Raw genomic sequence first — 144,179 nt, 5'->3', positions numbered from 1 at the left:
AATAATTAACAAAACATTAGCAGATGAAATCTAGCAATATATAATAAGAACAATATATCATGAGAATACACTTATCTTGATAAGCACTGAGTGATATATGGAATTGTTAAATCACTATATTGTACACCTGAACCAATATAACACTGTTTGTTAACTACACTGGAATTAAAATTTAAAAAAGAATAAGAAAGAAAGAAAGAAAGAAAGAAAGAAAGAAAGAAAGAAAGAAATTAAACAAATATATATATTATGACCAAGACATATTTAGCTTAGGGATGAAAGATACTTATAACATTCAAAAATCTATCATTACAGAGGTGCCTGGGTAGCTCAGTTGGTTGAACTTCCAGCTCTTTGTCTTGGCTCAGGTCATGAACTCACAGTTCATAGGATGGAGCCCTGCTTGGGATTCTCTCTTTCCCTCTCTCTGTCTCTCATCCATGCTCTTTCTCTCTCTTTCTCTCAAAATAAATAAATTAAAAAATATATATATCTATCATTCCAATTAAAAGCATTAAGTAGAAAAACTATATAATTTTCTCTGTGGACTTCAAAACATGTTCAATGACGTTTGAAAAAATTAAAAAATATTCATTCCACTCATAATAGAAAAAAACTTCTTCAATAAGCAAATAGTATTCATACAGTATGTGTGTGTGTGTGTGTGTGTGTGTGTGTGTGTGTAGGCCCTCATCTATTCTATACATTGTCATCTTAGAGGAACTAATTGATATATATTAGATAGATAAATAGATGAAAGCAGGAAATCAAATTGTCTTTATCTGCATATGACATAATTATATATGCAGAAAATCTAAAACAGCATACAAACCACTTGTTAGAACAATTAAGTGAATTTGAAAAGGTCAAGAACAATATACAAAAATCAATTGTACTTAGATACCAGAAACATCTATTAGAAAATGAATTTAATTTTTTTTAATGTTTATTTTTGACAGAGAGAGACAGAGCATGAGTGGGGGAGGGGCAGAGAGAGAGGGAGACACAGAATCCAAAGCAGGCTCCAGGCTCTGCGGTGTGAGCACAGAGCCCCATGCGGGGCTCAAACTCACAGACCGTGAGATCATGACCTGAGCTGAAGTCAGATGCTCAATGACTGAGCCACCCAGGCGCCCCAGTTAGAAAAAGAATTTAAAGGAGATTACTAACTATAAAAATATACCATAGAACAATTTTCAAGACTTCCATAGTGAACGCTAACCAAAAAAATTTTAGACAACTTGAACAAATAACTACATTTATGGAGTTATATTTATAGTCATAAATTACATGACTCAACATAAGATATAATTTCTTTGCAAATTGACTTAAAGATTCAATGCAATGAGAATCAATAACCCAGGAGGTTTTGATTCTAGTTTCAAAAAATAAAATGCAGAGGATCTGGAACAGCCAAAAAAAATCCATTAAAAAATATTTATTCCAGGGGCAGCTGGGTGGCTCAGTAGGTTAAGCACCCAACTTCACTCAGGTCATGATCTCACAGTTCGTGGGTTCCAGCCCCATGTCAGGCTCTGTGCTGACAGCTCAGAGCCTGGAGCCTGCTTTAGATTCTGTGTCTCCATCTCTCTGCCCCTCACCTGCTCACGTTCTGTCTCTCTCTCTCTCTCAAAAATAAACAAACATTAAAAAAAAATTAAAAAAAAAGGGGGCACCTGGGTGGCTCAGTCGGTTAAGCATCTGACTTCAGCTCAGGTCATGATGTCACAGTCTGTGAGTTCGAGCCCCACATCAGGCTCTGTGCTGACAACTCAGAGCCTGGAGCCTGCTTGGGATTCTGTGTCTCCCTCTCTTTCTTCCCGTCCCCTGCTCATGCTCTGTCTCAAAAATAAATAAAAACATTTAAAAAATTAAAAAAAAATAAACAAACACTAAAAAAAAACTAAAAAAAAAATATTTCAACTAATGGTGTTGGAACAACAGAATATTTATATACAAAAAAATTTAAAAGAAAAAAAGGAAAAGGTTTTTACTAAATAATATAAAAATTAATTGAAGGTAAATCATGAAATAAAATGTAAAATCTATAAAATTTTCTAGAAGAAAACAAACTGTCTTCCTGAACTTGGTGTAAGCAAAGTTTTCTTAAGCATAGCACTGAATGAAATGTCCCAAATATGTAAAAATAAGTTGATATATTAATCTTTAAAATTAAACATTCTTTATCAAATACATCATTAAGGAAGTAAAAACAAAACCAAAACAAGACAAACCAGAGCCTGGAAAAATATTCTTAGTATACATACTTGAAACAGTATTTGTATCCAGAATCAATCAACAGCTCATACTAGTCAGAAATAAAAAGAAAATCAAATTAAAAAAAAAAAAAGTTTTCCAAGTCTTGAATAGGCACATCAGAAAAGATATGTGAATAGCAGTTATTATAATAAGGAAAATACAATTTTAATCCACATGTGATATCACATCTACTAAAATAGCAAAGAAAATGTTGCTGAGAATGTGAAGCAACAACAAATTTCATTATGCTGATGAAAATGGAAAACCACCTTGGAAAACTATGTAGCAGTTTCTAATAAGTTATTACATAACAATTCCACCCTTAGCCAAATACCTAAGAAAAATGTATTCAAATGTCTACACAAAGATTTAGACCAATGTTCATAGAAGCTTTACTCATACATGTCAAAAGCTGGAAACAAATTAAATGTTTATTGATGGTTTAAGGAGAATGGTTAAACAACAAAATTGGTATGCTTATGTAATGAAAACTTATCAAATCATAAGAAGAAAAACATTTTTAATAATGCAACGTGGACGAATCCCCAAAACACTATGTTGTATGAAAGAAGCCAGAACCCTAAGCATACATATTGTATGATTCCATTTGTATTAAGACCAGACCCAACTAATCTATGGTGATAAAAATCAAAATAGTGGCTGACTCTGGGTGAGAGGGGATTGAAAAGAGGCAAAGGGAACATTCTGAATGATGTAAATGTTTTCTATCTTAATCTATGTGATAATAAATTTTATTAATCTTGTGTGGCGGCTATTTGTTCTGTCACTGGCTCTTTGAGTGCCAGCACCACCCCCGCCCTTGCTTGTTTTGAACTTTTATGTAGCTACTTCCCTTTTTTGGGTACCCATCCTCAACATGTGTGTTGAAGTAATAAATCTCATGATGACTTCCGTATTTTGTCCCTTTCCTCTTTTCCACGCTGATTCTGTTACAAATTATCTAATGTGAATGCTTCCAGGGTACTACAAACTACCCCACCCATGACTCTCAATAAAGGTATTTGCCCATTGCCCATAGAACATTCCTCTGCTTCTTCAACTGTTATGATCAAACTTTGGGCTCTTGGTGACTTTGGGTGGCCATCTGAGCCTACTGTGCCTCCCTTTTTAGAACCTGTGAATGTAATAAATCCTTTAATTTTACGTGCTTTTCAGAGTGATTTCACTGCCGCGCTGGAAATTATCCTTAAAGAACCCACAAGGGGGCGTCTCTCTTCCATTTACAACATGACTCTCTAACAAAATTTATGTAGTTTCCTGTATATGAATTATATTAAGTCCTGTTTCCATATGAAATTAAATATTGAAAAAAATACCGATCAAGTGTGCTTACAGACTTTAATGTGAATAACTGTTATTTCATTCATAACTTTATTTACAATTATGTAACAACCATACCTCACTTTTTTGTAATTTTTTTTTTTTTATGTAACAACATCTCTTACTTTTTTGAGAATAATGCGTTATTTTTCCAAAATCATGAGATGGATGTGTAGTCTTTCTTTTAAAATAATGTATGCATTGTAGACGATACACTTCCCTCTCAGTCAGCCATTAGCTGAATCCGAGAAATTTTATCATTTTTAAACCATTATTCAAGTAAAAATAGTTTCTAGTTTCTATTTTGATGGTGTTTTTTGACCTATGAATTATATAAACCTATGTCTTAATTTTCAAACATACAGAGATTTCCCAGTGAACTTTTGGTTATTTACTTGTCTTATTTTACCTGGGTTAAAAAATATTTTCTGTAGGATTTAATCTTATAAAATTTTTCAGATTTGATTATGGGCCTGCACATACCTATATGGTAAATTTTTGTAAATTTTCCAGTGTACTTGTAAACAATATGTATTTTGAAATTGATGAGCTTGATAATCTATATATCTTAATTAGATCAAGTTCATTAATCTTGTTTTTAAAATTGCTTATGTATTTAGTGATTTGGGACTAGCTGTTCTGTTAGTGAGATTTTAAATAAAAACAAAAAAATTGCAGTCTAATTGTGGGTATGTGTCTGTGTCTTTTGTGTTCCATCTACATCAGTTTTTGCTTTACACTGTTTGAGGTTATGTTGTTTAATGTATAGAAACTTTAATATCGTCATATCTTCCTGTAAGTTAAACACTTTGTGCTATAAAGTATTCCCCTTTTATCTTTGTAATAATTTGTTTTATGTCAACGTGGCTTAGCTATAGTACCCACTTATTCAGTTAAACACTAATCGCAGTTGTCTTGAAGATATTTTGTAGGTTAGTTAATACCTATACTTAGTTTGCATTAAGTAATAGAAATTAAGTGGGATAATTTGAGTGGGCTTCATCTAATCAGTTGAAAGGCCGTAAGAGCAAAAACCTAAGTTTTTCTAAAAAAGAAATTTTGCCGGTAAACTGCAACATTAGATCCTGTCAAGAGTTTCCAGTTTTCTAGCTTGCCATCCAGATTTCAGATTTTCTAGCCCCAACAATCATGAGAGCCCATTTCTTGATATCTATCTGTTTATCTATCTATCTATCTATCTATCCATCCATCCATCTGTCTATCCATCTATTTATCTATCTCCTTATTGGATCTGTTACTCTGGAGAACTCTGATGCAATAAAATACTATTTGCCTCACAGTCTGCACTACTTCATATTTATACAGCTATGTTAGAGGCACAGAAATATCCTGAATCACCTTAATTTCTTTTGGGGGTTATCATGAGCATTTTCTCATAAGATAATAATAAATGTCAAATTAGTTACCATGAACAGTTTTAAGAAAATTCCTGACACAAGTGAGTGGTCAGGAAAATTTGGATATTATTTTAAAAATTTTATTTATTTTATTCTTTTTATTTTTTTTTAAGTTTATTTATATATTTTGAGAGAGAAAGTATAAGATGGGGAGTGGCAGGGAGAGAAAGGGAGACAGAGAATCCCAGGCAGGCCCTGCACTGTCAGTGTAGTACATGATGTGGGGCTCGAACTCACAAACCACGAGATCACAAGCAGAGCATAAGTCAGATGATTAACTGAATAAGGATATTATTAATGTAACCCCTGGATATTATTAATGTAAACCCAAAACAGTGGAAAAACATAATCACCAAAATATTAATGGTAAATGCCAGTGGATATTGGCATTTCAATAATTCTCTTCATTCTTCTTATATGTTCTAGGTCACTTAACTTTTTTTTAGCTGAAACCTCTTTTACTTTTAAAACAAAGCTACTCTCTACATAGACTAGCATAACATAATAATAAAGAGGAACTTGGATTACTATATACGGTACCATGTTGTGAGGGAACAAATTTGTTTATGATCGTCCTGGATAAAAGTTCTTTTGCAGGTTTATTCATAATAGTTCTTTTTTTATTATTATTTATAATAGTTCTGGCATTGTGCTCAGTGAAAAGAAAAATGGGATTTCCAGATGTAGATGTTCACCAGGCAATTGGAAATGTACTTTATAGCTATGGAGATAACCCAGGCAGTACAATCATTACATACAAGAGTTCAGCCAAGTCATCAAACAAGTGATATATGCAAGGCAGTAAGATTCGTATCCATCAGAGCTGGGAGGTTATGGAGCAAAAAGCTGAGTTTTGACTTTCAGGAGCTTTCTTTCACAATGACCTGGCCACAGGTATAAAGATAAAGGAAAAGATAAAGAATCGATAGAGGATAGTACGATTAAGATGCTTTTCTGACCCCTTGTGCAAAGGGATTTTCAATGAGATGTGGTTATTGCTGAAGAAAAATCAAGATAAATGAGGACTGAAAATGTTTCCAAAATATGAAAATATGAAAAGGGTTAAAATGTGAAGGTAGAGATAAATAGGTAGACAGAAAAGTAGCTAAAATATTACTGTTTCTGGAGTTGAAGGTAGGATGGATTTAATAAACAAACAGAGTCAAGAAGAAGTTGTATCAAACCATGCTTCTTAAAAAACATCAAGCCTCAGAAACTTTTCTGAGATAGAATTATCTAAAACTTCATTACATGTATCTGTCTTGACTCACCGATGGAAAACAAATCCAGGTAAAAAGAGTGAAAAATCATAGGAATAAACACACATTCTCCAATTCCTAAAATTGTTTTGGTTATGTTTGCCTTCCATGATGATAATCCAACACGATATTCTTATTTGTGTTTTTGCCTTGGGCCTGGTTTCAAAAATATCAGCCTCATGGATTATTCATTCTGAAGCTTAGCCATGTGTTTTCCTGTGTAATTTTAGTTTCAATTTCCTTAGTTTTATTATAAGGAGAACATATTCTTGTAAAACTACATGTTAAAAAAGAAAAAAAAAAAAAGAATCCATGATTCAAGGGAAAGAATAGTGTGAGAAATATTCTAGAATGCAGAGTCATGTACCAGGAAGTTATTTCAAGTACTCATAAGCTGGATGACAAAACTGCATTCTTACAATGCACTGCACACTAACTCCTCATTTCTCCTTTTGATCATCATAAGAAACGATACAGTTTCTCCTTTTCCTTCAGCTTTATTAGTAAGATCAAACAATTCCTGTAAGTGACCACAGAACTACATGCACCCCAAAGAACTTGCCAAATGCAGTTTTAATTTGCATTTTGGAAGAAACATTTTCAGGATGTTTTATCCTTTATTCAAACTTTTAACATATTACAAACTCTCCAAATGTGAAGTACTATTGCTTCAACAGTCCTTAGCAGTCAAATATAGTAGAGATACAGAAAAGTCTTCCTAAAAAGTACTTCTAAGGAATATGAAGAAGAAAGAACTGTATCACTGAGAACATAGATAAAAGACTGAATAAGAAAAATGGGCATGTAGAGAGGTACTGTCTTTCTTTTTTTAATTTTTAAAATAATTTTTTTAATGTTTATTTTTTAGAGACAGAGAGACGGAGCATGAGCTGGAGTGGGACAGAGAGAGAGGAAGACACAGAATCCAAAACAGGCACCAGGCTCTAAGCTGTCAGCACAGAGCCTGACATGGGGCTCAAACCCTCGAAGGGTGAGATCATGACTTGAGTTGAAGTCTGACGCTTAACTGACTGAGCCACCCAGGTGCCCCAAGAGGTACTGTCTTAATTCCTCACCTGCTTCCATTTTTTTCTACATCAATCATTGCCTACATTAGTTCAATGTAGCATGGTTTACATTTCATGGTTGCTGAAATAAGACACTACCGTGTTTAAAGAACCCTAGAGACTTAATGGAAAGCCAATGATAGTAACAGTGAAGGGATATTTTAGGACTTTAGCCTTGGTCAAATTCATTGTCTTATTTCAAAGATTTAAAAGTTCCCATTAAAAAATGTACTTTTCTAGTTACCTATATTCATGGTTTTTGTTATTTCAGTTTCTTTCCCACATTCCCTATGACAGTAAACGAATGGTGTTCCCAGTGACAAATACTTCATAGTACCATAAACTTTCAGTTTCTTCATATGATGAACAGAGATGCTTTTGTGGTTTTATTGTTTATCAAATTACAAAGAAAGAAAATGAAACTATTCCAAAAGTGGAAGTCATTTCTTGCTGCCTACGTGTGTAAGTTTGCAATCATTGGCTATGGCAACCTCTATAATAAATAGATGCTCTGAAAACTCCTTGCACAAGGAGGACCAGAGAAGTAGACTGCAAGAATGTCACACAATAGGATATTGCCTACAAAAGATTCTTGGAAAAATTTGAAAGAATACCATATAGATGAAGAGGTGGGCTTCGTTCTGCCAACTCCACAGGTAAGACAAAGAACTGATGTATGGGCAAAAATGTTTTCTTATCATTACTTACCTGAGCAAGTTAACTTCTGTTGAGCAAATGTGGTTCAGTAATTTTTACTGAACAAATGGATAAAGCAATGCCAAAAGTAGAGCAGAATTTTAATAAATGGTGCATACTTAACTTCCTTAAAATTTTCTGCCTAGAGATTGAGTCTTAAATCCATTTTTTTACTTACCTTACACAGATAAGGTAAGTGATGAAATAAGGAAACTATAGAAGTATTTTGACTTAGTGCAATTGCATTTTGGGGGGGCATTTTGAAAAAAAACCAACAAAGTAATAAATGATGCATGTCAAAGGAACCCCTTTTCTTGGTTGATAATACCTAAAATTGTGTGAAGTACATGTTCCTACTTTGATTAGGTTTTTGAGATGGTATATCAAGCAATTTTGTGTTGTATTAATACTACTTGTTGCTACTAAGTGTAAGATTTGGATGAGAGTCTGAATTGCCTTTTTTTTTTAAATTTTACAAACTTTGCCTGCAAACAGCAAGACATGTAGACTAAATGTTTGTCTTTAAAACTACATTTTTTTAAGTTGTATTTCAAAGAATGCCAGGAAAACCATCTTATTATCTATTTCAAATAACAAACATTTATATAGCATCGTTAAGCAATTTACAAATACTAACTTACTCCACCTTCATAACCATCCTAAAAAGTATGTATGTTATTAACCTCATTTTCCTGATGAGAAATTTAAGCCATGCAGAGGGCATCTTTAAATGCAGCAAACATATTTTTAGTTAGAGATCTAATCTAACTGTACTTAGAAATAACATCCTGTAGGGGCATCTGGGTGGCTCAGTTGGTTACGTATCCAACTCTTGATTTCTGCTCAGGTCACGATCTCAAGGTTCCTGGGATCTGGGATCAAGCCCATCTCTCTTACCCTCTGCCCCTCTCCCCAGCTTATGCTCTCTCTCTCTCAAACAACAACAACAAACCCACTAATGTCATTGCTTAAAGCACTTTGTATTTACAAATCACTAATACTTAGACCTGCTCCCCCTCCATACAAACACACTGCAGTGCCAGGATAAGATGATTTTGGAAATGTACTTATCAATGGTACAACAAGAAGTTGCAAAACTCTATATATAATTTTTCTCCCAGAGTAAATTCTTTTAAAAATTAAGACAATCATGGCAGTTTTGGAGCTCTAAGAACAGATTCCAAGGGGTAAAGCAAAACAAATGAAAGCAAACAAAAACAAAACAAAACTCTTCCTGGACTACTTAAAAAGTAGTAATTACTACTTAAGATGTTTAGGAAGTTAGATCATATTCTGAAACAAGGAGAACAAATTAGTCATTACTTTTATTTCTTCACTGAAGATCTTTCCTAGAAATTATAAGTTCACAATGTTCATTTCATATTTTTTCATCAATCAAATTTCTATTCCAAAAGAAAATAATGTCTTCTAGTTCCACATAGATACAAAATACATTCTCTAATCTAGCAGAAGTTGATGACCTCTGTGTTATTCTTAATTAATTTATATTATATCATTAAGCATCCTCTGAAACAGAAGTATATTATTGATTGAATTTTTGCATCTGTTAAAAGTTCTGTCAAAAGGACGTTAATCACGATATATGACAATAAAAAATATTTCTGTTATTTGGGGAAAATAGTAAAAAACAAAAATTCAGTTGTGTTCCAGAGTAAAATGCAGAACAACAACAACAATATATATTATATATATATGTATATATATAATATATATTTGTTACTAAAAACACCACTGCACAGCATTTGTGTGGTTAGGGAGAAGGTTTCAGAGAAACCAGAGAGGTGACTATCTAGTGAATATACTGCTTGCATATTTCATTGCTAAAAAATCTGCACTAATAGACAAAGACTGGCCAATTATCTGAAGTCCCTGAAAATGTTTGAATTTTATGTGATGTTTGCCTTTTTGTCTTTTAGCTTACTTATAATATTAATTGTTTTGAAGCTTTGAATTTTATGTGACATTTGCCTTTTTGTCTTCTAGCTTACTTATAATATTAATTGTTTTGAAGCTTAAAATTTCATCAATGTTGGTTTGAGTTAATCTTTCTGTTTTTGCTGCATCCCCATAGTTCAGTATTGATGACCTCAAGGACATATCTGGAAACAGCTTAATGAGAAAGGCATGGGAAAAGAGCATATGGGAAATTGAAGCTCATTTCAGGGCAGTGTCTAGGTCTTTTGTTTACATGTTTTCCTTTGACATGAAAGTATAAATATGATAAGATCCAAAGAGACACTTTTGTTTGGATTTTATTTGCACTTACCGGGAAAAATACAAGCCTATAGTACCAAAGCAGGCAATTGGTACATATAGGTACAGCATCTCTTACAAGTCCAGTACTGTCCAAGGTTCTGTAAGAAATACAAAATTAAAAGCATGATAAAATCCTTACCATCAAATGGGGTAGCGAGATGTTAAAAGAACATTGATTTTTGAGGGGTGCCTAGGTAGCTCATTCAGTTAAGCATCTGACTTCAGCTCAGGTCATGATCTCACGGTTTGTGAGTTCAAGCCCCACGTTGGGCTCTGTGCTGACAGCTCAGAGCCTGCAGCCTGCTTCAGATTCTGTGTCTCCCTCCCTCTCTCTCTTCCCCTACCCTGCTTGTGCTCTCTCTCTTTCTCTTAGAAATGAGGAATGAATAAGCTTTAAAAAAAAAAAAAAGGAAAGAGCATTGATTTTTGAAAGTTGGAAACACTTAAAAGTTCAATCACAATAAACTATATGTACAAAACAATCTCATAAACTGAGCCTTGTTTTCCTTATTCATGAAATGGAGATAACAATCAACTTTTTAGGTCATTATAATATTTAAATAAGAAATTATTGAGCAAAGTGCCTAGTCTACTTACTGACATCTAAGAAATCTCAATTTTCTTCCATTAAAAAAAATTAGAATCTAGCCAGGAAGAGAAAATAAATAGCAGATAACAATAAATTACTTAACAATGTGAAGGTATAATACACAGGATTTATACTTGGGGACCTAAGTGTATGTTGGAGTAATCAGGATGATTTTAGTGGAACTTTTGAGGTAGCCTGTGTAAAAGAGCAGGTGAGAGTGCTGGAGGAGAGGAAGAAGTCTTGAGCTCTGAGTGTGCAGGTAACAATGCAAGGGCTGGGGTTACTGGACAGGTAAGTGTTTGTCAGGACAGCATTACACAGAATTGATCTACAGGCAAGACAGACTATGAATCAGATGCAAAACTATTTCATAAAAATTTTCACTGTGAAATAAATGTCCCGTTTCTTTTTTTCTAGGAGGAACTACCTTACCCTTATGATCAATGGATTTCCATTGCTAAAAACCTGCCTGAACTTATTGACAAAAATGAACTACGTAAAGAAGTTGAGAAGGTTTGGAAAGGCATTGCATTCATCTTTCTGTTAGAGCTTCTTAACATTTTTCACTTGGCTTTAAAGCTATAATGTCACCCATGTTGATTTGAGTCAATCTCTTTTATTCCCAGTTAAAAATGGTCGGTATTGACGACCTCAAAGACCACAAGTCACAGCGCCTTGCACATCTGGTCCTGGGGTATATCACCATGGCATATGTGTGGAACCAAGGCGGTGAAGATGTTTGTGAGGTTTGGAGATTTCCTGGTATTTCTTATGCTATATGACAATTTACATCCAATTTACATTTAATGTAAAAATAATTCTAAAACTATTATAACTAAATTTGGTGATGCTTGTATAACAGAAAATAAAAAGAAGACAATGTTTCATTGACTTAACATGCCAGCTGCTATCATTATTGGATTTTTAATCTTTCACTTACATAACACAGTTGCTCCATCCTGTGGATATAGACATATGTCCTGAGTCTTTCACTTAAATTATATTGTAAGCATTTTTTAGTTACAACATAATCATGCTAGTCATCATTTGAAATCACTTTATAGTTTTTCATTGAGTTACTGGACTTTATTTATTCAATCCTCTGTTTACAAATACTGTACTTGTTTTAATATTTTGCCATTGTAAATTACATTATAATCAATATATTTGAAAATTAAATTTTTTCTCTCTTTATGAGTTTTGGGAGATATGGACATTTTATGACTCTTCTTACTTAATGCCAAAGTGCTCTCTTACATCAATGTAAATGTAATCTGTCAACACGGAAAAACATATGGGTTTCACTCTACTCTCATCAACAGTAGATAACTTTAGATTTAAAATAATACCATACTTTATTTTAGCTGGCAATCCTAATCACATGAAACTAATTGACTGTAATACCTGATCTTTAGACAAGAAAGAGATAAAAAAAGATTCCAGAAGCACCTTCTGCCATTTAATGATTTTTTTTCCTTTTTGACAACTTAATTGGAATTATTATCTTGTCTTTCCACATCCTGTTTAAATACAAAACAACACATATAGTTCCCCTATGTGATAAGTCATCCTCTGATATGTAAACAAAAGGGAACATGTGTTCTGCATAATCATGGGAACACCTTTTACTTCTTTATAATTATCAGACTACCATATATAAATTTTGTGATGACACAAAAAAGTTTCAGATTAGTTCTAGCCTTACAACCTAAGCACACAGCCCCACTAGACTTGCTAGAATCTGAGTTTAGCTAAATGTGTAGGTATTGTATAGAAAGATCATCAATAGGGGCACCTGAGTGGCTCAGTCAGTTAACCCTACAACTCTTGGTTTCGGCTCAGGTGATGATTTCAGAGTTCATGGTCTGCGCTGACGGAGTGGAGCCTGCCTGGGATTCTCTCTCTCTGCACCTGCCCTGCTCACGCACACATGCACACTCTCTCTCTCAAAATAAGTAAATAAAGTCAAAACAAAATGAAAGATCATCAATAACAAAGGGCAGCATATGCTAAGTGGAGAAGTATGAGAGTCCAGAGGAGTTAAATAGTAGTTGGTATAATAATGAAATGTTTCAAGGAAGAAGTGGGACTTGAATTACTTCTTAAAAGATTGGTACAGCTTATTCAAAGAGGAGAGAAGCAAAAAAGAGAAAGAGAGGACTAGCAAAAAATATGGAGACCAGAATGTACATGGGATAATAAAAAAGATAATAAATTTACCAGACTGGACATCAGAATTATAAAATAAAAATAAAAATATATTTTTAATTTATCTAGTTTTTATATACCACATTATTCTAAAAAGGATTTTAGAAGCCAGCAACAAATACATATGCACATATATGTATATGTATATACATATATATAGAAAATTATATATATATATATGACTATTGAAGTGAGGAAACTATAGGAAATATATATATGTGTGTGTGTGTGTGTGTGTACACATATTGTCAATAGTCATACACACACACACACACACACACATATACAACTACTGAAGTGAGGAAAGAGAACAAACGGATAAAAAATAAGATATATCAATATAAGGCAAGTTTTGCTTGAGAATGGGTTAGAAATTAGCATCTGAGTTTCTTAGTAGCTGTGTAAATGTCTCTAATAGATCAAGATGGGTTTGAACATTTCCTTTCTTTTTTCCAAGTCATCTCAAATTAATTTTTCAATTAAGCACCTTCCCTTTTGTTTCCCTTTGATCTTCCCTTTAAATCAGAAAGAGGCAGAAATTTCCTTTAGAAACAAATGTAAATCATTTGCAAACCAAAATGTTTCACTTTCCAGAGGCATAAGTTCTGCAAGGGCTTTGATAGCCAATGTTACCATCCTAACATTTTGTCTTCTTTGTTAAACCATCATCTCCAGGTGTATTAAATTAATCCGAAGCTACTGAGGTTAGAGCTCTCCTGAGCTCTCAGAACTATTGAGTGGGCCACATTGTCATGCCACCTCTCCCACCGTAGCCCACCTCCTACTACCCCAGATGAGCCACACATATTCCAGCCATAGGCTGCTGATGACAAGGATGATCTTAATTATTACATGGGACAATCTGGTTATAAAATCAGGCAGATAAAGAATAAAAGGTCAGCATTATGATTAATAGAGCAGTTGGAAAACATGGCATGCATGAGTGGCAACAATGGGCACCCTAGGAGAGCGCTTGCCCATCAGGATTGCCCTGTAGGGGTAGGAGCCTTTTAGAATGTGGGCAAACACAGAGCAGAATCCTGAGTAATAGGCTCAGGAAAAGAAAAGCTGAGAACAAAGGAAACTGAGCATGATTTTATCCTTGTATTTCCTATGGATGAAAAATTCCTAGCATAGAGGAATTGCCCAACAAATATTCATGGGGTGGACACATGAGTGAATAAGTAAGTGACTACAAGTAACCACAGACCGTTGGAAAGTCAAGGATACATCCTTTGTTCCTTGAACCCTTTACCTCCTTTTTCTCTCTCTGACTAGATTATGTCCACATCAGCCCACATCTAAAACATAAACATTTAATAATTCCCAGGACTAAGTTGTGAAATGAGGAAGAGAAAATTATAGTGGTTTGGTTTCAGAATGCCATGATGTAGAACAGCTAATGTTCTGGCACCCAGAAAGCAGAGGAAAAGGTAAGATACTTCAAAGGCTAATACTAAATACTGTGTTTTAATTAGGTCTTGCCAAAGAATATTGCTGTTCCTTACTGTGAACTGTCTAAGAAGCTGGATCTGCCTCCTATTCTGGTTTATGCAGATTGTGTCTTGGCAAACTGGAAGAAAAAGGATCCCAATGGGTACGTAAATTGTGATTATAGCAGGAATTAAAGAAGTACATGCGTGGGGCACTTGGGTGGCTCAGTCAGTTGAGTGTCGTGGTTGACCAGTTCGAGCTCTACATCAGGCTCTGTGCTGACAGCTTAGAGCCTGGAGCCTGCTTCAGATTCTGTGTCTCTCTCTCTCTGCCCCACCCCTGCTTATGCTCTGTCTCTCTCTGTCTCAAAAATAAAATAAACATTATTATTATTTTTTAAAGAAGTGCATGCTATTTATGTCAATAGGGAGTTAGTCATTGGTTCAGTTTTCAGCAGCACAGCTTTCTTCTCTTTCTTGGGGGTATGTTTTCCTCTGCTGGTATATACAAGAGAGAAAGGTGTATAATTAACATACAATGAAATGTGCCATCCTGACTGTTCGGTTGGGGGATTTTGACTGTTCTACACACATGGATAGCCTGTGACGAGATACAGAATATCACCTCTATGGTTCTTTCTATTCAATTCTCTTCTCTACCTCCAGGTACACACATTCTGATTGGTCATTTTAAAAATTAATTTTTTCTGCTATTGGATTTCATATTAGTGTGATTATAGAGCAGGTGTTCTTGTGTCTGGCTTTTTTTTTCGGGTAACATGTTTTGGAGATTCTACAACTTTAATGTTTATCTCTCCAGTTAAGAGTAAACACATTTTCGGCAGTGGAAGGGAAAATGCCCAGGCCCTCAGTGCAGCCTGTTGAGGGACTAGGCCCCTGCTATCATTTTAGCAGTGGGATTTGATACCCTAAGGGGACAAGAGACATAGGGTGTCCCAGGGCTCTGGGTGTGTTTCTGCAGAGGAGTACTGTAGACCCGGGAACCATAAAATGAAAGGATTTGATCTAGAAAAGTTTATTAGGAATGACTAGTTTTGACTAACCTTCCATGTTCCTTGAATATTTAATTTTTTTTTTTTTACTTAAAAAGTCCTGTTTGCAATGCCTAGTTGATAAATATTTTTTAAAAAACATATATATTTTTCTTTTTTTTACTTATATCTTACCTTTGATAGATCAGTAGTATTAAATTGAATAATAATAACTCAAAACCACTTTTTGAGTTTTTAACTGATTTTCTTTTTCTTTTCCAATTGGCCCACTGTTTGATGGCTGCTTTCATAAGGCCCATGACTTATGAGTAAGTATTTGATCATTTTATTCTAAGGATTATTTTTTATTCAAAGTAAATATAGGTTTATCAGTATCATCCAAATGTACTTTTTAAGAGACCAATTGAATTTAGGCAAAAAATAACTCAAGTAATTTTTTAAAGAGCAAATAATCCCAATCCTTAATTAGATCTCGGACTATCATAGCACCATGTCTGCTTGATATCATAGCTATATTTACATGCAAAAATAACACCTGCATGTATAAAATGTAATTAAAAATGCACAAATACAAAATGCACATCCATCTGTGTGTCTTTGACTTAATAATCTCAGTGGCCAGAAACATAAACTTGTTCTTTTTGGCCCAATCCTTACTATTTTTGATCTATGTACTGAGAGGAGGCTAAAAGCTAGGGAAATAAAGGTAAATATCATAGGAATAAGCCTGCTTTGGTGCAGAAAGTGGATACAGGCAAATTATGTAAATTGCTCCTTGATTAGGAAGAGGGCAAGAGGAGCTCTAACCAAATTAAAGGGATGAAGAAGGAATTCCTGTAGCAGGTTACTTAAGCTGAGTTCCAAAGAGTGAGTGGGAAAGAATTAGCTACAAGAAAAAAATGAGTGTTCATAGTGGAGGATACAGCAAGAGTAAGGGCCTCAAAGTGATGAAAATCTTGATGTATTATCAGACTGAAGGAAGGCTAGTGTTGTTGATAAGTAGTGACTGATGCAAGTAGTAGTATGGTAAAGGGAGGAAGAAATAAATTTAGCAAAAAGATTATGTAGGACTTTTGGCTATGATAAGGGGTTTAAATAGTATCTTCAGATCAGTGGACAGCTATGGAAGGCTTTTACATGGGAAGATGGTATCATCAGTCCCATGTTACAGATGAGAACACTGAGGCAGAAACATAAAATATCTAGGTCAGGTCACACAACAAGTAAACTTGCAGAAATGGTCTGGCTTCGGAGACTATGAATTTAACCACCATGAACTTCATAGATATACAGATACTGAATCCTTGGTAGCACTAGTGTGAAACTTCACTAAAAAAGAAAATATGGTATAATCAATTATTTGAATTTCCCAATTTCTTTGTAAAGCAAGTAAACCACTGAGAAATTGAATCAGGTTCACAGATAAAAATATAGATATGAATATATTTATTTAAAGCAAAAAGCCTGCTTAAAATTATACCTCACAGATGTCTCTATAAGCATCAAATATGTATAAATCTATAAATATGGTAATATATATGCATGTGAAAAATTAATGAGACAAAAGAAACAGAAATGGTCTTGGAATTTCTGGTTCCAAAATTCTAAAATAGAATTTAAAGTCCCAGCTTAATTTACCATTAGATCTTAGATGATGGACCTAACACTCATATTTCCAACAATGTAATAGAGATAGTAAAACCTAGCATACTTATCCCACAAGATTATTTTGAAACTAAAATAGAACAAAAATACTTGAAAACTACAAAGCACTCAAACAAATACGCCAGTATTTTTGCTAAATTCTTGACTCACTTGACTTATTTTCTTAGGAACATGGACATTCTGTTTTCGTTTCCTGGGGGAGACTGCGGTAAAGGATTTTTCCTGGTTTCTCTGTTGGTGGAAATAGCAGCGGCTTCTGCAATCAAAGTAAGTCTATCCATACTGGCAAATTTGTATCTTGATTTCCATAAGCAGAGCAATCATTCTATATTATGCATGAAATAACTTTATCTTGATTCAATAGAGCATTCAATTATTTAATTGGATATAAGGGTTCATCTGGTAGAAAAAAGTATTTTATTTATTTTTGTGTCTCATCTAAAATATAAAGCGTAGGACCCACACATTTAGAATAAAGTTTGAAACCTCAAAAAAAGAGATACATTTTTAATGCAAGTTGTCATTGGAACTAGATCACAGTGATATAAATCTAATGTTTTTGACTATTAGAATTAGAAATAAAACTATATAAAACTATATAAACTTATCTCTAAATATTAAATAAATTAAAATAAACCCAAGCTTAATTAAATGCAAGGAAATTAAGTCAAACAATAAGAGGGTACTCACCAAAACAAAAGAAGTGGAAATCCCACATTTAATTTGGGGATTAAGAATTAGAAGAAGTTTATTCTATGCCAATATTTAGTGCTAAGAAATCTTAAATGTTTACCTTTTTTTTTTAAGGTAATTCCTGATTTATTGAATGCAGTAAAATGTGAGGACCACAATACTCTGCAAAGGGCGCTGCGTTACATAGCTTCTTGTCTGAAACAAGCCCAGGAAGAGTTTAAACAAATTCATGGCAAGTATTGTATGCCAGGCAACATTCAAGGCTGGCAGTCACAAGTTTCTGATTACCTGAAACGTAGAGTTGTTAAACAAATAGAAAAAAAAAAAACCTCTCACTTAAGTGGGTGTGTTTTCACTTTATCTCACTAAATTATTATACTTTCCTGTGGTAGGTTTCGTTATATTAATTTTATAGATAAAGTAATCTACTGGAGAGATAAGATAAATGGCCCAAGGTTACATAGATAGTAAATTGTGAAGCTAGAATTGCAAGCCAGGTAATTATTTAACTGTCAGGAATGTCCTAGCCTCCCACTGAAAACCATGGAGACAGTTGCTTAAGGTTCAGGCTGTTTTAATTTCTAAAATACTTAGCTTCTGCTTGATAAGAACTCCCTAAGAATTCTGCTTTTTCACAAGTTAAGTAAGAAACAACAGAGAAAAGCTACTGAGCTCAAAAGTTATTACAAAATTAACAGTTAAAAAAAAGCAGCAATAACCAAAAAAAGTATATAAACAAAGGTCTACCAAAAAAAAAAAAAAAAATGCGCTCTGCCGGACAGCTTCAACAAATATGTCACAGTGTATCCCTAGGCTTTGAGTTACTGATGATTGGTCATTGGAAAGAAATAGACCTTCAGATAAAAAATGTTAGTAAGCTTTGGGAAGAGAGACATGGGGATGATCCACAGGGAAACAAACCCACAGGGTTCCTGGGGTTGTTGTTTCTGCTTTTCATTTTATTTAGATTTGTTTCTTTCTTTATGTAAGTAGTTTATCTCATGGCAGTAAGCATGTGAAATAGCTTTAAAGAAACATTGGCAGTTTAATTGGTCTCCCTAGGAGGAGTCTGATGTGGGCTTAGGCTCTTTGATATAAGCTGTGTGCTAGCCCTATGGTAGACCCTGTTCAGTGGACATGAGGCTCACTTGGGAGAGCTTCTCCTCAGGGACTTTTTCTGCACAGATGGACCTAATGCCTTTCCTGAAGCCTAAGCTGAAACCCGCTATCAGTTATTTACAATATCTTGATCTCCTGTGATGGTTCTGATAACTGCTTAATTTAACATACCTTATCTTTTTACAGAATATGTGGACCCAAACACATTTTTCAATGTTCTTCGCATATACTTGTCTGGGTATGTAGTCTTACACCTGAGTTTGTTTTCTCTTAAACATTTATCATAACACATCAAATTCCCACTGATGATCCCCACTATCCATCGGGTTTAGGAAATAATTCATATCTTAAAAAACATGTTGTAGAGAAAGAATAGACTATTCTCTCTGTTATTAGTTGGCCAGGCATGGACTCGACTATGGACAGGAAAGGTAGTCATTTAAAAAAGAGGAATGGAGGTGCCTGGGTGGCTTAGTCAATTGAGCGCCTGACTCTTGCTTTTTGGCTCAAGTCATGATCTCCCAGTTCATGGGATCGAGCCCCATATCAGACTCAGCACTGACAGCACGGAGCCTGCTTGGGGTTCTCTCTCTCCCTCTCTCCCTGCCCTTCCCCCACCTCTCTCTCTCTCAAGATAAGTAAATAAACATTAAAAAGAGAGAACAGAATGATATTTTCTCCAATGCAAAGGTAAGCTTCCATTTATAGAATCCTTATGCCAAATTTTCTCAGAAACATTTTATTTAGCATTCTCAAAAATGAACATGAGTGGAGGGAAGTGTGGAAGAAGAATAATGAAATCTATGTCACGTCACTCTCCATTCACCCTCTATTATAAAATTTTATATCTGAAAATTTGGCAATTAATCTAAATAATGATTTTTTTTCCTTCCTCATCTAGCTGGAAAGGCAACCCCCTGCTGCCAGAGGGTCTGAAGTATGAAGGTGTCTGGGAAACCCCAAAGAAGTTTGCGGGGGGTAGTGCAGCCCAAAGCAGTGTCTTCCAGTGCTTTGATGTTCTGCTGGGCATCCAGCAGAGTTCTGGTGAAGGTGAGTGGATAATGACAAATAATAATAATCTCCTATGTTAATACAATAGTGTTTTAACATCTAAGAAGTAACTTTCCATCAGCATCTCATCTGAGCCTGATACTTTTCAAAGAATCAGTAAGGCAAGATCTTGTTGTCATCACCCCCTTTCACAAACAACCAAGCAGGAACTTTTAAATTTCTTTACAGGTTAAGTGACAAACCCCTTATTAACCAGCTAGAAAGCAGTGAAGCCAGAACCAAAACCCAAGTTCATCACCCTCTCAATCTTGACATTTGAACATGTATATAAAGCCTAATTGGCTGTGATGAAGCCCATAGCACATGTCCTGAAAATGTATGATCAGATTCAGAAAGAGAAAGTCACCAGCAAATGAGATGGGACTGTGAGTTGAAGTTGGGGAAGTGGAGATGTCAGTGACAGGGGAGGCTTGACATTGCTCTTGGTCAGCTGTATTATTTTCCAGCAGCTCAAATTTTAAAGATGCCCCAAAGTTGAAATATGAGCCACATCCATTATATTCCTTGTAGGGGTAGGAGAAGCTCTAGTAAGAACTTCTTGGTTAATAGTTCATTCATTTATTTAAAAGTTCTCTCTTAAACTCTCCTGGACTCTGTGTCATGATCTGTCAAGTATAGATTATTTTCATCCTGTCTGTATCATCAGCTTTTTAGAAGGATCGAATACAGTAGGAAGTGAGAAAGGACACATGAGCAAAAAACTCTATTATGAAAGAATGAGTTCAGCTCATGGGGCTTTCAGAATTAAACCTGTATTACAATAATTACCATTACTAGATCAAGATGAGTAGTCTTCTAACAGGGTGGTTGTGAACTCAGTGCCTCATGTTTTAGTGGTGGCTTGTGATCTCCCACCCACTATGACCTCACTCTGACCTTCTCCCCTAGATTGGGGAATGTTTTTTCCCTACTGACTAATCTTTCTCTTGTTCCTTCAGAATCTTCTTTCAAATTCCTTCAGGAAATGAGAGAATATATGCCATTAGCTCACCGGAAATTTCTCCAGTCATTAGAGTCAGCCCCCTCGGTCCGTGAGTTTGTTATTTCAAAAGGTGATGCTAAACTGAAGGCAGATTATAATGAATGTGTGAAAGCTATGGCTGACCTGAGAAAATTCCATTTGAAAATAGTAGCCAAGTACATCGTGATTCCTTCAAAGAACAAGCACAAGGCAAACTCAACATCTGAAGAAACATCAGAACCAGAAAATAAAGGAACTGGAGGCACTAGTGTCATGACTTTCCTGAAGAGTGTTAGAAATACAACTGAGAAATTCCTGCTGAACGTTGACTAATGTAACTTGGCATTTCGTAAAGACCAAGATGTCTATATATGTCTATATTGCTCATTGTATCAGACCCACGAATTAATAATACACAACTTTTTAATAGTACTTATAAAAGATTTCAAAGTGTTTTTCCAATATCTGTTCTTTCCTTGTAAGAATAGAATTATAATAAAATTAGAATATTTTATTGTAATTAAAATGATGACATTCAATAAATATTGATATGATATAATAAAATGTCTAAAAGTTGCTTTATTCATAACTATAATTAAATATTGATCCAGATGAGACCCAGTCTACACTGCTACCCTCAACCATGGGTAATAGATTCCTTTACCTTCCCTACAGTAATATCACACTTGTTTATAATTACCTGTGTCCTTGTCTGTATTGTTACTACATGATAAGCTTCCCGATGCCAGGGACACCCTATTTTTTACTGACCTATGCATCTCCCAACCTTAGTGCATACCTAGCAAATACCTGTTGAATGAATATATAAATGATTGAGTCAATTCATGAATAAATTACTGTGGGCTAACAAGAAGAGGTCACCTTTGAAATATAATTTCTCTCAGGAGGCCAGGGTTATCCGACATGCACAATCTGGCATTAATTTATTTAATAACATAATCTAAGAGTGTTGGAGAGGAGCTTAAAAATTATATGAGCCAAACTCATTTTTTAAAAATGTTGATTTTTATTTTTGAGAGACAGAGAGCATGTGCGCGCAAGTAAGGGATATGAGGAGAAAGGGGGACTGAAGATCTGAGGTGGGCTCTGACACTGGCAGCAGAGAGCCCAATGAGGGGCTCAAACTCACAAACTATGAGATCATGATCTGAGCCAAAGTCAGATGCTTAACCAGATGAGTCTCCCAGGCACCCAGACCCAAACTAATTTTAAAGATGACAAAATTGAGGCTCAGAAGGATGAAGTTGCTTACTGAGGGCCACACAGTTGGTTATAAAGGGGAGGAGAACTTTAGTTTATTGATCTTCCTCATCTTTTTCACCGGTCTCGATGTAGACCAGGTTAGAGAGAAAGAGAATTTGGGAAGAAGAGGGAGAAGAAATGAGCTGACTTGATAGAATTTCATGAGATATAGTAGTAGATGATTAGCTAGATATTGGCTATGCTATTAAAGATGAGAATAAAAACAAGGCACAATGGCTGCCTGCGTGCAGAATTTGCAAGCACTTTCAATTTGTGGAAAGCCCAGGTCTGAGGAAGTGGGCTGAGTGCACACACCCAAACAGATTCAAGGAAGGAAATGTAGTCACATATTTCTAAGGTCACACCTCTAAAAACTATTTTAACATATTTTACATATTTTGAATACACCCTAACCCAGTGAAATCTCCCTGTTCATAAGCAAAATTTCATTTGATTCCAGAGAAAATATACCAAATGTCAATGGTAATAGTTTTTAGGTGCATGGGACACATTTTCTTCTTTATTTTCCTGTCAGTGTTTCTGCAATGAACATATATAAGTTTAAAATGAGAAAAGTTTGCATGCATGAATGTATGCATGCAGACCAAGTACATACCTATGTGTGTATATGTGTATAATTTTTAAGGGTTGGAAGAAAGGTCATCATGTCTCAGGGCTTGATGTGGTTAAGAATGCACTAAATTGAGAGGTTTCAAATGTGGGTTATTTTTGTGGGCTCCGTTTTGGACATCTATTACCTTTGTGACCTTAGGCAAGTCACTTTGTATTTGTGTACAATGAGCATAATAATGCCTGTCCTGCCTTGTTCACAAGGTTACTGTTGAATGAAATATAGTGCTTAAATCTTAGGAAACTATAAAGTACTACTAGAATATAAGTAAATACTAAGGATCATTTATTGACTCCAAGTTAAGATGTTTTTCTGTCCTGTCTGCTACATGGATCAATCTGGCTCCACAGCTACATGCCACATATCAAGAGTTTCTTCTCCACAATTGGTTTTACCTAATTAGTAATCAATCATCTTGACATCCAAAACATCTTTGATCCTTTCAGCCACATTCTGTATGCACATTTTCTCTTTAAGAACATCATGTATGGCGCACCTGGGTGGCTGAGTTGGTTGAGCATCTGACTTTGGTTCAGGTCATGATCTTGCAGTTTGTAGGTTTGAGCCCCACATTGGGCTCTCTGCTGTCAGCCTATTAGCTCAGAGCCTGCTTCAGATCCTCTGTCCCTGTCTCTCTGACCCTCTCTGCTTGTGCTCTCCCTCCAAAATAAGTAAATACTTAAAACAAAAATAAAAACAAAACACAACAAAACAACAACAACAAAAATGGCATTGTTCCTGACATGGCGCTGTTGTTAGGTAGGTGATAGACAGACTGAAACTGGGCTTCAAGTTCTCCACAAAGAGTGCGGACACTTGTTCATCTGAGTGTATTCTCTTATATCTGTTCAAATAATGGAAACCACGATTCCTGGTTTTCTTCAAACTCACTCATCTCTGGACTGGAGGATGTACAGCAAAATACTGGATATGTTTCTAAAGAAGTCATGTTATTCTTGCATGCATGCCATGTGGCCTTGGCTCCACCACGGAGGAGGGGTCATTGAGTCACTGGAGGATGAAGGTGGTCTACTACCATAAGAGAAGGTTTTAACTAGATGCAGTGAATTCTTAGTAACATGGGTTTTCTTTGAATAGAATGACTGATACTTCCATCCCAGCCTATGTCATAGTAAAATCAGAAGTGTATAGTGGTATATTCCCTATATGTTGTTTTCCATAAGTGAGGAAAATATAGCTTAAAATTATGTGTATTTTTTATATCAAGTGTTCAGAAAAGTAAGTATATCTTACACCCTTCCTTCTATACTTAACTTTTGTATGGTAAATGGTTGAGGTTCCTAACATATAATTCATATCTTATTTTTCTCACTCCAATATATTAAATATAATATTACACATTATAGAGAATGCTACTCAATTCACAGCACTCTGGAATCCTCATACCCTTCTGTGAGACATGGTACACTGAGGTAGATATACAGTTCTTATGGTGAGTCATGAGCTAAAGATAGGAATTTGCTTATTTCCAAAGAATTGTTTTATATACAATAAACAATTTAAAAATTAGAAGTTCAGACAGGCTAAAAATTTGACATATAAACACAAACTTGGTTGTCCCTAAGGTTCTTGCCAACTCTGAGATACAATGGCCCGTACAATGTATGAATCCCTCTCCAATGCCTTTGACAATATAGAAAACTCTTATTTGGAGATTACCTATATCAATTCACTTAATCATTTCAATGGCTGATGAGATAAGTACTAGCTACTTTTAAAGAAACTGAGACCCAATGGAGTTCAGTAGCTTTCAAAAGCCACACAGCTAGCATATGGCACAGTAAAAAATTAAACCCAGGCAAACCACCTCCAGAATATGTCAAACCGTTACTGGGAGTACAAATTCCATTAAAGGAAAAAATGTGCGTACACGGGAATTCTTCTTCTTTTGACCTTTGCAATAGAAGTATTGGATACTTGACTGCACAGGGCTCTCCCTAAAATTTCCAACTCATGCATGATGTTTTATTGTGTTGCAATAACAAGAAAAAAGTGGAGATAGGGTGGTATTTCTGTTCCCATTACTGTTATTGGGTCAACCAGCCCAGGCTTTCCAAAATGGGAGCTCAGATGCATATTTCTGACGCAGTATCCTGGAGACCTTATGGTGGCTGTGCTTTTGCCATAAGAACTGTAGCCATGGAAACTTAGCCTAATGGGAACTGAGCCAAAAGGGAGCAGAGCCAGTGCCTGAAAATATGGTGTCCTACATGGGAGAGAAGAAGGGAAATTTGAAAGTTAGAAATCTGCTTGGTAAAGGATCATTTGCTTATGTCTACAGAGCTGAGTCCATTCACACTGACTTGGAAGTTGCAGTCAACATAATAGGCAAGAAAGTTGGAATGGTGTAGATAGTCCAACATAGGGTAAAAATGCATTGCCAATTGGATCAGCCTTCTACTTCAGGCCTTTATAACTATTTTGAAGATAGAAAGGATGTGTACCTAGTATTAGAAATGTCTATTATTTTAAAAAAGAAACAGTTGTGTAAAACAAACAAACAAAAACAGAATGAAAGCCTTTTCTAAAAACAAAGGTTAAAATGTCATGCACCAGATTGTTATAAGAAAGTTGTATATTCATTTTCATTATATACTATCCTAGGAACTCACCTCTTACGCAAAATGTGAACATTAAGATGCCATTATAAAAAGCACTATACATTATATGGTATTCCTAATTACATGTATCCTAGAATTGAAACTCAAAGTACACATGGACTTGGATAATTTTTGGTCCATGAGCTGTGTGCTTTAGACATTACCTATTGGGAGGAAAGCTTTGACACTGAGATAGTCAAAAATGTATGAAATAAAGTAGGGTTGGTGGATTATAAAATGCTAACTTTTTTTTTTTTTTCTGAAGAAAGCAGAACTTGAGGCAGGAAGCCACAGTTGGTTATCAGAAATGTACATTGTGAACCATTACTATCTTTTTAACTACTTACAGGTTAAAATCAGACTGAAAAGCAAAAATGTGGTGGTGAATGTGCTCTATTCAGAGAAGGTGTGAGCAAATTTTCTAAAGGAGTTGTTTGTATATCTAGTGTTTGAAATATGATTATTATTTACTATTCAAATGATGGAAACTATTTTCTCTTGTTGATAGAATGTACTCACCTGCTGGCAACATCAGTAGGTATGGACTGGACAATTTACCAGAAGTATTGGAGGAAATAGGAATATACATCCAGATTTATACAGCTTATAAGATCTAAGTCTCTAAAAAGTCACCTATGATACAAGGTAGCGTAAATTCATTTTGATAGGAAATTAGCCTTGTGTTAGTTTTGAGGTTTGGTTTTATGATGGACCAAAAATACCCCAAAGAGAAAATTTAAGTCAGATGGCTGATAAAACTGGTAAATCTTACACCTTCATCACAGAAAGTAAATAGCTTGAAAGAGGACACAAAAGATATATATGATCCATGCCATCAAGAGTCATTACATTTGTTTAGCACTGGGATCTATAATTTGAGGAAAGGAAAATCAAACTTATGTCTACACAAAAACCTGCACATGGATGTTTAAACACCTTTATTCCTAATTGTAAAAATTTGGAAGCAACCGTGACATCCTTCAGTAGGTGAATGGATAAAGAAGCTGAGGTACACTGTAGCAATGGAATATCGTTCAGCACTTTAAAGAAACCAAGCATGGGTGTCTGGGTGGCTCAGTCACTTAAGTGTACAACTTCAGCTCAGGTCACGATCTCACTGTGTGTGAGTTCAAGCCCCACATCGGGCTCTTTGCTGTCAGTGCAAAGCCCACCTCAGATCCTCTGTCTCCCTCTCTCTGCCCCTTCCCTACTCACTCTCTCAAAAATAAACATTAAAAAAAAGAAAGTATTTTTAAATAAAGAAAGAAAGAATCAAGCACGAAAGGAAAGGAGGAACCTACCGTGCATATTACTAACTAAATAAGTCAATCTGGAAAGGCTACATACTGTATGATTCTAGTTAAATGACATTCTGGAAAAGGCAAAGGCATGGACAGTAAAAGAATCACTGATTTTCAGGGGTTAGGGAAGAGGGATAGATGAGCAAGCAAAACACAGGTTTTTAATGCAGTGAAATTATTCTGTGTGATACTACAATAGTGGATACATATCATTACACATTTGCTAAAACCCATAGAATGTACACATCATGAGTGAACCTAATATGAAGTATGGACTTTGGATGATAATGATGTGTCAGTGTAGATTCATTGATTTTAACATGTGTACCACTGTGGTGCAGAAAGCTGTGCTTATGGGGGCAGGAGATAAATGTAAACTCTCTGTACTCCCATTTTGCTGTGACAAACTGCTTTAAAAAAATAAACTCTATGAAAAAGAAAATTGCTATGTAGCCTTAGATATTTCAGTTAATCTCTCTGGACTATTCATACACATCTAAAAGATCAGAGATAAGTAGATCCTTCTTAAGGTGTCTTCCAACTCTTTGATTCAACCATATATGTGACCTGCAAATTCATCCATGAAAAAAAGTAAATGATAGTCTAGGTTAACCTAATGAAATTGTATACAACATAAAGTCAACATGTGTTCAATAGTAGAAATAGCAACTATATTTCTTCTAAATCACAAAGACAATGATTTTGATGTAATAAATATTTTTATATATTTATATATACAAGTTTACAAAATCAATGCCATTGTTTTCTATCTATAACCCTGCCAATGAATCAGAATAGGAACTCTTTTTCTTATTTTGTGCTGATTTTCAAAAATGTTGGAGGCAAGATGGGTGAGGAAAGGACAATTGCAGAATAACCTGTCTTTTGAAGAGAATGTCTTTTGAAGAATGTACATACCAGACCCTCTAATTTTCCAAAGATGATCAAAACCTTGTGAACTCTGGGAAGAGAGCCAGTGATCTTGCTGATACAACCACCTCCCACATATCCATTTCTGTTTGAGAACGACTATTATAGGCCATTGCCCAAACCCAGACTGAAGGATTAACTTGTAGGGGAGTTTCTTTCAACTCTATTCCCATAGATTTAAAAACTCTCTTTTAGAACATGACACTTTTGCTCTTATATAGTTATTCTCTCCCTCTCTCCCTCCCTCCATCCCTCTCTCTCTCTCTCTGTCTTATTTCAGCTGCTAGTTTATCAGTTCTCTATAGATAGGATCCATGACTTTTTCATTCTTACATCATAGCACTTAGCAACACATTTAAAATATTGGCTACTAAGAGAAGAAATACATAAATGCTATATTGACTCAAGCATTATTTTATTAATGGTGTTAGACCTAACCCTAAAAGCATCACAATTTCTACCCTAATTACTCATCTATTAGATAACAATTTAATAGGCAAACGTGGTATGCTAATCCCTAAACTAGATAGTAGAGATGGAAAGGTTAAGGAAACCAACTTTACTTGAAGCTCACTAGTGAGGAAATAGACAAATGAATTAATTCAACACAATGGGATGGAAGCTATATAAAAATAAATGGAGAGTATAAGAGCAGACAGCTATAGTCCATAACCCAGACTAGTGGACAGCAGAGGGAGAATGGGCTAAATAGGGAAGGGAGATAATTATAAAAGGAGTTGTGGTAAGAATAAACTTTTTAAGATAAGGTAATATGTGAGATGAGTTTTATTTTTTAATTTTTTAAATTCATGTTTCATTTAAATCTAAGTTAGTTAACATATAGTGTAGTAATGATTTCAGGAATAGAATACGGTGATTCATAACCTACATGCAATGCCCAGTGCTCATCCCAACAAGTGCCCTCCCCAATGCCCATTGCCCACCTAGCCCATCCCCCTACCCAACACTCTGTCAGCAATCCTCAGTTTGTTCTCTGTATTTAAGATTCTCTTATGGTTTCTCTCCCTCTCTGTTTTTATCTTATTTTTGCTTCCCTTATTCCATGTTCATCTGTTTTGTTTCTTAAATTCCACATATGAGTGAAATCATATATTTGTCTTTCTTTAACTTATTTTGCTCAGCATAATACACTAGGTCCATCCACGTTGTTGCTAATGGCAAAATTCATTCTCTTTGATTGCTGAATAATATTCCATTGTATATATATACCACATCTTCTTTATCCATCCATCAGTCAATGGACATTTGGATTCTTTCCATACTTTGGCTATTGTCAACAGTTCTGCTATAAACATTGGGGTGAGATGAGTTTTAAAGGGTGATTAATATTTATGCAAATGAAAGAAAGTTTGGAAATTTCAGAAAAAGAGTACAAAGAAGAGTGTACAAAGAACAGTGACATAAGCATGGTCTATTTGAGGAAGTACATATAGTTCAATATGGCTGAAGCATAAAAAAATAAGGGTGATAGGTTGGTGAAGCTAAACCATCATCATTTTCAAAGACCATGAAATGAAGTAGTTTTGATTAATCTTGAAAACCAAGGGAAATATTTTTAGCAGAAAAATGACTTTATCATATTTGCATATTTGAATAATATTTAAGTGAAGTGATTCCCATAACAAATAAATATTTAAATGATTTGGGTAGTAGTTGGAAATAAATATTGTATCTGTAGAATATTATGGTGGGGTCATGATAAAAACAACTCAATGAATTTAGAGGTTATAAAAGTAATTCAAGTCTCAAATGATAGGAAAGTCTTATGGGATTAGATTTGAGGCAGAGAGACCATTAGAGATTATGCTATAATATTCTAATACTAAATAGTAAGGAATCAAAAATGATGGCAGCAGGATTGGTGATAAAGGGAAACATGAGAAATATTAAGGCAGTAGGACTGGCAAGACTGATGTTCTTTTGGATATAATAGATGACTTCCAGGTCTCCAGCTGATCAACTGTGGCCACAGAAGTACCAGGGCCAGCTTCATGTGCATTCAACCTGTGCAATCACATAAGGTCTTGCATATAAAAAGGCTTAATGATTGGCTTAACATCTACTGTCAGCATCTTGAAATTCTGAATAATTTTGAACAAGGGCCCTTACCTTTTCATCCTTCACTTGCCCCTAACATTATATGGCTGGTTCTGAGGGATACCATTCACCTAGATATGGAATAGATGAACAAGATGAGCTTTGTTCTTATCACAAGAGAATAAATTGACAAGTACAGCTTGGATCTGTCATTAGGTAGTGGGCTCTCTGCTCAAGACCTTGAGCTAGTTGCTGGAGGATTTAAAAGCCTTTTCCCCCACCTTAATGAAAGGTATCTAGGATATATTTGATGTGTTAAGATATTTCATATGAAGCTTCTATAGAACATTAAAGTGAAGACATCTAGTAGATGACAGAAGAGATCCAACTGGAAACAAAATGTTGAAAATCATCAATGTAGAGATGATACTCAAAGTCTTTGAATGGATGAAATTACCCAGAGTGGTGAGTTTATTTTATTTTATTTTATTTTATTTTATTTTATTTTATTTTATCTTATCTTATCTTACATTATTTTATTATTTTAAAGGTTTATCTTTTAAATTTATTTTTGGAAAGAGAGCACACCAGCATGGGGAGAGGCAGAGATAGAGGAAAGAGAGAGAATCCCAAGCAGGCTCTGCACTGTTAGAGCAGAGCCTGATGCAGCACTTGATCCCACAAACCATGAGATTGTGACCTGAGCCAAAATCAAGAGTTAAATGCTTAACCAACTGAGCCAACCACACCTCCCTTATTATTTATTTATTTTTAATTTTTTTTTCCCTCCACCTCCCCTAGCATCAGTAACTTTTTTTCTTTTTTTTAATTTTTTTTTCCACGTTTTTATTTATTTTTGGGACAGAGAGAGACAGAGCATGAACGGGGGAGGGGCAGAGAGAGAGGGAGACACAGAATTGGAAACAGGCTCCAGGCTCTGAGCCATCAGCCCAGAGCCTGATGCGGGGCTCGAACTCACGGACCGCGAGATCGTGACCTGGCTGAAGTCGGACGCTTAACCGACTGCGCCACCCAGGCGCCCCAAGCATCAGTAACTTTAAAGTCAGGCTGTCTGTGCTCCAGTCCTGACTCTACCATTTACAAAAAGTATGACCTTAGGCTTTTACTTAAGTTTTATAAGCTTCAGTTTGTTGAATTGAATTATGGAAATAATAGTACCAACTCACAGCGCTATTGTGAGTATTAAATGAGATAATCCACGGAAGATGCTTACCATAAGACTTGGCACACAAGAAAAATCAGTGAGTATTAACTTCTTTTCTTTCTTATTATTTTTAGGTACAATCAAACAAGAAGGAATAGACGCCATAGCAAATATCAAGAAGAGAAGAGAGTTTAAAAAAAAAAAAAAGAAAGAGAAAAGAAGAAGAAGGAGGAGGAGGAGAAAAAGGAAGAGGAGGCAAGGAGGAAGAGGAAGAGGAGGAGAGGAAGAAGGGAAAGGGGAAGAGAAAGAGGAAGAAAAGGGTGGCAAAATGTCAGATTGCTCCATTGTTCATCAGAAAGGAATGAGGGGTGCCTGGGTGGCTCAGTCAGTTAAGCAAACTACTCTTGTTTCAGCTTAGGTCACGATCTCGAACCCCACCTCAGGCTCCATACTGATGGTGCAGAGCCTGCTTAAAATTTTGTCTCCCTTCCTTTCTGCCACTCTCCTGCTAGCTCTCTCTCTCTCAAAATAAATAAATAAACATTAGAAAGGAAGGTAAAGTCCCATTGAATTTACAAAGAAGGGATTAATGAGCTTTACAGGAATAGTCTCAGTGTACCAGCACTATTTGGGTTGATTGTTTTTGACAATTCAGATTTTGGACTTTATTATTTTGAAATTGAGACTCATTATATCTGAAATTGCCACCATTAAACATATAAATTATACCTTAAAATTTTAAATTGTGAATGTTTTTCTTTCTTTTCTGAATACCCCTTGTTCCATTTCCAAAAAGCTCTAATACCCAGTCTAAGGGCAGAATCCTTGTTGCACACGACCATAATTCACAGGAAAGCTAATTACAGAACACAGGATGTTGAAACTACAAATCTTTGTCTTAGGAGAGGAAATTCCGGGGCACAATGATGTTTCACGGATTTCCTCTTAGTAAATAAGAAAGATGCAAGGCAGATCTTACTGGGGTGTGTGGCCACTATGTTCCTTAGGGCAAAGGAAAATGGGGTGAGGCCTGCAGTGTTGCAACAGAGACCAGTATGAACATCTACCAGGCATCGAGACCCTGGTTATAAACACGTGGGGTCTACCATGACACTCTGAGAGACCACTTGTTTAACAAACACTTCTTGAGCACCAGATACTGGACACATTCTGATAAGGGAAAATGCAGAGTTGGGTATAAATTCTTCAAGAAGCTTATAATCTAACAGAAAAGATCAGATAAATGTGTTAGTAACTATCAAACCAGGAAGAACATGAAATGGGATGTGAAAGAAATCCAAGGTGATTGTAGAACATTGCACAGCTAGAAAGGTGAGGAGCTAAGGGGTCAGGCAACGGGTATCGTTGGATGCCAGGTCAAGAAAATTTGAACTTTAATTTAAAGTGAGGAGCTCTTAAAAGGTTTTATGGTAGAGCCTGAAAGGTTCACTGACCCACAAGTACCATAGGTCTAAACCCTAGGATCCAGAAAATTCAAGACTGAATATGTGTTGCAACCAGCACGACAAACACCAAAGTCAGGGTCCTGAGGGTAGGGGAATGCAAGAAAAAAGAGAGAAGAGAAAGTTTGGGAACAGGAGGGTCCCCTGGGCTGATGGCCCAAGTGACGACTTTATTGTTGCTGTACACAATCTTTTATAATATAAGACTCTTATAGATCAGGTCATTCTAAGAATAATCAGGTTTCACATAATCGCTGCCAACCAAAACATTTAGTTCTGTGTTTCTTGTGAATTTTCTAGACAGGTCACAACAAGACCTTGTTGATAAGATTGCTAGCAAAACATAATTCCCATGTTTGTTTCTATCTGACTCGGGGTAGAAAAAGGGAGGTAGCATTACTGCCAACACCTGCAGACCACAGGCTTCAGGACTTAACTTTCTCAGCCTTGACAAGGCTTTCGTATGCCCTTGAAAGTGGGGGAATGGGAGGGGGAACCACAGGGTTGGCTAAATCAACAGGGAACGTTGCTCGACCCAGTCTCAGCCTGACGCCGGGGCCGGCCTCCCACATGAATGGGAAGGGGAACCACCGGGTTGGCTGAGTCAACAGGTAACATCGCTCAACCTGGTCTCAGCCTGGCACCGGGTCCCGGCCCCCCACAATATGCAGATTTGGGAACCTGGGCATATAGAATTGATGGTTAAGATCCGATGCAAATACATAAGCACACTGAAGTAGAGAATATGTACAAATTGTATATCAGGGCTGATATAAAAAATGGAGTCAGCTATTGGAACAGAAAAGGATATAATCAGAATGATAGCAAAGAAAACCAGGAAAAGGTTTTTAAAAAGGATTTCCAGAATGAGGTGAAAAAAGCATGAGAAAAATAGCATTTACTGTTGTTTGATAAATGTTTCATTTCTGGTTTCTCATTTATTTATTCCAAAATGTCTCTTGGATAAATGTTACTATTTTCTGCAGATGTGGAAACAGAGCCTCAGAATTTTAAGCCACCTGTTAAAAAGCCACATAATGGGTAGGTGATAGAGATTCATACTCAGGTAGGCCTAGCTGATTTCACAGTGGGACATTCTGGGCTGAGAGGCAGCTAGTCAGAATTCCAGTCCAATCCTCCCGTGCAAGGATGGATTGTTGATGACAGTTGATAAGTCATTTCACTCCCATAAATGTCAAGCTTTTCACATATTTAATGAGGGTGTTGAACTAGATCTTTTATCCTATAATGTTCCTTTCAGTTCTGATATTTTATTATTCTATGCTTTTATAATGTTATAGTAAATTCTTGAGATGGTATAGAGGGAATGGATGAAAAATAACATGACTAGCATAAACAAAAGTAACTGGGCCATCTGTTCATCTGAAACTGTAGGAGAAAACAAGATGACCAAACGTATAAAGTTTGAGAAATTGCATTTAGAAGGTGTAGGAAACTGAACGTCAAGACTGGTTGAATATTGGGTTGAGGGAAAGTAGATAACTGAAAATGGCTCTCAGGTGTCAGATGGAGCATAAATCAATAAGGATACTTAAAAAAATTTTTTTTTCTAAATAAAATTTATCGTCAAGTTAGCTAGCATACAGTGTACGTAGTGTGCTCTTGGTTTCGGGAGTAGATTCCTATGATTCATCACTTACATACAAGACCCAGTGCTCATCCCAACAAGTGCCCTCCTCATCACCCATCACCCATTTTCCCCTCCCCCACCCCCTTCAACCCTCTGTTTGTTCTCTGTATTTAAGAATCTCTTATGGTTTGCCTCCCTCTCTGTTTGAAACTATTTTATTCCCCTTCCCTTTTCCCATGGTCTTCTGTTAAGTTTCTCAAGTTCCACATATAAGTGAAAACATATGATATCTTTCTCTGACTGACTTATTTCACTTAGCATAATACCCTCCAGTTCCATCCACATTGTTGCAAATAGCAAGATTTCATTCTTTCTCATTGCCAAGTAATATTCCATTGTATATATAAACCATATCTTCTTTATCCATTCATCAGTTGATGAACATTTGGGCTCTTTCCATAATTTGGCTATTGTTGATAGAACTGCTATAAACATTGGGATGCATGTGCCCCTATGAATCAACACTCCTGTATCTGTTGGGTAAATTCTTCGTAGGGCTATTGCTGGGTCATAGGGTAATTCTGTTTTTAATTTTTTGAGGAACCTCCACACTGTTTTCCAGAGTAGCTGTACCAGTTTTCATGCCCCCCCCCCCACAGTGCAAGAGGATTCCTCGCCAACATGTGTTGTTTCCTGAGTTGTTAATTTTAGCCACTCCGACTGGTGTGAGGTAACATCTCAGTTTGGTTTTGATTTGTATTTCCCTGATGATGAGTGATGTTGAGCATCTTTTCATGTGTCTGTTGGCCATTTGGATGTCTTCTTAGGAAGTGTCTATTCATGTCTTATGCCCATTTATTCACCAGATTATTTGTTTTTTGGGTGTTGAGTTTGGTAAGTTCTTTATAGATTTTGGATACTAACCCTTTTTCTGAGACGTCATTTGCAAATATCTTCTCCCATTCCGTCAGTTGCCTTTTAGTTTTGCTTGTTGTTTTCTTCACTGTGCAGAAGCTTTTTATCTTGATGAGGTCCCAATACTTCATTTTTGCTTTTGTTTCCCTTGCCTTTGGAGGTATGTTGAGTAAGAAGTTGCTGCGGTTGAGATGAAAGAGGGTGTTGTCTGCTTTCTCCTAGGGTTTTGATGGTTTCCTGTTTCACATTTAGGTCTTTCACCCATTTTGAGTTTACTTCTGTATATTGTGTAAGAAAGTGGTCCAGTTTCATTATTCTGCATGTTGCTGTACAGTTCTCACAGCACCATTTGCTAAAGATACTGCCTTAATTCCACTGGATACTCTTTCCTGTTTTGTCAAAGATTAGCCAGCCGTACATTTGTGGGTCCATTTCTGGGTTCTCTATTTGATCCCATTTACAATTGCACCAAAACCCATAAAATACCTAGAATTAAACCTAACCAAAGATGCAAAAGACCTGTATGCTTAAAACTATAGAAAACTTATGAAAGAAATTGAAAAAGACACAAAGAAATGGAAAAACCTTCCATGCTCATGGATTGGAAGAATAAATATGGATAAAATGTTGATACTATCCAAAGCAATCTACACATTCAGTGCAATCCCAATCAAAATTGCCTCCAGCATTCTTCTCAGAGCTAGAACAAACAACCCTAAAATTTGTATAGAACCACAAAAGACCCTGAATAGGCAAAGTAATGTTGAAAAAGAAAACCAAATCTGGAGGCATCATAATCCCAGACTTTAGCCTGTACTTCAAAGCTGTAATCATCAAGACAGTATGGTATTGGCACAAAAACAGGTACATAGACTAATTAGGCTACTTTTGAAAGACAACTTTTAAAGTTGAACCTTCCATAGGAACTGTTCAATGAATGACCAGAAAACTTCCTGCTCTTAGCTTTTCTATTTATCATAGAGAAAGGGAAGAAGAAGAAGATGTGTTCAGATAAATTAGCTTCCAAATCAATTTATCTACAACTTTTGACCTAAGTTTAGGGTCCATTTGGCAAAAGGTAGAGTCTTCAGAATTTCCATACTGCAGATCTATGGACTGGAACTTATAACCTGGCTCCATAGTAAAGAAAATTCAAACTATAGGAGCACCTGGTGGTTCACTTGGTTAAGCGTCCAACTCTTGATTTCAGTTCAGGTCATGATCTCATGATCATGAGATTGAGCCCTCAGTCAGGCTCCATCCTGAGTGCGGGGCGTGCTTGGGATTCTCTCTCCCTCTCTTTCTGCACTTCTCTCTCTCTCTCTCTCTCTCTCTCACAATAAATTAATAAACATCTTTTAAAAAAAGGTTCTCTTCTTCTCTCTCTCTGTCCCTCCCCTGTTAGAGAGCACACGTGTGTGCACATGCTGTCTCTCTCTCTCTCTCCTTCTCTCCCTCTCTCTCTCTCTTTCTCAAAAAACAAACAAACTGTAAGAGCACTTTTGACAGCCTGGCAACCTGATCTAGGGAACACAGCAAGGGCTTGGAAATCAAGATACCTCAGCTGTAGGGGCGCCTGGGTGGCTCAGTCGGTTAAGCGTCCGACTTCAGCTCAGGTCACAGTCTCGCGGTCCGTGAGTTCGAGCCCCGCGTCGGGCTCTGGGCTGATGGTTCAGAGCCTGGAGCCTGCTTCCGATTCTGTGTCTCCCTCTCTCTCTGCCCCTCCCCCGTTCATGCTCTGTCTCTCTCTGTCTCAAAAATAAATAAAAAACGTTAAAAAAAAATTTTAAGATACCTCAGCTCTAGTCCTCACTCTGCCAATAATTAGTGGAGTGACAATAGACAGGGTTATCTATATGGTGTTCCTCAGTTTACTACTCTGTAAAATCAGTAAAAGTAGTAGTTCCTTCATAGGTAAAGTCACCCATTTTGGTAGAAGTTTCTCAAAAGATGGTTGATAAAGGTAGAGGGTTCAATCAAATACTCTGTTCAGACTCCTAAGTTTATTAATATCCACTACTTCATTTGTTAAAAATATATATGTCCTCCTTATTGTGGCTAAAGATTTCAAAAAATGATTAAATGTTATTTCTTAAAGTAAATCAAAGCAGTTGTTGAGAATATGTCGTTCAGACCCCCTCTGAGGTTCTGATATGTATTTAGAGTCTTCCTCTGATCTCCAGTCACCACCAACCACTGAAATATCTGTCTAAAGGTGACTCACTTCCAGTTTTAATCATTCACTCCTTTGGGATAAAGACCCTGTTGTCAAAATTCATTTTGGACAAGATTATTGTCAGGATATTTGGAATCAACCATAACCAAAGTACTAGCTCATTTCCCCTTTTCCAAAGGAGAACAAATTGTCTTTGGACTTAAAACCAATCTTTAAAACCAATTTTCTCTTACTACATGTGTGTAAAAAGAAAGGAGATATTTTTTTTCTTTTGTGATTCTGTTTGCCTGTTTGTTTTAGTCAGCAGTCTCTAATTGTTTACTCAACCTTGTGTCAGAGAAAGTTTATGGCATTCTGGAATTCAACCTCAGACCAAGGTTCTCCTCTGTTGCTGAGACACTGCAGAATTGCAGCAAGAAGATGCCATCCTGAAGCTCCCTCAACCTGGGTCTTTGGTATATTTGGAATCGTTGTCACTCAGGACTGGCTTTAGTGCAGATACTTCAGACAAAATTATGGAACCTCAAAGTCAGAATTTGAAGACAATACCATTATTATCTTTAGGAAGATTTCATATTTCTGAAGAGTATGGCTTTCTTCTGCCAAATCCTTTGGTAAGTATAGAACCTTGGACCAGGACAGAATAGGTTTCTCATGATGCTGATTTGTTCTCTCTTTTATCTGCTTAATTTATGTGGTCATTAGGGGAGATGCAATATAAATACCTGAGAAAGATGTTACAAATAAATCAACATGGAATTATGAAAAGAGAAAAGTGACAGCTACATACAGCACAGGATAGTTCAAATGGAATGTTTTAATGCCGGTTATTTTTAATAGATTGTCAATCAGTCCAGTAAACTTATTAGCAAATCTGGGTTACCAAGGAAAAGACAGAACTTAGAGATCAAGTAAGGGAGCAAATCAGTTTATCTTCACTTGCTAGTAGGAGTGCAGAAAGAACACAAAAGACCATGGGTACTTTCGGTGTTGGTAGGAAGAATTAGGTATTCACAGACATTGCTGAGAAGAGGAAGAAACCCGTGAGAACTAACAATACCTATTTTTGAATTCTACTGAAGGCACAGCTTATAATCCAATTTTGTTTCATCAGTTAACTCATTTTTTTTTAATGTTTATTTTTGAGAGAGCAAGAGAGATAGAATGTGAGTGGGGGAGGGACAGAGAGAGAAAGAGGGAGACACAGAATCTGAAGCAGGCTCCAGGCTCCGAGCTGTCAGCACAGATACGGAGCTTGAACCCACAAACTGTGAGATCATGACCTGAGCTGGAGTCAGACACTTAGCCAACTGAACCACCCAGGGGCCCCATCAGTGAACCCTTAACATTGTTTACTCTTTGTGGCTCAAAGCCTATTACGCTGACTGTAAGAGTTCTTAGAAGTCACCTGGTCCCACCTTCCTGCTTTTACATTTCAGCTGGCTGAAGTGCACAGGAAGTGGCTTGCCAAAGTCATTTTAGTGTCAAAAGCTGAACTAATACTCAGCACTGCTAACATCTTTTTTCTACTACATCATTGATAAGGGCCCAAACTACTCGGGTGAGAATCTAGGGGTCCAATACTGCGGCCTTTGTGATGACTTAATAGATCCAATTCTACACCTTCCCTGTAGGCCTAATTCGTCTTTAACTACAATTAAAGAATACTCTGGGTTTCAATGAACTTTTATTGAATACCTATTCTAATGTTTATTTATTTTTGATTGTTATTAGAAGAATATAGATGAAGATATCATCTATTCACTCTTCCCAAAAGCTCTCTGTAGAGCTGTTAGTTGAGAGAACAAGTCACAGATCTGCAAGTAACTTGAGCATTAGAAGTAATGACTTCAGGATGTTATGGAGAATAGGGTTGTAGCCCAGTGTACAGATTACAATCTCTGACTACAACTAGGGTGACTGTGGATCTGTATTTGCCAGGGACTGAAAGGGTTGTCAAGACGTGAGGCTTTCAGGGCTAAAGCAAGAAAGTCCTGGGCAAACCAGAACATGTCAGTCACTCTGACTTGCACTTACTAAATCTTGTACCCCTGTATAAATCACAAGCATTGCCTGACCCCAGTTTTCACATGTAGTAGGTGAAGATCTGATGCCACTCCCCCTGGATTGTTGTGGAGCATGAGACACTTTAATAAATCCAGCGTAAGGAATAGAAGCAGTTCTTCGAACCCTCATTCCAGTGCTCACTCTGTGTGTAAAACTTGATTTGGGAATATTCCCATTGTCCCTGGTTCACAAGGAAAGAAAAGCCAATAGGCTAACACATTCTTATTGAGGTTAAATATTTACACTGAGCAGAGGAAAAATAATAATATAAAGTATGTAACTTTATAGAGCCATAATGATTGAGCTCCCCTCTTTGTTTCCTTTTTTTATATATAAATAAGAACACTAGATGAGAAACAATAAAAGTTTCTTGTGATTGGTTCTGAGCCAGATCATTTCTGTCTTGTGATTTGGTTAATGGCTATCCCTTAGGAGAAATTTCCATTGCTGAGCTCATTATAAAAAATTCCCTGACAAACTGGGCCAACTTTATAATAGTCCTATGCTAGATTTATGAAAAGTGATTCTGTATTTCAGTTTTATTTTCATTTCCTCTCATTGGTGTGAAATTTTAAACAGCTCTGCTTCTGGGAAGAGGCGAGAGAAGGAAGTTTTCATCAGAATCTGCCCTGTAGTTGCTTCATTAGGAGGGGTTCTGTCGCAGGTTGCATCAGTCAGCTAGCAGTGTTGATACTGATCACAAATTAGGAAATGTCTGTCAGTGACATTGCCAAGGGCTCAAATAAGTTTTTATTTCCTTTAGTATAAAGGCAAGTAATGGGAGAACTGTTCCTTCATGCCCTCTGGCCCAAAGATGCTCTTTCAGCAAGCTTAGTTGCTTCTATAAATATTTACTTCAAAGTCTTTCTCCAGAAAACAGTCAAGCTAATGAATAAGCAAGCAAATATTGTGGCTTTAGGGGAGGGGCCTAGGTTAGTTTTCAGTGCTTTACCCCACTGTTTGTATCCACTCTCAAACATTTCCAGGGTCTAACGTTTCAGTGTAGAAACTGTATACCTGTCAGACCCATGTCCATAAATATGCCACAAAAATCCTTTGCCAGATCATGGGTCCCGTGCATGTGTATGTGTGTTTGGGTGGGGAGAGGTGGGAAGTAATTTTTCCTTAGATATAAACAATACAAGGAAATCAGTTTGGCAGAAAAACAGGAGTCTATGTACACAATAGATGGAGATCAGATTGGTGTTGAACTAAGATCTCCAATGTCAGGCTTGAGTTTAGATTTCGCACATCTGGAAAATAATATAATGCAACAGGCATTTCAATGTTTTTCCCAAAAGACTGTTAAGTGCAGGGTGGGTTCGAACAGCTGTTGCTGAACTGCACACCAAAATCACTCAGGGAACTTTGAAAAATACTGATGCCAGAACCCCAACCCAACGGTTAATTCCGAATCTCTAATCTAAATAATTCAGTGCTTGAAAATCATAAAATGCTTCGAGGACAGTGCAGGTTCAGGTTAGAGACAGGGGCCTACACTTGAGAGGCTGGCTATAGGTGTCATGGCTACAAGAAGCTCTGAGTAGAGCTTGGAAGTCATTTATATGCAAAAACAAAGAGAGAGGGAAATTTTAAGTGTGCCATGGAGCAGCAGACAAGGAATGATGCCATGGGGACACTGGGAACTGTATTCTTTATAGCAATCAAGTGGCTACTTAGGAAAAAGAGATAGATATATCCTCTCCTGTAGAAATCCAAAGTCCTTGATAGAAGCAGTGGACTCCATGGGCACCTGGTTGGCTCAGTCGGTTAAGCATCCAACTGTTGGTTTCAGCTCAGGCCATGATCTCATGGGTTGTGAGTTTGAGCCTCGCATTGGGCTCCACACTGACAATATGGAGCCTACTTGGGATTCTCCATCTCTCTGTCTCTCTTTCTTTGCCCCTCCCTTTCTTGTTCTATCTCTCTCTCTAAATAAATAAATAAACTTAAAAAAAGGGGGGGATTTGAGGCAGTGATGGTGATACAGTAGTGATAGAGACAAAGTGATCAGATTTCATAATAGTTAATGTAGATCAATAAAGAAAAACATGTTTGGGGGTAGGGAGGTTGGATGGGGTATGGATTTCTGTGCCAAAATTAAGGCACTAAGAAGGTGAATAAAGCCAAAGGAGAAATGTGCAGACAGAGATAAGGAAATAGGAGGAGCAGGAATAACCAAGACAGTCATCTGGAAACCGGAATTTAAACAATGAAACCACTTAGAGTTTTCTCACGCAGGACATCTCCGCTGTGGAGAAACATGACACAACATGAGATGAGCTGACGGACCCTAAGAAAGAATGAAAAGATTGGCCATGGGAAAATACAAATCTGCTAATTTCATTCAAATTGAGGCTCAGGGCATTTATTTGTTTCCCAGGTCTGCTGTAACAAAAGTACCACAGTTTTGGTGACTTAAAACAATAGAAATGTATTCTTGCGGAGAGCTAAAGAGTAGAAGTCTGAATTCAGGGTGTTGGCAGGCTCAGTTTCCCTCCAATCATTCTACAGGAGGATCCCCACTGTCCTCTCCCTTCTTCCTGGGTTTCCAGCCATTCCATTTTCATGGCAGAATAACTCCAATCTTTGGGTCCATCTTTAGGTGGCCTTCTTTGTGGCTGTGTCTTCTTCCTCTTGTCTATGTCTTCTCTTATAAGGACACTTGTTATTGGAGCCACCCTAATCTAAGATGATCTCATCTTGCAATCAGTCATTAACCAAAAAAGACCCTTTTTTCCAAATGGGGTCACATTCAGTTTCCAAGGAGATCTCCCTTCCTTTCTCTCTGTCTCTGTCTCTCTGTCTCTTTTTTCTTTCTTGCCTTTTGGAGGAGGCATACATTAAATACACCATGGGGAGTGAGATGAAAAGATAGAATGTTAGAAGGAGGGAGGGGCCTGAGCAACCAGAACTACAATTGCCCTAAGATTCCCAAATCTGACCACACAAGCATGGGAGGGTGAAGACAATGAAAAGCAGAGTCCAAGATATCAAAATATCAATGGGTCATAGGGACAGTTAAATATCACTGACCAGTTTTGTCAGCATAACGTTAGCTCATATTCACCAGTATGACCTTGATATTCTGAAGAAAAGGCAATCCTCTGCTGTAAAATTGTAGGTATGAGGTCAGAGGGAAGTTAGAATATGAAAAAACATTGTATGGGCAGTAATTATATGACCAGAGCTACATGGGAAAGGAGACTCTTCTACATGAATTTAAAAGGATATGCTACAGGGGCGCCTGGGTGTCTCAGTCGGTTGAACGTGTGACTTCGGCTCAGGTCATGATCTCGCAGTCTGTGAGTTCCAGCCCCGCATCGGGCTCTGTGCTGACAGCTCAGAGCCTGGAGCCTGCTTCAGATTCTGTGTCTCTGTCTCTCTCTGCCCCTTCCCTGCTCATGCTCTGTCTCTGTCTCAAAAACAAATACAAAAACATTAAAATAAATAAATAAATGGATATGCTACCATCATGTTTTGAAACTGTGGCCTTTGCAGTAGGAAATAGGGAGGAGGAGCAAGGACATACTTTTCAAAAATTCAATTTTGTGTTTTTATTCTCTGACTAGAAATAAAAAACAAAAAATTTATGTTGTGATGATAATTTACAATTGAAAGATATTTCCATAAAATCAGATTTCAGTTTCTTTCTTCATTTTTTCCAATGAAGTCTTTGTATCCTCAGGAAGTTATTCTTTGGGATTCATGATATTTCTTAATATTCTTCTTCTTCTTCTTCTTTTTTTTTTAAGAGAAAGAGGAGAGTGTGTGTACGTGAATGAGTGGGGGAGGGACAGGAGAGAGAGAGAGAATCCTTTGCAGGGTCCACACTAAGCAGGCTCAATCAAGAGTCAGATGCTCAACTGACTGAGCCACCCAGGTGCCCTGTGATGTCTCTTCTCTTAAGAAAATTCTAGTTAAGAAATAGTGCATAGTCAATAAGACAAATTCTGATTAATGGCATAGGCAGATTCGACAATAGTCATACTGATTTGAGTTTGAATTCCAGCTGAAATTCTTATCAGTTTTAAACCTAACAAGTTATATTTAATCTCTTTGAACCTTATTTTCCCTATGTGAGGATAACACTTTATGGGTATGCTACAAGGATCAAAGTAAGAAATCCATACAAGTTAGGTATGACTGCCCCTTATAATTTTGACACTCTGGTTTAAGTCTAGAATTTAATTCTAGACCAGCCTAGGCCATGGTCTTACTGATAACAGGATAAGTTATGACCATATAGCCCAGAATTTCTATTTTTTCCCATATATGAAATTTATTGTCAAATTGGTTTCCATACAACACCCAGTGCTCATCCCAAAAGGTACCCTCCTCAATACCCATCACCCACTCTCTCTTCCCTCTCACCCCCTATCAATCCTCAGTTTGTTCTCAGTTTTTAAGAGTCTCTTATGCTTTAGCTCTCTCCCACTCTAACCTCTTTTTTTTTTCCCCCTTCCCCTCCCCCATGGGTTTCTGTTAAGTTTCTCAGGATCCACATAAGAGTGTGTTTTCACACTCTTCATATGTTTTTATGGTATCTGTCTTTCTCTGTATGGCTTATTTCACTTAGCATAACACTCTCCAGTTCCATCCATCTTGCTACAAAGGGCCATATTTCATTCTTTCTCATTGCCACGTAGTACTCCATTGTGTATATAAACCACAATTTCTTTATCCATTCATCAGTTGATGGACATTTAGGCTCTTTCCATAATTGGGCTATTGTTGAGAGTGCTGCTATAAACATTGGGGTACAAGTGCCCATATGCATCAGCACTCCTGTATCCCTTGGGTAAATTCCTAGCAGTGCTACTGCTGGGTCATAGGGTAGATCTATTTTTAATTTTTTGAGGAAGCTCCACACTGTTTTCCAGAGCGGCTGCACCAGTTTGCATTCCCACCAACAGTGCAAGAGGGTTCCCGTTTCTCCACATCCTTGCCAGCATCTATAGTCTCCTGATTTCTTCATTTTGGCCACTCTGACTGGTGTGAGGTGTTATCTGAGTGTGGTTCTGATTTGTATTTCCCTGATGAGGAGCAACGTTGAGCATCTTTTCATGTGCCTGTTGGCCATCCGGATGTCCTCTTTGCACAAATGTCTATTCATGTTTTCTGCCCATTTCTTCACTGGGTTATTTGTTTTTTGGGTGTGGAGTTTGGTGAGCTCTTTATAGATTTTGGATACTAGCCCTTTGTCCGATATGTCATTTGCAAATATCTTTTCCCATTCCATTGGTTGCCTTTTAGTTTTATTGATTGTTTCCTTTGCTGTGCAGAAGCTTTTTATCTTCATGAGGTCCCAGTAGTTCATTTTTGCTTTTAACTCCCTTGCCTTTGGGGATGTATCAAGTAAGAAATTGCTACGGCTGAGGTCAGAGAGGTCTTTTCCTGCTTTCTCCTCTTGGGTTTCAATGGGTTCCTGTCTCACATTCAGGTCCTTTATCCATTTTGAGTTTATTTTTGTGAATGGTGTGAGAAAGTGGTCTAGTTTCAATCTTCTGCCTGTTGCTGTCCAGTTCTCCCAGCACCATTTGTTAAAGAGGCTGTCTTTTTTCCATTGGATGTTCTTTCCTGCTTTGTCAAAGATGAGTTGGCCATACGTTTGTGGGTTTAGTTCTGGGGTTTCTATTCTATTCCATTGGTCTATGTGTCTGTTTTTGTGCCAATACCATGCTGTCTTGATGATTACAGCTTTGTAGTAGAGGCTGAAGTCTGGGATTGTGATGCCTCCTGCTTCGGTCTTCTTCTTCAAAATTACTTTGGCTATTCGGGGCCTTTTGTAGTTCCATTTGAATTTTAGGATTGCTTGTTCTAGCTTCGAGAAGAATGCTGGTGCAATTTTGATTGGGATTGCATTGAATGTGTAGATAGCTTTGGGTAGTATTGGCATTTTGACAATATTTGTTCTTCCAATCTATGAGAATGGAATGTTTTCCATTTCTTTATGTCTTCTTCAATTTCCTTCATAAGCTTTCTATAGTTTTCAGCATACAGATCTTGTACATCTTTGGTTACATTTATCCCTAGGTATTTTATGCTTCTAGGTGCGATTGTGAATGGGATCAGTTTCTTTATTTGTTTTTCTGTTGCTTCATTATTAGTGTATAAGAATGCAACTGATTTGTGTACATTGATTTTGTATCGTGCGGCTTTGCTGAATTCATGTATCAGTTCTAGCAGACTTTTGGTGGAGTCCATCTGATTTTCCATGTATAATATCATGTCATCTGCAAAAAGTGAAAGCTTAACTTCATCTTCACCAATTTTGATGCCTTTGATTTCCTTTTGTTGTCTGATTGCTGTTGCTAGAACTTCCAACAGTATGTTAAACAACAGAGGTGAGAGTGGACATCCCTGTCATGTTCCAGATCTCAGGTAAAAAGCTCTCAGTTTTTCCCCGTTGAGGATGATGTTAGCTGTGGGCTTTTCATAAATGGCTTTTATGATCTTTAAGTATGTTCCTTCTATCCCGACTTTCTCGAGGGTTTTTAAAGAAAGGATGCTGAATTTTGTCAAATGCTTTTTCTGCATAGATTGACCGGATCATATGGTTCTTATCTTTTCTTTTATCAATGTGATGTATCATGTTGATTGATTTGTGAATGTTGAACCAGCCCTGCATCCCAGGAATGAATCCCACTTGATCATGGTGAATAATTCTTTTTATATGCTGTTGAATTCGATTTGCTTGTATCTTATTGAGAATTTTTGCATCCATATTCATCAGGGATATTGGCCTGTAGTTCTCTTTTTTTACTGAGTCTCTGTCTAGTTTAGGAATCAAAGTAATACTGGCTTCATAGAATGAGTCTGGAAGTTTTCCTTCCCTTTCTATTTTTTGAAATAGCTTGAGAAGGATAGGTATTATCTCTGCTTTAAACGTCTAGTAGAACTCCCCTGGGAAGCCATCTGGTCCAGGACTCTTATTTGCTGGGAGATTTTTGATAACTGATTCAATTTCCTCACTGGTTATGGGTCTGTTCGAGCTTTCTATTTCCTCCTGATTGAGTTTTGGAAGTGTGTGAGTGTTCAGGAATTTGTCCATTTCTTCCAGGTTGTCCAGTTTGATGACATATAATTTTTCATAGTATTCCCTGATAATCGCTTGTATCTCTGAGGGATTGGTTGTAATAATTCCATTTTCATTCATGATTTTACCTATTTGGGTTATCTCCTTTTTCTTTTTGAGAAGCCTGGCTAGAGGTTTATCAATTTAGTTTATTTTTTCAAAACACCAACTCGGTTTCATTGATCTGCTCTACAGTTTTTTTTTTTTAGATTCTATATTGTTTATTTCTGCTTTGATCTTTATTATTTCTCTTCTTCTGCTGGGTTTAGGCTGCCTTTGCTGTTCTGCTTCTATTTCCTTTAGGTGTGCTGTTAGATTTTGAATTTGGGATTTTTCTTGTTTCTTGAGATAGGCCTGGATTGCTATGTATTTTCCTCTCAGGACTGCCTTCGCTGCGTCCCAAAGCGTTTGGATTGTTGCATTTTCATTTCCGTTTGTTTCCATATATTTTTAAATTTCTTCTCTAATTGCCTGGTTGACCCATTCATTCTTTAGTAGAGTGTTCTTTAACCTCATGTTTTTGGAGGTTTCCAGACTTTTTCTGTGGTTGATTTCAAGCTTCATAGCATTGTGGTCTGAAAGTATGCATGGTATCATTTCAATTCTTGTATACTTATGAAGGGCTGTTTTGTGACCCAGTATGTGATCTATCTTGGAGAATGTTCCATGTGCACTTGAGAAGAAAGTATATTCTGTTGCTTTGGGATGCAGAGTTCTAAATATATCTGTCAAGTCCATCTGATCCAATGTATCATTCATGGCCCTTGTTTCCTTATTGACCGTGTGTCTAGATGATCTATCCATTTCTGTAAATGGAGTGTTAAAGTCCCCTGCAATTACCACATTCTTATCAATAAAGTTGCTTATGTATGTGAGTAATTGTTTTATATATTTGGGGGCTCCTGTATTCGGTGCATAGACATTTATAATTGTTAGCTCTTCCTGATGGATAGACCCTGTAGTTATTATATAATGCCCGTCTTCATCTCTTGTTACAGCCTTTAATTTAAAGTCTAGTTTGTCTGATATAAGTATGGCTACTCCAGCTTTCTTTTGACTTCCAGTAGTATGATAGATAGTTCTCCATCCCCTCACTCTCAATCTGAAGGTGTCCTCAGGTCTAAAATGAGTCTCTTGTAGACAGCAAATAGATGGGTCTTGTTTTTTTATCCATTCTGATACCCTATGTCTTTTGGTTGGTGCATTTAGTCCATTTACGTTCAGTGTTATTATAGAAAGATATGGGTTTAGAGTCATTGTGAGGTCTGTAGGTTTCATGTTTGTAGCGATGTCTCTGGTACTTTGTCTCACAGGATCCCCCTTAGGATCTCTTGTAGGGCTGGTTTAGTGGTGACGAGTTCCTTCAGTTTTTGTTTGTTTGGGAAGACCTTTATCTCTCCTTCTATTCTAAATGACAGACTTGCTGGATAAAGGATTCTCGGCTGCATATTTTTTCTGTTTATCACGTTGAAGATTTCCTGCCATTCCTTTCTGGCCTGCCAAGTTTCAGTAGAGAGATCTGTCATGAGTCTTATCAGTCTCCCTTTATATGTTAGAGCATGTTTATCCCTAGCTGCTTTCAGAATTTTCTCTTTATCCTTGTATTTTGGCAGTTTCACTATGATATGTCGTGCAGAAGATCGATTCAAGTTACGTCTGAACGGAGTTCTCTGTGCCTCTTGGATTTCAATACCTTTTTCCTTCCCCAGATCAGGGAAGTTCTCAGCTATGAATTCTTTAAGTACACCTTCAGCACCTTTCCCTCTATCTTCCTCATCTGGAATACCAATTATGCGTATATTATTTCTCTTTAGTACATCACTTAGTTCTCTAATTTTCCCCTCCATACTCCTGGATTTTTTAATCTCTCTTTTTCTCAGCTTCCTCTTTTTCCATAATTTTATCTTCTAGTTCCCCTATTCTCTCCTCTGACTCTTCAATCAGAGCCGTCGTCGTTTCCATTTTATTTTGCAGCTCATTTACAGCATTTTTTAGCTCCTCCTGGCTGTTCCTTAGTCCCTTGATCTCTGTAGCAATAGATTCTCTGCTGTCCTCTATTCTGTTTTCAAGCCCAACGATTAATTTTATGACTATTATTCTAAATTCACTTTCTGTTATATTGTTTAAATCCTTTTTGATCAGTTCGTTAGCTGTCGTTATTTCCTGGAGATTCTTTTGAAGGGAATTCTTCCGTTTTGTCATTTTGGATAGTCCCTGGAGTGGTGTGGAACTGCGGGGCACTTCCCCTGTGCAGTCTTGAATAACTTGAGTTGGTGGGCGGGGCCACAGTCAGACCTGATGTCTGCCTACAGCCCACCACTGGGGCCACCATCAGACTGGTGTGTACCTTCTCTTCCCCTCTCCTAGGGGCGGGATTCACTGTGGGGTGGCGTGGCCCGTCTGGGCTACTTGCACACTGCCAGGCTTGTGGTGCTGGGGATCTGGCTATTAGCTGGGGTGGATTGGCAAGGTGCAAGGGGGCTGGACAGGCAGGCTCAGCTTGCTTATCCTTTGGTGATCTGCTTCGGGAGGGACCCTGAGTCACCGGGAGGGAGTCAGACCTGCCACTGCAGGAGGGATGGATCCACCGAAGCACAGCTTGGGTGTTTGTGCGGTGCAAGTAAGTTCTCTGACAAGAACTGGTTCCCTTTGGGATTTTGGCTGGGGGATGGGTGAGGGAGATGGCGCCGGTGAGGCCTTTGTTCCCTGCCAAGCTGTGCTCTGTCATCCAGGACTCAATCCAGGACTCTCTCCAATTGTCCTCCAGCCTTCCCGCTCTCTGAGCAGAGCTGTTAACTTATAACTTCCCAGATGTTAAGACCCGCTTGCTGTCCGAACACACTCCGTCTGACCCCTCCACTTTTACAAGCCAGACTCAGAGGCTCTGCTTTCCTGTAGGGCTGCCCCTCTGCCCTGGCTCCCTCCTGCCAGTCTGTGTAGTGCGCACAGCCTCTTCACCCTTCCTACCCTCTTCCGTGGACCTCTTGTCTGCGCTTGGCTCTGGAGAATCTGTTCTGCTAGTCTTCTAGTGGTTTTCTGGGTTATTTAGGCAGGTGTAGATGGAATCTAAGTGATCAGCAGGACATGGTGAGCCTAGCGTCCTCCTACGCCTCCATCTTCTTCCTAGGTAGCCCAGAATTTCTAAATCATGACCAATTTGAAATAGAATAATTAATCCCATTTCATACAATAATTATGCCAATATTTAGCAAACTATGTGTCTTAATTTGATTTTGAAACATGATTACCCTGAATATCTTCCAACTACTTTTACTAATATCTTTTGGCTTTATTATTGATCATATCTTTCAATTATATACTCAGGTTAATAAGTCCCATAAATTGACAATCCAATGTTTGATATTTTACTTTACATTTATTTTTACTGTTTATGTATTATTAATCTTTAGGAATTGGGGAACTACTGAAGTATGGTGGTTTATCATTAGCCAAAATAAATGATTTTATGAAAAATATATTCTAAGTGTTGTTATTCTATTACTAAATTAATAGAAGCATATTAAATAAATATCAAAAATTTTAAAAATTAGTTATGCTTAATAATATAATTTTAATGCTTGCATCAGATTCCATTTGCATGATATAACACTGAAATTTAAACAACATTGGACATATTGGTCAATTTCAATTTCCTCTCACTATTAATAAAACTGATATGTAAAACTTTTGTGTCTATTCCATGCTTGATATTTTAATTCAAACCAAACCATTTGCCAAAAATTCACTATCTTGTTCCTGAAAATAACTTGTCAGCATCAGCTAAGTTAGAACCCTTTCTCATCATTCTTTCTAACCTCCAACCATTTGTGCTCTCTAGTGTCAAATTAATGACTCTCTGGATTTACTATTCTCTCATTTTTTTTTTTTGCTAGTATTTTATTCATTGTTTCAATTTAGTGAGTATTTTGTCACTACTTTTTACATTTAAGGGCACTTAGATAGATGCTTAGAATACAATAGGAGACCAAAACAAAAGATTTGAGGACTCTAGATGACTAATTAGCTTAGTACCAATTAAAAGCTATAGTCTGTATTATTTAGTTACTGTTGATTATGGGAAATGAATATGCTCCCTTTCTAGGTGGAGAGAGGGGCCAGAGAAGGTAAACTGCTTTCTATGGTAGCTGCTATCCATAGCTACTCAGCTTCAGTCTCAAATCTATTTATCTGTTCCTCAACGGGGGGGGGGGGGGGGGGGGGAGGGGGGAGAAAAAGAAAAGAAAAGAAAATAGTTATTGTTAAGTACCATTTCCTTAGAAGTCATTTTAGCCATCATTTACTTATACTTTGATTTATCTTCCAGCATCTTATGAAAATATTCTCTCCAAACATCTTCTATATTATTTTTCTAGGTTTTCCTAATTCCATGCATAATAATTTTCTTTTATTTTATTAAACAAATTTTTTTTAATGTTTATTTATTTTGAGAGAGAGACACAACGTGAGCAGGGGAGTGGAGGAGAGAGAGGGAGACACAGAATCTGAAGCAGGCTCCAGGCTCAGAGCCTTATGTGAGGCTTGAACTCATAAATGGTGAGATCATGACCTGAGCTGAAGTAGGATGCTTAACCGACTGAGACACACAGGCGCCCCTTGCATAATAATTTTCTAATGTTAAAATATACTTACAGCAGTGCTCAAAATTGATTGGTCTTGTAACATACTATTGAATCAATTTGATAATATTTTCTTTAAGGATTATCCTTTTGTATTCATAAATAACAGTAGTGTTATTCTTTCAAGGACTACTCCTGAGGTTATATTATCTTCATAAGAGGCACTCTATGCAGGGCACCTGGGTGGCTCAGTCGGTTGAGCATCTGACTTCAGCTCAGGTCAGGATCTCATGGTCAGTGAGTTCGAGCCCCATGTCAGGCTCTGTGCTGACAGCTCAGGGCCTGGAGCCTGCTTCAGATTCTGTGTCTCCCTGTCTCTCTGTCCCTCCCCCACTCATGCTCTGTCTTTCTCTCAAAAATAAGTAAACATTTAAAAGATTTTAAAAAAAAAAGATGCATTTGATGCTGTCTCATTTAAAAAAAATTTTTTTAATGTTTATTTATTTCTGAGACAGAGAGAGGCAGAGCATGAGTGGGGGAGGGGCAGAGAGAGAGGTTAGACACACAGAATCTGAAGCAGGCTCCAGGCTCTGAGCTGTCAGCACAGAGTCTGACACGGGGCTTGAACTCACAAACTGTGAGATCATGACCCCAACCGAAGTCAGTCGCTCTACCAACTGAACAACACAGGCACCCCAATGCTGTCTCATTTTTAATATGCTCTGGAACAGAAAATATATTACAATTCTCAAGACTGAAGAAATTTTATGTAGTAAGTTTTTAATTACATTTTCCATTGTTTCTACACTTCTAGATTTAGAAAATTATCTTTTACAGTTTTCCAAATGGTGATTGAATTCAGATTTTCAAAGGTATTAACAAAATACATTTATACCATTCTCCTATATTCATTAAGAGTTGAGTTTTTCTTATTTCCTATTATAATCCCTTTATAATATATAATAATAATATAATAGTAGTAATTACTATTTAGTAAGTATTTGCTTGGTACTTGGCCTGTATTGATCTTAACTACATTTTTCTCACCTGAGCCTCACAATAATATTCACTATTCACAAATAATTCATTTGAGAATGAGTGGATTCAGCTTTATCTCTGAAACGTATCTCCTAGCTATCCACCCCACTATAATCCACCATTATTTCCCCCTGTTTCCTTCTGGGTTCTCCCTGCCTCCCCCCCTCCCCCCCCACACCTTCTACCTTGTCTCATTTCCACTTTTGCCCAGCTGTATAACACTCTGCACAGCATTCAGAATGACTTTTTGAAACAAAAATCCAACCACATCATTCTTCTCTTTAAAACTCTCACTGCTCTTTAGAACAAAACCAAATATTTTAATGTAGCCTATGAAGCCCCTCACGCTGCCCACCTATCTCTTCAAAGCCATCTGGTCTTTCTTTCACCTCACTTCACTTTACTGAAATATCATGTGAGTTTCTTTCCATTGAAACTTAAATCTTTTATTTCACTTAAGACCATCTGCTTTAAATTCTAATCTGTCTGATAGTTTACATTCTAATTTTTACAGTAATATTGTCACCTAACTTTGTTGATATTTTCCTGGTTTATTTCTACTCAGACTTTTATTTTTAAACTTTCTGTGTTATTTTCTTAACCAGAAGTTTTAGTTAACCAAAGTGCTAGTCTAACAAAGATTTTATCATTTCTATAAAATGGTTTATTTTAAAAGCCTATTCTATTTCACATTATAAATGTGTTAAGAAAAATTATTCATAATAAAGCAAAAGGATGGCTGTGTATTCATTTAATACCATCCTGGAGCTCTAACAGTCTCACCTAAGTATTATGTAATCATCCAAGGAATGTCCTTTTGTTTGATATGCTACATACTACTGATTATGGCCCAGTCTGTAAAGTTACATATCAATTTGAAGATGTTTGTACAAAAGAAGCTTCTATTGAATTCTGGTGAGTATAAGATATACCCTTAAAGTAATGATTGTACTGCCTTATAGGACATTAACTGAATTATGGTTATTATTAAACATAGTGATTTGATTTCATGTCCTTTAAAAAAAAAAAACTCTGTAAATACCTAGTTTAACAAGTGTTTTTGAAGCAACTTTACCATCTTGCTGATTTCTTTATTGATGAACCAAATATATTTTGGACATACATTCTATATTTATATGAGTAAATTTTTAACTTTTTGAAAATTATACTGTGACAGATGTGAAAGTCTTGCAAAAGAATAACATAAAATAGGAAATGGGGCTTCATAAAGGAAGGAAGGCCAAAGATTTGATCATTTTTGGCCTTCCCACTTCTGGATCATCTAATTATTGGGAAAAGGGAAAGAAACACAAGCAAAGTTTCTTTCAAATTTCTACCCAGTCGCACCCATCCCCCTGCCTGCTATTCTCTATGTGTTTACACTGAGGAGGTATTAAGTACACTGAACTCCGAATCAGAAGAGGTTTGACCCAGCCACTGACCCGATGTGTGACCTCAGGAAAGTAGAAATTCATCCAACATCTTTGGGCTCTATTTCAAGATGGAAATGAGATACTATGTTCTAACCCATAACACACAATACACAAATGTAGATAGAGTCAAGATGTAAGCATCAACGATAACTAGAAAGAGCCTAAAGGAAATATTGTTAGATGGGAAGAACTTTCTAAACATAATGTAAAACCCAATGACATAAATGAAAATATTGGTTCATTTGACTACTCTTTTGTGAATGGCTATTTTACATGCGTGCACAAAATGCAATGATCTAAGCATATGGAAAGATACTCAAACTCGTTAATAATCATGAAATTGTAAATGTATACAATATTATGATAGGATATACAATTTCTGGAAAACCACACAAGAAATTTGCAGGGTTTGTCATTACTAGATGGGAGGATGAGAATTAGGGTACTTTTACTTTCTATCTTATAAATTTTTCTTTTTTGGCTCTTTTGACCTAAACATTGATTATATTATTTTTAATCATCATTTCTAAAAGAGGTATATTTCCTGGGAAGTTATTTTAATAAGTTCATTAAATATTAAAACAATTATAGAATTTTAATGCAACAATATAATACATTTCTTATGTTAAAAGCATAACAAAACAAAAAAAAGTTTGGTAATGCTCAGTGTTCCTAGAATCATAAATAAGCTGGCACTCCTATTATATATCACATACTATAATTACAATTATGAATTCATGTTATGTTTCTGTGAGAAAATCAAAAAGTAGTTTTCAACTTTTCCACATGCAGAATCTTTAATCAAGCCAATCCACTTTTATAAATTTGTCCTAATAAGAAGAAAACATCCAAAAATACATGTATATGGGTGACTGTTTCAGATTTGTTAATACTGAAAAATTAAAAACAATTAGTAATATCTATTAATAGAATACTGGAATACCATACAAGATTTATTTATTTATTTATTTATTTATTTATTTATTTAATTTTATTTATTCCAGTTTGAAACCATAGCTTATTTTTAATGTAGCTCAAAATCTAATAACTGTATATTTTAAAACAGAAAAAAACCTCCTTTAGTTGTCCTTCTTATAGCATTGTTAGCACAAGAAAAAATAAAACACTTCTGGTTTACAAATGATACTGAGTCTTCATGAAAATGAAGGTACTTTATATTTATGGAACTTAAAAGCACAGGACATATTTTTAGAAGACCAAATTTACTTTGACCCATTTATAGTAATATTTGCAGTGTTAGAATGTACTTAAGTAATATATAATTAGGTCAATAAAATAAGGAATCCAAAAGAAACTGGTCTTCTTGAATTATTCACAGCACACATTAGAAACCTTGAGAGAGAACACACATTAGCAACAACGAGAAAACACCAGCAAGCTCAAAGGCAAGTTTGTATGCCGAGTATTTGTAAAAGGTTTAATAAGTATACAGCTTTTCTCGCTTATATAACAGATGCATTTCTATCTGCTTGTGTACAGCGAAGGATGAGAACCTGAATCAACTTACTTATGATTTCAGAAATGTGCTACTTCAGAAATGTATTCCATGAAATTTTCTTCACTGCTCCTACCACTGATTCTTCAAAAAATCAAAGTACACAAGTTCTCATCCCTTGGAACTGTTTTTAAAAACCAGTGCTTTAAATTGAAAGATAGGTAGAAACCTAGCATTCCTGGTACAGCACCTGGACTTAATCTTAATTAAAGTAAGAGTTAAATGTACAACAGAAAATCTATCATTTCTTTATCCTTGGAGGAGAGGGATGGAGAAAAAGGAGGTGGGGGGCATTTAAGAGCTGAGTAGGAGTAACAATAACTCATGATACCATCAACTCCATGATGAAGAACCATGGATCTCATCAATTTTATAATTCATGTTGGATCAAGAACTTTAGTTAACCTCTATGTATATTAATGAATTCAAACCTCATGCTCTGCAAAATATGAAGATGAATAATGTGAGATAAACTTGAACTGCAACAGGTATTTCCTAAGTAGAGGACCAAACACCAAAGGGAATCCCTCCTTCCAACATTTTTTGATATGGTAAGATTTCACTGAAGTGGAAATTCTAACACTTAAATGTGAAATCTCTTGGCCAAGTAAGAAATTACAGCTCTTATGGGTATTACCTTATGTAATCACTATATGTGTTACATATTAAATTAAACCCAGAATTATATGCTTACACAGTTACGCTGGAAATGATAATAATAGATGGTACCAGTGAAAAAAAGGACTATCTTTAACCCCAAAAGAGTAAGGGGGTGAGGAAGTGAAAACAAATAGAAAGCCCACAGAGAGATGGACATTTTCTGACCAGAAAAGGTCATTCTAAACACAGAAATATAAAAAGAAAAGTATTTCCTTATTTCCCCAGAGTGGAAATAATGTGAAACATTTATTTTATGTATCAGACAAGAACACAGCTTACAGTTCTATACCTCTCCAAACTTACAGTTTCCAAACTGAGCTGGGTCTTATAAATTATTTTAATATAGGGTAATATACATAAAATAATACATAATAACATGTTGTATTGTTTGTGTTTGTATTTTTATGTTTAATTTCCTGTTCCTTCTCCCCCCCATAATTAATTTAACACCAACCCCTTTTTTCAAGTCATAGAACCTGATTTTTCACTACCATTTGGTGAGAAATTAAATTCATAAAAAGCAAATTCCCTCAAATTCCAGAGTTTCTCCTTCTATCACTCCAAAACCAGATGCTCCGTTTGGGCTCCTACTCCCCTTCTCCCCTTCCTTTGTGACATTTTGCTTGCAATTACTCCTGTCTGTCCTTTCTCTTCAATCTCTTCCTTTTGCAATATGAGACTAAAGTGCTCAACGTTCTCATTTGAAAATTGAGATAGCTGTCAGACCCAAAATGCCTGCGTGCTAATGCCCTTGACTCTCCTAACAACAGTAATTTACGCTTTTGGTTTCTATGTTCTCACTTCCTCAACGCACTAAAATTTGAACCCTGCTTCCATGACCCTGACCTAATTCTCTATGTCATATATACAGGAGACTGATATACATGAGTGACTTCTTAATTTTTTTTCAATGGGGACAATATTCCTTTAACTTTCTTATTTATGTATTTATTAATCTATCTATGTACTGTATCTATCTATCTATCTATCTATCTATCTATTTAAATCCAAGTTAGTTAGCATATAGTAAAATAATGATTTCAGGAGTAGATTCCAGTGATTTATCCCCTATGTATAACACCCAATGCTCATCTCAACAAGTGTCTCTTACTTAAGTCTCCTTCCATTTATCCCATCTGTCCACCCACAACCCCTCCAGCAACCCTCAATTTGTTCCCTGTATTTAAGAGTGTCTTATGTTTTGCCCCCTTCCTTGTTTTTACATTATTTTTGCTTCCCTTCCCTTATGTTCATCTGTTTTGTGTCTTAAATTCCTCATATGACTGAAGTCATATAATATTTGTCTTTCTCTGACTAATTTGGCTTAGCATAATACCCTCTAGTTCCATCCACGTAGTTGCAAATGGCAAGACTTCATTCTTTTTGATTGCCTAGTCAATCCATTATATATATATATATATATATATATATATATATATAATTATATATATATATATAATGGTATATACGGTATAATGATATATATATATATATATATACATATATATGTGTATATACATATGTATATATATATACCAATTCTTCTTTATCTATTCATCCATTGATTGACATTTGGGCTCTTTCCATACTTTGGCTTTGGGCTTTGACATTTGGGCTCTTTCCATACTTTGACTTATATATATATACCATATATATACCAATGGTATATATACCATTATATATATATATATATAATGGTATATATGTGTGTGTGTATATATATATATATAATGGTATATATGGTACCATTATATATATATAATGGTATATATGGTATGTGTATATATATATATATATATATATATTGGTATATATGGTATAATGGTGTATATATATATATATATACACACAAACATATATATATATATATATAAAATGGTATATGTATATATATACCAATTTTTCTTTATCTATTCATCCATTGATTGACATTTGGGCTCTTTCCATACTTTGGCTATCGTTGATAATGCTTCTACAAACATCGGGGTGCATGTGCCCCTTTGAAACAGCGCACTTCTATACTTTGGATAAATACCTGGTAGTACAATTTCTGGGTCATAGGGTAGTTCTATTTTTAATTTTTTGAGGAACCTCTGTACTGTTTTCCAGAGTAACTGCACCAGTTTGCATTCCTACCAACAGTGCAGAAGAATTCCTCCTTCTCCACATCTTGCCAACACCTGTTGTTGCCTGAGTTGTTAATTTTAGCCATTCTGACTGGTATGAGGTGGTATCTCATTGTGGCTTTAATTTTGTATTTCCCTGATGATGAGTGATGTTGAGCATTTTTTCATGTGTCGGTTTGCCATCTAGATGTCTTCTTTGGAGAAGTGTCTTTTCATGTCTTTTGCCCATTTCTTCACAGGTTTCTTTGTTTGTTTTGGACCTGGACTCTTGTTTTTTGGGAGCTTTTTTATTATTAAAGTTTTTATTTTGCTTTTGTTTCCTTTGCTTCCAGTGACGTGATGAGTAAGAAGTTTCTGTGGCCAAGGTGAAAGAGGTTTTTGCATGCTTTCTCCTAGAGGATTTTGATGGCTTCTTGTCTTACATTTAGGTCTTTCATCCATTTTGAACTTATTTTTGTGTATGGTGTAAGAAAGTGGTCCAGGTTCATTTTTCTGCATGTCACAGTGCAGTTTTCCCAGCACCATTTTCTAAAGAGACTGTCTATTCCATTGGATATTCTTTCGTGCTTTGTCAAAGATTCATTGGTCATACATTTGTGGGTCCATTTCTGGGTTCTCTATTCTATTCCAAGGATCTGAATGTCTGTTTTTGTGCCAGTACCATACTGTCTTGATGATTCCAGCTTTATAATACATCTTGAAGTCCAGGATTGTGATGCCTCCAGCTTTGGTTTTCTTTGTCAGGATTGTTTTGGCTATTTGGGGTCTTTTGTGGTTCCATACAAATTTTAAGATTGTTTATTCTAACTCTGTGAAGAATGCTGGGCTTATTTTGATAAGGATTGCATTGAATATGTAGATTGCTTTGAGTAGTATTGACATTTGAACAATATTTGTTCTTCCAATCCAGGAGCATGGAATATTTTTCCATTTTTTTGTCTTTTTCAATTTCTTTCATAAGCTTTCTATAGTTTTCAGTGTATAGATTTTTCACCTCTTTGGTTAGATTTATTCCTAGGTATTGTATGGTTTTTGGTGCAATTGTAAATGGGATTGATTCCTTGATTTCTCTTTCTGTTGCTTCATTATTGATGTATAGGAATGCAACTGATTTCTGTGCATTGACCTTATATCCTGCGACTTTGCTGAATTTATGAATCACTTCTAGCAGTTTTTTGGTGGAATCTTTTGAGTTTTCCATATAAAGTATTGTGTCATCTGCAAAGAGTGAAAGTTTGACCTCCTCCTGGCCGATTTGGATGCCTTTTATTCCTTTTGTTGTCTGATTGCTGAGGCTAAGATTTCCAATACTATATTGAATAACAGTGGCAAGAGTGGACATCCCTGTCTTGTTCATGACCTTAGGGGAAAAGCTGTCAGTTTTTCCCCATTGAGGATGATATTATTGTTGGGTCTTTTGTATATGGCTTTTATGATCTTGAAGTATGATCCTTCTATTCCAACTTTCTTGAGGATTTTTATCAAGAAAGGATGCTGTATTTTGTCAAATGCTTTCTGTGCATCTATTGAGAGGATCATGTGTTTCTCATCCTTTCTTTTATTGATGTGATGTATCACACTGATTGTTTTGCGGATATTAAACCAGCCCTGCATGCCAGGTATAAATCCCACTTGGTTGTGCTGAACAATTCTTTTAATGTATTGTTGGATCCAGTTGGCTAATATGTTGTTGTGGTTTTTTGCATCCATGTTCATCAGGGAAATTGATATGTAGTTCTCTTTTTTAATGGGGTCTTTGTCTAGTTTTGGAATCCAGGTAATGCTGGCTTCATAGAATGAGTTTGGAAATTTTCCTTCCATTTCTATTTTTTGGAAAAGCTTCAAAAGAATGGATGTTAACTCTGCTTTAAATGTTTGGTAGAATTCCCCTGGACTCTTGTTTTTTGGGAAGTTTTTTATTGTTAATTAGATTTTTTACTGATTATGGGTCTATTCAAATTTTCTATTTCTTCTTGTTTTAGTTTTGGTAGTTTACATGTTTCTAGGTATTTGTCCATTTCTTCCAGATTGCCCAATTTATTGGCATATAATTGCTCATAATGTTTTCTTATTATTGCTTGTATTTCTGCTGTGTTGGTTGTGATCTCTCCTCTTTCATTCTTGATTTTATTTATTTGGGTCCTTTCCTTTTTTCTTTTTGATCAAACTGGCTAGGGGTTTATCAATTTTGTTAATTCTTTCAAAGAACCAGCTACTAGTTTTTTGTGTTTTTGTGTTTTTTGTGTTTTTTGGTTTTTTTGTTTGTTTGTTTTGGTTTCAATAGCATTGATTTTTTGCTCTAATCTTTATGATTTCCCATCTTCTGCTGGTTTAGGGTTTTATTTGCTGTTCTTTTTCCAGATCTTTAAGTGTAAGGTTAGGTTGTGTATTTGAGACCTTTCTTTTTTTCTGTAGGAAGGCCTGTATTGCTATATACTTCCCTCTTATGACTGTCTTGGCTGCATCCCAGAGATTTTGGGCTGTGGTGTTATCATTTTCATTGGCTTCCATGCACTTTTTAATTTCCTCTTTAACGTTTTGGTTAGCCCATTCATTCTTCAGTAAGATGTTCTTTAGTTTCCAAGTACTTGTTATCTTTCCAAATTTTTTCTTGTGGTTGATTTCAAGTTTCATAGCATTGTGGTCTGAAAATATGCATGGTATTATCTCTATCTTTTCGTGCTTCTTGAGGGACGATTTGTGTCCGCGTGTGTGATCTATTCTGGAGAATGTTCCATGTGCACTCAAGAAGAATGTGTATTCTGCTGCTTTAGGATGAAATATTATGAATATATCCATTAAGTCCATCTAGTCCAGGGTGTCATTAAAAGGAATTGTTTCCTTGTTGATTTTCTGTTTAGATGGCCTGTCCATTGCTGTAAGTGGGGTGTTGAAGTCCGCTACGATTAAGGTATTATTATCAATGAGTTTCTGTGTTCGTGATTAATTGATTTATTTACTTGGGTACCTCCACGTTTGGAGCATAAGTGTTTACAATTGTTAAATCTTCTTGGTGCATAGACACATTATGATATAATGCCCTTCTTCATCTCGTTACAGTCTTTATTTTAAAGTCTAGATTGTTTTGGGGTGCCTGGGTGGCTCAGTTGGTGAGGCATCCGACTTTGGCTCAGGTCATGATCTCGTGATTTGTGAGTTTGAGCCCTGCCTTGGCCTCTGTGTTGACAGCTCAGAGCCTGGAACCTGCTTCTGATTCTGTGTCTCCCTCTCTTGCTCTGTCCCTCCCCTGTTCATGTGCTCTCTCTCTCTCTCAAGAATAAATAAAACATTTAAAAAAAAAGTAAAGCCTAGATTGTCTGATATAAGTATGACTGCTTTGGCTTCCTTTTAGTGACTATTAGTGTGATAGATGGTTCTCCATCCCCTTACTTTCAGTCTGAAGGTATTTTAAGGTGTAAAATGGATCTCTTGTAAACAGCATATAAATGGATCCTCTTTTCTTATCCATTCTGTTACTCTATGTCTTTTGATTAGAACGTTTAGTCCATTGATATTTGGAGTGAGTACTGAAAGATATGAATTTGTTGCCATCATTATGTCTGTAGAGTTGGAGTTTCTGGTGGTATTCTCTGTTCCTTTCTAGTCTTCGTTGTTTTTGGTCTTTTTTGATTTTTTTTTTTTCATCTTTTTTTTTTCCCTTAGAGAGTGCCCCTTAAAATTTCTAGCAGGGTGGGTTTAGTGATCACGAACTCCTTTAATTTTTGTTTGCCTGGAAATCCTTTTATCTCTTCTTATATTTTGAATGACAGCCTTGCTGGATAAAGAATTCTCGGATGCATATTTTTCTGATTCAGCACATTGAAATATCCTGCCACTCCTTTCTGGCCTGCCAAGCTTCTGTGGACAGGTCTGATGCAAACCTGATCTGTCTTCCTTTGTAGGTTAAGGACTTTTTTCCCTTGCTGCTTTCATGATTCTTTCTTTGCCTGAGTATTTTGTGAATTTAACCATGATATGCCTTGTTGATGGTCGGTCTTTGTTGAATTTAACGGGAGTTATCTGTGCTTCCTGGATTTTGATGTCTGTGTCTTTCCCCAGGTTAGGAAAGTTTCTGCTAGGATTTGCTCACATAAACCTTCTACCCCCTTTTCTCTCTCTTCATCTTCTGGGACCCCTATGATTCTCATGTTATTCCTTTTTAATGAGTCACTGAGTTCTCTAATTCTTGTATAGTTCTCTTTTGCCTTAGTCTCCCTCTTTTTTTCTGCTTCATTATTCTACATAAGTTTGTCCTCTATATCACTGGTTCACTGCTCTGCTTCATCCATCCTTGCCACCGTGGCATCCATTCAAGATTACATCTCAGTTATAACATTTTTAATTTCATCCTTACTAGATTTTATGTTTATTATCTCCACAGAAAGGGATTCTATGCATTTTCCAGCCCCAGCTAGTATTATTATTATCATGATTCTAAATTCTGGTTCAGACATCTTGTTGTATCTGTGTTGATTAAGTCCCTGGCTGTCATTTCTTCCTGTTCTTTCTTTTGGGGTGAATTCCTTCATTTCATCATTTTGAAGGAAGAAAAGGAATTAATAAAATTAAAAAATTAAAATTAAAAATGAAAACAACACACAAAAATCAAATAAAAGATGCTATATCCTGTGTTTTTGTCTGGTTGTTGAAAGAAACTTTGTACAATAGAGAAAAAAAGGGAAAATAGAGAAAAGAAAAAAAGAAAACATTTGAAAATTAAAAAAATGAACACAATAAAATAGAATAAAATGAAATGATGAAAGTAAAATAGAATTTAAAAAATTTACAAAAAATATAGTAGAAGAAAATTAAAGAAAATCTTTTTTATAAAACTGGAAAATAAAATATTTTTTTTCTCTTTCTGTATTCACGAATAAAAGAAAAAGAAAAAAAATTAAATAAATGGGTCAGTGAACAGAATGAAATACGATGGAAATTACCTCTAGTTTCCCCTGGAAGTCAAACTATGAAGCACTTTACAGTCCGCAAACTAAGCTGGCAGAGAGACCTGTGGTGTTCCTCAAGAGTGTGGTTGGCCCAGTTGGGCAGGTTTTGCTGTAATAGCTCCATTCTCCACTAGATAGTGCTGCTTAGTTTACTGGGGTTGATGGTTGTGGTGTGTGTAGGCATGTAAGAGTGTGTGCAGCAGGGGAGAAAATGGTGTTACCCAGCTACCCAGTCCCTAGTTTCAGACTCTGTGCTCTCCCCATAGGACAATCAAGCACCCCTACTTTTCTCTGTCTTCAGTCCACTCCTTGCTTCTACACTGTCCACAACCAAACCATCAGCCTTCCAGGCAGCACCTCCTTCCCAAATTTTATCTCAGATGGGGCTGTGTGTTTCCAAATCCCTCACTTCTGAAGGCCCTGTAGCTTTGACCCTCTCAGACCCTCTGGAGGAGGGTCTTGCAGAGCAATGGAACATTCATGTGACCATGATGTTGTATATGCCCAGAGACTGTGGCTGGGTGCCAGCCTGCCCCAGAAAATGTTGGCACAATTGTGTAGCAGTAGCATTTCAGGGATTATGGTAAATCACAACACACATCTGGCATCAGGCTTCACCCTTAACATCCTTATTCCAACACCAGTGAATGTGGTTGTTCTCTGGGTCCACTAGGACCTTTGCCTGTGGTGAAGCTGTACAGTCTCTACCAAATGTCCTCCCAAAATGAGAACCATCTCTTCCCATGTGACCCGAGGACCTCTCAGACCTCACTTTCTGCTCCTGGGGATTAGCCCTCCCCAGCAGAGCTCCTCCAGGTATTGAGCTACAGAGTTTCAGACTCTGTTCTCTCCCTGTTTATAGAGTCTTAATGGAATTTAAACCCTCTCATTTCTCCTTTCTCCCTTTTCTGTTCAGTCCTTTGTGGCTATTTCCTCTTTCTCTCCAGTTGCTTTGGGGAGGGGTGCTTTTACTGTACTCTCCCCCCATGTCCATCCTCTCTCTGCAAGCAAAAACAGCTCCCTACCATGTGAGACTTGTCGCTCCCTAAGTTCATCTCTCCATGCTGCGTACCTGTCAGGGTCTTTGGTTTAAGTTGTGCAGATTGTTGTGTTGATCCTCAAATCAAATTTTCTAGGTGTGTAAGATGGTTTGGTGTTAATCTAGCTGCATTTCAGGGACTAGAGAGGCAAAAAAAACTTTCATGCTGCTCCGCCATCTTGGCCCCTCTCAGAAAGTGTCTTTCTTTTACTTTCTAATGATACATTTGACCTTCTGATGATTCCTTTTTTATCTGAAATCTGACGTCTTGAATCCTGTAGGGTGATTCCCTTGTGACTCATTGAACCTCTTGTTGATCTGTATTACTGGATTCAGTTCCTCTGCCTGCCTTGTCAAAATTCGCGTGTGCTGATCTCAGTCTTTTCATTTCACTTTGCAACTTCTCCCAAATAACTTTACACACTTTTGTGGTTTGAAGTAATGTGAAGTTTTTACTGCAATTATGCTTCCTAACTATGTATTTCTAATAATTTTTTCCTGAACTTCAAGCTGTAAATGCGCCTGCCCAATATGTGGCCATATCTTGAAATTCCACAGACATTTTAGGCTGTATATATCAAAAAATAAATTCACTATTTTTGGGCCCTCTCCTTGACATTCCCTTGCATTTTTGTTTCAGTTTGTGTTCCCTTCAATTCATTCAGTTACCTATTTCATAAACATGTCAATCATCCTTATGACCTCTTCCTTCTTAACCCAGAAACACAACATTCAGTTGTACAGTTTATACACTGAAAATGTAGGCCCAGACCTGACCATAGGGATGGATTCAGGAGTTGGCAAATATTTTTCTGTAAAAAATATTCAGGAGTTGTATATAGTAAATACTTTGAGTTTTCCATAGCATATGGTTTTTCTGTTGCAACTACCCGATTCTGCTGCTGTAATGTGAAAGCGCCATAGACAACATGTAAACACATGAATGTGGCTGTATTCCAATGAAAATTTACTTACAGTAACAGGTACAGTGTGCCATTTCCTGGGATGGAGCTAAGATTGCTGAAATTCAGCCTATGTTCTACTTGGCTAAACCATGGGTCCAACACAGGCAATGTTATTGGACTAGAAGTCATCATGCCTTTAGCCTCCATCTCTAAATTTGATCATCTCATCATTTTAATTTTACTTTCCAAATATTTCTTGAATACATGCCTTTTCTTTTCTAAATTCGTTGCCATTAACAAATTTAGTCCTCAACTAGTATTTCAAAGCCTTCCTAGTCTGACTTTCAAATCTTATAAACAAATCTTATAAACAAAATTCAAATCAAACCATGCCACCCACAACATGAAAAGAAAGTTCTTATGTACTTTATTGAAAGCACATTTGTTATGATTTTCTAGTCTCATCTGTTATCACCTTTTCTGTTGACCTTTATATTCCAGTAACACTGAATCATCTGTAGTCCCAAGAAGGAGTTATCTCTATTTATCCACTATCTCTTCTTTTTTACTGCCTTCCCATTTTAAAATTGTCACATACCAAAGTCACTTTCAGACTCTAATACTAGCCCCAATTCTCATATTTCTACAAATACTTCCCTTTAATATCCTACAACCACTGACAGAATTAACAACTGCCTCTTCTTTGCAATTTATTAAACTTATACACATATCAGTAACCGAACATATTACACTGCATATACACAGATATATCTGACTACACTTTTTTCTGCCTTAGTAGACCATATGCTCCTTAAGCCCAAGGATTGTATTTCAGTCATCTGTGAGTGTACAGTGATTAGCATAAGTCTCAGCATGGCGTGAATTCTCAATATTTGTTCAACTGAACTGACCTGAATTCTACTTTAAGACTGAAATTTGAAAGAAGCTACTGCCCTGATGCTGCTTCCCAAAGAGGTCAGAAATACTGAGATGTTTATATTTTGAATGCAGAAAGAACTTCCAGATCATTATAGACCTTGGATGGAAATTGCTAACAAACTCCCTCACTTGATTGAGAGTCACCAGCTTCAAGCTCAAGTGGACAAGGTATATCTTTTTTTCATTATTCTCCTTAAGTTCTTCTCACCTTCCTATTTTCATCCCCGTACCACTTTTTTTTCTCAGCACTGTGAAAGTGGGTCAAGGACCCAGGGACACCAAATGTTGCCCCTGAGATTACCAAAAAGGGTATCTCACATTTCCTAAAGAGTGGAATGACTACTTCTTCATATGACACATGTATTTCCGTAAAATTTCCAGAGTCTGCACAAAACAATTTCTGGAACATATTAAGCCCTCAACAAATATTTGCCTAAAAAAAGGAAGGCAGTCTGGTTAGGAATTGTAGGCAAGTTGATGGATAAGGTCTACCTTGAGAAGGATGAGCATAGAAATTCTCAGTGTCCTCATTGCATGTCACATGGTCAGGTTTCCTCTGCCTTAATTTTACCATCCGGGTCTTAGAGAGTATTGGAGTCAAGAGAATTGCTGAGTTTTAAAGTCAGGGTTGGTAGCTCTGCAAAAATAATTGATAAAAGGAGCAATATTTTCCAAGAGTGAATAAGAGACAGTGAAATTTCTTGGTCCTGGAAGTACTGACATTACCACACAGTAATAATAAGAAGATATAATTGGAAGAATATAGACTTTGATTTGGAAAGACCTGAGTTTGAATCTTGGTTTTTATCACTTAGTAGCTATCTAACTTGTAAACAGATTACTTCACCCAAGTAACTCTGCTTCCTTATTTATAGAAGAGGAGTAATTCTGGTGTCATAGAGTTGTGGAAACTACATGGCTTTGAATAACCCTCTGTATTCCTTGCTACTTCATAGTGCTCAATATATATTTATATTTCCATCTAGTCTCCTCTCCATCAGCTTTAATCCCACCTATTTGGAATACCATGTGGTTTCCGAGATACAAGAAAGGTTTTTCATTCTCTCAAACTCTCCATCACTGACTTAAACATATTTAATATCTATAAATACTAATGCATTTAAATATACTTCCTAGATGTCTGCTAAGTTCAGGCACAAGATTGGAAATCCTGGAAAAGATTCAAGAGACTGTCTTCAACATTTATGAAGATGGCAAATTAAACCTAAGAATGTATTTTCCTGCTGCATGAAGTCTTATCAATATGACAAAGAAATACAAGAAGAAGAAGAAAAATAATAAAATATCTTTAAATGCAGGAAAACAAGAGAAAGTACCAAAGGTGGATAAAACTTAAAAAACTGTATCACATCAAGCAAATTACATCAGAGTCTGTGGTATGCATGCCAAGCATTCAACCAAAGTAAATTAAGCCTCTGTAGCCTCCCTCTCCCATGTCAGAGTAACAGGACACAGAAACAAGGTGGAGTCTGGGATAGTCTGTAGAAGGACAGATTAAGATTCAATTTGTGAACTACACAATTCTCTGCACCAGGCTTTCCTCAGGTTCTGTTTGATTAAACTGTCATGAGTGAAATGAAGGACTCATTGAATTGGTGCTCTTCATATGTTAAATATCAATGAGAAAAAGCTAGGAGTGTCCAGCTAACTTCTGGCCACTGAATACATGGGAGATGGGGAAACAGCTTAGTACAGCAGTGAAAATAATCCCCAGACACTTCTACTGGGTTGAATAGTGTTTCACCAGAAATAGTGTCCATTTGGAAACTGTGACTGTAACCTTATTTGGAAGTAAGGTCTTTGCAGATAAAATCAAGGTAAATGAGGTCATACTGTATTAGGGTGCACTCTAATCCAATATGACTGGTGTATTTATAAGAAGAAAGAAATATGGCCAGAGACCTATGAACAATTGGGGAAGAACACCATATGAAGATAGAGGCAGAGATAGAAATAATGTATGTATAAGCCAAAGTGTCAACAGTTGCTGGTAATCACCAGAAACTGAGAAGGGAACATGGAACAGATTGTCCCTCAGAAATTCCAGAGGGAACCAACCTTACAAACACCTTAATTTGAGACTTCTATTGTCCAGAATTGTGAGTTCTATAGTTTTAAGCTTCTGAGTTTGTGTTCATTAGTTGAGGCAGCCCTAGGAAACTATTACAACACTCTTGGCCAGTCTCTACATTTCTAATTACTTAAAAAAACATCTAACTACATGAAACCACTTTTAAGACTTCACTGGGGCACTTGGCTGCTCAGTTGGTAAAGCATGAACCTCTTGATCTTGGTATTGTAGGTTTGAGTCCCACACTGGGTGTAGGGATTACTTTTAAATAAAAAAAAAAAAAAAAAAAAAGATTTTTAAAAAAGAACTTCACCAGCTCAGGCTCATACTGAATCAATTGGAAATCAGTCATAAAAAGTAATCATTATGGTTTCCAGGGCCATATATGGAGCTACAGACTAAAAACATGTTCTCTTGAGACCTTTACTTTGCGCAGGCAACACAATAATTGAATTTACAGTTTTGATCTTAAAGTACCTCAAGGCCAACCACCTTGCCCTTAGAAAGCCCCAGTATACCTATCTATGTTTAGGTACAAAACAAACAAACTTGTTTTTGGTTTAGATGCATCCATCTTCTTCCGGAAAGTGTCCCCTTTCTCCACTCCACTGCTACAAAACATTACAGGCAACAGACTTGCTCACAGGAAGCTACACAAGAGGAATCTCAGTAGGATTCTGGAAACATGATAAGGGAAGCTATATTAGCTATTATTTCTGGTAAAACTGACCACCATTCCTGAACATGAATAGATAATATCAAATTACCATGTGATATAAAGAGAAGGGGTAAGTCAAAAAGCAGTAAGAAGGGTCTGGACATTCAGAACAAATGGCTGTGATGAAATCAATGTTTTTAAACATATTAAAGCAGCAGAATACCCATTCTTTTTGAAAGCACATGGAACATTTAGAGAATGGATAATTTACTGGGGCACAAATCACCCCTCAACTACAAAAAGATTGAAATCATACCATGAATATTTTATAACAACAATGCCATGAAGCTTGAAGTTAACCACATGAAAAATTATGGAAAGACCACAAATACATGAAAGTTAAAGAACATCCTACTAAAGAATGAGTGGCTTGACCAGGAAATTAAAAATGAAAGTAAGAAGCATATGGAAGCAAATGAAAATGAAAACATGACAGTTCAAAACCTTTGGGATGTAGAAAAGGGAGTCCTAATAAGGAAGCATATGGCAATACAGGCCTATCTACAGAAGAAATAAAAGTCTCAAATATACAAGCTAGAAGAGGAACAATAAATAAAGTCTAAAGCCCATGAAAGAAGGGACATGATAAAGATTAGAGGAGAAATAAGTGATAGAGAAACAAACAAACAAACAAACAAACAAAAACAGCAGAACAGATCAGTAAAACCAAGAGCTGGTTCTTCAAGAGAATTAATAAAATTGATAAACCCTTAGCCAGACTTAACAAAAAGAAAGGAGAAAGGACCCAGAAAATAAAATCACAAATGAAAAGGGAGAGATCACAATCAATACCACAGAAATACAAACAATTATAATAAAGCCTTATGAAAAATTATATGCCATCAAACTGGGCAATTTGGAGAAAAATGGACAAATTCCTAGAAACATACAAACTACCAAAACTGAAACAGGAAAAACTAGAAAATTTGAACAAATCCATAACCAGCAAAGAATTTGCATCAGTAATCAAAAATCTCCCAACAAACAAAAGTCTTCTCAAACTGTTCCAAAAACTAGAAATGAGAGGAAAACTTCCAAAGTTGTTTTACAAGGTCATCATTATCTTGATTCCAAAACCAGACAAAGACCCCACTAAAAAGGAGAATTACAGGCCAATATTCCTGATGAACCTGGATGTAAAATTTCTCAACAAGATGCTAGCAAATTAAATTCAACAGTATGAAAAGAATTATTCACCATTATCAAGTGAGATTTATTTCTAGACTGAAGGGCTGGTCAATATTCACAAATCAATCAATGTTATACACCACAGTAATAAAAGAAAGGGCAAGAACCATATGATCCTATCAACAGATCCAGAAAAATCATTTGACAAAATATAGCATCCATTCTTGATAAAAACCTTCAACAAAGTAGGGATAGATGGAACATGCCTCAACATCATAAAGGGCATATATGAAAGATCCACAGCTAATATCATCCTCAATGGTGAAAAACTGAGAACCATTTCTCTATGGTCAGGAATAAGACAAGGATATCTATCTACTCGCACCATTACTATTTAATATGGTACTGAAAGTCTTAGCCTCAGCAATCAGGCAACAAAAAGAACTAAAAGGCATCCAATTGGCAAGGAAGACGTTAAACTTCTTCTCTATTTGCAGAGAACATTATACTCTATGTAGGAAACCCAAAAGTTATAAAATTGTTAGCATTAATACATGAATTCAGTAAAGTCACAGGATATAAAGTCAACATATAGAAATCTGTTGCATTTCTATATACCAGTAATAAAGCAGCAGAAAAAGAAATAAAGGAATTGATCCCATTTGCAACTGCACCCAAAACAATAAGATACATATGAATAAACCTAACCAAAGAGGCAAATGATCTGTACTCTGAAAACTATAGAACACTTATGAAAGAAACTGAAAAAGACACAAGAAATGGAAAAAACATTCCATACTCATGAATTGGAAGAATAAACATTGTTAAAATGCCCATACTACCCAAAGCAATGCATACATTCAATGCAATCCCTATCAAAATACCACCAGCATTTTTCACAGAGCTAGAACAAACGATTCTAAAATTTGTATGGAACCACAAAAGACCCCAAATAGCCAAAGCAATCCTGAAAAAGAACAGCAAAACTGGAGGCATCACGACTCCAGACTTCAAGCTTTAATGCAAAGCTTGTCCTCAAGACATTTGTCCTCAAGACAATATGGTACTGGCATAAAAACAGACACATAGATCAGTGGAACAGAATAGGAAACCCAGAAATAGACCCCCAACTATATGGTCAATTCATCTTTGACAAAGCAGGAAAGAATATCCAATGGAAAAAAAGACAGCCTCTTCAACAAATGGTTTTGGGAAAACTGGATGACAACATGCAGAAGAAAGAAACTGGACCACTTTCTTACCCAAAACACAAAAATAAATTCGCCATGGATGAAAGACCTAATGTGAGACAGGAAACCATCAACATTCTACAGGAGAACATAGGCAGAAACCTTTCTGACCTAGGCCATAGCAACTTCTTATGAGACATGTTACTACAGGCAAGGGAAACAAGCAAAGATGAACTATTAGCACTTCATCTTGATAAAAAGCTTCTGCATAGTGAAGGAAACAACCAACAAAATTGAAAGGCAGTCTACAGAATGGGAGAATATATTTGCAAATGACATATCAGATAAAGGGTTAGTATCCAAAATCTATAAAATATTTACCAAAGTCAACACCCCAAGAAACAAATAATCCAGTTAAGAAATGGGAAGAATACATGAATAGACATTTTTCCAAAGAAGACATCCAGATGGCTAACAGACACATGAAAAGATGCTCAATATCACTCATCATCAGGGAAATACAAATCACAACCACAATGAGATACCACCTCACTCCTGTCAGAATGGCTAAAATTAACATAAGAAACAACAGGATAAGGCTAGGATAAGGAGAAAGAGGAACCCTCTTACACTTTTCTCCTCTGGAGAACAGTATGGAGGTTCTACAAAAAGTTAAAGAAAAGAACTACCGTACAATCCAGCAATTGCACTACTAACTATTTACCCAAAGGATACAAAAATACAGATTCAAAGGGGTGCACATGCCCTGATATTTATAGCAGCATTATCAACAATAGCCAAACTATGGAGAGAACCCAAATGTTCATAGAGTGATTGAATGGATAAATAAATTGTGGTATACATATATAATGAATATACATGATATGTAATGAATATTCATATATAATATGAATATTACTCACTGATTCATCTATATGAATATTACTCAGCCATCAAAAAGGAAAATCTTGCCATTTAAAATGATGTGAATGGAGCTAGAGTATATTATGCTAAGCAAAATATGTCAGTCTGAGAAAGACAAATACCATATGATTTCACTCATATGTGGAATTTAAGAAACAAAACAAATGAATATATGGGAGGGTAAAAAAAGAAAAAGAAAAAGAAAGAAGAAAGGGGGAAACTAACCATAAGGGACTCTTTTTTTTTTTTTTAATTTTTTTTTTTCAACGTTTATTTATTTTTGGGACAGAGAGAGACAGAGCATGAACGGGGGAGGGGCAGAGAGAGAGGGAGACACAGAATCGGAAACAGGCTCCAGGCTCTGAGCCATCAGCCCAGAGCCGGACGCGGGGCTCGAACTCCCGGACCGCGAGATCGTGACCTGGCTGAAGTCGGACGCTTAACCGACTGCGCCACCCAGGCGCCCCCATAAGGGACTCTTAAAGATAGAAAAGAAACAGGGTTGATGGAGGGAGGTGGATGGGAGATGGGCTAGACACATGATGGGTATTAAGGAGGCTACCTGTTGTGATGAACACTGTGTGTTGTATGTAAGTGATGGGTCACCGAATTCTACACTTGAAACCAATATTGCACAGAATCCTAACTAACTAGAGTTTGAATAAAAATTTGAAAAAAAAAAAAAAAAGACTCAGGAGAGAAAAAAGTGAGCATTTAAGAAACATTGACAAATAATGAAATTAATGAAATGTATGGTCAACTTTTGTTTTGTATGGTTAATCTTAATAAGCACTGCTATGTGGCTGTGAAATAAGAAGGAATTTCTAAAATAATGTGTGCCTGCATGTATGTGTATGAATGTAGTCTTGTGGCCAAAGTGCGTTAACATGATGATGGAGCTAAAATTCCATATTTATTTTTAACAAGAAGTTTAGAAAATTTGGAAGTTGTAAATATAAAATAATGTTTAGTTAGTTATGCCATGTAAAAAGTAAATGAATAAATATATGTATATTTAACAGCAAGGTGAGAAAATTTGCCTTGTCAGTCATCATGACATATAAAACTACAAAATTTGAGACCAGATGATATAGGGCAACAGTAACAACGATCACCCAAAACTTTAATACAGAACTGACATACAGACCCACACATATGTGAAATGTTACTATATCACAGAGGAAATGATAGATTAGAAGGGAACATAATGGTGCTAGAATGACCGATTATCCATACATATGGCAGCACAGAGCAAAAGAATACATTGATTGGATTGGCTCCTTGTGTCATAAACAAAAATATATTCATTCCAGATGGATTAAGAATTTAAATGTAAAAGACAAAAATTAAATGTTTTAGAAGAGAATTGAAGAGGATATGTACTTGGACTAAGGAAGATTTCCTAATGACTAAGATGGGGATGTTTTTATGATAGACTTCATTTCACTAAAATAGAGCCTCTTTTCCTCAAAATAGACTATAAAGAAAATGAAAAGTCAAGCCACAAACTGAAAAATGCTATCATGTATATAACTGAGAAAAAGATTTGTATCCTGTATATGTAAAGTCCTGGAAATCAAACAGAAAGAGAAACAACCACATTTAAAAAAAAAAAAAATGTGGTATAAACAGGAACATTTTACAAACTAGCAAACATACATGACCAAGTGACGTTGGAAGATGGTAACCTGTATTAATAATCGGGAAAAGAAAATTAAAAGTGTAATGGGATTGGATTTTACAACTTTCGTATTTACTTTCCATCTCACAATAAAACACAAATATGAAATGAAGTTGATTTCTTTAAACTGAAGAAAACATTAAGTTTATGACTCACTCTCTCCCTAACTATTTTATCCGGGTTTTTTTTTTTGTAGAAAAAAATTTCCATTACAAAGGGTATTTGTTGTTGCTGTTTACTTTTTCTAAATCATTTTGATGTTTAAAAAAAATGTGTGGGTTTGCTTGGAAAGAGGAACCCAGGGACTCTGGGATGTGCAGGAAATTTCCAAAAAAAACCCTCTAACCAAAAGCCACATTCTCAACTTGGACCCTGTTCCTTTACCTTGGCTGCACTCTAGGTAACCAATAGGGACTTATGGCTATAGAGCATTTGAAATGTGGTTAAGACAAATTGCGATGTAAGCTACTCACTGGATTCTGAAGACTTACCCTAAAAAAGAGACTGCAAATCATCTCAATATTTTTATACTGATTATGTGTTAATAATGTTATGCATATATTGATCTAGAAAAAATATGTTACTAAAACAAATTTCATGTTTCTTTTACTGATTTTTTTAAATGTCTCTTGTTAGGGTGGCTGGTGGCACCAGCGACCAAGAATTGCACGAAGAGTAGAACAACTAGCAGGACAGAGTTTATTCATTCTCCAAGAGAGGAGAGGGGCCAGATATCAAGAGAAACGGTGGCCCAAGTTTGTATTAGGCTGGGCCTCTTAAAGGGTTTTAAGGTTGTGAGAGGTTTGCAGCCACACCCATGGTGGGGCGGGACTGGGAGGTGACAAGTTTCTCAGGATGCTCTGTCCCAGGCTCTGCTGGGATGTGGGTTATGGTCCCAGGCTAGAGAAGGTTAAGTTTTATAGTTGTGGTCTATTTTCTGAGAATGAAGGTCACCACGACCTGAAAGAGAAAGAGGCTCAAACACGGACATCTGCAGGGTTTCTCGATAAGCTTGCCTAGGGAGGGGCCTTTAAGTAGAACCTTTTTTGCCCTTCTTGCTGGACATTTTTTAATTACATGTGTGGTTTCCATGTTTCTAGCAGGCAGTGCTGACTTGGGAGAACAGGGCAATTGTCGGCAGAACTGAAGTAGCATCCGGGCTCAGTCCCTGCCGGCTCTGTGACCCTGACCCTACCCTTTTTGACTTAGTTGTGTCCTGTGGAATTGGGGGGCAAGACAGAACAACATCCGGCATGGGAAGTTTTTAGCAGCCTTGGAAACGCTTTCCTAAGCACCTTACAACAAGTGCTTAATAACTATGGTCATAATTCTCAAGCCGGTTCCTGTTGAAATGCAACATCTCAGCAGTCACTCCCCCACCTCATACACGCACACGCAAACGCACGCGAGCCTAGAGCACATTGCATTTGCGATTCAGAGCCAACTTTTAGGAGGAAGGAACACACAGCTGCGCGGGGCGAACAGACACGGGAAGGCTGCCCCTTGGCGGAGAGCGGAGGAAGGATTCCGTGGCGGAGGCTCTAGAGCAAGCTGCGGAGAGCCTGGGCGGGAGGGGCAGCGGGTCTGAGGCCGCAGAGGCGGTGCCTGGCGCTTAAAGGGATACACAAGACGTCCACCGCCGCCTCTTGGGGCACTTAAAGACCCAGAGAAGGACCCCTGGGAAGATCTGGATCAGGCTGTGTCTACAGCTGGGGAAGAGATAGGGGGACCAAGGAAAAAGGCCGAGGTGAGGAGGGGGTGTGCCAGGAAGGTGGAACACACTGTTTCAGTCAACCAAGACAGGCAAGGGTGTTCCAGACAAAAGTGAAAAACTGTTTTGTTGGGGCAGAGCTGTCAACAATTGACTTCTGTACGGGTGTGGTTTTCATGAAGGCAACATCTGTAAATCCCCTGGTGATACGTATCAGAGAAAAAGGGCATGGAGAGGTGAAAACACCCAGCCACGGTCACTGGAAGGTTTCATACAGGACTGAACAACTCTTTGGCCCAGCTCAGCCAACACCCCCTAGGGATTTGGTCAAACTCCTAATTGCACTGTTTCTCCTTTTACTTCGGAATTAAACAGAGAAAGTAACACTCACAGTGCAGGCTTGTTACCAGGGTTAAATGATACCAGGGAAGCAGAGATGCCTTGATACGTAGGACTGTAAAAGTTGCCACGATAGACTCCATGAAATAGGTGATCTCAGTCTTGTAAATTAATTATTCTAGAACACTACACACTTTGTCAGTTCAGTGAAGGTGACTAGCGTCTGGGCGCAACCATGGGCGCAATTTAGGAGTTTGGATGGAGTGGTTAGGTAGTTCCTGAGCAAGGTCCCCTGAAATGCCTCAGATACTGCAGTGTCCTAAGATTGGGGGAAATGGGGTGTGCATGGAGGCTCTTAGTTCCTTCACTAAAATATAACCTGCTCCTCATACACATAGAACCCTTCACGTCAAAGAACCCCTGTGCTCATCCTCACCGTGCAACTGATAATCTCTGGATATTCTCTTGAACAGATGCCCCTCCTGACCTGCCAGTTCCTCCAGAGTTACCGGGAACAGCGCCTGGCCCACTTGGTTCTGAGCTTTATTACCATGGGATATGTCTGGCAGAAAGGAGAGACGCAGCCCAAAGAGGTAAGGGGACAAAACACATGCCTGTCTTGTCATCTGGCAAGCCTGCTGCTCCTGAAGTACACTCACTGCTTGGCCCCACACTGTTTTCCTGGAAAATAGGTCCTTTCTTGTTCTTTTCTTTGGCTGTCAGTTGAAGGAAGGACAAACGGCCCACTTACATGAGAGAAATTTTTTTCCCTAAGAAGCTAGTTTTCTTTAGAAGTTGTAGGCATTCATTAGCTTTCACATCTTTTTTTTTTTTTTTCTGGCAAGAATGTTTCACAAGTTGCATATGAAGACAAGAACTGAGATCTCATTAAAAAAAGAAACTTAATAATAGCTTACACTTGCAGCATTCTGTATTCCTATGCACATATATTATCTCCTGATTTTCTCAATCCCATAAAGTAAACAGAACTCCACTGTGCCCATTTTACAGACAGCTGAGGACTACAGAAGACAAAAATCCTTCTCCAGAGTCAGATAGAAAGTTAGTGTAAAATGCAAGGCCATGCTTAGACCTTCTGATTCACTAATGTAACCTTCTTTCCCTAAAAGGCACCCATTGACATTAACAAGATTAATTTTAATTTTTTAATACTCTGCTCTTTCTACTGATTATTGATCTCTTAATAATTCATTTAAATCTCTTCTAAATCTTTACTTAACCTTTTATAGTTTCAGCCTGAACCTGGAGGGTGCCCACGTGGCTCAGTCAGTCGAGCATCTGACTCTTGGTTTCAGCTCAGGTCATGATCTCGTAGTTCATGAGTTCGAGCCCTGCATCGGGCTCTCTGCTGTCTACACAGAGCCTGCTTCAGATCCTCTCTCTCTCTCTGCCCCTCCCCTGCATCTCTCTCTCTCTCTGTCTCTCTGTTCCTCTCTCAAAAATAAATAAATAAACATTAAAAAAAACCAAAAACCAAAAAACCTAAACCTGGAGACATGAAATCTCTGAGTTCCATTAACAGCAGTAAAAAAGCACCACTCCCTTTCATTTTGTTTAAGTGTCCCTTTTCTAGGAATCAGAGTTACTTGTTCCAGTACTCCGTGGTTCACTGAGCAGCCCAGGCCTATTTTGTTTGCTTGGTGAAGGCTGCCTGTTTTCTTTCAAGTAAACAGAGGAAACCCCCCTGTGACAAAAGGAAGGGAACATGAGAAAGGAGGGAAGAAGAAGATATAGATGTGCTTCAGAGTTCTTAAATGTCAGCACATCTCATTAAAAAAAAAAAAAATGTACGTCTGATATAAAAACTTTGAAATCTAGGCACACTACAAAATGTCCCGCTGGGCCTCCCTCCCCTTGTGTTCTCCAAACCGTAATCCCAGATATGGGGAAGGGGTAGAGAAAGGGTGACAGGGGAGGAAGCCTTCAGTTTCGTGGAGTGTCCATCTACTTCCAGGTTACCAGGGATTCCCCTGTCCATGGCCTGGGATCATCTCCAACTTTCTCTACATCTCCTCTTCTAACTCTTTACCTAAATAGACACCTCACTTTTGCATTGCCCTCCTCAACCCCTGACTCAGGGAAACTAAACTTAAGTCTGAATTTTAAAACTCTATAGTTCTTTTTGTTTCTTACCTGAAAAACAGTTCTGTCCCAAGTCTAAAAATCTAAGGAAAGCAAAAGCGGAAGCAAGACTTCTTTAATAGATACTTTTATCCTAGGGGGAAATAAAAATGCAAGTGGGAGATAGGAAGCATAAGAATGTTATTTTGGATCAAAACCAATTTAACTTTGTCTACAGATAGAGAACCCCCGCCCCCCCCCCCCCGCCCCCCATCTCCCATGGATCTGAGTAGTTTTTCTGGACTTGTGGGCAGATATGTCTCTTTGGAGTGTTCCTCAGATAACTTAGGAGTTAAATAGGGACCGTCTTGAAGTTGTTACTGGGTTTGGCTTATGAAGTGATGAACAGAGTTGGCTGCTACACAGTATGAAGTGTTCTGTCCTCCCCATTCCTGTTCCTGATTGAAACATAAACACACACGTATATGTGTGTATACATACACATGTATGTATATATGTAGTTTTATACAAACAAATACACACATACATATTTATGTAGACATCTCTGTCAATAGATAAGTAGATATATAAAGAGTTAGAGATATTTTTCCCACTGCTCATCAACTCAGCCCCCAGTTTATGTTTAAACATTGGTGATGCCCTTCTTTGCGGAGTCAGTTTTCAGAGATTATTTTATACGCTATGTATACGTATGTGTTCCAGTTTTGTAATTTTCATATATATTTCAGATTGTACTCATACACATTATATCCACTAGAATGTTAAGGGAAAAAAATATGAGAGTGAGGTGTGTGTATATGGGTCACTCAGATAATTCCAATTTTATGCCCAGGTCATTTCTCTACCACAGGATTACTGGAGTAAAGGGCAATCATGATTACTTCCCTTGCTGCATTCTTTCTGGTGTATGCTAATTTCCTGTATTTATATCTAAAAGGTTCTGCCAAGAAATCTTGCCCTTCCCTTTGTTGAAGTCTCCAGGAACTTGGGCATCCCTCCTATCCTGGTCCATGCAGACTTGGTGCTGACAAACTGGACCACTAGGGATCCTGAAAGGTAAGACAGGGAGTGAGTGCTTTGGATGTGAATTGATGGAAACTTCCTCTCCTTACAGTAAAGGCCTGGCGTTTTCAGCTATGTGTGATTCTAGATGTTCATATTTAGTGTCTGCTTTATGGTTCCAAAGAACTTGTGTTCACGTTCAAAATTTACACGTCCCGGAAGTTTCTTCTCAATCCACTCTGAATACATTGGAGCAGGCTACTTTTTCTTGTTTTCTTCCACATCCAATCTGAATTTAACTTGACCTTCAAGCTCCTGCATAATTAGGCTTCATTCATTCTCTCTCATCAAATTTCCATTCCACAACATGCCTTCCATTCATGTCAAATTAGGGCCAGTGACTTCAATAAGTCATCCTGATATAATGATCATAAATGATTGTGATTATGATTATGATTATAGGTGAATTAAGAGTAGGGCTCTAGAAAGTTAGATTGAGAATTTGATTAATAATGCTATCTCTTCTACCTAGCTGGCATCAATCCTTGGAAAGTTGGGCTGGGAATGTAGATAAGTATTGGTCTAAAGAAAAAACAGTGTGAGTTTTTAACAAACAATAATTAATCAGAATGGGTGGAAAAAGTGAATTGTTAAATTTCCCTTTGAACTTTATTATCACAACCAAATTTATTTCAGGCTGTAGGTACAAGAAATAGTACTTTTGTAACTTAATAAAATAACTAAAGGGACATTTAGGTTAGATGTGAGGAAGAACTTCCTCAGCTTGAGGGTTATAGGTACCACAAGAATGCCAGAGGGGATGATGGGAATCTGTTCTAGATGATTAAACATTTAATATAACATTATAGATTTTGGGACTAATTTATGTGCTTCTTGGAAGAAGGGAGGCCATCTCATCTTTCTAAGGAAGCCTGAGGCCTGGGAGGATACATTTTCCATAATTATTAATTGTTATCTTTGACCAGTTCTTTCATAACAAAATTAGTGACCAGTATTCTCATGAAAAGCTGCTGAACCTGACTCAGAGTTTTGACAGAAAGAAATAATAAATATATGTGCAGAAATAATTCTGGTCAAGGCATTGAGTGTTGAGTCAGCTGGATTTCTGGTTTGAAGAGAAAGAGAGAAACAGGAAAGGTTGAAGGGAAAAAAAAATGTCTGGACTGGAATGGTTAAGTCAAAAATACAACAACAAGGGGCTAGTTGCCCAGTGAGTGAGTGAGCAGGGCTGCATCCCAGAGAGGCAGACACAGTTTGGGGCTCAGTAGTTAGCTTTCTTGGTGATTAAGTTTGGAGTCTTTTAATATGCCTTCCATAGAGCTAAGTGCTGCAGAGAAATGGAAGACAGGAAGCAAAGGGCACCAACATGGTTAAAGAACAAGACAAATGTCAAAGAGGGACATAAGCAATAGCCCTTAAGCATTTCAAAGCAATTATAGCAATGCAGGCTTTAAAAATCAGGAAACAGCTTGGTGAGGAAGTGAAACTTGATCTGATGCTAAAGGTAAGTAAGAGTATAATAGTTATAACAGAAATATGGGTTTGTGGCAATGACAAATATATAAAAAGAATAAGATAATTTATCATGGTGGCCACAGGCTAAATATTCTTGGGCTCTGTGTGAGTGGAGATTTAGCTTACTCCTTGTCACACAGTGACTTTCAGGGAAGGAAAATTTTTCCTTTCTTCCCTTCTAGGTTCTTTGCCTGGTCTGATAATTACATTGACATAAGACAGATCAATAGAAGAAAAATGAAATTAATTATTTTACCTATGAGAGCCCATAAAATATGAGACTCAGACAAGTGACCAAAACAGGAAGATTTTATACCTTTAGACAAGAAAACAGTACATTTGGGAAGAATTGACAAGACATAGGGGTTTGGGCTTAGGGTTAGCAAATTAGTGAAGGTGTATTTACACAGGCTTCTTGGCCCTAAATTCCCTCTCGGGTTAATTTTCCTTGTACAGGTTGGGTACCTGTCACATACCAGATTTATTTCCTGCTTTCAGGGGAACAAAGGAAGTCAGAATGTCCTTCTTGTGCCAGCTCTTTCTTACATAACATTAGTTCAAATAATCAGTGTGCCAAAGCAGTGCATTTGGGGTGGAGCAATTCTGCTCTCCTTCAGACCCACAGTGTAGTCACGACCTGTGACATCCAAAGTGTGCATGGATGTGTGTGTGTGCATGTGCATTTGGACACAAATGTATGTGCCTGTGTCTATGTCCTCTCAAAATGCATACCAGTTTAGAAACTGATTTGTTCTTTTATTTCCTTTTTCTCTTTGTGGTTATTGATACTGCAATTTGACTAGACCCCTGGAAATCAGGTAAGTTCTCAGAAATCGTTCACTAACTTTAGAATCCATACTAACTAAAAGCTTACAAATAAACGAAAAGGAAAGCACATCAAATTTTGTATATAGTATATAAACTATCTAAAAATGCCTGAAAAAGAACAAGACAGGGATATTTCACTCTCACCACTGAACATAGTACTAGAAGTCTTAGCCTCAGCAATCAGACAACAAAAAGAAATAAAAGGCATCCAAATTGGCAATGAAGAAATCAAACTTTCACTATTTATAGATGATATGATATTCTTTTAAGAAAACCCAAAGACTCCACCAAAAAATTGCTAGAATGAATACATGAATTCAGCAAAGTTGCAGGACATAAAGTCAGCATACAGAAATCACTGCAGTTCTTTTCTTTTTTTTTTTTTTTAATGTTTATTTATTGTGAGACAGAGCATGTGGGGGAGGGGAGGGGAGAGAGAGAATCCCAAGCAAGCTCCACATTCAATGCAGAGCCCAGTGTGGGGCTGGATCTCACAGCTGTGAGATTATGACCTGAGCTGATATCAAGAATCAGAGGCTCAACCAACTATGCCACACAGGTGCCCCAGAAATCTGTTGCATTTCTATACACCAGAAATGAAGCAGCAGAAAAAGAAATAAAGGAATTGATCCCATTTGCAATTGCACCCAAAACAATAAGATACATATGAATAAACCTAACCAAAGAGGTAAATGAACTGTACTCTGAAAACTATAGAACACTTAAAAGAAACTGAAAAAGACACAAGAAATGGAAAAAACATTCCATACTCATGAATTGGAAGAATAAACATTGTTAAAATGCCCATACTACCCAAAGCAATGTTTACATTCAATGCAATCCCTATCAAAATACCACCAGCATTTTTCACAGAGCTAGAACAAACGATTCTAAAATTTGTATGGAACCACAAAAGACCCCAAATAGCCAAAGCAATCCTGAGAAAGAACAGCAAAACTGGGGGCATCACGACTCCAGACTTCAAGCTTTAATGCAAAGCTTGTCTTCAAGACATTTGTCCTCAAGACAATATGGTACTGGCACAAAAACAGACACATAGATCAGTGGAACAGAATAGGAAACCCAGAAATAGACCCCCAACTATATGGTCAATTCATCTTTGACAAAGCAGGAAAGAATATCCAATGGAAAAAAAGACAGCCTCTTCAACAAATGGTTTTGGGAAAACTGGATGACAGCATTCAGAAGAAAGAAACTGGACCACTTTCTTACCCAAAACACAAAAATAAATTCGCCATGGATGAAAGACCTAATGTGAGACAGGAAACCATCAATATTCTACAGGAGAACATAGGCAGAAACCTTTCTGACCTAGGCCATAGCAACTTCTTATGAGACATGTTGCTACAGGCAAGGGAAACAAGCAAAGATGAACTATTTCAGCCAACAAAACTGAAAGGCAGTCTACAGAATGGGAGAATATATTTGCAAGTGACATATCAGATAAAGGGTTAGTATCTATAAAGTACTTACCAAATTCAACACCCTGAAAAATAAATAATCCAGTTAAGAAATAGGGAGAAAACATGAATAGACATTTTTCCAAAGAAGACATCCAGATGGCTAACAGACACATGAAAAGATGCTCAACATCACTCATCATCTGGGAAATACAAATCACAACCACAATGAGATACCACCTCACTCCTGTCAGAATAGCTAAAATTAACAACACAGGAAACAACAGATGTTGGCGAGGATGTGGAGTAACAGCAACCCTCTTACAGTATTAGTGGGAATGCAAATTGATGCAGTCACTGTGGAAAATAGTATGGAGGTTCCTCAAAAAGTCAAAAATAGAATTGCCCTATGATCCAGCAATTGCACTACTAGGTATTTACCCAAAGGATAAAAAAAATATAGATTCATAGTGTACATGTGCTCCAATGTTTATAGCAGCATTATCAACAATAGTCAAAATGTGGAGATAACCCAAATGTCCACAGACTGATGAATGGATAAAGGAGATATGATATATACACACATACATACATATATACATACACACACACACACATACACACACAATGGGATATTACTCTGCCATCAAAAAGAATGAAATCATGGGGCACCTGAGTGGCTCAACTGGTTGAACCTCCAACTCTTGATTTCTGCTCAGGTTGTGATATCATAGTTGTGATCTCACATTCATGAAATGGAGCCCCACATGTAGCTCTGCACTGAGCACGGAGCCTGCTTGGGATTCTCTCTCTCTCTCTGTGTCCCTCTCATGCTTGCACTCTTTCTCTCAAAATAAATAAACAAACATTAAAAAAAAAAAAAGAGTGAAATCTTGCAATTTCCAAAGACGTGGAGGGAGCTAGACAGTATTATGCTAACAAAAATAAATCAGTCACAGAAAGACAAATACTATATGATTTCATTCATATGTGGAATTAAAGAAGAAAAACAGATGAACATATGGAAAGGAAAAAAAAAGAGAGAGTGGGAAGCAAAACATAAGAAACTCTTGTAATTTTTTTTATAAATTCTTTTTAATGTTTATTTTTGATAGAGAGAGAGAGGGAGGGCATGAGCGGGGGAGGGGCAGAGAGAGAGAGGGAGACACAGAATCTGAAGTAGACTCCAGCTTGAGCTGTCGGCACAGAGTCTGATGCAGGGCTCAAACTCAGCAACTGTGAGATCATGACCTGAGCCAAAGTTGGATGCTTAACCAACTGAGCCACCCAGGCACTCTTACATAAGAGACTCTTAATGATAGAAAACAAACTGAGGGTTAATGGAGGGAGGTGGGTGGTGGATGGTATAAATGGGTTATGGGTATTGAAGAGGGAACTTGTTATGATGAGCACTGGGTGCTATATGTAACTGATGAGTCACTAAATTAAAAAAAAAATTTAATTAAAAAAAGTAAAAAATAAAAATAAAAATGCCTGAAAAAAAGACTAGAGGGAAATGTGCGAAAAATTAAAAGTCCAAAAATTAACAATGGTCCCTGTGCTTTGTAAGGATTAGGGGATTAATTTTCTTTACTATATTTTCAAGTCTGTTCATAATGAAGCAAATAAAGTTCAATGCAAGAAAAGAAAAAAAAAAAAAAAAAACTTTAAAAATTCTCTAAATCCTCTGTGATTCTTTGAAGTCTAAGACCTGAAAAAGATCTATGGTCTCACCATAGCTTATATGAAAGGCCAAAATTGTAGAGTGGTTTCTATAGCTACAGAAGAATCCCTTTGAAATATCTTGTTTTACATGGACTGGAGCTCATGGGCCAGGTTTGGTCCAGACATCCTCAGGCTCCTCTTTCCCCAGAGAGCAAAATTAGCCTCTAAATTGACATTGCCTCTCCTCAGCTCAATGAAGGCATTCCGTATAAAAACTGTAGCTCAGCAGATGGAGAGTGGAAGGATGAAGAAGCCACTTTCCACACAAGTGTAACTTCGCTGGCACAATGGAGTTCCTGACTTATTTTTCTTTTGTGTTTGTTTTTCATCTCTGGTCATGCTTAAAATGTTAGAGACAGAAGTGATTTATGGAGTGAAATTTTAGGTTTTGCAGATTGGACTGACATCTGGAATATTTGAATCTAGATAGCTGGTCATTTAAAGATGATTCTATGATGGCCTTGCAGCTGTCATTCTTACGTAATACAGCACTTGGGGGAAAAGGTCACTGATGAGAGAAAGCACTCACCTGAGTTATGAAATATTCCTGCCCTGGTCCTGTAACTAATCAGCTGCATGACTTTGGGGAAACCATTTTGCTTCCTTGGGCCATAGTTTCAAGTCTAAAAAAGGAGCATGAAATTAGCTGTTGTCTGTGGTCACTATACCTCTAAGACTGCCCCTGCTCCTGACAGGGATGGTGTGATGGGCCACAGACTGGCCCTGTGGAGAATCAGCAGTGCCTGCCCAGTTATATGTCAGCTGTTCCACTGGGAGGCCATGCTAGACTTTGAGAGTCCTCTGGTCCTTGACCATGGTCTTGAATAGGTCTGTTCTCTTTCCTTTCTGGAGCAGAGCTGGAGGCAGATTCTCCTCCTCAGAGCTATTCTACAGAGATGAGAGGGGTTTTCTTCGAGTCTACTTGCTCTTGCATTTGTCTGGCTCTGAGGTGGTCTTTGGGCCCTGCTCACACCACATACAAACCTCTCTAAACATGTGGTCATTTCCTTCCCAAGGAACTTGGACGTCATTTTCTCATTTCCTGGGGAAGAAAGCCTGCGTGGCTTTATACTGGTGACTGTTTTGGTGGAGAAGGCAGCAGTACCTGGGATTAAGGTATTTTCTTCATGGCTTTTTTTTTTTTTTTTTGTCCTAAATGAGAAATTAGTCTGAGCTTTACTTCCCACCAAGTCCCTTTCCCTGTAGAGAACTAATAAATATAGATGAGTATCGGCCTTGTCCTACTTGGTGTATGTCTGGGAAAAGAGGTCTGATCTCTAGCCCACAGCTCTCCCTTTCTTCAACTACTGCATCACTTGGAATGACCATTCAACCATTCAACTGACATGTCTTGTTCTGAATAATGTATGTCTGGGAGAACAAGACAGATACTGTTCTGGACGCTATAGAAGCTCACCATCCAGTAGAGAAAGGTGGACTGATGTATGGGGTAACAAGAAAAAAAACAAAAACAAAAACAAAAACCCAGTGTTTTTCATGAAAAAACATCTAAGACCTAATCCAGACTTGCAGGATCAGGCAAAGGGAAATGACAGCTGAAGTTAAAATCTGAGTGATGTATGGGAATTAAGCAGGAAGTAAGAATGGAAGTGGGTATTCATTCCTGGCAGAGAAAACTGTTATGCAAAAGCGTCAGAAAACAGTGAACCCTCTTCAGAGGACAGTGAGCCCTCATTGAGAATACCTAGCCCTGAGCTTGCATATTTGAACTCCTTCAGGGGTCAGGTAGATAACAGAAAGTTCAGGTGTAAAGCAAATGAAGGTGTAGTGACAGATGATCATCTAGGGAATGCTTGCCTTGCACAAAGATATTTAGATTAGATTTAAATCTTTCCTCACTACCTTCCCTGGTGAACATTCTTTGAGTGCTTACTGTGTCCTCAGTAGAGTGACCAGATCATGGGATGATTACCTTAGCACCCTCTTTCAGTCTCAAAAGTGAAACTATATGCTTACTTTACTTCTCCTTCGTGTGTTTAGTTCACTGAAAGATACAGAGTAAAGCATTGGTCTTCAAAATATAGCTCAAATAAGGTAGAGACTGCCAGAGGACAAGGAAGTCTTCCTGGTGAATGGAGCTCTGATGCTACGGGATCTACAGAATCTGTCTGATTTTATGTACAACAGAGCTCAGGAGTGAGGCTGCCCTAGTTCAAGGTCCTAGAAGTAGAAATGATCATAATGATGAAGGACCATAAGGCAAGCTGAGGGCCAAACACAAGCTAGCACAACCCACCCCCTCCCCAAGTGGGATATGTGTGATATTTCTCAGGCACTCCTGGCTGCCCAAGAACAAAGGAAACAGATGGTTAACTGATGGAAATTACTGTCATACAGGACATGAGTCTCCATCAGTTTACAAAGGTCTTACAAAGGTCTTTACAAGAAAAAGGCAATCTTATCAATAGCTTAATCTCCAGAAACCTGTGGACTCAGTTTTCTGGAGCCCTAATATCACCTTCCCCTCCACAGTGATATGGGGAACAAAGGCAAGAAGGAAATGGCAGGTAAAATTACATTTCTTTGTAACCTGCAGCCCATTGACAAATACTTAAGGCAAATACAAAGCAGACCATTTCTCCAGAAACCCCCTATTGTCATAATGTTAATGCCTTACTAGAGGGAAAACAACCTTAGCTTGACAACAGCAAGGCCTCAGGCATCTTAGACGTTCTCTTTAGCATATCAAAGTCCTTCTGGAGGCCTCCCCCCAACTCCATAGTATATAATCAGTCACTCTGTACAACCCCAGTGCCCAAGGGTCCTGTCCCTGTGCTTTCATAGGATCTCCTTTTTGCACCAAAGACATCTCAAAAATTCTTTCTTGGCCATTGACTCCAGACCCCCACCACTCCAAAACCCCATCAATAATATGAGATAAATCCAGAAGAAAGAACAAAATTGATTAGAGTTATGCCCTTGAGAGGTACAAGAAGTAGCAGTCAATGGAAAAGCTCCAGAAAGTCTTAACTAGGGATCTATCTGAAGGGTGCCCAGAAAGATTCTGGCTCTCAGGAAAACCTCACAGGATATTTAGTTTAGGAATGCCCCTGGGGAGCCCTGCCTAACAATCCAGCAGTCAGATGGGTCCCCTTTTTCTAGATTCCCACAGCTTTGCGGCTCTACCTCAGTGGACTGAATGTTAATGAATTGAGTGAATGAATCTCCTCTTCAGGCACTTGTTCAGGCAGTGAATGCCATCTTGCAGCCCAGCCAGAACTCGTTGCTTCAAGCCCTGCAGCGACTGAGACTCTGCATTCAGGATATCACCAGAACTTTAGGACAAATGCATGGTATGAGGCTTCTGAAGGCTGAGGGCTTTGCTTGGGAAGACATAAAATGTCAAAATGTCAATGTCTTTGTTTTAAGGCAACCAAATGTTGTTCATGCTACTGAAAAATGAACTCTCAGTTTGCAGTGACTTTCTCATGGTTTTATCGTTCTTTTTTTTTTTTTTAATTTTTTTTTTTTTAGCGTTTATTTATTTTTTGAGACAGAGAGAGACAGAGCATGAACGGGGAGGGTCAGAGAGAGGGAGACACAGAGTCTGAAACAGGCTCCAGGCTCTGAGCTGTCAGCACAGAGCCCAATGCGGGGCTTGAACTCACGGACCTCGAGATCATGACCTGAGCCGAAGTCGGCCGCTCAACCGACTGAGCCACCCAGGCGCCCCGATCGTTCTTTATATCTCTTGTGATTCAGTTGTTTCGTCTTCTGGCTAGCCAAAATATTTCCTTGCATGTAGAGGTCTTATGGTAACGAAGCTGGGGCTAAAAGGGTGGAGCACATGACATTGGTTGTATAAGCTCTATCCAGCAATGTTAGGTTACTGAAGGACAGAATTGTGATATGAGAGAGTTTGTCCTTACCCTCTCTAAAGCCTCTCATTCTTTGTTCTCTAGTGGAAGCTGAGATGACTGACCTTGGCTTTGGGCCTTATCTGAGGGGCCTTCCATGGCTCCTCCTCTGAGGCTAGTTTAAAGAGGAGTTGTTACAGGTGTGGCCGGTTAATCTTATCCTAAGGACTGCAGCTCTTAACAACTTTATCAGAAGAATCTAGAAAATGTAATTGTTGTGTGTTTGAAGAAGGTGTGGGAGAGGGGTGTGATCTGTTTAACAAGAGGGTAAGGATCTAAGTATCAGTTTCCATGGATCCTGCTTCACTGACAAATAGAGGGAGTCCAGGAAAGGAGAGGTTTATGGGAAACAGGATAGGAGGAAGCGAGGGGGGGAGGGAGAAAGGGAGGACACCAGCTTTATTACTTTTTATTAAGGGAGTAAATTTATTTGTCATCTCAGACTCTCTGCACTAGTGGAAGTCCATCAGAAGTCACAGGACTATGTATTATTTCCATTCAACATCCTGTTTTATATTTCAGATCCACACTTCCTCCACTTCCCTGAATTTTAATTTTAAAGCCCTCCTGATCACATCAAACAAGCTCTCTAAACTGAGTGACATAGATTTGAGCCTTAACAAGGTACCCTGAGTTTATTAGTCAGGATACCAAGACCAGAGGAAGTGACATTGCAGGTGCATTCAGATCATATTGATGAGGGAGCATAAGGCAAGCTGACACCCTGCATCCCCCCTCCCCCACCCCACCTCAGGTGGGGTATGTGTGATATTTCTCAGGCACTTCTGGCTGCCTAAGAACAAAGGAAAGGGGAAACAGATGGTTAACAGATAGAAATTATAGTCGTGCAGGACAGGTGTTTACAAATGTCTTAGTAAGTTTACAAATGTCTTAGTAAATTGTAATAAAAAGGCAATCTTATCAGTAGCCTAATCTCCAGAAACCTGTGGACTCAGTTTCCTGGAACCCTAATACTACCCTTCCCTCCTTCGTGATGTGGGGAGCAAAGGCAAGAAGGAAATGGCAGGTAAAATTACATTTCTTTATAATCTGCAGTCCCTTAACAAGTACTTGAGGCATATACAGAGTGTACCATTTCTCCAGGAACCCCCTTCTGTCATAATGTTAATGCCTTACTAGAGGGAAAACAACCTTTGCTTGACAATAGCAAGGCCTCAGGTATCTTAGGCATCCTCTTTAGCATATCAAAGTCCCTCTGGAGGCCTCCCCCCAACTCCATAGTATATAACCAGTCACTCTGCACAACCCCAGTGCAGCATTTACTGTCCAAGGGTTCTGTCCCTGTGCTTTCATAGGATCACCTTTTTGCACCAAAGACACCTCAAGAATTCCTTCTTGGCAGTCAGCTCCAGACCCCCATGACCCCCAAACCCCATCAGTATGAAAGAACAGAAGTGAGTAGTCTGGAAACTCGTGAGAGACCCCTCACCCTGTCACACTGCCTGCTGCAGTAAGAGGGCACAGTCCTGTCTGTCACAAGCTTTCCTAGTGCTCATTGTCAGAGTCACTTTCTCAGCCCAGGCCAGCCCAGTGCTCTCTCTCCATTATCCCCTGCAGGAGTCTGGTGGCCTGGGAGATTGCAGGGCTACTTTCCTTGTTTTGTTAAAAAGTTAATTTTCCCACACAGGCATGATTTATTCTAAAAGTTGTATCTGTAGTCACCACAGTGAAACAGGAGTACATCAGACTGCATTTTCCAAACAAGGCACAAAATCTTCCATCTCATAGGCTCCTTTCCAATGTGGCTCTGATGTGCCTGTCCTCAAGGAGTGCAGGCTGTGTCCTCACTTGTGGTATTGGTGGGCCTGTGACATGCCCGTAATCAATAGCACGCAGCAGAAGTGATGCTGCATGAGCTTTGAGGGAAGGCTAGAGGGGGTGATGCAACTGTTACCTTGTATACTGAGTCACCACGTAAAAATGCCACCTGCTCTGAGGCCACCATGCTGCGAGTGAGAACGCCAGGCCTCACGGAGAGGCCATATGTAGGTGCTCTAGTTGGAAGCTGCCATGGAAGCGAATGAACCCTTGGATGACTCTAGATTTCCACCCTCAAACCGTCCTCAGTCTTCTAGTCATCCACCTGGGGGCCCAAATACTGTGGAGCGCAGTGTGTCCTGTGTCCCGTCCCCTGTGTCCTGTCCAAATTTCTAGCCTGCAGATTCCAAGAGCATCATATACTGGTTGTTTCATGCCCCTCACTTGGGAGTGGTTTGTTATGCAGCCACAGTAAACAGAAAAATAAAATGATAAAAATAACAAATACTAGAAACTTCAAGGGTTTTTTTTTTTTTTTTAAGTTTTAAGTTTTACTTGTTAGAGAGAGAGAGAGAGAGAGAGAGAGCACACAGGTTGGAGAGGGGCAGAGAAAGGGAGAGACAGAATCCCAAGCAGGCTCCATGCTGTCAGCACAGAGCCTGATCTGGAACTTGAACTCACGAGCTGTGAAATCTGAGATCAGGACCTGAGCCGAGATCAAGAGTCGGACGCTTCACCAGCTGCACCACTCAGGTGCCCCTGGAAACTGCCAGGTGTAAGGAATCACATAAATTGTGTCATTGTGTCTGGTTTGTAGTTGATGACTTTTTTCTGATCATCTTTAGAGCTCAGCAGCACTTCCCTCCCCCCCCCCCCCCCGCCTCTCCCATCCCCCCCCGCCCCTACCCCCCCCCCCCCCCCCCCCCCCCCCCCCCCCCCGCCAAATGGAGCTCATGAATTTTTTTTTTTCTTTCTGAGCTCAGCTTTAGCAAGAGTTGTGTGTTCTACTCCCTTCCTCCATAATTACCTCATTTCCAGGCAGGATAGCTTGAAAACATGCCCAACGCAGAGGAGAAGGTACTCTTTATTTTAAGGCTTCAATTTATATTTCTGAGAACCCCCATGTTATCACTGGGCCTTTGCCCAGCCCACAGGTGATTCCACCTCACAACCTTAACCTAGTCCTCAGCGCAGACGTACTCCTCTTCAGGCGGAAGTCAGTCACAGCACTGGACTTCCAGACTACACCCACACTGTGCATTGCTCGCTGAGTGTCAGCGCTGTGCACCTGTAAGATCCGTGTCTCGCTCCCCTTTTCTGGGTGATTTGCAGAGAGCTCAGCCAGGCCTGGGCATTGTGCTCTTTGGAAGGCTAAAATATGTTCGGATTTCCAAGCATCCCGATTACACAAGCATGTCTTTTGGCAGGTTTCTGAATACCTCTTGTTTCTAAGAGTTAATTTCCTCCTTAGAAACGCTGAGAGATAAATTTTTCTCCAAAATGCCACGGAAAGTTTTGCCTTGTATTTCCTTCTGAATCAACACAATTTCCATCTTCTCCTTGACAGATTGCTGGCTGTAAGAATTTTTCCTTTAATGATAGCAAGGAGTCAAAATGTTTCCTTCTAAGAGTTTGGCATGTGTTTAAGTCAGGTTTCTTACTCGGTGAGTTGGTACTAAATGATAGTGTGAATTCCTGCTTCTACCCTCTTCTGGCTGGCTCACTTAATTTTGCCTAAGGAAGTTTTCTTCCTAATCTGTAAACTTACTTTGTCTACAACTAATTGGAAACAAAATTATTGTTTCCATTTTTGTTTATCTTAAAGCTTAAAAGTGGCATGCAGTTAAGATATTTTTAGATTTGTTGAAAGCATTGTTGACATTGTATAAAACAATATTTGGTAAAGGTTTGTTTTGTTTTGTTTTGTTGTTTTTTGTTTTTGGTAACTGATAAGTTTTTACTAATTTATAATTAGTAAGAGAGACTGTCTAGATGTTGGGCAGCTCTATGATTTGGGTCTATAAACGGCAATAATTAAATTCAGTACCCTTGGTTTATATTAAGGCATTAGGATTTTCTTGGTGAAAGTCATTCCCCCTATCTTCCCAGCCTACTGATTTCTGGATCTTCAGCTCCCTGTGCAGTCTGAAGAAGGTATTGCAGTCAGAACTGTGTACTGATGAGAGAAACCTCTGGTAGTAATAAAAGTTATCCAAAGTTATCAAAGGTTAACTTTGAAAATAATAATAATAGAAAATAAATAAAGCAAAGTGGAAAATAATCAACACTGGGATTCTTCTCTGCTAAATACTGTGGGATAATAACGACTCCATTCATATTTCTAAAGTTGTCTTCACTCGTGGATTACTTACACACAGTAATCTCAGTATACCCTAATCACCTGACCCACCATATTTTACCTTGAATCTTATTTTCTCATGTCAATGCATAAAATCAAGAAACATGCCCAGGGGCGCCTGGGTGGCGCAGTTGGTTAAGCGTCCGACTTCAGCCAGGTCACGATCTCGCGGTCCGTGAGTTCGAGCCCCGCGTCAGGCTCTGGGCTGATGGCTCGGAGCCTGGAGCCTGTTTCCGATTCTGTGTCTCCCTCTCTCTCTGCCCCTCCCCCGTTCATGCTCTGTCTCTCTCTGTCCCAAAAATAAATAAAAAACGTTGAAAAAAAAAAAAAAAAAAAAAAAAAAAAAGAAACATGCCCACACAAAACCAGTTCTCAAAATATTGAAGAGTCCCATGAGTCTTCACAAAAGATGTTTTTAGGCTTACAAGGAAGAATATACATTGCATATCGCACATCAAAAATATCCAGAAATCTACAGTGATTATTATTGTTGCATATGGTTAAGATTCACTGAGATTTGCTTACCTATTATAACCTTCTTTTTGCCCTTCACTCCTTTACACACATCTCTTTTGCTACTAGGATTTCCTCTAGTGAGGACCTGCTGCTGGCTAACTCTCTCGTCTGAAAATTGCCCTGTTTCACTCCAATGCCTAAAGAATATATTTGCTAGCAACAATATTCCTTTAGATGTTGAGTAAATCCGTACAATATCTTTTAGCTTCCATTGTCACTACTAAGAAGTTAGATGTCAGGGAAACCTATCTTTTTCTGATCTGCTTGTGAGTTTCTCTTTTTGGGTCTGTGTTGTTCCATTTATCATGGGTTGGTTTCATTATGCTTCTTTAACTGATACGACTTATCATTCTGGAAAGTCCTTAGCCATCACATCCTCACAAATTGTGCCCCACTCTCTTTCTGTTTTCCTTCTTCTAACTTTAATTGAGGATGTTAGACCTTGATCCACTATCTTCCATTCTCTTCTAGCCTTGCTGTTTTTTCCCCATCTCTTTATTTCTCTGTGCTGCATTAATTCTTCTAATCTAATTAACTCATTGTCAGCTGCTTCTAATCTGTTTCTGAATACATATATTGAAAAGGTTATTTTATTGTCTCATTTCCAGAAGTTATATTTTATTACTTTCTAACCTGTTTATTTTTCATACTTTTCTGTTCCCCAGAGACACTTTCAAGCTCACTTTTAGTTTTTTTCAACATACTACTTGTGGCTGTGTCATAATTTGTGTGTGATTCTAATATTGGAAACTTGATTGTTTCCTTCTTGTTATTTCTTTTTTCCTATTGTTGGTTGTCAGGTTGTCATTTGTTTTGTGTGTGTGTGTTTGGGCTTGATTTGTTTTGCTTTTTTTTTTTTTTTTTTTCCATTCTATATAATGCTCATTGTCCTTGGAACATTGTTTGTAGACAGTCTTTTGGAACTAGGGCAGAGAAATATTTGTACTTGGTTCTTCCTGGTTCTTGGGGACATTAAAATTCTGGACCATCTTGAAGCAAGTTCAGCAAGTGAGGGCCCATGTACCAATTAGACAATTTAAAGTTGGGCTAAGAATGTAAAAAAAAAAAAAAATTGGTCACAACTTTTCAGGGACAGATTTTTTTAAATCCTGTTTTGCTCAGTGCCAAGGTGACTTCGATTTTGTCTCTTGGGGGCAAGGAGTGGTGGGTTGGGGGCTCTGATGCACACTGATGTTGAGATATAGGTAGTTGGGACTTCCAGTTTAATATGAACAGGGTCTCCTGTAAAATTCCTCCCCATGGCTGGGGCTGGGGTCTTACTTATGACACCTACCATCCAGAGAAGCCACTAAAAGCAAGGCAGGCATACCTGGATTGGGAAATGACTTCAGGAAAAAGAGGTTTTGCCACCCTAGTTTCTGCCTCCCATTCTGGGTTCCTGCTTTCCCTTAAAATTTTGCTTGGCAGTTCCTTCCTGTCTTTTCAGCTACTTGATACCTTTAAGATATTTGCATCCTTTATCCCTCTTTTTGGATTGTTTTTAGTGGAAGGACAGATCTGAATGAAACAACACTCCACTACTGCAAATGAAAGTTTCTTTTTGGAATATCGATTGCATCTCTTCCTTTTTCTCTGTTTTTACCATCGCTTGCTCTGAGCTTGGCTCCCATCATCACTTGCCAGGACTCTGCAGTGGTCTTGTAGCAGGTTTCTTGCACAGACAGTTATGACACTGAGGCTTTCTTTCCAGGAAGCAACTTTATTTGTGCCAGCACTGGCTCAGTTGGGTTTGTACCTGAAAAACTGAGCCCCGAATGCCACATGGCGTAGTCTTTTATGCATTTTCTACTTCTTTGTCTCCTATATATGGGTAATGTATAGACATACGGTCTGATTGGGTGGTCTCGTGTTACAGGGTCATGAGGGATGTCACTTACACACATAGTGAGGCTGTCTTCCCTTATCCTGAGGTCTTTTCTCACCAGATTCCTTAGGGAGGGGACCCTACAACAGTTTCTCTTCTGCCCTTTACCTTATCTATTTCCTTCTGTACACAGAAGCCTGAATCAGCTTTTAAAAGTACACGCTGAAGCACTTTTACTCCCCCAACTCTTCAGTTTCTCTTCTGGCACAGTACAGTAAGGTAGCCTCCAGACACATGTGGCTACTGAACACTTGAAAAGTGGCCAGGGTAGCTGGGGAACTAAATTTTTAATTGTATTTAATAGTAGTGAATTGATATTGAAACATAAAAACTGAATCAATGTAAAATAGTTGTTTATTAAACACAGCTTTAGTACTGAATAGGTCATATGTCAGTTAATTGTTGAAAATTAAACATCCAAGTTGAAATGCATTATAAGCGTAAAGTAAATTTTAAGTCTGTAAGGATATAGACAAAATTTCAAAAACTTATCACAAGAAAACATATAATAATTTTTATATTGGTTATCTTTTGAGATTATAATATTTTGGATATGGTGGGTTAGCTAAAATATAGTATTGATATTAATTTTACCAACTTTTTTTTTACCTTTTAAAATATGACTACTAGAAAATTTTAAATTATACATGCCCATCACATTACATTCCTATTGCCCACACTCGTTTTCCCATTATTTTAAGGATAAGGCCAAAATCCCAATCTTTCTGCAAGACCTAGCATGATCTGACCCCAGAATATTTTAATTTCAATTTATCTTTATTTGAAACCAAGCTTTCCTTCACCTGTTCTTTCTGACACTAGCTTTTAGTTCCTGCAAAGAACTTCGGTCACAAGCATGGTGTGAAGGTGCACACATGAGTTTGTCCTTCCACAGTGTCAACTTTAGTCAATCATAAAGCAAAGTTAACCACAGTTATAAAACATGTTCAGGATTCCAAACTCAATGACGTTTCACCATATGATTAAAGTTGGCTTCTTATATGACACACGAAGCAGGACAGAAGACAACAAGCAAACAAGATAGCAGAAGATAACAAGATAACAGAAGGGTGTAGGAAGTGAACAAACTAAATGCAGAGTTGGTCTGTGGGCACACAGTTGAGATAAAGCCTCAGTCTGGTCCAGGTCAGCTCTTGGCACTTAGTGCTTATTACGTTCAAGCGGGGAAGGATCTCGGTTTTGTTCGGAAATCAATCTGACAGAGCCTTCAGTGGCAGCTGCCTTTTCTTCATGGTCAGGCATAGAGGTCATGTTGGAAGAGTCTGATAATTTGCTGCAAAAGTCCCCCCCCCCCTTACTTTTTTCTTTTCGTTTTAAGTTTCTTTACTTATTTTGAGAGGGAGTGAGAGAGAGCACAAGTGGAGGAGGGGCAGAGAGAGAGAGAGAGAGAGAGAGAGAGAATCCCACTTGGGCTCCATGCTGACAGCCCAGATGTGGGGCTCGGTCTCACAAACTGTGAGATCATGATCTCAGCTGAAATCAAGAGTTGGATGCTTAACCCACTGAGCTACCCAGGTGCCCCTGAACCCTCTCCTTTTTAAATTGATTAAATGGTTCTTGGGCCCCTGCAGACCTCCTCTGGTCCTGCTTGTTATCAGTTCTGGGCTGTCAGGGCTGATGCTGGTTGGGACAATATCTCGTAGCTGTGGTACCTTCGACTACTTGTGTCATTGTTTGATGCAGTTTCCTGCTTGACATGAGAGAATCCATTTTGCTCTCTACAACTTCCTCTACTTCAAGGTTTGTTTATGCACTATTTCTTCTGTTTCAGACATTCTTTCCCATTCACCCTCTGCCTGGTTCACACCTACTTATGCTTCAGATTTAAGTAAGCCCTGGTTTCATCCAGACACATAGAGCTGCTTACACCTTACCAACAATGCTACTAAATCTGGAGAAAGAAGAAGGCGCTAGAGCAGTCACAGCAACAGAAGAGACCAACAAGAGACATCAAGGAAAAGGACTAAGAAATGGCAGGGTATAGGTATGATCAGAGACAGAAGGAGGTGTCCAGGATGTATATAAGATTTCAAAGCTGGTTAAAAAAAATCATGATACCCCTGGCAAAGATTTGTCACTTGAAAGGTTGAATCAAGTTCTGCTTGATGGGTTGATTGATTTTCAAAGTAAATGGGCACACGGAGGAAGGATGATGAGCTTGCTTTGAGATATGTCATGCTTAAGGTGATGGTAAGACATTTAGTGGAAATTCGTGGCTTTGAAAGTTGGAATCACATGAAAAATTTACTGCCTGGTGGTTGTGGCCATCAGATGGATGGTTTGATTATGCATCGACAATGCTTTGTTGTAGGTGTCAGTAATTGAGCACCTGTTGTGTTACTTTCCTGAGTGGGACCATGTGAATATTACTAAAGTAATGTGAAAATATTACAGTAATTCAAGGGCTGTGGTTTTATAGCGCTTGATCCAAAGCAAGGATTTGCTGAGTTTTCGTTTGTGTAGAGGCTACTTCTCAGTATAAAATCTAAATCCCTACCCCTGCAAACTTTAAAAAGCAAGTTTCCTTAGGTTTTCCAAACTAATGCTTATGACATAAAATTATGATGAGTGTAAATGAGTCAAAGGCAGATGTTCTATTTCTCTAGAGACTCACTTAGATTTAAAAGAAAAAGGTGCTTGACCAAAATGTTTTGTGTTTTGCTGAACAACAACCTTAGAAACACTGGATGATGGCTAGCCAGGCAGTAAATGAACCTGCACTTGGCCATCTGGGCAGAAGCTGCAGTCCTTGGTGTCATTTTCCTGCTCTTCTAGGAAGCCACATGGAGGGAAAAAGAAGAGATGTAACTCAGGTGTGTTCTTAGATCCTCTGTGTCATTGGCTTTTAGGAACTGCCCTTCTTAGCCAAAATGTGCACATGTTAGACCTAGAAGTAAGAGTGCATACGTGGTTCTCTTACCTTACCAGATCACTGTTAATTGAGGAGGAGGTTCTCTACTTGGTATTTTCTGAACACCGTTCAGAGTCAGTTGCCAAAATATATTTCCTAGTAATTTGTTCTTTTTTATGATTTTTTTTCCTCTGTTAAAATTCTCATTGTGTTTATGTGGTGTTGTCTTAATTTCATTGAATTGTCTTATTATGTTTTCTTGTAGTTTACTTAGCTTCCTTAAAACAGATATTTTGGGGGCATCTAGGTGGCCCAGTTGGTTGAGTGTCTGACTCTTGATTTCACGTCATGATTCCAGGGTCACGGGATGGAGGCCTATGTGGGGGCTCAGTGATAAGCATGGAGCCTGCCTAATATTCTCTCTCTCTTTCCTTCTGTCCCTCTTCCCTGCTCACACTCTCTAAATAAATAATAAATTAATTTAAAAAATATATTCTGAATTGTTTTTATCAGGCAAATCACAGGTCTGCATTTCTTTAGGGTCAGTTACTGGGAAATTATTTTTTCTTTTGGTAATGTCATGTTTCCTTGATATTTTGTGCTCCTTGAAGCTTGGCATTGCTGCAGGAATTATGTGAAGAAGTTATTTATTCACTTTCTCCAGTATTTACTGACTGGTTTCAGGAGAGAAACACCTTCCATCAGCCCTGGCAGGGATTCTGAGGCTTTCTCAGACCTCCTGTGCATACACCTGCTCCACACTTCTTGCTCCCTCTCTTGGCAAAAGTTTTAATTGTGTATGCCTTCTCTAGGTCTGCAAAGTCAGGCCAGGTGCTGACCACCTAACATTGGCTTTCCCTAGGACAGTGTTTAAGGCTCAGGTCGTGTGCTTTCTCCCAGTCCCATAGAATCAGCCACCTTGCTGGAGGAGCTCACGAATCAACAGCAGAGGCTCACCCTTTCTGCTTTCAGCAGTGCACGCAAGGAGCTGGCCAGAGTGGGTGAAGGTGTAGCTGTGAGACACCCTGAGCACTAGGGGCACCCGTGGCTAGTTGGGGTGATCTGCGGGTGAAGCATTCCCAGCATCTCATGGGAGGGGTTCTTAATGGAATCTGTGAGGCGATCAGTATAATCTGCCTCCCTTTAATCCCCCACCCCCCAGCCAAAAGCCCTATGTGGCATTCTCCTAGTCCCTCCCTACCCCCAGGCTCCTCTGCTCCCTAGTTGTGCAGGACACCTCAGTGTTCTGGATGGGATGGGAAAGAAGTGGGTCTGCGTGGCGGCATTCCTTGCAGCTGGGGAAGCCAGGCACGCAATCTTATGCTCTCATTTTCCCTTACCGGAAAAATCACAGCCCTAGGAGATCTCTCTTAGCGCTGAGCTGTGCTGCCTTGTGGAAGGGGTGATGTGAGCACAGTGAAATGTTCTTACCCTCTTCAATGCATCCAGTTCTGGATCTCTTTGCTCAGTGGTGTGCTGGAAATTCCCCACTGAATTCCTGGACTTTCACAAAGGCCCTCTTGTCTGTGTGTGATTGTCTACGCCAGTGTTCTTTGTGGGAAAGACAGTAGAAAACTTTTATTTTACCATGATGTTGATGTCACTCCTGCATTCCCTGATTTAACTGTCTCCTGTGTGTGTGCTTGTGTGTGTGCGTGCGTCCTTGTGGGTGCTCACCACGCATGTTCCTCTTTTGTGAATGCATGTGTTTCCTTATATTTCTAATGGTCTTTTATCTTTGTTTTTTTAAATTTTTTTTTTTAACATTTATTTATTTTTGAGACAGAGAGAGACAGAGCATGAACAGGGGAGGGTCAGAGAGAGGGAGACACAGAATCTGAAACAGGGTCCAGGCTCTGAACTGTCAGCACAGAGCCCGACGTGGGGCTCGAACTCACAGCCCTCACGGACCTTGAGATCATGACCTGAGCTGAAGTTGGCTGCTTAACCGACTGAGCCACCCAGGCGCCCCTCTAATGGTCTTTTATCTTTTACTTCCTGATTTTTTAAAAGTTTTTTGTAAACCCCAGAAGCCTGATCTTCATTAGTTATATGTGTTGCAAATATTGTGGTTTGCCTTATGACTTTTGAAAGCACAAGTTCTTAATTTTCGTATAGTCAAAGTATCTGCCATTTCTTTTGCAAAAGTCTGTGTTTGGGGAAGTCTTACATAAGATATTATTTCATAATCATAGCTGATAAGTATACTTTCCTGCATTTTCTTCTGAAATTGTTCTTTTGTCTTTCACATGTTAGTCCTTAATTCACACATAATTGTTATCTATATGTAATATGACAAAGGAAATAAATTCAGTGTCCCTTCTTTGAAGAATCACTAATCTGCAATATTAGCACTGTTTTATAACAGATTTTCTTAAATGACTGGCTCTGTTTCCAGGTTTCCTACTCTTTGTCATTGTTTACCTTTCCCAACAGGGATATCATTTGTCTTTAGAACTATAGCTTCATAGTATCTCTTTCAGGTGAAGAAAACCCCTGTCTCTTGCCCTTCTTTCCCAGAGGTGCCTGTACTATTTCCAGCATTTTGTCTTTCATGTAAACAATCAGCTTTTCAAACTGCTCTGAAAAAAATCTCTGTTAAAGTTTTTGCTAGGGCATCTGGGTGGCTCAGTCAATTGAGTATGCCATTTCGGCTCAGGTCATGATCTCATGGTTCATAAGTTCAAGCCCTGCATCAGCTCACTGCTGTCAGCTCAGACCCCGCTTCGGATCCTCTGTCCCCCTTACTCTCTCTGACCCTCTCCCACTCATTCTCTCTGTCTCTCTCTCTCTCAAAAATAAACATTAAAAAAATTTGCTCCTGTTGCATTAAATCTGTATATTAATTTGGAGAAAATTTACATGATTTTGATATTATATCCAGTCTTTCTGCCTTATGATCAAGGCAGATGGACAATCAGAGAATACCACAGAAACACTAAGTAAGGTAGTCGGACAAGGTACTGGAAATCATGCCTTCATATTATTGGATGTGAACTAAAACTTATCCAGATAGATAACTCTTTTTTAGATACACTTCTTCTCTTTGATACTGATACTGAGTTTTTTGCCCATCAGTAGAGACAAATTTTTTCTTGAATTTCTTAAATTTTCTTTAATTTCGTTCAAAATAAGAGACTTTGATATCTTCTTTTTTTTCATAGTTACTTTATTTTTTGTTTCTAATGAACATGGTATCTTTTGATTTTAACTAACTCCTGTTTGTTACTGGTTTATAGAAAAAATTCTTATTAATTAATTCTAATTATTAATTCTAATAGTTCTAATGATTATCTGCAGAGTGTCTGGGTCTTCTATGTGAAAATCATAATATTTGAGAATTATTTTGTTCCTTCATGTATAATACTTATAACTTTTATTTCTTTAAATATATATATTTTTCTTATTCTTCTGGCTAAAATTTCTAACACCGTATTGTTGAATGGATGTGTTGATCCTTGTTTTGTTCCACATTTTCAAATACTTATTTTTAATCTTTCAAGTATAAAATGTATACTTGAAATGGCTTTCTGTGGATTCTTTTTATCATTTCAAAATTGTTCCTCTTATTCCTAATTGGCTAATTTTTTTATTTGTTACAATCATAAATGGATATTTTTACATCTATTGACTTTTTTTACAATAAATTATTTTATATCTATTGACTAATGATTTTACTTTGGAAGATAAAATATTAAATTATTGCTAGTCATTACTGTTTCAGAGAAAATTTGTACATAGTGCTTAGCATTTTTGTGAGAATAGGGCACCAGATGGGAAAGACATGGAAACAGGGCCCAATAAAATGCCAGCACATGGAACATTGTCACAGAAGTGTAGAGAGAATGTGACACCACTCAGGAGCATTGGGAAATCCTGGGACCAAAGGAATATCTGAATTACCGGAGTCCATGGACCTTCAGAGAACATAGAGATAGAGGAACAGAGACTAGGTATGATGGTAGAAAAGATAACTGATGGTATAGAGATGACATTATTTGGGTCTCATAAAAAAGATGTGGATTTTTTTGTTTTTGTTTTGCTGTGTTGTTTTGTTTTTTCTCAAAGAGAAACAAAGAAACATAGACAGGATCCAGGTAAAAGAAACATACCAGCTCACAGAGGGGCCCCATTATGTGAAGAAGAGAGAACAATCTTCAAAAGTTAATGAAAAGAAATTTAGTACAAATGTGAGGACACCCTTCTTTATATACAAGTTAATAAACTAGTGGAATAAGTTATCCCCAAGCAGTGGCTTAGAGCCAAAAATAGCTGCACAGATTAATGAATGCAGCTTAACATGGAGCTAAATGAGCCTATATCTGACCTGGTGTGTCAATCCCTGGGCAAGAGCCTCTCCACTCCTCCATCCTTGGTTGCCTATATAGAACTTCGCTTGAGCATTGACAACTTGAGTTTTCCTCTCTTGTGAAAGCCTGGACACAGGTGATTCTTTTTCTCTGCTTTTCTCCTTTCTACTTCCTACATTCTCTCAAATATCATGTCTGTTTAAAATATTAATTTTTCAAAGATGGCCTTGATCTTTTCTTTTGTAGTTATTAAGTCCAGAAAAGGGAAGCACCACAAATAGAAAAGGGCAGCATTTGGAATAGTTTAGAAGTTTGGCCAGTGCCAGTGAGGGGGCTACAGAAGAGAACATTCCATCCCCCTCTTGCTGCTGCCTTCCTTCCAGGTTTCCGTGCAGATCAGATAGAGGGGGTGGCCCCAAGAGAGCAGCAGGACCCGTGCACATGTAACCAATTGCTTTTTTTGCCTGTAGTAAAGTTCACATTTTGATTGCTTCTCCAGATTATGTTGATCCAGACATATTTTATGCAGTCATCCGGATCTTTCTCTCTGGGTAAGTACAGTTCAACTGCTTTCCTGGATGAGACCTCTGTAGCATATTCCAAATTTATGAGGCAGAAGCTTCCTATAGTAATAAACACACTAAGAAACCTTGCTAACAAAGTGATCATTTGGATCCATTCTTGGATAAAAGAGGTGGGGTACCATCTGCAGGACAATTGAATATTTAAGGTCAGAATAATTGTCCTTAGGCCACCATATTACATTCATTTGTATTCACTTAGAATCCCATATTGATGGCAGAAAAAAAAAGCCCACTATGTAACCACAATGCTCTCTCATTTATATCCATTCTCTTCCCCTGTTACTAAGGCTGATGGGAGCATAGAAAGTAACTTGCAAGCCTTCTTCTAATGTGCTTGGAAGAGTTACCCCAAGTCATTTGTTCATATTTGTAGGTCTCTTCTTTTGTCACATGGACTGTAATTTTTCCAGATAAAGAACTCTACCCTTAGATACATTTCTTCCTTTAGATACACTAATTATACCTTGACATGTTTTAATCAAATTGCTTTCCCATTCACATTAACCGAGAGAAATTAAGTTTGTTTGTTTATTTTTTTAATAGTGAAAAGTAGAGGTAGTGAATGGATGAGGTGAAAAATTTGACATAGGGCTCACCTAGTGTTCCATCTTGATACCCAGGAGGTGCCTAATTGCTATAGACAGAAAGAATATGAAGTTGCACCTGGAAGGGACATGGGTGCAAGAAGGGAGTGACAACATGAACCCAGTGTTTTTTCTAGATTGAGTGGATCTGGACAGTCCAAGGGGACGCCAGCCTGGGTGGGCATTCCTCACTCTAGGGAGTAGAGAGGGGAAGCAGGAGGGTCTCTAGAGAATAACTTGAGGTTAATGGGTTCCTGGTTTATAGGAAACAAGAAAAATGGTGAAGAGTGTGGAATGGAATTGGGAGTGTTTCTCAGAATTCAGACTTTTGCTGTATACCCATTCGATCCCAAAATCCTCCCCAGAGAGGTTATCTGTGCTCAGAACTCTTCTCATTGTGTGCACATTTTACATGTAATCAGGGTTAAGACAAAGATCTGATTGTGCAATAGTGATTCTAGCAACAAATGTAAAACAAAATATGCAGATATGTTTTGGTAAAATTAGAGGAATAAAAGTCTTTTAAACATTTTAAATACATTGGGGTTTAAGAAGTACCTAATTCTGGAAAATCTCTTTGTGTTTCACTTTGCTCTCTAAATGTGTATTAGTCTTCCATTGTTACATAACAAATCACAAACATAACAGAAAACCATAACAAAAAACTGCTGTTTAAACAAATTAAAACAGCAGTTTTAAACAACATACATTTATTATCTTACATTTCTGTAGACCAGAAGGCCAGGCAAACTCAGCTTGGTTCTCTGCTTAGGGTCTCAAAATCCTGAGGTCAAGCTATCTGCTGGGCTGAGCTATTATCAGGAGAACCTGGGGAATCATTCACTTCCAAACTCGTTCAGGTTTTTGGTAGAATCCAAGTCTTCGTGGTTTTGGAACTGAGGTCTCTGTTTCCTTGCTGGCTGTCAGATAGGATCTGCTCTCAGCTTAGACTTCCTGCAATCCTTATCACACGGTATCCTCCAATGCAGCAATGATATTTCCAATCCTTCTAGTACTTAAATCTCTCTGATTTCTCCTTCTGCGACTAGCCAGAGAAAACCTCTGCCAAGGTCTTATGTTATTAGATTCAGCTCGCCTAGACAATGTAGAGTAACTCCCTATGTTAAAGTCAACTGATTAGTAACCTTAATTATATCTGCAACGTCTCTTTTGCCTTGCTGTATATCATATTGACAGGTATTGATAGCTTATAATATGAACAGTTCTAGGAATGAGAATGGAAATCTTGGGACTATCTTTTTCAATTTCTGCCTATCATGATTAAATGGTCACTAGAGGGTGATTATGTTTTCATTAAAATAAGTTCTGGGTCAGTGATGCATTTTATCTGTGATCTACATAAACGCCTCCCATCGGTCTGAGCCTCAAAAATATTTCTCATGTAGTGCAACTAAGTGACCAGCACCAAATCTTAAATGTATTGAAAGTGTTGATGGCCAAAATCATATGGATTTTTGAGAGTTCCCAATGGGATTGTCTTGGAAAATTGAAATCTCCTCCTATGTTCTTGATGTGTCCCATGTTTGATTTATTGTTTTCATTTACTTTTTAAAAACATTTTTATTTAGGCGTTTCATCATTTGTAGATTAAACTTATTCTTTCCATTTCCCACTCACATTAAATTTCACATGGAAGTTAGCCCCTGTGGAAAAATGTCATTTCTTTCTTTTTTTCTTCTGTTTATATTTCTTGGATTTCCTAAAAATAGGCTATGAGAAAGACTAAAAATAACTCTTGCCTACAGAGATTTGAAAGGAAAGTAATTGCTTTCCTTTGCAATCATTAGTTTGGGCCTGAGAGTGTATGGGACTGCTCAGAGAAACCCTATTTCCCTCCCTCAGACCAACTGTATCACAGGTGGAGAATATGGCTTTTGAAAGTAGATCCCCTTGTTTTATCTTTTTTGACTTACATTCTGGTGTCTTCTTTGTCACATTCAATGTGGCTTTAACACATCTGCTTCATGTTGGGGCACCAAAAAAATATTGATGTCTCCTGGCCATTTGAGCATCTGATGGTTCTTTAAAACTGGCGGGTCCTTTCCAGAAAAACATTTGGGTTTATATATTCTAGATATATAACACAGAATTATAGAATAATAGTTTTTTCATTCATTCATTCATTCATTCATTCATTAATCAACTATTTAGTGAGTGCTTACCATATGCCAGGAACAGTTCCTGGTGCAGGGAATGTTGCAATAAAACAAAACAGCAACTTTATTCTTGTGGAGCTTACATTTTAATGGTGGGAATCAGATCATGCATAAATAAATATAATTTAAAAAGTATTATACAATATATGTTACAACAATAAGTGATATGGGAAAATGTAAAGTAGGATACAGGGCATCATGGAGTATTAGGGAGAGGTGGTGTAAGTTTCTTACTTATTTATTATGGTCTGGGAATGCCATACTTCATTTGTGCAGATAACTGAAGGCAGTGAGGACTAAGCTACCTGGATACTTGTTACAAGCAAAAGGAATAAAAATTGCAATGGTCCTGACATTGGAGCATGCTTGTCATGGAGGAATTGTTGCAAGGAAGATAGCAGCACTGGAATGCAGTGTGTATGGGGGAGAATGAGAAAGATACAAGTGACAGCAGAAGACCAGATCATGTCAGGGCTTGTTGGCTACTTTCTGAGAGACAAGGGCAGCAGAGGCAAGTCTGGAGACAAATGAAATGATCTGTCTTAATTCAACTCATCGCTCTATTTTCTAACGTGGAAAATAGATAATTGAAGAGCAAGAATGGAAGCCAGGAAAACGTTCAAGAAGCTATGCCCACAATCAGGGTGATGGCTTGGACTAGGGTGGTGGCCTAAGAGGCATTGAGTAATGTTCAGTTCTGGAAATGACTGAAGGTAGAGTTGATGGGATCTGCTATTGGTTTGCAGGAGGAAGGAAGAAAATGGGATCAGTCGAAGAAGACTCTAGGGTTTTGGCCCAATCCACTGAAAGAATAGAGCTGCCATTTTCTCTGATGGGGAAGACTGTAGGAGGAAGAAATTTGGCAAAAGGGAGGGGATATCTGGAGCTCAGTTTGGGACATGTCCATTTCTGTGGAGATATCTGTAAGTTGGCAGTTTAATATATGAGTCTGGAACGTAGGGGAATGGTCCAGGTAGAAGTGTACATTTTTAAAGACTCCTAATATAGTTGGTTTTTAAATCAGTGAAGTAGATAAGAGCACTTGGGAAGTGAGAGTAGCAAGAATCCCATAAACTGAGCTCTGAGAAAGTCCAACACCAAAGTGGTCATGATGAGGAGGGACTGTTGAAAGAGACCAAAGTGACCATCTGAGATCATCCACAACATGGCAGAGACAACCCTGAACCAGTGTGACCACTGCCTCTCTTCCACTTACTCACGCTTTCAATATTTCTTCCCTATTTCCAAATATTTCTAAGATGCTGTTTAGAAATTTCATTGGAGCAGTGTCCTGAACTCTGACAAGTCACGAAAATTCTCTGGAACCCATTTAATTATGCAGCAGCTTTAGGAAGTAGGTGCAAATTAGGACTAAGTCTCAGGAAGGTGTGTACAAATGTACAAAATAATGAATGGAGGGAGCGGGATTCCAACTCACTCTAAATAATGTAAAATGGCTAATATTTAGCAAATGCTTAATATGTTCCAGGCACTGAGCAGGTATTATTTTAATTAGCTCCCATGAGAACTCAATAAGGTAGATCCTAATATCACTTGGGTGAGGAACTAGAGGCTCAGAGAGGTTAACTAACCAAGGCTCACAGTTAATAAATATCAAAGTTGAGATTAAATTTTCTATCTGCTTGAAATAGAGCCCTCTCACCCAACAGCTACCTCATGTTCTCCTCTTATGATCAGACTCCTTCCTTTGCTCTCCCCCTGCTCTGCTGTCTATGCCTCATCTGTTTCCAGAGGGATGTCACCCCACCTAAAAAGGCCATTTTGACGTTCATCCGGTGGAAACTGTAGAACGGCTGACCAAACCATTCTCCAATGCAAATAACGCAGCTCCTTATAGCATTTCCTACCATAAGGAAGTATTTGACAAAGGTCATGAACAGCCAGCTGAGCAGTCTGGCTACAGCTTTTTTATGTGTGTGATGCATTTTCCTTCTCTTGAGCAAAATGACTTTTAGAATTATAGGAAGAAGATGAGACATCTTCCACTGTAAGCCTGTTATTTAAACTGTTCACAGCAGGGACAGTGGCTCATTCCTGGCAATAAGAGAAAAAAGATTCTATTCCTTAGTAAAAGTGGAAATCCATATGTGGGGGTCTTGAGAAAATGAACATAGAAAAGTACAAGTTTGGGATTTAAGTTCTGGTTTTCCCATTTTTGAACAGTGTGGCCCTGGAGAATTAACTGCTCAGAGCCTTTGTTTGCTTATCTGTAAAATGGGTTTTTAGACACCTGCCTTCATCTACTCAAAAGAGGTCAAGTTAGAAAATGAAGGTGAGGGGCACCTGGGTGGCTCAGTCGGTTGTCCAACTTTGGCTCAGGTCTTGATCTCACAATTTGTGAGTTCGAGCCCCACTATGCTGACAGCTCAGAGCCTGGAGCCTGCTTCAGATTCTGTGTCTTCCTCTCTTTCTCTATTCCCTTCCCCTGCCTGTGCTCTCTCTCTTTCTCCCAAAAATAAATAAGTAAACATTAAAAAAAGAAAATGAATGTGAAGAGAGTTTATAGACTAACACATTGGAAGTACAATAACGTGTTCTTGGTGCCATTGTTTATCTTATGGAGTCAGCACATACATTCTGTAATTGTTTAAGACTATAAAAAATGTGACAGGGAAATGAGTAAAATAGTTGGAGGTAGAACTAGGGGTTTTCAGACACAAAAAGGCAAAGAAATGGAATCAGGGAGACAGAAGGGGAGACGAAAGGAGATAAGAGAGGAGAGGAAGCGGGGAAAACCCACTTCATCTGAGCAAGACCAGAGCCCCAATTCCAGTCCATCTACCTGTCCCTCTGGTAACCTGCAAGATTGTATTGTGTTCTCTTTGTTGCTGCCCTCATTATCAACACGTGCTGTCAAGAATGTATTTGACAAAGGTATTCCCACAAAGTCATGCATTATTTAACGCTGGTAGTTCAACATGACAACTGTTAAAACTGTTACAGGGAAAAGCAAAGGGGCGTGTGTGTGTGTGTGTGTGTGTGTGTGTGTGTGTGTGTGTACTTACTTACAAAGCTCTACTTGTGGAGTTAAAGGTATCAGGTGATTAAGGTTGAGATGAGCAGAAGGAGTGAAGATTATTCCAGAACCCCTAAATTATTCCTATTGAGCAGCACTGATGTCATCTTTATGACTGAATTTTTCTAATAAATATGTCATATGATCAATGTCAAGGATTCCTTTACTCTTCTGGAATAATCCTCCAACTGGGGAAAGGAAGGGCTGTATTCAATGGCCTATTATGAAGTTGAAGTATGCTTAAGTATATATTCTACAAAGATACCCAGTCTTTTGCTCTAAAAACACCGTTGAAATTGTGTTTGCTTTCTTACTCACTGTGCTGTATCAGAAAATATGCTCTTAACTCCTAGCACCCACTTCTTCTCTTTGACTTTTACTCTTGCTTAGATGGAAGGATAACCCAGCAATGCCAGTGGGGTTGATCTATGAAGGAGTCTCCCCAGAGCCCCTGAAATACTCTGGGGGGAGTGCAGCTCAGAGCACAGTGCTTCATGCCTTTGATGAGTTCTTAGGCATTTGTCACAGCAAGGAAAGTGGTAAGTCAGACATTTTCTTTTTCTTTCTGTTCCTTAACAGGGAGGAAGAACAGAGATGTCTTTACCAATTGATAAGACCAAGAGTAAATTAAAATGTCATGAAGTCTATACTTCTCTAAGTCAACCAGGAGGCTGTGTGCCTGCCAGATGTTATTGTGTCAAGTCAGTTAATATTTGATCTCAGCAGGATATTGGGTTTCCATTTCCATATCTTAAAACATTGCCATATATCCAACTGTTCCCCATAGTTTTGTTTGGATCCTAGTCAATAGCCTGCTTTGTCTAAAATGGGGGAGCGATCCGGAGTTTGAAGACTGTGGAATTAAGTTACAAAGTCTGGATATGGCTGATGATGGGTCTGAGCTCCTCACCAAAGCCCTTCCCCATAAAAATGCTGCAACTTCAAGTCAAGTCTATTTAGACCAGAAGATAGGCCTACCAGTTTAGAAGCTTGAAATTGTTCATTTCCTTATCTGCCAGCATCAAGCCGATGTTTAACAGCTGCAAAAAGGCACTTCAGAGTATGGCATTTTCAAGTCGGATTTAGGGGAAAAAAATTACTAGAATTTGGTGTGCAAATAGCGTCCAGTCTCATCCACAAAAGTCACTTATCAAGAACTATGATGATATTAAACACATAATGAATTTCCTATAAAAGATCAATCTATCTGTATTTCCTATAAATATCTATTGATTTGATTTTTAAACAACTTGACTTCAAGAGGCTATTATTACAAAAACAGTTGCTCATTCCTTTTTTTTATTAAAAAATTTTTTACATTTATTTATTTTTGAGAGACAGAGAGAGAGCACAAGTGGGAGAGGGGCAAAGAGAGAATGAGACACAGAATCCGAAGCAGGTTCCAGGCTCTGACTTGTCAGCACAGAGCCCGACACAGGGCTCCAACCACAAACCGTGAGATCATGACCTGAGCCGAAGTCGGACGCTTAACTGACTGAGCCACCCAGGCACCCCAACAGTTGCTCACTCTTTATTTTCTTGCCCTTATAAATTCTATTACTTTCCCCTTCCTTAGCACTCTCCAAACAAAGCAAAATTCAGGAGAGTATTTAGCAAATCGGTTTAAGGGTATATGCCTTACATTTGTAGATATCTCTCATGACGATAGTCTCATCAAGATACTTTGCCTACCTTGGGTATATGATACATATTTACACATTGACTGGTAGATATGGTTCCAACTCAGTTATCTGAGATGTACTTGCTTCTTTTTTCCTTCCCCATCAATATTCAGGAATGTAGTATTTGTAGTCTACAAGCAAAAGAGCCAGCAGAGTGGATTGAAAAGTTAGATGACAGCAAGTTTTCATTGCACTGATGTCTGGAAAACCAAACAGGCTCTCGCATCTTTCCATGTGGAGCTATGACATAGTTCTGGTTTGTTTCTTTCAGCTGATTTTCTGCACAGGATGAGGGAGTACATGCCTCCTTCCCACAAGGCCTTTATAGAAGAAATTCACTCAACTCCTTCACTGAGAGACCACATTCTGTCCTCTGGAAATGGCCAACTTCTGACAGCCTATAACCAGTGTGTGGAGGCCCTGGCGGAGCTACGCAGCTATCACATCACTGTGGTGACCAAATACCTCATCACAGCAGCCACCAAAGCAAAGGGCAGGAGGCCGAACTATGTCCCTGGGCCACCACTAGCCTTAGAAGAGAGGGGCACAGGTGGGACTGTAGTTCTGAGCTTCCTGAAGAGTGTCAGGGATAAGACCTTAGAGGCAATTCTCCACCAAAGTGATTAAGAGACTGCCCTCTTCCCAAGAATGCAAAACCAGAAACTCGGGTTTCCCCTGGCCCTTTCTCCCACTGGAGGGCACGTAGGCCTGGAGAATGAGAATGTCTGGAATTATCTGACAGGAACCTCAGCCCTGTTTATGTTCCTGCTCTACAGAACACCATCTTCTCCCTTGTTGAGAGCTGTTAGTCTTCACAGAGGAGAATTTCCATGGCTAGTCAGAAATTTTCCTTTCCCTATCTAATTACTGGTTAATAGCAAACAGCTTTGGACACTTCCTCATTCAGAACCCCACAGAGGAGCCCGTGTACCCCTATTCTATTTTCAAATAATAGAAAATCAATCTAAATTTCAAAAAACAAACCAAATTGCCTGTGGACAGATCCCCTTTTTGATTTCTTTAAAAAGCAAATTAAATACTCGTGCATGCATTCACTCATTCATTCAGTCAACGACTTATTACGTTCCTACTGAGCACTGGTTTAGGGATTAGAGCAGAGAATTTTTGTGGTCCCCATCCAGCTTTCCTCTCCCTGAGTGTGCTGAGTTTGTGGCAGGAGGTTGGAAATGCTCCAGTGGCGATGTGGAGGAAAGAGGAGGCTCACATAAGACTTGGAAGTCACCAGTGTAACAATGAATAGTTAACAATGTGGGAACGAACGGATGAGGCTCTTTGGCATGGTTCATCAATTTGCAAATTCTGTTTTAGTTTCATTCTTTATTTTTGGAAGAATGATTCTTTCTTCTTACACCGAAAGTTTATAGTTGTAAAATGAATTAATTGACCCCTTGGAAGTAAATGATCGAAACAGGAATAAATAGTAAACTCACATGTTTAGTTTACAAATAAATGTAACTTTTTATTGATTTATTTTCTATCTCAAGATCTCATTTCATCTGATAGCAAAAGCTAGAAAACTTTAATCTTGCCAATTTAAGATAAACTCCATTAATTTAGGCCTGCCCCCCTCCCCCCCCCCCAGCCCCACACTGTGCACACACACATATATCTGAGACAGTATCTACATTCCACAGGGCCAATCTAGAATCATGGCCTCAAGGAGAAGGACCTGATCATCAGGAACAGCCTCTGCCCAAGTTAGCATCTGCTGAGCAGTTCCCCTCCCCATATGAGTACTGGTCAAATGGAGCTTGCAGCTTGTTTAATCCTTTCAAACAAGCCTTTCAGATTACTCAGCCTTCAAAGTCTTGTCATATCACTTGGAAAAACATCTGACCACTTCCAACATTGCCCAGGCCCTTAAACCCCACTTTTACTGTATATATAGTGGGGGGGGGGGGAAGAGAAATTTTAAGAAATTGGCTTATGTGATTATAGAGGTTGGAAATTCCAAAATCTGCAGGGTAGACCAGCAGCCTGGAGACTCAGGGAATCACCATCTAAAGACTGACTGCTGGTAGAATTCCTTTCTGCTCAGTGAAGGTCAGTCTTTGTTCTATTCAGGCCCTCAACTGATTGGGTGAGGCCCACTCACATTATGGACAGCAATCTGCTTTACTCAAAGTCCATTAATTTAAATGTTCGCCTCATCCAAACAAAATACCCTCACAAAACCGTACAAAATAATGTGTGACCAAATATCTGGGTATCATGGACCAGCCAAGATGACATAGAATTAGCTATCACAAGCCTCCTTTACAAGAAACTGAATTAGGGTAAAGTTATGGTATCTGATACACACCCTCCCCACATTTCTATTAGAGAAGAATCCTCTTTTGTAATGATGGGCAGGAGGTACAAAAATGATGTATAGTTTCTCCCCAGGAGATGCTGGGAAGGGATACAGGCAGTACACTGGATGGAAACCCCTAGAGAGAAGGATGGAATACTGCCCACAAAAATCTGACTATATTGACAGCTAAAGGCTCTTTATACCAGGTGATCTGTGTAGAATGAAACCATTGTCTCTTTTAATAAAAATAACAACCCACTGTTTCGAGGTTGACCTTATAGGGCTAATCTTCACCTGGGAAGGGAGCAAAGCCTTAAAGTCTTAAACCTTGTACATAAGAGTCACCTTCACCTAACCCCCCCCCCCCCAACACCTAAGCCTTCTGGTGACAAGGGGACACTGATTCTTTTTTATCCTGTGCCCAAGTGCAGTTAGGATTAGTTTAGTCATTTTTAGAAGACATTAGAAAGGACTCAGGGATGATTTTAAAAGCAAGCCAACAAAAATCATAAAGGAACACCAGTTAGATGGCATGAGCAACATTCAGTCTTCATGCTGTGGGGCACAGAGACCCTATACTTTCCTTAGACTGCATGCAGGTGAACAGGATCCCCAAACTCTCAATTTACAGAGTGTCCAGCAAAGACAGTCTCAGAGACTGAGTTTTTCTTCCCTTGTTGTCAGTCTGAAATTTGTTTTTTGTTGTTTCAACACAATCTATATAGGGTTAAAATAAAAATAAAACTAAACAAACTGAGGGTTGATGGGGGGTGGGAGGGAGGGGAGGGTGGGTGATGGGTATTGAGGAGGGCACCTTTTGGGATGAGCACTGGGTGTTGTATGGAAACCAATTTGTCAATAAATTTCATATATATAAAAAAAAAAAAGAAGAAAAAAAAATAAAACTAAACACCAACCATAAAGAAATGCTTGAAACCTGTGAGATCCTATCCAATTTAAGATCTGGGATATAAAATTTGCAGTACCTGAAAGCAATTATTTCTTCCACAACAGTGAATTTCACCCACCAAATTCTGTCTTGCATTTTCTTATGCACAGATGTCCTATTTGCTTTGCTAATGGAAGAAACACTCTTCTCTTTCTTTGTTCACTTAACAGTAAACTTAATAAAGAAGTCGGATATCATTGCTTTCTGAAATGCAATTGCTAGTTAATTTTTGCAGTTTAGCATCTGCTTCTCAGCAACATTAAAAACTGAGTTTTTGGATGTAAGCATCATCAAAAATAAATGATTTTTTCTTGCAAAGTAACTTCCTTTGTAAACTCACAAATCTATTGGCCCACATGGTTCTATGGCAGCTGCATAGGTTTCAAACCAAACTCAATTATGGTATTTGCCTTTAATTGTCCACATTCTTTTTAAGGTATCAGTCAGAATTTGACCTGCACTGTACAGGGAGCATTTACCTTAGACCGACTCTGACCCCTCACAGGCCATGTCCTTCTTCGAAAGGCAAGGAGTCCTGGGGCCAGTAGAACTTGCCTTTAGGACGATCAACTTTTTTTTTTTTTTTTTTTTTTTAGGACGATCAACTTTTTAAAGAACCCATCAGAGGTTCTCATAGAGGTATACCCATACTCAGAGGTACCCATAGTAGACAAAATACCAATAATGATAATAATAACAATAATAATAAAAATTAATTACAGGCACACACTAGTGTTATTCATTTGTCATTAAAATATGAAAAGTAAACATCCATTTGAAAATATATTACAATATTCAGCACTACTTACGCCTCTGTTGCATAAATGCTATTATTTAAACAAAACAATTGGCTAGTTCACTGTGGCAGTAAGTGGTAATTAGTAAGACTATTTAAACAAATACTATGTAATTGTTTTCATTTTTATTATCTATGCTTTTCAGAAGAGTTAAGGAAACATGCTCACAATACTCACAATGTGAAAAATCACACTTTTACTATCTTGGTCATCCATGGGCACAAGCCCCGACAGCTGTTCCTATTTAAGATTAGGACCCGCTTCAGACGCTTGCTTGGGTCACGTCACGGGTCACGTCGCTCAGAGTGAGCCGCAGTGAGCCACCCATCACTGTGAACCAGGAACTACGGTTGCCAACATCAGGGGTCAAGGGAAAACCCAGTAACAAAGACCACAGGAGAGGGATGATCAGCACCATACCCAGTCGATACTAAAACAGTGTTACAGTCATATGGATTTTTCACTCTTCTTTTAATTTTTGACACAAGGTTGAAAAACGGAGCTTTTAATACCCCAGTGAAGGGGTTTACAGAACATGAGACTTCCAGTGCTAAAAGTAAGTCAGATTTAGGCAATGCAATTTGGTCACTAGACCTGCCCTCTATTATCACTTCTATTACCGCCATTTTCCATATCATGCTCTAGATGCCTGGAACGCCCAAATACCTTGCACACATGGCCTCAAGGGTGTGTGTACAGAGTCTTCTCTCCTGGGTTTGCTTCTGACGGTGCCATTGGTATTCAAGTCCCTATGCCCCCAGGGAGGACAAGGCTTTTTGCAGGCATGTGCGTGGAGCTCAGCCAGGAGGCTGGGGTGTTTACAGGCATTATGGAGCGGTCCCTGGAAGTTGCAACATAGCAGTGCTGGAAAGAGTGAGGCTGGACCTGAGACTGACTATCCCCATGTCTCCATGTTTGATATGGAATTCTAAGGAGTGAGAGAATTAACTTCAAGGTGGGCTTCCGGGTTATTTTGAAAGTATCTTTTTCTAGGGTATAATAGAACACCTTTTATTTATTTGCTAGACTGATCTATAATCTAATTTATGTATGTGTAGGAAAGAAACGGTATGTGGATGTCCATTTGTACTTTTACCCCAGGCCCAGGCAAACAAAAGGCCTGTTAAAGTCTCAAGCTTGTCATTTAAACTTTGCCTGTAAGTCTTGTCTACGACCACCAGAGGGCAATCGCGACCTGCAACGCTCAGCCCCAAGGCTTCAAGCACAGATTCCAGGCTAATCCCACAGGAGGAAGGTTTTTCCCTTTTCAAAATATCTCTTTCTCCACAGTAGGACTCGGAGGAATCTGGAGAGGTTATCACCCAGAACCATGCCTCCAGACAGAGCCACACTAAATCAATCCAGATAAATACTGGTGTCCAAAAGCAAATTATATTCTATTCCTTTGTACATTTTAAAAGGGATATTCTGGGTGCTAGAACTGTGGATAATTTGCATTCCCATTTTTATATTTTTCTTTATTAAAAAGAAAAACATTAAAGCATGTTTTTGTAAAAGTCAGAGAGAGAAACTCTTCATCCTACCTCAGTGACTAGTGTTATCTGAGAATCTTTACTCTCAGGGAAACTTAAATGCTGCCAAATTGCGAAGAGAAGATTAGTAGTGAAAGACTAGCACTGAAAAAAAAGAGCATATAAATACAGGAAACAAGAAAAGCCAAGTAACTGTCTTGGGCTTAGAAAGAGGTTAGTCGGGGTTTTCTCTATAAGAAAATACAAATGTCATCACTCATTAAATAATTTCTCTTCTCATTGCCCCCCTCACATCCATCCCAGCTCTGTGGCCCTTAGCCATGTATGACTTGTGTGGGATATCTCCTTATATAATAGCTCCGTGATGCAATCTGCACCTGCAAACAGTTCATTTAAAAATGTCCTATTATGGCAAGCATTGGAATTATATGCAAACTCTGGAGAGGGAAATGTGGATGGACTGAGGCACATCTCTAGCTGATCCGCTCATAGTTGCCAAGCTCAACCTGTGTTGAAAATATAAAAGAAGCATAAAAGAAAGGACACTTATAGTGTTCTTGTTTATCATCTCCCTTGTCCATTAATTTCCAAAAACTAATAAAGACGCTGACCAGAGAATTAAAAATTCTAATATGAAACTAACGGAAACAACAAATCTAGACTATATACCACTCAATCTGCTATAGCCATATGGCAAACATAAATTTGAGATTAGTGAGCTCGATACAGAGTATGAAGACCACACAAATCTACTCATAACATCCTTCCTTTCTATGTCACTTGCCTGGTTACAAATTCCAGTTCAATTTGTTACAATTTGTAACAGCTTCATGTGTCAATTTTAGGGTAATAACACTTATATAGGGTATGATAATTATATAAGTTACTATATGTAGTAGTAGTAGACCAGTGTCTATGCAGAGCAAACATTATTTAACTACTTGCTGCTATTATTATTGCTATTATTAATTGTCAAGGACTGTTAGACACACTGTTGAACAGTGTGGAAGGAAAGCTTGCTTTCAAAAACCTAGGACATAGAGTCACAGAAGAGTGACCTCTCTTCACCTGAAAGGGGAAATTTATGATCTAAGAATGCAAGAGGAAGGCCTTTGGAAAAACTGAGAAATTTCTAGAGTGTTGTTTTTTCATCTTTTTTAGGGAAATATTTTCTGACGCTGTTTGATTGCTCTCATGTTCACTATACAAAGACTTCGCCAACATTCCTTCTAAATTCTGAATAAAATAAAATTTCTAGTTTAAAATCAAACTAAAATCATGTCAGTGTTGTTATGAGACCTTACAACATGATTTGAAAGAAGTGGAGATACTGTAGATTTTGAAAAAAACAAAAAAAAAAAAACCACAAAAAAACCAACAACCTACAACTAGGATTGACAGAGCAAAGGACTCATAAGCATATTGGCAAGAAGTTAATTGTCTGGGGGAAGGAATGTAATATCCTAGCACCTGACAGGATTGGCTAAGCTGTAAAGTATGGGAAGTTTAGCTCCCACACTTGAACCTCCCCTTTCTGTGCTGTCAATCTCCATATTGGTGACATCTCTTCTATCAGAGCAATGTTGTATTTTATATAATCAAAAATGTCCCAAGGAGAGAAGTGTTTTTCTCTCTCATGTTTCAAAATATCCAGGGATAGAACGGCGGCTCCATTGGGTCATTAATGACTCAAGTTGTTCTCTCTGTATCCTGACATCTTCAGGAGGTTTCTTCCACCTCTTGGCTTAAGATGGCTGCTGGAATGCCAGCCATTCTATCTGCCCTGTAGGTCATGAGAAGAAAAGGGAAAAGAAGGACAATTTTCTGGGTTTTTTTGAGGAAACTTCTAAGAAGACCCCTACAGACACACACACACACACACACACATACACGTGTATATATATACATATTCATATGTATATATGTATATTTTTTCTATTGACTATGTCTCAGTCTCATAGCCTTCCTAGCTACCATAGACTGGCAAACGTAGTCTTTAAACAGAACAACCACACACCTAGCAAAAAATAGTGTTGTTAAGAAAAGGGGGGCACCTGGGTGGCTCAGTTGTTAAGCATCTGACTTCGGCTCAGGTCGTGAGTCTGAGCCCCACGTCGGGCTCTGTGCTGACAGCTCAGAGCCTAGAGCCTGCTTCAAATTCTGTGTCTCCCTCTCTCTCTCTGCTCATGCCCTCCCTCCCTCTCTCTCTCTCTCTCTCTCTCTCTCAAAAATAAGTAAACATTAAAAAAAGAATACATTAAAAAAGGAAGGGAATGAATGCATGTTGAGGTAAGCAACAAAAAGCCATTTGTATTATATCTTCCTTACATAGTCAAATTTTCTTAGGGCCTTTCATGTTTCTCAAAACTTTTCCTCAGAAAAGAATCTAAAATTCACTCTATTGTATAAGAGATTGATAAGCCATGAAAGCATTAACCTTGCCTAAGAAATGTGAATTACCATAGGATGAAATACCTAAGTACAGTTATTAAACATTGCTAGTAAATTTTCAAGGGAAGGAGTAGGGGGATACAAGGAGAGTACAGGCAATGTTGACAGGAAGAGAGGGTGAAATCTCTGCACACGGAAAACCCACACTTCACCTGAGGCCAGGCAGCTGGCACTAAAAATTGCAATATTATCTTCAACTTGCAGCTACACTGATATGGAAAAAGTCCTGCTAGTGTAAAGAGTTGCTTTCAGGTTGGAAGAAATTCTACCTATTCTCAAGGTCAGGAGTCAACTCTTTAAATGAGTTGCATTCCATGAGCGTATAGCAGTCTACAACCAAAATGTTAGCCCTACATTAGAATTGCCCAGAACGTGATAAAACGCAGATCTATATGACCACTCCCAGAGTTTCTGACTCAGTAGGTTTCGGGTTCAGCCTGATAATTTACTTGTGATGATATCATAAGCTAAAGTTTGAGAATCACTGGTTTATGATGTTTTCCTCTTTTCCTTGTTATCAAGGGCACCATGAACTATTACCTCTATGTAATGAAAGTGAGTTTTACTTTCTGAAGGAGGAAACCTTAAGCTCTTTATAATCATCTTAATGTGAAAGCACAAAATACCTAAGCTGTGTTGGTGGCCTACATAAGCATCTCTCTCCAAAAAAACATGTAGAAAGTGTTTGCTTACATTGTAAAGAGAAATGTATCTTTCTGATCATTCTCTCGCACCATTAAGTTTTAACAAAATTGAAAAAAAAATTTAAGTTTCAGGAAAAAAGCAATCCTATTGTTAAATGAAGGACACAGTAAAAAAAATAAAATAAAAAAATAAAAAAAATAAGACAGCTTGGGCCAAAAGACACAGGAAAGGAGATGGATGGTTTCCCCATAAAGGCACAATCCCAAATCAACTGCTGACTAACCATGATTTTATCAGAGGGAAATCTGGTTCTGGGTCTTGAACTGAATCTAGTTTTGTGTGTTTCTTAAATGATGCTAACACTAATGAATAAAATACCCCTTTAAAAGTTAGTGAGAAGAGACAGAGCTGGAAAATGTTTAATACAAATCAGGATACTTCTGCAAATAAATACACACTGAGTAGCTAAATGATTGGATTACTCCTCCCTGCTGCCTATCTTAGGTACATGGCCTTGCCTCACTGAGCCTCAGGGTCTTGGATTGTCTAGTGAGTTTGCTGTGATGCATGATCTCTGGGTCTCTTCTAATATTCAGCAATGCTCTTCTGAGTATGCAAGAGTCGGTCCTGGGCTACGTGCACAGGGAATTAGTTCTATCTGTGATATTGATCAGGAGTTATTCTAAGTCCTAGGAGGTTCATTGTTATTTAGGCTGGACTCTGCTTGTTTGCATTGAACATAAGCAACATTTATGACAAAGTGGTAAATAATAGACTAACTAATCATAGTTTAATAATGGCATTCACCAGAGAAACCCATCTTCTCCCTTACCTGAAATGCCCAACCCACAACCACCAGCTTCTCTTGAACAAGCCCTCCTGATGCATGGCCATCTGTTCCTCCCAAACAGTATCATGGAACATTTGGGTGACTATTGCTATTTAAAATTATGTTATTCTAACTTCTCATCATTTATGATAGCTAACTAAGTCAATCTACTCTATGTAGAGAGAGCCTGGAATTCCTCAGCACCTTCCCATTTTGTACCTTCCTGACTAGCTCCTGGGTGTATCCTTGAAGACTCAACTCAGGCATCAGCTCTATGGGGCCCTTCCTGCTAACACTCCACCTGCCATCTGCAGCCTAGATGCTGCCTAAAACTTGGACCTGCCCCTCTTTCTGGATTTGTCTAACAGGGTCACTGTAATTACCTTCTATAACTGCTTCCTCCACTCAACTATAAATTCCATGAAGTCACCTCTGTGTCCCTTATGCCAGTATAGAGGTATTCAGTAAATATTCTTTCAATGAGTGAAGGAATTTGAATAAGCTCAGAGAGTGTGTGGAGAGAACCCATTTGTGGTAGGGCCATCAATACAAACACAGTTAGAACTTCTGGTAAAAGGGGAAAGAAACTGCCTTACCAGGGAATAAGAGTCTACTTATCCCTATAAATCTGCAGCCTGGGGTGAATGACTTCGTGAGTATTTCCCTCACCACATTTTGATGCTAGTAAAATCTTACTTAAATCTACATCAAGTGAAACTTTAGATGTTGACAGACTTACAGCATAAGCATCAGGAATACCTCAGACAGAAGCATTCAGTTATTATTATCATTACGATTAGTACAATAGTAGTAAAACAGTAATAGTTATAATATGTATATAGTTTGTGAAGTGCTTTCACAGATGTTATTTCATTTGATTTTTACCACAGCTTGGTCAAGTGGGTACTATTGTTATCCCACTTCTGCTAGTAAAGAAAATGCAACTCAAAGGAGTTAGGTGACCTCCACAAAGTTCAAAAGCATGGTAAATGGTGGAACTGGAACCCAACCCAGATTTTTTAGCTCCAAAAGTGACGGCATCTGTATTGTTCCTTCATGACATTGTTGTCAAAACAAAAGCAATTTCAAACACTGGGATGCATGTTTCCTTGGGAGGGGGGTGGGCAGCAGGAGGAGAATGTTGTCAGGCAGCCTATCTCAGTCTCTGCCAAATGGCTCAACAGAGGACTTGGTTCTTTTGCCTCAGCATTTGGTCACTTGGTCTCCTGTCCCAACAGTTGCTCCTGTCACTCTGGCAGCAACATCTCAGACGTACAGGATCCCAACGAGATGGCCCTAATTGGTCAGACTATACTTAATGGCCTTGGGCAGAGATTTCCCCTATAGTGAATTACCCTTCAATCACCAGTGAGTCAGGCCATTTAACTCTAATCTTAAATTCATACTTCATAAACAACTCCATTTACTCGAGACATCTTTCATTTAATAGTTAGGGGCAATGGCAACAGCTATGGCATTATGTCTCCTCACAGAGACCAAAGAGAGCAGAAAATGAAAGCAGATGTCCCTTTTCATTCTCAATAGAAATACCCATTCATATAGCATCTTCCCCTCAATCCTCACCCTTGTGGTCACCGCCAAGACTCCTCAATGGTGAAACAGGGAGTAATCTAAAGTGCATTTGCAATCTGGCTTCCTTGTTCTGGGATTAATCCAGAGACAGGGATCACCGATTATTACAGCAGTAATGGGGGAGCTCCGTAGGTGAGACTTTGAAATACCCTCCCCAGTCCTCCACAGGGCCTCCCTGGGTGGAGGCAGGGGAACAAGTTTGATTTGGTGCTTCATTACTCCCCATCTCCAAAACTCTAACGACATCACAAAGCTATATACCGGGACTCTTCTGTCTAAAGAGGAAAGTAAGGTTTGGTTTACTAATCCAGGCATAAAAAAGTATAACCTAAACTGAAATCCACAGCAATACTGTCAAAGAGCTGCCTCATGCAGGTGCTATTTACAGCTAAGGGGCTGAATCATGGTCATATAAGCTTTTATATAGAGCATAGTAAAATAATTTAGTGACTTTAGAAATGGATAAAAATATTAGGGAGTATATTGTGTGTTTTCAAGCCAATGACATATTTAAATTTTTTAAAAGTTTATTTATTTATTTTTGAGAGAGAGAGAGAGAGAGAGAGAGAGATACAGAATCCCAAGCAGGCTCTGCACTGTCAGTGTAGAGCCCGATGTGGGGCTCGAACTCATGAATGGTGAGATCCCGAACTGAGCTGAAACCAAGAGTTGGATGCTTAATCAACTGAGCCACCCAGGTGCCCCAAAGGACATATTTCAAATGGCCATTGATTTCTAGACCATCAAATAAATGATCATTTTTGGAGCACATTTTACCTTATACATGCTAGGTCTTGATATATAAATAAAATACACAGAGAATGGTCTCAAGACATGTTCTCAAAGAGCTGTTGGTCTATCTAAGATGGTAGATAAAGGGTAAGGTTCACACTATTAGTGTTATGTGGCACCTTGCAAAACACCAGAATGGCTCTGTTCCTTGTTTGGTACCTAGAGACCATGAGCCTCAGACATAAAATGATGCATTAAATGCATAATGCATAAAATGATGCCTGGTGTTCATACCAGGCAAAACATCCATCACTCCATGAGTATTGAGTATTAAGCTCTATGAGTTCTATTCCTAGCCTACCCATATGCTGTCTCACTCATGGTTTTAAGGGTAGGTGTAGGCTATTTCAGAGTCCAGGCTTTCAGGAAGATACACAGACTGGACAATCACAGTCTGTCTTTCGTTTCTTTCTGAGACAGGAGACTTCTTACTCCATATAAGCAAATCCTGGGGGTAACTTTTATGTCCAGAGACAGCCCAGTGTAGTCAGAGGGAAATTATTTTTTCTCCTTCGGCCTCTCATGTGACTATCTTAATGTGATATCTCTATGTCAAAACTGCTCCATGTGTGGCTTCCTTCCACATGTACCTTTTCTGAAAACATGCTTAAGTAAATGTTTTTTTTTTTTTTTTTTTTTTTTTTGTCTGCAGTGCCGTCCTCCATCTCTGTTTCTTTTTATGTAATCTCAAAAGTTCTAATGTGTTTATACCTGACTCCTAATTCCCCCATGCTGGCTCTGTCTTACATGCAAGAGCATCCCCCAACTCAAGGTGAGATCAAGGTGAGAATGGTTGTCTTGCATTTCATCTACTACCAGAAGGGCCAATTCCAGCTCTCCTGCCCACAGATGTGGGGGGACTGGATCACGTGTGAATAACCCTATTCACATTCACAATGACCCAGGCCAGGGGGTTCACGTGTGACTCAAATAGAGTCAATCAGACTCTTCTCTGACTTTGGACATCCGGGTTGCTGAGAGAAGTTCATGAAAATGTAGGTAAAAGCCTGTCTGAGAATAAAACCAATAGAAACAGGGAGGTGGAGTCAAGAAGGGGAGGGCAGTGAGAAAGGTGAGGGGGAGAAAGAGACAGAGACAGAAGAGAGCTTAGAAGACATGTCCCAAGTCACTGCACTGTAACTGAAGCCGGCACTGCCCTTGGACTTTCCAGTTTCTTAAGTCAATACATTATATTAAAAAAAAAAAAAAAAAGCTAAACACAATGAACTACTGTCTACAACTACTTGTCCTCACTATGTACCTGTCCTGGAATCTGCACCTGGCTTCCTTGTTTAATTCTGTCAGATGTGATCTCAAGAGTTATTAACAGAATTTCATGCTTACATATTCCTGGATGAGGTTTTACATTCTCCCTGGTGCTGAGTTTCTCTTGCTGGCCAGGCCTCTGCCTCTGTTTTTGCTTTGTAGGTAAGTTTCGGTCTTGCTCGCAATCTTGCAGCTACACCAGTGCATTTAAGCACACCGCGCTCCACCCACCTTTCTCATTCCACCCTTGGTTTTCTCTGCTCTTCCCTCTTGACCTGAAAGTACACTGCAACTCTACCAACCTACACAGCTGAGATTTAATACCCATTCAGGATATCAGGTAGCACTTGAAACTCCTTAACTGAAGGAATATGTCCACATTAGTACTGCCACTTGTTTTTCTGTATTTTGAAAGCAGAGATGTTTTAAGTAAAAAGGAATACAGGTGTGATTTCAAGCAGTTCAACAGGTCGGCGGGCTTTGAGCTTTCCCAGCATTCTTCAAGCAGAGCCACACTCATGATGCTGCTTTTTTCCTGCTCTACTCACATTCCCTTCTAAGGAAATCCATTCCATCCATAGTCCCCACTACCTAGTGGGCCATGTTTTATACTGTGTTACCCTGTCCTCTGGGGCTTCAGGGTCAAGCAGGTGACAGTAGAATCGACAGAGAGAAACATTTTGAATATTTGACTCACATTAAAGGAGAAACACTCTAAAATTTCAAAGAAGGTCCATGAATAACCATGGATTCTTGACAAAAAAAAAAAAAGATTTTGAATATCCGTGGAGTCCCCATTTCCCAAACCATTATACATAAAAGAAATTAATATTCTCTCTCTGAGCTCCTGGTGCTTATTTAGCTAGGTGTCTCTCTGTCCTTTGCAACAAATCAGTTCAATAAATGCTGTAAAAACATAATGTCTCCTTTACCAAACATAAGGAGTGCTCTGATCATCTCAACAGATTAAACCAAGGCAGAGTAGTTGGGGGAGGGACTTTGGGGTGAGGGTGTGTGTGTGAAATACATGATTGTGTTCAGCAGAAAGGAGAGCACAAGTCAAATTTAATATAACCTGATTTTGACATAAGAGAAGAAAGAGACAGGCAGTTCTAATCTCTGATCCCTTTTTCCAATACATACCTTCTACAAGTCTTTTTATTATTCATTCTCCCAAGGATGAGATGAATTATTCATATAAATGTCACATATTTAGTTAGGATAATTTGGATGAAAGCAAGAGTTATTATATTAAGCAAAATATGGATTTATTAAAAGACATTGGGAATTTGTGAAATTGAAGAAAGGCTATATAACCATTTGTTTTTCAAAATTTTATTTAATGTAATTGCAGATTTGCAAAAAATTGCAAAGATAGTATGGAACCATTCTGTATACTCCTCATCCAATTTCCCTCAATGATTACATCTTACATAATTAATAGTACTGTACATTGAAACAGAAAATTGACCTTGGCATATTAGTATGTGTGTGTGTATACATTTGTCTTTCTATGTTGTTTTAACAACTATGTAGATTCATATAACCACCAGTGTAATTATGGTGCAGAACTATTCAGTCATCAAAAAAGGGATCCCTTTTATTCCTTTTAATGGTTACATAAAATCCTCTCTTCCCCCCTTGGCATTGATCAAAGTTGTTGTTGTACCAATAGTTTATTTATTTTGATTTCTGAGTAGTCTTCCATGATATTGTAGGAGCACAGATTTTTAATCATTCATCTATTGTGGGAATCTTACCTGTTCCCAGTTCCTGACTGTTACAAATAAGCCTGCTATAAACAGTCATCGTACAGACTTTTGTGTAGACATCAGTTTCCAATTCCCTGGGAAAAATGTCCAGGAGTGTGATTACTAAATCATAAGGTAAATGAATGTTTATTTTTTTAAGAAGTTGCCAAACTCTTTTCTAAAGTGACTGTATCATTTTACATTTCCACCAGCAATGTCTGAGAGATCCAGCGTCTCTGCATCCTTGCCAGAATTTGGTTTTGTCACTATTTTTAATTTTAGCCATTCTGAAAAGTTGAAACTGTATCTCATAGTGGTCTTAATTTGCGTTTCCTTAATGACTAGCAATGCTGAACATCTTTTAGTGTGCTTATTTGCCTGCCTTGGGTAAAATGTTTTTTTGTGTCAGTGCCCATTTCTAATTGGGTTGTTTTTTTATTGTTGTGTTTTAAGAGTTCTTTATATATTTTAGATATGAGTCCTTTGCCAGACATGTGGCTTGAGAATATTTTCTCCCTGTCTTTATTTTGTCTCTTTGCACCATTGCCATGGTCTTTCATAGAGTAAAAGGTTTTAATTTTGATGAAGTCCACTTTATTGACTTTTTTCTTGTATAGATTCTGTTTTTGGTGTCACACATTCCAAAACTCAGTATCAAGACTTAGGTTGCAGAGGTTTTCTCTTATGATTTCTTCAAACAGATTTGTTTCTGAATTTTATATTTTAGTTTATGATCCATTTGGAGTTAATTTTTGCATGAGGTGTGAAGTTTAGGTCGAAAGTCATTTATTAAAAGGACTATCTCTCTTCCAGCTTTTATACATTTGTAAAAAAAAAATGAGTTGGCTATGCTGATGTAGGGTTACTTCTGGGTTTTCTGTTATTTTCCACTGATGTATGTGCCTATCCCTCCTCAAATACTGCACATTCTAGATTGCTGTAGCTATATAACTCTGAAAGTGAGGTAGTTTTTCCTCCCACTTTATACTTTCTTCACAAAACAATTTTTAAGCAATTCTAGTACTTTTCTACTTCCATATAAATTTTAGAATAATCTTGTCAATATCTACAAAATAGTCTTGTGAGAATATTGATAAGAGTTGCATTAAACCTATATATCAGTTTGGGACAACCAACATCTTTACTAAGTTGAGTCTTCAAATCAGTGAAAACAGTATGTCTTTCCATTTACTTAGATTTTCTTTGAGTTCTTTCATCAGTGTTTTGTAGTGTTCAGTATATAAATCTTGTACATGCTTTGTTAGATTTATACCTAAATATTTCATATTATCAGGTGATTGTAAATAATACCGTATTTTTCATTTCAGTTTCGATGATGTTAATGCTAGTGTAGTCAAATATATGTCGATCTTGTATCCCTAAATTGCTAAATTCACTTATTTGTTCTGAAGTTCCTTTGTAGATTACTTGGGATTTCTACAAAGACAATTATGTCGTCTAGATGATTCTGAATGATAGTGGACATCTTTACTTTGTTCTCATTCTTAGGAGAAAAGCACTCCATCTTCCGCCATTAAGTATGTTTGTTATAAGTCTTTTTGCAGATGTTCTTTATCAAATTGAGGAAGTTCTTTATTCCTAGCTTCCTGAGAATTTTAATCATGAATAAATGTTGAATTTTATCAAATATATTTTTGTTGTTGTGGCAAATTATATAATTATGAGATTTTTTTCTTATCTATTAATATAGTGAATCATATCATTTGATTTTCAAATATTGAGACAGCTTTGCATCCCTGGAATAAAACCAACTTAATCACAGTGCATAATTTTTCCATAAAATGCTGAATTCTATTTGCAAATATTTTGTTAAGGATATTTACATCTATATTCATTAAAACTATGGGTCTATAGTTTGGGGGGGGTTGTTTCTTTTTTCAGTACAGGCTTTGTCTGGTTATGGTTTCAAGTTAATACTGGCTTTATAAAATAATTCAGTAGTGTCCCATCCTGTTCCATTTTCTGGAACACACTGTGTTGAATTTAGGTTAAATCTTCTTCAAATATTTGGTAGAATTCTCTGGTAAAACCATCTGGTCCAAGAGGTTTCTGTTTGAGTAGTTTTATTTTGGTTTTGGTAATAATTTAATGTGCTTAATAGTTATAGGGATATTCAATTATCCCTTTCATATTGAATGAATCATGGTAGTTTATGCTTTTCAAGAAATTGGCCACTTTAAGTTGTCCAGTTATGTATATAGAGTTTTTGTAGTATTCCCTTAGTACCTTGATATTTGCAAGGTCTGTAGTGGTAGTCTTTATTTCTATTGTTGGTGAATTATGTCTTTTCTCTTTTTCCATTTGCCAATCTTGCAAAAGGTTTTTTTTTTTTTTAATTTTATTGATCTTTTCAAAGAACCAACATTTATTTCATTAGCTTTCTCTATTATTACCTACTTTCAATTTCATTGAATTCTGGTCTTCATTATTTCCTTCCTTCTGTTTGTTTTGGGTAAATATTGATCTTCTCTTTTCATATCATGAAGTGGGAGCTTAGATTATTGATTTCAGACTTTTCTTCTTTTCAAATGTAAGCATTTAAGTTGTATAAATTTCTCTGTAATCACCATTTAGCTCTGTCCCACACATTTTGATATGCTGGATTTTCATTTTCAGTAAGTTCAATCTATATATAAATTTTTTTCCCTTAAAACTTCCTTGTTGACTCATGGGTTATTTAGAAATGTGTTTCCAAATATTTAGAGATTTTCCCCTTTCTATTATTGATTTCTAGTTTGATTCCATTGTGGTTAGTAAACATAGTCTGTATGATTCCAGTTATTTTAGTTTACTGAGACTTGTTGCCTAAGATATAGTTTACTTTGAGATGTGTTCTGTGAGTACCTGAAAGAATATGTGTCTGCCATTGCTGGATGAAGTGTTCTATAAATGTCAATTAGATCATGTCAGTTGTGTTGTTGAATTTTTTCTATATACCTGCTGATTTTCAGTCTAGTTGTTCTATCAATTGTTGAGAGAGGAGTATTGAAGTCTGCAACTCTAATTATGAATTAATATTTATATTTCATACCAGTTGTATCAATGTTTTCTTCATACATTTTGCAGTTCTTTTGTTTGGTGTATACCATTAGAATTGTTCTATCTTCTAGGTGGGTTGATCCTTTTATCATGTAATGTCCCTCTCTGTCCCTGATACCTTTTTTGGCTCTAAAGTCTATTTTACCTGATTTTATATAGCCACTTCTACTTTTATTGATTAATGTTTCCATGGTATATTTTTCATTCTTTTACTTTGAGTCATTTATACTGTCACTTTTGAGGTGAATTTCTTGTGGAAAGCACGTGGCTAGGTGATAAGTTTTTGTTGTTGTTGTTGTTTAAATGCCTATTTGTTTTGAGAGACAGAGACAGAGAGAGTGAGCACACAGAGAGACAGAGAGACATGAGCAGGGGAGGGGCAGAGAGAGAAGGGGAGAGAAAGAACCCCAAACAGGCTCCATGCTGTCTTAATCTCACGAACCATGAGATCATGACCTGAGCTGAAATCCAGAGTCTAGAGTCTAATGTTTAACCCACTGAGCCACCCAAGCTCCCCTTTATTTTTTTTTAATGTTTATTTATTTTGAGAGAGAGAGAGAGAGAGAGAACAAATGGGCAAGGAACAGAGAGAAAAGGAGACACAGAATGCAAAGTAGGCTAAAGGCTTTGAGCTGTCAGCACAGTGCTACTCATGTGGGGCTTGAACCCACAAACTGGGAGATCATGACCTGAACCGAAGTTAGATGCTTAACCGACTGAGCCACCCAGGCATTCCTCGTTTTTGTTTTTTTAATCCACTGTATTAATTTCTGATTTTTAGTGTATTTAGAGTATTTGGATTTAATGTAATTATTGATATGGTAGGGCTTATGTCTGTCATTTTTGTTGTTTGTTTTGTCTTATCTTCCTGTGACTTATTTGAACATTTTTACAATTTAGTGTTATTTGTTTACAGTATTTTTACTGTGTCTCTTTGTATAGCAGTTTTAGTGTTTGCTTTATTATGTAACATATACACAGTATCACAGCTCTGTAAGGTCTACTGGTATGAACATTATATCAGTTCAAGTGAAGTGTAGAAACCTCACCTCACTTTACACACCTTAACCATCTTCCATGTACAATGTAATTATTTTAAGTATTTCTTCACATACTTTGAGAACTGGATCAAGCATTGTTATAAATTTTGTGAAAAATATCAAATATAACTTAGAAAACTTAAAATTAAAGCACGAAATATTCTATTATATTTACATGTATTTTTACTTGGCTTATTGTTTTTTCTTCCTTCCTAATGTTCCAAGATTTTTCTTTTTTATATCCTTTCCCTTCTTCTTAAGGAAATTCCTTTTAGTGTAGTTTGACTATAGATAAATTTTCTCAGTTTTCTCTCATTTCAGAGTGCCTTCATTTCTCTTTTATTCCTGAAGAACATTTTCACTGGGACGTGAATTCTGGCTTGACATTTCCTTTTCTCAACACTTGAAAATGGTGTGCTACTTCCCCCTGGCATTTCTAGATTCCAAAGGTAAATCTACTATCTTTCAAGTTGTTTTTCTCCTATAGGTAAGTGTCAATTCTTACTGCTTTCATGAATTTTCCTTGTCTTTAGTTTTCAGAAGTTTGGCTTTTGAGGGATCTATCCTCGGTGTTGGCTCAAGTTATTGAATCTGTGTTTGTATCTTTTGACACATTTGGAAAATTGTTTCTTAAAGTGATTTTTCAGTGTCAACTCTTTCTTCTCTTCCTCTAGGATACTCCAATGGCACAAATATTGGATTTTTATTTTTTTTATTTTTTGTCTCAAGAGTCCATTTGTTTATTTATTTATTTATTCATTTCAGTCTGTTTTTTTCTGTTTTTTTTAGATTGCATAATTTCTAATGTTCTAACTCCTAAATAATTTATAAGAATAAGGAAACTTGTTAAGTTTCCTTCTTCTTTCTTCTTTCCTCTCCATTCCACTGTTGAGCTCATCCATTAAGTTTTTTTTAATGTTGTTATTCTTTTTCTCACCTCAAAAATTTCCAGTTGGTTCTTCTTTATGCATTCTATTTCTTTCGTGACATTTTATATTTTTTATTTTTTTCAGCTGTGTTCTTAATTGTTTGTTGAAGCATTCATTTATGATTCCTGCTTTACAACCTTTGTGAGATAATTCTAATTACCTGCCATCTCCTTTTTTGTCCTTTGATTATCTTTCTTCATTCAAGTTGAGGTTTTCCTGGTCCTTGTATGACAAGTGATTGGTGAATAAACTTGGATACTTCATGTATTATATTTATATCCTTTTATGCTTTCTGGTGTAGCAAACCTTCTGTGACACCATTTCATCAGGAGAAGAGAAGCACCTTCTCATTACTGCCAGATGGTGTGGCAGTTTGAGCTCCCCACTATGCCTCCATCAACACCCATCGAATGGGGGTGTTCTTCTTTATTACTGGGAGTTCAGTATCTGAACTATACCTCTGCTAATACTCTCCTGGTTGAGAAGTGTAGTGGGTATCTTCTTACTGCTCCCCACTGAGGTCACTGGGTGGTGATTCTCATTAGCCCCTTCTGCTACCACTACAACAGAAGAAATGGAGGGCACCTTACGACTGTTAGGTTGTGGTGGTAATCCAGCTGACATCATGTAGGGTAGGAAGGCTAATTACTGTCTAGTGGGGATGAATGTCCTGGGTCTGCACTCTCACTTACACAAGTTCTCACTTACACATAATATCCATCAAATGTGACCCTCCATATCCAATATCCATAAAACTTTTCCCTTGGTTAAACTTTCTGGAAGACCTCCCCCAACTAATATAATTACAACTATTTCACATACAATGAAAACTATGTAACTTAAGTCTTGTAAGTTATATTTCCATCTCCAAATCAAAGAACTGTGTTTGATGATGATTATTCCTCCAGTAGTTCTGCAGTGATATGCACAATAAATCTGTAAAGATAGGGATTATAGATCTCATTTCTATAACTGGTCACAAGACAATAGCTAAAATTTCCCTCTCCCTTTCTCCCATACATATATTATTTTCCTCCTTGCCACCTGCCAACAACCAGTTCATCACAAGATTGTTTAATATGGTGACCAACACCTTTGCCTTGCCAACAACTGAGACCTTGGCAGTCCTTATATTAAAGACTTCAGTTAACCATTTACTACTAGGCATTGTTGTATAAGGAAATCCCCAAGGGAATAACTTGGATTTCACTCATGTTCTTTCCTGACCAAATTTATTTGAGTAATTCAATTTCCCCACGTAACTTCCTTTTTGACTTCTTCACCTAGGGACAGGGGGAATTCCAACTTCCCAAGTGTATTCCCAAGTGAATTCATTTTTAAAAGTTTCAGATTTCCAAGTCCTGAGAACAGGAAGCAATGATGTTGTAGATGGCAAGTAGATATGTAGTCTTGTGAAGCACCAAATCCATTTCCATATTTTAGTCCTAAGAACCATATATTTTGGCTGTGGGTGAAGCACCATTATATTTCAGGTCATTGCCTCATAGCACTAATTACATTCCCTAAGACAGCAGTACAACTTAGCAAGGTTTGTTTCTTAGCTGTGGTACACCTCTTTCTTCAGGGTGACAAGACAGAGAATAGAATCAATGAATACCATTAGCATAGAATTATTGCCTTATTACTTTGATAATGAGGCAATATATTTGATATCATGTAATTGTGAGATACCATAATGTTATATGAAGACTTCTACAAGCTCGGGGATTATAGTGCTGGCAAAGCCATGAAAGACATGGAAAGAAAATCCAAATGTAAGGGAAAAAAATGTTTGTGCCAGTAAAATAAAATCTTTGCTTTCTTCATGAAGGAAGTGGCCTAATATGAACAATCGCCTGTCACCATGCTGGATTCTCTTATCAGCAAGTGGTGCTAAACTGGGTGCTCAGCAATGTAGGCCCACTGGATATTCAGCAGTGGTTGAGTGCATATCAACACTGGTGAGGGAATGTCCTGTTGTTGAGCCAATGCACATTTTCCATGCCTGCCAACATGGCTACTTTGTTGGTGAGTGTATTGAGCTAACTCTGGGGTGACTAGGAAAGGAACTTAGTAAAATGCATGTCTGTCCACCTAATTATTAAAATCCTCTTTTGCAGTGACAGACTGTTGGTAATAATTTATATAAAATAGAAAATTGATTTTATTTAGAGTGTCCAACCATCTCGCTAAAAAAAAAACCTATACTTCCTAACCACCATTTTATCTAAGTGCACCCATGTAACTAAATTCTGGTTGATGAGATGTATGTGGAAGTATTGCATGGGATTTTCAGGGAGATTGCCAAAAAGAAGCTAATTCAGCTGGGAGGTGCTCCTCTTTTGATTTTTTTCTTCTTCCTTCTTTTCAATGCCTAGAATATTATTTGCTGGAGTTCCAGCATGCATGTTGGGCCATAAAGTAACCATGATGACCTTGGAGCAGGTATATCAGTCCTCCTGTATGTGAGGACAAATAAACAAATGGAACAAAAAAAAATGACCTTCCACCTTGTTTGGTTACTATTTGCAGGGTTTTCTGTTGTAGTAAGCTGAAACAAATCCTAAATAATATAGGATCCATTCTTCAAGGTCCATCCACATACTTCTCAAAACTTCTTTCTCAATAATTTCCTAATCAGGCTCCTTCCAAATTCCTCATCATCTGATCAGACTGTTATCCACTGCCCATGATTAAGTGAGGATCTTATCTCATACCATCTCTCCTAAACAAACTTGATGAAATATGCTGTTTAGAATTCAGCTCGTGGAAGGATTCTCTTTCTTCATTATGCATCAGGGTTATGCCTGAATGAGGTTATAGTGATGTGGGAATCACAAGAATCACTCTCATAGCAGGGAAATTTGATGGAAGAGAAATGAGATTAATACATTTCAGTTGTTTCTTTACTACCTACATCAGGACATCATGATTCAAGTCCCTGCAAACAACAACAACAACAGCAACAAAAGTATTTCAATTGTCAAATTTAGGTCTTCTGTCCACATCTTGCTCACATGAAATGATAGAAGGTAAAAAGTGGTCCTTTTAGCTTCTTTAGTGAAAGGTATGAACATGGATCCACTATCTCAGTAACTCTACATACATGAGAAGAGATATCTGCCCCTTCCCCAACAACTTATAAATTACAAAATCAAGGAGTCAATAGGAAGGGGAAATGAATGCTATACAGACAAAAAGTGACAAACGTTCGTTATAGATACTTCGGCAATCTTTACCTTATTAGACACAAAATTGTTATGGGGATGCTGGCAAAATTTCAAGGTCTGGCAGAGCTGGTTTAGGTCATAGCTCTACTACCCACTTGCAGGTTGCTTATAGCGTATCACATGACTTTTAGAAGCTCATCTATAAATGTTCTCATCTATATAAAGGACCTAAAACAATTTATTGGATGCACAGTCTAAATATTAAATGAGACAACTTATATAATATGCTTAGCACAGCATCTGATGGTAGTTGTTTCTATTCTAAGTCCCATTTTCTTAAAATGATGGTCCTAATTCCACCTTCTGTGAAGTGTTCCTGCATTCATGCTAGTAAAATGATTAAGAGCAAAGGATTCTGAATCAAATAGGCTATGATTTACCAGCTATATAATATTGATCAAATTACTTACTTCTCGAAATATACATTTCCTCACACATAAACTGAAAAAAATACTTCAAATTTATCTAAATCAGATATAAAAAATTCAAAGAATAAATCAGATGATGCATATAAAGCATTTAGTAGAGTCTAACACATAGTAAATGCTCAAAAACAGCAACTGCTACCACTTTTACTACTATCATTATTATTAAATATAAGAAATGTTGACTCAGGTGTACTATTTATACAACTTTCTGGAAATACTTAATGCTATATGAGGGTAGAAAAACAAGTTATCTCAATTCTACAGTATCATTAGAAAGTGAAAAAAAGAAGCTGTATTTGATAGAGCATTCTGAATCACATTTAAGTGGATAAAGATAACAATGAATGATTTAACTATTACTTTATTATGGCTTTATAAAATGTATTGCATGTCACAGTGTACTATAGATAACATAGCTAGTACTTCCCCTTGGGGAATAATTGCCTACACTTAACACTACAGACAAACTCTTATTCAATTAAAGGATTTGTTTGGACCCCAATTATAGCCCTGGTCCTCCCCCACTATCTAACCCTGCCTAGATTCCTCAAAAGACGAATACAAATTGGGATATGGGAAAAGGGTATATGACAAAATAGAAAGCCCAACTAAAATGATGTCTTATTAATCTCAGTAGTGCAAACTAATACAAGAATCACTTACAATGACTATAATCACTCAATGGGTACTACATACAATCCACCAACAGCCATGTGGGGGCATATTCACAGGCCTCCACAGTGATTTACTATCTGCAAAGCCCTTTCAGGTACATTGTTGATCTATAAATTCACATTTATTGAGCACCCACTATGCACGGAGCTAATTATTCAGAAAATATATTCATGGCATAAGCCTCACTCCTTCAAGCTAAAATAATTATGCATATATTCATTAATCCATTCATGCATGTATCCAAAGATTCAACAAATATTTAATGAGCATCTGCTAAGTGCCAGACACTCTATTTAGGAATGGCATACGAAGATAAATAAGGCAAAAGTTTACGTAGGTGCCCAAACTTTGATCAAGTGTCAGCCACTACCTATGGAACACATTTGCCTCCTTGCGCCTGTGATTTCTTCCTGCTAAGGTAGAGTGTGTGGTCAAGCAGTCATCAGGTTAAGGTGGTCAGGGTAAGGAAAATAGTAAGTTGGCGCCCAGGTGGTGCGATGCAGGTGGCCACCATGGACCCCAGGGAGAGGTGAAAAGAGGGTGCAAGTCAGAAGTGCACATTTTGTGGTGGAGGTGGTGCTGACTTGAGTCAGCTAAATTGACCTTTGGAATTTAGAGAAATGTCCCTGCAACAAACAAACATTTCAGCAACTCTGGGAAAACTGGTTTTGGAAATCTGTTGTGCAACAGTTGACCAAGGGCATTTGGTGCTCTGCTCATTTGCACTTTAGTACGTGGGTACATTTTCTTCTATACACTATCCACCCTTCTTCATGGACTGTCTAGAACTAAATGCGTACGTCTGGAAGTTAATACTCTCTTGTGCTGCTGGCTCTGTCTGCTTTAGCTAATGGAGTGTAGACAGCCATGGCTGTTTGCAACTTCTGCACTCCCCTTAGGGATTTTAGTCAGTAATTCCAGCCAGTTCTGATAAACAGAGGACAGAGAGAACTGGCACAGAGGTTGAAAACTGCTTGCTCTGTGCCAATTGCCAGCCTGTCATAGGTCAGTGTCCTCAGGGCGTATGCACAACTATAGGAACACCAAAATGGGAAGAACAGCCACGTCCAGATCTGGCATTTGATAAACAGTCATACCCTAGAGTAGAATGAGTGCCCTCACGAAGATGAAAGAGCCCCTGAAAGATCATCTGGTGAGGAGGCAGGTGAGGAACATGGGAGAGGAGTGTCTTCCAAGGACGCTTAATTAGCAGTGGAGATAAAGCTGTGTTTTTTCCCTGTCCTTATTTGCTATGTATTTATCAATATCTTGGGTTGGCTTTCTCCAAGAGAGGTCCCTGAGACAAAGACTTGGGTGCCACTAATTTATTTGTGTAGCGACCTCTAGAAGCATAAATGAGAAAGTGATGACAACAATTCAGGGAGGGAGAAAATTACCATTAAAGGCCATGTTATTGTGTGGGCTAAGCTCTGTAGGCAATTGGGGCTCAACCCCAAAAGAGACCCCATAAAAATCAATGAGGAGAAAGCATCCCTTAGAACTGGTTCACCAGAGAGTATAGAGGCTGCATGACTTATCCAGCTCCCACCCACATTCACTGGGGAATGCTCCCAAGGGCATTAGCCCCCTGCACACATTTCTAGGCTGCACTGAAATACAGAGAGCAAGGGCAGGTGGTATTGAAGAAAACCCTTAGGCAGAGGGGAAGTAAATGTAGCTTCTCGAGGTGGAGAGTTCTCCACATTCTGGAAACCACTTACCACCACCACAGTGTACTCAGAGGTAGGCTGTGGATTTGGAGAGAGCACATCAGTGATGTTTGCTACAGTCAGTAGACACATTCAAAATTTTCATCTAGAGGGAAACAAATGAAGAGATACTGAGAGAGGAGGAATCTTCTTTATATGAAGTAAGAAACCAAGACATGAGGTATTGTGATGTAAGCAAAGGCTTTAACAAGAGGTAGCTCCACCACTTTCTATTTGTGGCCTACATTGTTGTCTGAATGTATTTTTAGGCCTCCATTTCCACATCTGTGAAATTGAAAGCTATAGGATCTATACATTCTTGATGGCAAAATTTTTAGGAGGACAAAATGAGAAAGTGCTTGCATAGATATTTGCATAAAACTAAACATTATTATACACTGAATTTATTTACTCAACCAATATTATTGAATAACTGCCTATTACATGTCAGACACTACACTAAGCATTAAAGATAGGGCAGTAAGTAAGACAAATAATGTGCTTGTTTTCACTGAGCCTGTAGTGTTTGGGGGAATGTAGACCAAAAACAGGGAAGTTTTAATGAAGTGTAGTAAGTGCTATGAGGAAGTACAAGGTGCTATAGGAATGCAAATAGGACCACATTATTCATGCTTGGGTTGGGGAGAGCCCTCGGGAAAAGCTTCCTGAAGAAGGTAATGCCTACATCTATTCTGGAGGATGAAAAAGAGTCAGGGAAACCAGGATAGAAGAATGTTTCAAGAAGGGCTCATGGAGAGGTTTGGGGAGAGAGAGAACTTGAAATATGTAAAGGTCCAAAGCTCTAAAATAATCTAGTACATCTAAGGGTCTGAAAACAGCTCAGTGGGTCCAGAGCTCAGGGAGTAAGCAGTGGGAAAGGCAAGAGGGGGCAGAGACTTAGAGTTCGCCAGGGTTCAGATCACAAAGGGCCTTGGAGCTATATTAGGGGTCTTAGATTCTATGTGGAAGGCAATAGGGAGTCAATGACATTTTTTAGAAAGAGGAGAGAGGTGACCATGTTTGCACCACAGAAAAATTACCCTGGTTGCTGCAAAAGGAAAGGATGACTTAATTTGGCTGTTCTGGTCCTGTGGCTTTGCATCAAGACCATCACAGGAAAGGGAGAAGCACGATCTAACCCACTCCTTCAAAGTATCTCTTATGGTAGAGCCCCCATGGCTCTCACAGACCACTCCCCAACCAAGATCTTTGTCTTTGCTGGGTGATCTCACATACTTCCTTTAAATTGTGATAAAATACACACGGCATCAAATTTACCATCGTAATCATTTTTAAGTGCACAGTTCAATGACATTAAGTACATTCACGTTGTTATGCTGCCACAACCACCATCCCTCCACAAGAACTTATAAAACTGAAACTCTACTCATTAAACAATCACACCCTATCTCCCTTCCCCTAGACCTGCCAACCACCATTCTACTTTCTGTTTTTACAAACTGTACTACTCTAAATACCTCATGTAAGTGGAATCATACAGTGTTTGTTCTTTTTTAAATGACTTATTTCACCTAGCACAGTGTCAAGGTTCATCCACGTAACATGAGTCAAAATGCCCTTCCTTTTTAAGGCTGAATACTATTCCATTGTATTGCAAGTATATACCACATTTTGCTTACCCATTCATCCATTCATGGACCCTTGGGTTGCTTTCACCTTTTGGCTCTTGAGAATAATACCACTTGGAAGATAAGTGTACAAATATCTCTTCAAGTCCCTGTTTTCAATTCTGAAACTTTTTATCTATTGCCATTTGTTATTTTTGGTCAGTTTCATATATGTACCTCTTCTCTATTAGAGAATATGGAGAATACTACAATAGATACACTTCTCTTCCTTTTGGAGGTATTCATCAAAGCTCCTGTCACTACTGTTATCCTGGCAGGCAGTACAGAATGATGGAGTGTAGATCCAAACACTAAAACTGCGTTCTAATTCTAACACTTTCACTTGTTAGCTGTGTAAAGTGAAGCAAATAATTTTATCTCTTTAAGCCCAGTTCACTGTCTCTCTCTCTCTCTCCTCTCTCTCTCTCTCTCCTTTTAAGGTAATCTCCACACCCAACATGGGGCTCAGTCTCACAACCCCATGATCAAGAGTCACACACTATACCAACTGAGCCAGTCAGCTGCTCCTAGGCCAGTTCACTCTTCTCTCAAATGAAGAGAATATAATGAATCTTACAGATGGTTATACACAATAGTAATCATATCCTGTGTTACATGACCAACATTGTTTAGGAGCTCAGCACATATAAAATGATGTTTAGAAAATAGTGATTATTAATTTTGTAAGCACCTACTAAGCTGTTTTGAATTTACAAGTGTTTGAGTCAGCAAGGGTGAGTGGAATTGCTGGGATGTGAGGCCTGAACTAATTGGGGGCATCTGACCAGAGGCAGAGAAAACACTGTTGGTATGGAATCTCCCACCCCTCCGTGCTGCAGCCCTAGAACTGGGTGGCTCAGGAGCCACAGGGTGCCTTTCCGTACAGACTATCAAAGTCAACTCATTAGCTTTGGACACAGAACTAGGGCGGAGAGGAAATGATACAAAGGTGAAATCTTTCCATTGTCCTGCCACAAGCCAATGGAGTCAGCCAGTGGACTCAGGTCTTCTGCTTTGTTTCTGCTCAGGCTTTTTTAAACCAAGACACATTCCCCACTGCCATGACTCAGGGGACTATTTTCTAGCTCTCCCCACAATCACAATCTTATATTCCAATCAAAATTTTCCCTTGCAATTTTGCAAGCTGACTCAATCAAGTCTTTCACACAATAAGGTATAATACAAACACTAGTAATTACCTAGTACTTGGATGCCAGAATATAAAATGTATTATGTTAATTGGAGATGGACATCCAGCAGAGCCAATACCCTGGTAGTCAAAAAATACTTCCAGGCTTTACAAAATCTTTTTCTAATTTCTATCAATGTTTGAGGAAATCAGAAATCATCACAATACAACCCAAATGCATGGATGATGAAGTTTTTTGTAAGGTTAGCAAATCTCAGTCTGTAAAGTTAAGAAGCAAGTTGTGGGGGGCATTGTACCTACCAGTCATGAGAAATAACTGTAAGACAGAAACACTTGGTCACTTCATCACTCAGGTTTCAACATTGAAAAAAAAAAATCAAAACCACAGTCCCCATGTCTAGCATTCAGTCTACCAGGAACTGAAACAGCTTATTATAGAGTTCTTGGTCCAAGGTGTATTTTTTTCAATGTTTGTGGGGCAAATGGTCTCCAAAACAAACACCAAAGGATTCTGCCTCTAAAGGCACTGTCTACAGGCACTTCCTTTTAGAAAGTGCTAATCAGCAGGTGACTCAGCCTGGTGACTCTTCATAATGGAGTGCCTTTCACTTCAGGATGGGACATGTAACTCAGTGACACTTGTATGGAGAGGACTTGTGCTTTTTATTCCTAGACATCAGTGGAGACACTTAGAAAGGGAAAATGAATGTCATCGGGGATCTTCCTCAGTAATCTCAAATAGGCGAAGACCCCTTCTGTCAAGGTTTCCTTTTTTGAGCACAGAATGGTAATGTTTTGCTTCAAGAGGTGCAGCTACAGTAAGATAATATAGTTTCAGACTCTGAGAAAGGGAAACGTGGTGAAGAATAAAGAGTGTTAACATTTAGAAGTTATCTTTCCCACCCTGTCCTCCCCCCAGGTGCCATAATTCTGGATGGGTCTTCTTTTGGCAACAGATGTGGCAAATCATATGATGAAGGGCTTCTTATTTCTCCTTCTGTTTTTGCCTTCTTTGGATACTTATTGTTAGGATATTTTGAGTCAGATTACTCAGGGTTCGAATCTCACCTCGGAACCTACTGCTCTGCTGCTCAGTTTTTTCATCTGGAGGTAAACAGGATCCTATTCTTTTACTTATTTTTCAGAAATGGAGTTTGAAAACAGTACCATACATCCCAGTAGTTAACTTGTAGCTGAAATAAATGAATGAAATTATATAGAAAATGACACACAGGAAGTGCTAAATGCATGAAAATGTTATTGTCGGTAGTAGTAGTAGTACTAGGAGTAATGGCATATGGCCTACCTGAGCTTGCTGATCTAAAGTTTAGTTCATTGTGATCTTGCTCTAAAGAAATCTTTTCCATTTGGTCACGTGATGCACACTGTGTCAACAGTAGAGTCTCAGAATTAGGAAATAATCCAAAAGGCTCCTCTGGGCGTTGTCTCTAAGGTAACATATGGTGGGAAAGCTCAAGAAGAATTATTTCTGGTGTATGCACCCCAGGCTACCATTAAAGATCAAAGTGGAAAGTTTAAAAGTAACCATGCTAAGAGAGAAAGCATGATTTCTAGGAAAGAAGTGGTAGACAATCAGTAGCATAATGGCTCAACCTGGTTTGGAAGTCAGCTGTCTTTATTAATTTATCTTGACATTCATCTGGCCACATTTATTTATAAAGTACCTTATATATGTGAGACACTGTATACATAATGATGTTCAAAGTAGACTTTATCCCTGCTGAATGAGAATGACGTTTAAAAAATAAATGCACGTAATTACCCATTGTGTTAAGTGCAAGGAGGGGGTGGGTACAGGGTTCGGTGAGAGAAAACACCAGGGAAGGTGTTTCATAGCTTGGCAGGTTGGAGACAGCATCTCTGAGGAAGTTCTGGTAAAGCTGAGATTAGAGGGATGTTTGGGAGTTTGCTGGACAAAGGACAGGAAGCAAAGCATACCAGACACAAGGAGACATACACTGAGGATCTGAAGGAAGGAAAAAAGTCCAACAGCATAAGAACGTGAAAGAAGGTCTGAGCGACTTGAGCACAGCAGCATCACAGTACAACAGGGGGACAGTAGAAGAGATGGTGATGGAGAAGTCAACAGAAGAGGATTCAGGGCCTTTTAGATCATATTACAGTTTGAATAACCAACATACTCCCATGATTTTATGTAGATTTTGCAAATGGCACTCAGCTGCTCTATGGGTAATGGCTGGGAAAGGGACACAAGTGAACATGGAAAGACTAAGAAATTATTTTAGCTCCTCCTCTTTTTGTGCTTCCTTTCTTCTTTCCTCTCATGCCTTTTTTGTTTCTTTTCCTTCCTTCCCTTCTTTTTCTTCCCCGTCCTTCCCCACCCCTTCCTTTCCCTTTAGTTTCTTTCTCCTTAATTCTCTTTCTTATGCTTTATATCCTTTCCTTTCTTTTATCTATATTTCCCTTCCACCTTCTTTCTTTCAGGAACAATTCTGTGCACAAATCATTAAGTGGAGTCAAGGTGCCTGAGCCAGGGTGGTAAGAGCCATGGTAGCTCACAGCAGTGTGTCAAAGTCCAGGCAGAGCAAGGGGGGATCTGTGGCAGGGGACTCGGGGGAGGGATGCAAAAACAAATGGTGTCATATCCCAAGAAGGGGTAAGGAGGCACCATGCAAGAGGGAGACTGGCATGAAGTATCAAAGTCAAGCAGGATAAAGAGGCTGTGCATACCAAAAGGACCTGGATGCCAGCTTGAACAGGGTCCCATTGGTCAAATAAGAAAGAATTTGGGTATCAAAATAAATCATTATAGTAACAGATTATAACTAATTGAATAAAATAGGAAACCATGAGTCTTATTCTGATATAAATAAATGAATACATTGAATGTTTTAGTTGAAATTCAATATTTACATAATATCAAAGAAAACACCCATAACTTATTTACTTCAAATAGGAAAAGAGTATATTTACAGGGGAAATCCTGGCAGATACCCTGTCAGAAGTGTGTTTATACTCAGTCTGAAGTTTCTCTCTTCCTTTCTGTCTCAAATCCACTCAATACATACCTTTGAAACCAACATGACCTCCACAATGTCAAATCTAGTGGCCAATTCTCATTCTCATTCTTATCTGACCTCTCAGAACATTGTTACACAAATGGCCACTCATTCTTAAAACCCTTTTTACATGTGGCATCCGTGTCACCATACTGTTCTGGCTCCCCTACCACCACACTGACTGCTCTTTCTGATTCTTTTGGCTGGATCCTCTTCTCTTCCCAAATCTTCAACTTTGTAGTGTCCTAAGGCTCTTTCCTTGAACCTCTTGTCTTTTAAATATACACTCACTTCTTAGGTATTCTCAACCAGTGCACTGTTGGTTCCCCAATTTATATAAATTGTTTTTCTCACAAGACTCATTTATCCAGCTGCTTGCTCAACATCCAATCTCCATTTAAGCGTCGAACAGAAATTGCAAATCCAGTAAGTCTAAAGCTGAATTCTTGATTCCATTCTCTTTACCCAAATCAACTCATCTCCCGGTGTTTCTTAGCTCAGTAAATGCTGCCACCATTCATCTTGTTACTTGAACCAAAAATATTAAAACTGCCCTCAATATCACTTTTTTTTCCCATTCCACATTTGGTAATAATAATAGTTAATATTCACATGGCATTTACTCATTTCTAGGCACGGTTGCAAGTGCTTTGCATAACTCAGTCTTTACAAAAAATGAATAAATTATCTTATTTTTACCTCCATTTTACTGATAAGGAAGTGAAAAGATGGGCATTGTCATTTTCACGATGTCCTAGAGATAGCTTGTGCCCAAGAACAGATTTCAAACATGAGAAGTCCGCCTCCAGAGACTATAGTCTTAACCATCATTCCACACAGCTTAGATGACTATAAGAATCTTCTAGTTTAGCTTTGCATTTATTCTTATATCCTACAGTAAATTTTCCATATAACATGAAAACTATTACTTTAAACTCAAAGTTAGCTAACATCACTCTTCTGCTTTAAAATGCTATTACCTAAAGAATAAAATCAACTTGTCTTACTATATGACCTATGAGGCCTTAGTGATCTAGCCCATTCTGATGTTTATAAGGCCTAGGCCAGAAGTATAAATGGAGGCCTACAGACCATATGTCTAAACATTAAAATTTATAAAGAAATGCAAATAACTTGAGGAAAGGTGAAAATTTAATGTTTTCTTTCAAATATAAGTAAGCCTCATTAAATAGTTTTGCAAAAGTAAGTTTTAACTTTTAACATTTAGTATCCCTTTCACTGCAAGGGTAAATAATGGTTACGATTCTTCATGCATTTTACATCTGGTCTGACATATACACAAATTTAAGGGAAATGTAAATTGTTTAATATGATGAAATGTTCCTCAGACATTATGTACAGCTTGTACCAGTACCATATGCCATGTTTGTAAATATCTCCTGAATCAAACTGGAACCCAAAAGAAACCAAAACTGAGCACTGCACACTTGTGAGGAATATAAAAATCTATGGCATTCATGTTATCTAAGAGGTAGGGTCTGACAGGTGAAATAATGTGTGTAAGCGCTTCTCCTTCTCAAACCAACTGGGCAATTCAAAGCTGTGTCCTCGGATGTCAGCAGTGGTATAATTCTCAAATCTTTAAAGAAGTGGAAGAAAATTGCCTTTTCTTTCAAGTTTGTAAGACAAAAGTTATGAAAGATACTTCCTTGAGTCTTCTTATTCAAGGAGCAGATGTCACCAATTATGAGCAGGGTTGGGCCAACACTGAGTGTGGGATCCCAAATGACAGAGGTGTCCAAGCAGAGTTCATAGTTGTAACATGGTTGTTGTTGGATCTGTGTCAGGGAGGATCTGAAGCATAGGGTTCAGGGTAGGAAGCCTACTTATCTAGGTCTGAAGACAGTACTGGGCCAATGGATAAATCTCAGACAGCCTACTTATCTAGGTCTGAAGACAGTACTGGGCCAATGGATAAATTTTTGCCCTTGATTGCTATACTCAAAATAGTCTCAGAGAAAATTGGTTTGGTTACCCTCATTTTCGGTTTAATTTCTCTGGGTTCCAGATTCCCTGCCAAACTCTTCCAGGAAGCTTACATGTATGGTGAGCTTTTTCATGCCTTTAAAGAGACTGAAAATATTTTAGTCTAAATTTGAAGCTGCTTTTATTGAGAACATTGATCTCAAAAACTTTTTTTTTTTTTTTTAAATCATAGTCAATTTGGATTCTTTCCAATTTGGCTTCTCTATGTCTACTCTACAACTCTTCACCACCCTGTAAAGATATTGACTGCAAAAGTTACTTCAAGACTTCCATGTTGTCAACCAACAGATATTTTACTAGAGTGTTCAACACTGGTATTTCTTCTACTTCACCAAATATTTCTTCTCAATATTACTTTCCAGCTGCTTATACTTTAAAGAACCTGAATTACCAAAGACTTGGTAAATTACCTTGACTTTTTCTTCTGCATCTCTACACTCTTCCATGTATAAGCTTATGCATCCTCTGACTTCCAGAATAACTTAATCTACAAATGATTTCTAAATTTTTATCTTCACATTTTTTTACCTCATTAACAATATAAGTGGGTTAAAAGAGAAAATTCCTAAGACTCTCTTAAGACATTTATCAAACATTTTGATAAAATCCAATATTCATTCATGATACAATGCCTATAATAGGAGTAGAAGAAAAACTTAGCCTCAGAGAAATCTACATAAAATGTGTAGCTCAATCATAGTGAAATAGTAAGTGCTTTCCCTTTGCAAGCTGAACAAGTCAAACGTGTGTACTATCACGGCCCCTAGCCAACATTACACTGAGAGAATAAGACAGGATAAAGAATTAAGCACAAGGATTGTCATGAAAGAAAGT

At 37.9% G+C, this 144,179-nt stretch overlaps 2 protein-coding genes across 3 annotated transcripts; both read left to right on the top strand.

Moving 5' to 3' along the window:
* Nucleotides 1-7,847: 7,847 nt before the first annotated feature.
* IDO1 (indoleamine 2,3-dioxygenase 1) lies at nucleotides 7,848-21,595 on the top strand. Its single transcript, XM_030312582.1, has 10 exons — nucleotides 7,848-8,000; nucleotides 11,324-11,419; nucleotides 11,533-11,652; nucleotides 14,593-14,711; nucleotides 15,854-15,868; nucleotides 17,393-17,492; nucleotides 18,033-18,150; nucleotides 19,224-19,275; nucleotides 19,939-20,087; nucleotides 21,047-21,595. Exons 1-10 carry the CDS (start codon nucleotides 7,902-7,904, stop codon nucleotides 21,400-21,402), a joined length of 1,224 nt encoding a protein of 407 aa, XP_030168442.1. The 5' UTR covers nucleotides 7,848-7,901; the 3' UTR covers nucleotides 21,403-21,595.
* A 15,875-nt stretch (nucleotides 21,596-37,470) lies between these two features.
* IDO2 (indoleamine 2,3-dioxygenase 2) lies at nucleotides 37,471-112,633 on the top strand. Of its 2 annotated transcripts, XM_030312580.1 has the most exons (10): nucleotides 37,471-37,797; nucleotides 65,580-65,675; nucleotides 75,764-75,883; nucleotides 78,331-78,449; nucleotides 80,735-80,749; nucleotides 84,922-85,021; nucleotides 87,102-87,219; nucleotides 102,004-102,055; nucleotides 108,277-108,425; nucleotides 109,840-112,633. In XM_030312580.1, the coding sequence occupies exons 1-10, from the start codon at nucleotides 37,699-37,701 to the stop codon at nucleotides 110,193-110,195; spliced, it is 1,224 nt and encodes a 407-aa protein (XP_030168440.1). In that variant the 5' UTR covers nucleotides 37,471-37,698; the 3' UTR covers nucleotides 110,196-112,633. The 2 variants fall into 2 exon arrangements, with proteins under 2 accessions (XP_030168440.1, XP_030168441.1); XM_030312581.1 differs by lacking the exons at nucleotides 37,471-37,797; nucleotides 65,580-65,675 and adding an exon at nucleotides 74,113-74,987.
* The last annotated feature ends 31,546 nt before the right edge of the window (nucleotides 112,634-144,179 follow it).

The sequence above is a fragment of the Lynx canadensis genome, chromosome B1, assembly GCF_007474595.2.
Source record: "Lynx canadensis isolate LIC74 chromosome B1, mLynCan4.pri.v2, whole genome shotgun sequence".
Classification (NCBI taxonomy): domain Eukaryota; kingdom Metazoa; phylum Chordata; class Mammalia; order Carnivora; family Felidae; genus Lynx; species Lynx canadensis.
The sequence above is the reverse complement of the archived record's forward strand: the minus strand, read 5'-3'. Positions and strand labels throughout refer to the sequence as shown.

Bases quoted from the DNA above. Each gene is read 5' to 3' on its own strand.
- IDO1 (XM_030312582.1), top strand. From the start codon at position 7,902: ATGTCACACAATAGGATATTGCCTACAAAAGATTCTTGGAAAAATTTG. The intron at 8,001-11,323 runs GTAAGACAAAGA...CTTTTTTTCTAG, and splicing joins TCGTTCTGCCAACTCCACAG to GAGGAACTACCTTACCCTTA. The intron at 19,276-19,938 runs GTATGTAGTCTT...TTCCTCATCTAG, and splicing joins CTTCGCATATACTTGTCTGG to CTGGAAAGGCAACCCCCTGC.
- IDO2 (XM_030312580.1), top strand. From the start codon at position 37,699: ATGGAACCTCAAAGTCAGAATTTGAAGACAATACCATTATTATCTTTA. The intron at 37,798-65,579 runs GTAAGTATAGAA...TTTTGAATGCAG, and splicing joins TTCTTCTGCCAAATCCTTTG to AAAGAACTTCCAGATCATTA. The intron at 102,056-108,276 runs GTAAGTACAGTT...ACTCTTGCTTAG, and splicing joins ATCCGGATCTTTCTCTCTGG to ATGGAAGGATAACCCAGCAA.